At 34.1% G+C, this 102,138-nt stretch overlaps 9 protein-coding genes across 10 annotated transcripts; 3 read left to right on the forward strand and 6 right to left on the reverse strand.

Moving 5' to 3' along the window:
- The first annotated feature begins 6,354 nt into the window (after positions 1-6,354).
- Positions 6,355-8,424, forward strand: LOC120120869 (F-box/FBD/LRR-repeat protein At1g78750-like). The gene is made up of 3 exons (XM_039140392.1): positions 6,355-7,679; positions 7,774-7,923; positions 8,114-8,424. Exons 1-3 carry the CDS (start codon positions 6,750-6,752, stop codon positions 8,378-8,380), a joined length of 1,347 nt encoding a protein of 448 aa, XP_038996323.1. The 5' UTR covers positions 6,355-6,749; the 3' UTR covers positions 8,381-8,424.
- Positions 8,425-9,473: 1,049 nt separating this feature from the next.
- LOC120122530 (putative FBD-associated F-box protein At5g53635) lies at positions 9,474-34,093 on the forward strand. The gene is made up of 5 exons (XM_039141669.1): positions 9,474-10,824; positions 10,919-11,065; positions 11,246-11,534; positions 32,901-32,904; positions 34,081-34,093. The coding sequence occupies exons 1-3, from the start codon at positions 9,835-9,837 to the stop codon at positions 11,507-11,509; spliced, it is 1,401 nt and encodes a 466-aa protein (XP_038997600.1). The 5' UTR covers positions 9,474-9,834; the 3' UTR covers positions 11,510-11,534; positions 32,901-32,904; positions 34,081-34,093.
- LOC120122521 (plant intracellular Ras-group-related LRR protein 6-like) lies at positions 24,755-31,592 on the reverse strand. The gene is made up of 21 exons (XM_039141658.1): positions 31,440-31,592; positions 31,271-31,334; positions 30,962-31,098; positions 30,770-30,856; positions 30,341-30,416; positions 29,340-29,414; positions 29,179-29,248; positions 29,017-29,094; positions 28,878-28,938; positions 28,701-28,779; positions 27,908-27,998; positions 27,624-27,684; positions 27,457-27,524; positions 27,207-27,277; positions 26,713-26,850; positions 26,367-26,471; positions 25,783-25,907; positions 25,581-25,677; positions 25,332-25,406; positions 25,146-25,201; positions 24,755-24,998 (listed from the first exon to the last, which is right to left on the reverse strand). Exons 1-21 carry the CDS (start codon positions 31,502-31,504, stop codon positions 24,923-24,925), a joined length of 1,755 nt encoding a protein of 584 aa, XP_038997589.1. The 5' UTR covers positions 31,505-31,592; the 3' UTR covers positions 24,755-24,922.
- An 8,711-nt stretch (positions 34,094-42,804) lies between the features above and the next one.
- On the reverse strand, positions 42,805-44,385 carry LOC120120881 (thioredoxin-like). The gene is made up of 2 exons (XM_039140399.1): positions 44,122-44,385; positions 42,805-43,294 (listed from the first exon to the last, which is right to left on the reverse strand). Exons 1-2 carry the CDS (start codon positions 44,333-44,335, stop codon positions 42,981-42,983), a joined length of 528 nt encoding a protein of 175 aa, XP_038996330.1. The 5' UTR covers positions 44,336-44,385; the 3' UTR covers positions 42,805-42,980.
- Positions 44,386-45,219: 834 nt separating this feature from the next.
- LOC120122541 (disease resistance protein RUN1-like) lies at positions 45,220-50,424 on the reverse strand. Its single transcript, XM_039141675.1, has 5 exons — positions 49,859-50,424; positions 47,530-48,631; positions 47,349-47,389; positions 47,028-47,271; positions 45,220-46,938 (listed from the first exon to the last, which is right to left on the reverse strand). The coding sequence occupies exons 1-5, from the start codon at positions 50,335-50,337 to the stop codon at positions 45,337-45,339; spliced, it is 3,468 nt and encodes a 1,155-aa protein (XP_038997606.1). The 5' UTR covers positions 50,338-50,424; the 3' UTR covers positions 45,220-45,336.
- A 2,129-nt stretch (positions 50,425-52,553) lies between these two features.
- Positions 52,554-52,994, reverse strand: LOC120120490 (phosphopantothenoylcysteine decarboxylase subunit VHS3-like). The gene has a single exon (XM_039140133.1). The coding sequence runs from the start codon at positions 52,992-52,994 to the stop codon at positions 52,554-52,556; it is 441 nt and encodes a 146-aa protein (XP_038996064.1).
- An 8,695-nt stretch (positions 52,995-61,689) lies between these two features.
- LOC120122550 lies at positions 61,690-65,711 on the reverse strand. The gene is made up of 9 exons (XM_039141688.1): positions 65,223-65,711; positions 64,755-65,006; positions 64,220-64,433; positions 63,923-64,032; positions 63,636-63,835; positions 63,059-63,162; positions 62,504-62,691; positions 62,194-62,393; positions 61,690-62,085 (listed from the first exon to the last, which is right to left on the reverse strand). The coding sequence occupies exons 1-9, from the start codon at positions 65,494-65,496 to the stop codon at positions 61,882-61,884; spliced, it is 1,746 nt and encodes a 581-aa protein (XP_038997619.1). The 5' UTR covers positions 65,497-65,711; the 3' UTR covers positions 61,690-61,881.
- A 19,311-nt stretch (positions 65,712-85,022) lies between these two features.
- Positions 85,023-90,043, forward strand: LOC120122558 (probable serine/threonine-protein kinase At1g54610). Its single transcript, XM_039141698.1, has 9 exons — positions 85,023-85,433; positions 86,004-86,288; positions 86,553-86,870; positions 87,203-87,430; positions 87,813-87,913; positions 88,284-88,398; positions 88,857-89,318; positions 89,467-89,721; positions 89,773-90,043. Exons 1-8 carry the CDS (start codon positions 85,023-85,025, stop codon positions 89,671-89,673), a joined length of 2,127 nt encoding a protein of 708 aa, XP_038997629.1. The 3' UTR covers positions 89,674-89,721; positions 89,773-90,043.
- Positions 90,044-90,574: 531 nt separating this feature from the next.
- On the reverse strand, positions 90,575-93,470 carry LOC120122568 (beta-glucuronosyltransferase GlcAT14A-like). Of its 2 annotated transcripts, none has more exons than XM_039141709.1 (5): positions 93,269-93,470; positions 92,035-92,623; positions 91,870-91,945; positions 91,672-91,787; positions 90,575-91,181 (listed from the first exon to the last, which is right to left on the reverse strand). In XM_039141709.1, exons 2-5 carry the CDS (start codon positions 92,474-92,476, stop codon positions 90,682-90,684), a joined length of 1,134 nt encoding a protein of 377 aa, XP_038997640.1. In that variant the 5' UTR covers positions 92,477-92,623; positions 93,269-93,470; the 3' UTR covers positions 90,575-90,681. The 2 variants fall into 2 exon arrangements, with proteins under 2 accessions (XP_038997640.1, XP_038997636.1); XM_039141705.1 differs by having other exon boundaries at positions 92,035-92,635.
- Positions 93,471-102,138: the final 8,668 nt, after the last annotated feature.

The following is a 102,138-nucleotide window of genomic DNA, read 5'->3' on the forward strand; positions in this document are numbered from 1 at the left end:
CCGAAATACTTTATTCACTAATACTGCTTGTCCTACTGGACTCGTAACCGTAACAGTATTCTCAGTGTTCTCGATTGGAATCTTAAGGGTTTGAGATACTGAGCTCGATACATAGGAATGGGTGGAGCCATTGTCCAGTAATACAAAGTATGGGATAGAATAAATAGTAAATATACCTGCAATAACCTCAGGCTCATCTTTATCATCCCGACGTCTAGTGGCATAAACCAAAGCTGGCTGTCTAGCCTCAGAAACTGTTGGCCCTCTATTCTGCTGAGGTCGGGCTCTACTGTCTATCCTGGACGCTGATCCACGAGCCTTTCCTTGACTACGATCTCTAATTGGGGTATGTACTGTAGCCTGAGAACGCACAGGAGTCTGAGTAGCGGTCCGCTCAGACGAAGCTAGCTGAGGACAATCCCTCCGAAAATGACCACTATATCCACAATGAAAACATGCTCCGGTCTTCCTATAACACTCTCCTGTGTGTCGTTTACCACAAAAGTCACAAGGAGGCACTTGAAATGGAATTAAGAACCACATCTACTAACAGCTGAAGGTGAAGATACTACAGGCCTGAAGCATGTATTGCTTCTCTGAGGGGCTGAAGTACGAGTCCTCTTACCAGACTGTGCAGATGATTCAATAGGGCCAAAAGATTTCCTAGATCGCTCTTGATCAACACGCTCTCTACCAGAAGCTAAAGCTTCTATCTCCTCAACATCCTTGGCTCTACTCACCAGTACATCAAAAATCTCATCTTGAAGGGTAACCACCTGCCTACGTAGCTCGTATCTAAGTCCGAGGACAAATTTACGGCATCGATCTCTCTGGGTAGGCACCAGACTGATTTCATACTTTAACAATTTTAAGAACTCTATCTCATACTCTGAAACAGTCATGTCACCCTGAACCAAGTCCTGAAACTGTTGTCGTCTCTGAACTAAGTAACGCTCACCCAGGAATCGGCTCCGAAAGCGCTCCTTAAAGAAATCCCAGGTCAAACAATCGATAGGAACACTACCGGTCACTGACTCCCACCAGGTGTGGGCATTGCCATCTAACATCGCTACTGCCCCCCAAATATCTCCTAGTTGGGTCCAAACCCAACTGATCCATACGCCTCTCAGTTTCCTGGAGCCAATCTTCTGCTTTAGTAGGAACTCCACCAAACTGTCCAAAAAAAAGTTCTGACTCCATTGGTGATCAGAGTCTGAGAAATAGGCACCTCTGATCCAACACCAGCTGCTCTGACCGCTCTTTGAATCAACTGTAGAAACTGTCTACCAAAATTCTCATCAAATGCAACTCTGGTAGAATCTAGCTCACTATCGGTTGCTCTCATGATCGGTGTAGTCATGCCAATACCAGCGGCAAGAAGTAAATTTTTCGTGGTCCCAGGAGTAGGATCACCTGTCGGAGTTGGGGATCTACTTGAATCTCGTCGATCGGGTCTGCAAATCTAACCACTCGACCTCGTCATCGGCTAGTTCGACGTCCACGTCTAGCACTCATTTTTGTAGATCTATAATTTACTACAGAAGATAAAACTTAGGGTTAAATAAGCACTTGGAGTCTCGATCACAATTAAAATCGTAAAAACTTTGAGACATGGCCTTATCAACTTGTTTTGTAAAATATTTCAAAACCGTATTTTCAATTTGGACTCATACACAGTCCAAGGTTTAAAAACCAAAAGCTCTGATACTAATTAAATGTAACCCCCTAGACCCAGCCTAAGCGTTTCAACTAAGTCTAGTGGATCACATTCATGATTCTTAAAGACATTTTTCCGAAACTCTTATTCGATCAATTATAAAATCACATTATAAATAAATTTATAAAAGGATATAATATATTACGATAAACCTAACTCATGAATATAAAACTAAATAGTTAAAAATTTAATTTTTAAAACATATTTAAAAAAAATCCCAATTACGATAAACCAAACATAAATAGCAAAAGAGTAAACATTATAAAATCCAATACTTTAAAATAAGGCTCATGTTATCAAAATAGAGTCAACTCGAAAGATAAAACATTACAATAAGATATACTTCAAGAGATATGTTGATTCTCCAAGTGCTCGATCAAGGGTATCTAACCAACAATATCTGAAAGGGGAAATCATTTTCGAAATGTGAGATAGGCTCAGTGTGTCCCAACATTACTATAAAATCATGATAGGTACACTAAACAAATCATAGTCCAGTAAATCTCATAAAATTATACTACAGTAAATCTCATAAAAGAGTTACCCTAAAGGAACCTCTTAGGGCCTGAGAGCCTATCCAAGATAGATTTTGGGGTCGTGGAGCCTACTAAAGAACATATCTTAGGGCCGCAGGGCCTACCCGAGAATGATCTCAGGGCCGCAGAGCCTACCTAAGAGTCACATTAGGTCCGTAAAATTTTTCTGCTTGCTTAGAGTTGTACTTTATAAATTCATGTTCCAAAAATTCAATTGCACCATGACGTAAATTCCATAAATCCATAACATGGTAATCATATACCATTTCAAAACAAAAATCAGATAGCAGTCATAATCCATAAACCATCACATTAAATCGGTGCATCAATAAAACAATAACCATAGAATTCAGTGTACCACATATTAAAACAAATAAAACAGTTCAGTAATAAATAGGGAACACACCTCGATAATAGGTTCAAATAGTAGATCTACTGATTGTTGGTCTCGCCACGCTCTGCTACAATTTTCAAACCTAATTCATAATAACACTATATTACTAATGGATAACATAATTAATTTCTTAAATCATAAAATTTACGGGTCTTACGGGTGAATACTGACACACGTGGTTTAACTGATCTAGAGGAGCTGGGTCGAGCTGTCGAACGGTCAGGAGAGTCTCTTGTACCTTCAAACATTAATAATTTATCAGTCTCAAGTCTTACTCCATTATTCAAAGCTAAAATTCTTAAGTACATAAGCATTTTTTGGGTTTGACTATCAATTTGAAGGCTTTCGAGTTCGAATTTGATCAAACGGATTGCGGAATCGGAATCAGGACGTCGAAAAACATAAAGTATGACCTTTCGAAAATTCAAATTCTTGGTCAAAATCAAAGTCAACGGGTTTGACTGATGATTTGGAGGCCTTTGGGTTCGAATTTGGCAAAACGGACTTCGAAAACAGATTCGACACGTTGAAAAATATCAAAATATGTATACTCGAACAAAATCTAAGGTCGTTTAATGGCCGGTTAAAGCCGATCAAAGTTATGGTCAAAGGTTTTCAAAAGTCCACATTCAACTATTACGAAAATAACACATTTTTTAAAAATGATTACCAAAATATCACCTTTTTCAAAATAATTACTAAAATATCACATTTTTTAAAATAATTCTCAAAATATCATCGGGGCGGGACGGGTCAACTGGTCGGGTCGGGTCAGACCGGTCAAGCCGGTCAACAACATCACCCAACAGTTCGTATATTCCCTACGCGCAGGGACGGCGCGTAGGGGCGTGTGAGCCGTCATCCGTTATCGAAAAATTCATGAAATGGTGGTTTCGCTATAATTGGCGTCGTTTGACAGCGTTTCGCTATAATTGATTTACTGGATTTTGTTTACGGGTCGAAGATGAACACGATGGTGGTTTCAATTTGATGATTGGATGTCGAACGACGTCGAAATCGGGCTTGAAAGGAAGGGGTGCGAGAGGAGGAAATTTGAGCAAAATAAGCACGTGTTTTCTGATTTCAATCAGAAAACACGCTTATAATACAAAGCTGTCTACATTTTTAGGGTAAATTCAGGGCTTTATCCCTGAATTTCCTTTACTTCTAAAATGACCTACAAGTTTTCATAAATTTTAATTTAGTCACCAAATTTCACCAAATTACACCGATTTAAATATTTTTTTTCGTGTTGTTACAATTCTCCCCCCTCTATAAGAAATTTTGTCCTCGAAATTTACCTTATGAGAATAGTTGAGGAAACTGAGTCTTCATTGACTCTAATGTCTCCCAAGTAGCTTCAGATGGGCCTCGTTTGCTACATTGAACTTTTACCATTGAAATATGCATATTCCGTAGAACTCTCTCATTTTTTTAAGATCTGAACGGGCTCCTCCTCATATGACAAATTAGTTCTCAGCTCTACCTCTTCAACCTGAATAATGTGACCTGGATCTGGATGGTATTTCCTCAACATTGATACATGAATACGATTGAGCTGGGAAGGCAACTCAAGCTGATATGCAACAAGTCATACCCTCTTCAAGATACGAAATGGTCCAATAAATCTTGGACTTAATTTACCCTTACGCCCGAATCTCAGTACTTTCTTCCACGGTGATACTTTTAAAAAGACCTGATCTCTAACCTCAAATTGTATATCTTTCATCCTCTGATCTGCATAAGATTTTTGCCTATCAAATGCCTCTTTCAGACGGTCACGGATCAATCTGACTGTTTCCTCCGTCTTGCGCACTAACTCAAGTCCCAAAGTCTTCCGGTCACGCAACTCAGTCCAACATATCGGAGTGCGACATTTACGTCCATAGAGTGCTTCGTAGGGTACCATACAAATGCTGGTCTGATAACTGTTATTGTAAGCAAATTCAGCCAACGACAAAAAGTTATCCCAGTTACCATGAAAATCAATTACGCAACCCTGCAACATATCCTCCAGAATCTGAATCACTATATCATATTGACCATCCGTTTGTGGGTGGAAGGACGTACTATAATCCAATCTTGTTCCCAAAGCCGTATGTAGCGCCTTCCAAAATATCGAAGTAAATCTCGGATCTCGATTAGAAATAATAGACAATGGAACACCATGCAATCTGACAATCTTCGAAATATACAATCTCGCCAGCTTGTCCAAAGTATAATTTACCCGCACAGGAATGAAGTGAGCTGACTTTGTAAGTCTGTCAACAATCACCCAGACCGAATCCTTTTTCGAAGGAGCCATAGGTAAGTCGGTAACAAAATCCATAGTAATACGCTCCCATTTCCATTCAGGAATCTTGATAGGCTGTAACAAACCTGATGAATGTTGATTTTATGCTTTAACTTGCTGACTCGGAACGACACAAGGAACACGATGGTGCGGGAGGTGTAAAAAACTGATCAACGATCGGAGATGAATTTACGATTTTCTCGGTGGTGGTGCTAAAAAAAGTCGATACTTTGGCCCAAAATTTATGTCGTTTGACATCGTTTCGCTATAATTGATTTACTGGGTTTTGTTCACGGATGAACACGATGGTAGTTTCAATTTAACGATTGGATGTCGAATGGCGTCAGAATCGAGCTTGAAAGGAAGGGGTGCGGGAGGAGGAAATTTGAGCAAAATAAGCATGTGTTTTCTGATTTCAATCAGAAAACACGCTTATAATACAAAGCTGCCGACAGTTTTAGGGTAAATTCAAGGCTTTGTCCCTAAATTTCCTTTACTTCTAAAATGACCTACAAGTTTTCATAAAATTTAATTTAGTTACCAAATTTCACCGATTTAAATATTTTTTTTCGGGTTGTTACACGACTGTTGGAAGGATTGAAATTAGGATTTTTTTAAGATTTTAGTTTTTTTATATAATTTCATAAAACACTAAGGTTTTTTTTAATAAATTTTAATTTTAAAATAAAATTGTATATGTATGACATGTGTGAAATAACGAATTTTTTAACGGTCTTTAGAGCTCTTTCACTTAAAAACATAATGTCTGAAACGTTAAGCATCTAAAAGTGTAACGAAGAAAACGTTAGTCATCTATTTTTAACGAAAAATTCTTTAAATACCTAAAATTAACTTTGTGAATAGTTTAAACACTAATTTTTACATTAAGCCTAATTTTAAGTTATATGTTAATTGATTGTTTATATTTAGTTTTGTTCGAAAGCTTTACATTCGATTTCTCGAAAAGATTCTTTTAGATATTGAAATGAATAATCAAAGTCATGTTTCTTGAAGTCGTTCTTAGGTACAAGTTCGAAACATGTATGAATTAAATTAAATTATAATTTAGTAAAATATTTAAGTCTATATACCATAAATTATTTAAATATTAAACAAAATTATGAAACAAAAAGATATTACTATAATACAGATGCAGAATTACAATTCAACCTCTTTCAAATTGATTCAAACATATTGAATGGCTCAATTGTATAAAAAATTATTATTCTATCCGAATTCAAGCATCAAATCAACTTCATTCATTGTGTTTCATTCTTTGGAAACATGACGCTCTTATTTGGGTCTGATGAGCCTCATTCTAGCCCGAATACCTGTAACTGAATTGAAACCCAAAACGTTTAGGCCTATAATAACATGATTTGAACTAAATAATTAGACCCGAAAGAGTCAAACGTAAACTCTAACGAGGGAGAGATACTGCTTCAGCTTGACGGTGACTGGGATGAGAATTACGGAGGAAACCCTGATTCACAAAGAAGGATGTGGCCGTACTAATTTAGGGATAAACGAAGGGTAAAAGAGCTAAGCATTAAAGTGGAAACTAATTGCTGATTTGAAGGATTTGGTGTCAGAAAAACACTTGAAGAAAAGGGGAAGGGAGAAGACAAATCGCTGCAGCTTGAAGATAGGTACGGTTTCAAATATCTTAGTGACTGATTCTGGACTTTGAAACAGAGATGGTTGTAATTCCAAAAGATTTGAGTAGGAGGAATTGTTGAAATCAGATTGCAACATTTATACCCCTTGAGTCCCCCCAAAACTCTTTTGGCATTTCCTAGTTTATGATTCATGGGCGAGCAAGTAGAGTCTGTTGGCGTCTTGGATAGAATAAGTAATTTGCCCGATCATATTCTTTGTCGTATTTTGTCACTCCTTCCCATCAAAGATGTAGTTCAAACCTCAATTATTTCACTCAGGTGGAGGTATCTCTATGCTTCCTCAGTGTCTGTCATTGATTTTAATGATTGTTTACCGCACATCTCAGTACCTAGTGAAAATGATAACTTCTTTCTGAATTTCGTTGACAGATTCTTTTCTAACCCCAAGCAGTTAAGTTTAGAATGCTTTAGGGTACATGACTTTTGGGTGAGGAGGGATGACATTCCACGGGATGAGGGTTATTTACGCCTTAATGGTTGGATATGCGCTGCGTTGCATGGCGGTGTTAAGGAAATAGATATTAGATTTGTTTATAAAGATGTTCCTACTTTACCAACTCTTCTGTTTAATTGCCAGTCACTGGTGACATTGAAATTGATTATCGGTAATATGAAGGTTCCGTCTAACACTTGTTTGCCAAATCTGAAGACTCTACATTTTGGGTGCTCCACATTTCAAGATGGTTATTCAGTTCTTTGGTTAATTTCCAATTGCCATGTCTTGGAAAATTTGGAATTTACTTATTGCGAGTTTCATGACATTAGTCTCAATATCCGTAACCTTTACCTTAAGAGGTTGGTTTTAGATTTCGGTGAGATGTATGTTCATTCTCACAGAGGTTTCAATGTCATCGAGATTGACACCCCAAATCTTGTTTATTTCAAATATGTCGATACAATGGCTGAAGGCTATACGTTAAGTGACATGAAATCTCTAGAAAGAGCTGATATTGAAATCACTCTGTTAGCCAGTGTGGATTATGAACGTGCAACAGGTCTTCTCAAGGGAATTAGCAATGTACGGTCTCTTTGTTTAGCCATTGAAGACTGTTCTAAAACGGTTAGTGAACTTAGCAATATTAAAGTCATTGTCTTGAATAACAAAGTCTTTTCTTTTAACATTCTGTAATAGTTCTTGATTGTTTTGTGTACAGCTTTTTCTGACGCCTCTTGATCCAGTGCTTGCATTTAACAGCCTTGTTGAACTGGAATTTCGTAATTACTATAGTGAAGACTGGCAAGGAACGTGGATTTTGGAGTATCTACATTGCATGCCAAACCTAAAGACACTCACCCTGGATATGGTATGAAAGCTTCTCTAAGTATCATTTAAGATTAGTGTACAAATTTGTGTATTTTTTAAAATTACTGTGAACATTCATTGCAATTGACCATTTTAGTATCAAATATATCCACAAATACAAAAAACTTAAACACGCCCTAAACTCTGTTACAAACTAACTTTCCTTGTATCTCTTTCTTTTGTATGTTTAGTCAAGTACGTCCGCAGAAGGGTTCAGGTCATTGCCTACAACAGTGCCTTTGTGTTTATTATTTCACATCAAGGAGATTGAAATCAAACACTTTGAGGGAGAGGAGCATATGTTTGAAATGATTAGTTATTTCTTGAAACATGCATCAGTTCTGGAGAAGCTTGTAATTGAAACTCTTGATCCGTGGGAGAAAGAAGAATCGGCTGTCATCGGAAAACTATCGAGTTTACCGAAGAAATCAAATAAATGTGAAATCGTCACTCCCTAATAATTCATTGTCTCTTCTGTTTTGTATTGTTTTAGAGAGACTTCATCGCCTCAATTGGTTTGGTTTTGCATCACACTTTTTTCTGTAAGTAGCAAATGCTATGTGATATTATTGTCATTGTTTTACAGTTTCAATTATACTTATCAAAATGAATACTCAAAGCCATGTTTCTTGAACTCGTTCGTAGGTACTAGTTCATAACATGTATGAATTAAATTAAAACAAATTTTGCTAAAATATAATTTAGTAAAATATTTAAATTTATATACCATGATTTATTTAAATAATAATCAAATTTTTGACACAAAAAGATACTAATATAATACAAATGAAGAATTACAATTCAAACATCACTCAAATCCGAACCCATTAAGTGATTTTAGTAGCGCAAGAGAATATTGTTTCCTTTAAAAGATCCGGATTCAAGTAAGAATATCAATAACTTAAGAAAATTCTAAACCTGTTATTTCTCGTAATCATTTGATATTTTTTTTAAAAGAAACATCACCCAACCATTGTCCACTCTCTGTCCCCTTTTTCCCTGCTTTGGTTCAGGTTTGCCTTTTAGTTTTGTACCCATGAAAATGGGCTTTACAGTGATGAGGAGAGAGCACTCAAAATATGGGAGCTCAGTGAGAAACCTTTCGGCTTGGCCTAATTTAGAGCATTGAGATGCTTGCCACTTGAATCTTAGTTTATCTACTTGATTGGATCTTAGATTGTAGATCATGTGCTGTTTTGGAACCTTCTTTTGTAGATTGTGGGTGAATAATGAGTATATATACAATCCTTATTACAAGGTTTTAAGCCTAAAACAATGCCTCCATATTTGTTGTTTCATCTCAAAACTTTTAAATAGGTCGAACATATATCTAAAATGATTAATTATTTATCTAATCATGCATTAGTTCCGGAAAAGCTCATAATTCGAACATCTACTACATTCTTTGGAAACACGACGCTCTTGTTGGGCCTGATAAGCTTAATTGTAGCCCGAATGCCTGTAACCAAATTGAAACCCAGGCCTACAATACCCTGATTTGAACTAAATAATTAGACCCCAAAAGAGTTACCGTAACCCTAACGAGGAAGAGATACAGCTGCTGCTTTGACGGTGATTGGTATGAGAATTACGTAGGAAACCCTGATTCACAGATAAGAAGCCAGTCCGTACTAATTTAGGGATAAACGAAGAGTAAAAGAGTAATTGCTGAGCTGAAGGATTTGGTGTCGGTAAAACACTAGATGGGAAGGGGAAGGAAGAAGACAAACCGCTGCAGCTTGAAGAAAGGTATGGTTTCAGATATCTTAGAGACTGATTCTGGAACTTGAAACAGAGATAGTGTAATTCTAAAAGATTTCAGTTGGAGGAACAGTTGAAACCGGATTGCAACATCCATATCACTTAAGTCCCTCGAAAACTCCTGGAATTGACATTTACTAGTTTAGGGTTCATGAGCAAGAAAGTGCAGTCTGTTGGCGTCTTGGATAGATTAAGTAGTTTGCCCGATCATATTCTTTGCCGTGTATTGTCGCTCCTTCCGACTAAAGATGTAGTTCGGACCTCAATTATTTCACTCAGGTGGAGGTATCTCTATGCTTCCTCAGTGTCTATCATTGATTTTAATGATTGTTTACCACATATCTCAGTACCTAGTGAAAATGATATCATTTATTTTAATGATTGTTTACCACAGTTCCCAGCACCTAGTGAAAATGATAACAACTTTCTGGATTTTGTTGATAGATTCTTTTCTATCAACAAGCAGTTAAGTTTAGAATGTTTTAGGGTGAATGACTTTTGGGTGAGGATGGATGACATTCAACGGGATGAGGGTTATTTACGCCTTAATGGTTGGATATGCGCCACACTGTGGTGTGGTGTCAAGGAAATTGATATTAGATTTATATATGAAGATGTTCCCGCTTTACCAACTCTTTTGTTTACTTGCCAATCACTGGTGACTTTGAAATTGATTATCAGAGGTAATATGAAGGTTCCATCTAACACTTGTTTGCCAAATCTGAAGACTCTACATTTTACATTCTCCAAGTTTCAAGATGGTTATTCAGTTCTTAGGTTAATTTCCAATTGCAATGTCCTAGAAAATTTGGAATTTATTTATTGCGAGTTTGGTAACATAAGAGAGCTCAATATCCATAACCTTTCCCTTAAGAGGTTGGTTTTAGATTTCTGTGACTTGTATATTCAGTCTCACAGAGGTTTCAACGTCATCGAGATTGATACCCCAAATCTTGTTTATTTCAAATATGTTGATGCAATGGTTGAAGGCTATACGTTAAGTGACATGAAATCTCTAGAAAGTGCTCATATTTCAATCACTCTATTAGCTAGTGTGGATTATGAACGTGCAACATATCTTCTCAAGAGAATTTGCAATGTACAGTCTCTTTTTTTAGCCATTGAAGATTACTCTAGTACGGTTAGTGAACTTAGCAATATTTAAGGTCATTGTCTTGAATATCAAAGTCTTTTCTTTTAACATTAAATAATACTTCTTGGTTTTTCGTGTACAGCTTTTTCTGGCACCTCTTGATCCAATGCTTGCATTTAAAAACCTTGTTGAACTGTACTTTCTTAATTACGATACTGATGATCAAGGGACGTGGATTGTGAAGTTTCTACATTGCATGCCTAATCTAAAGACACTTAAATTGAGTCTGGTATGAAGGCTTCTTTAAATATCATTTAAGATTTAGTGTACAAAATTGATTTTTTTTATTACCTACTGTAAATACTCATTGCTATTAACCGTTTTAGTATCACCTACCAACTATCAACTATCAAGTACACCCTAAACTCTGTTACAAACTAACTTTCCTTTCTTTCTTTTGTATGCTTAGGAAATTAATTCGGAAGGTTTCAGGTCATTGCCTACTGCAGTGCCTTTGTGTTTGTTATTTCACATCAAGGAGATTAAAATCATATACTTTGACGGAGACGAGCATACGTTGGAAATGATTAGTTATTTCTTGAAACATGCATCAGTTCTGGAGAAGCTTGTATTTACAATTATTGATCCGTGGGAGAAAGAGGAATCGACTATCATCGAAAAACTATTGAGTTTACCGAAGAAATCAAAGAAATGTGAAATCGTGACTCCCTAATATTTCGTTTTGTCTCTACTATTTTGTATTGTTTTAGAGAAACTTCATTGTCTTAATTGGTTTGGTTTTGTATAACACTTTTTTGTTGCAAGTAGCGAATGCTGTGTGATGTTATTGTCATTGTTTTACAGTTTCAATTATACTTATCAAAATGTGATATAAATTGCAGTAGCAAACGATTATGTTTTCCCTGGCATAAATGCAAGAAAAGAACAAGAAAACGAGAACATTCTCGTATTTCAAGTGTGTTTCAAACAGTTAGAAGATACATAAGCGTATTGTTCCAAATTTAGTATTGTCGATCTTGACTGAAAGATACGTAAAACTTTTTTTTTCTTTCATTACTTAATGTGTGCCAAATTTAGCTTTTATAATTCCACATCAAATAATTCATCTAACGATTTTAGTGATTAAAAAGAGTATTGTTCTCCCTAGAAATCTTAAATTCCAACAACTGTGTTTGTAAAATGTCTTGTCAATAGTTAAAACAATTATAAATAAATACTATTTTATAATATTACATTCTATTTTAAAAAAATTAAGCTTAAAAATGGAATAAAATAAAAATATATTAAAAAGTATTTTCAGAAAATCTTTGTGGGGCGATATTAATCCGATCGACCCGCCCAATAAAAGACGGATCCAACTATTTAGTCTTTCTTTCATCGACCGTTCTAAAAAACAAAAGGGTAAACTATATCATTCGCAACTGAATTTTATTTTCTCTCTTATTTCAATCACTATATTTTTAATTTTTTTCATTTTAATCACTACATTTTTAATTTTTTCAATTTAATCACTAAACTTTATACATTAATTATTTTCAATCACTTTAGAATGACATGTCTTTCTTTATTAATATTTTCCTATGACTTGACATATTTTATTATGACAGCATGTTTTATTAATATACAATTCTATATAATATTTAAAATAAAAAAGAAAATTAATTTTTTTTAAAATACAAACCATAAACCCCAATTCAACGAACCAATGCCCAAATTAAAAGAAAGCCCCCAAATCCTTCGACCATGATCCCTTTTCTTTCCGACCACCCTCCGTCAACTGGTCCTTTCCTTTCCGACCACACTCCGTCAAACGGCCCTTTCCTTTTCGACCATACTCTGTCCACTTGAATATAATAGTTATTTTTAACAGTTGATTCCAGAAATATTGATGAAGCAGCAGCAAAACAATGGGAGCACACGCTTTTACAAAATACTATGGACAAAGAATTGCAAGAGTTGAATAGACGCTCAGACTTCACTTGAAGAAAAAAATATGCATGCTAACATTTCTTAACCTATTTTCTCACTGCACCAAGAAAGGGATTGATTATTGGCTTAAATTGAAAATCTTTCTGCTGATTTTGATGGACAAAAACACAAAGTACAAGATATCCATTCTCATAAACTTAAATCCCTTAAAACACAGGTGACAAATAATTTTAAATAAATGGCATTCATTGTTGACTGCAAATTTTTGCACCAGATTCTAAAACTTACGAAGAAACAAAAGAATGAAGTTCAACTTTTAAAGCAAAAACAGAAGAGCGACGAACCAACAAAATGAAAGCAAGATAAAATTCAATACATAAAAGGCACAAACGAAGGGTGGTCGGAAAGAAAAGGACCGATAGACGGAGGGTGATCGGAAAGAAAAGGACCGATGGATGGAAGGTTTGGGGGCTTTCTTTCGATTTGTTGGGGGCTTGATTTGGGGTTTAGGGTTTGTATTTTAAGATTTTTTTATTTTAAATATTATATGAAATTATATTTTAATCAAATATATCATTAATAATAAAATATTAATAAAATATGTCAAGTTTAGGAAAATATTAATTAAAAAAGCCATGTCATTCTAGAGTGAAAAAATATAATGTATAAAATTTAGTAATTAAATTAAAAAAATAAAAAGTAAAATGAGAGTAAAGTTCAGTGATGAAAGACGTAGTTTACCCAAAACAAAGAGCAAAAGTCTTCCTCTCCCTTCCTTCCACGACACTATCAGCCAAAACCCCTCTGATTCCCATCACCAGCCGTCGAATCGGCCTGTAGTTTTGTGGGTGTAGCTTTCTCCACCTGAAAATGTTCTTTGTCTCATTCTGTCGTTCCTCCCCACTAAAGATGCAGCTAGAACCTCCGTTCTTTCCCCAAGGTAGAGGTATCTCTTTGTCTCATCAGTATCTGTCCTTGATTTCAAGAGTTGCGTTAAGCTTAAAGATGATAACTTCCTGAATTTTGTCGATAGATTTTTATCTAGCCCCAAGCTGGTAACCTTAGAATGCTTTAGGGTGAATGACTTTTGGATTAATTATGACCGGTCGGAGGATGGCCGTCGATGGGCCGATGATTATTTACGCATTAAGGGTTGGTTATGTGCTGCAGTGCGGCGTGGTGTTAAGGAACTCGTTATATTTTCGATAAATAAAACTGTCCCCCGCTTTACCTGCTACTCTTTTGTTTACTTGCCAGTCGCTCGTGAAACTGAAACTGAAAATCAGAGGTGTTAATGATGTTCCAACTAATGCTTGTTTACCAAATCTCAAGACTCTACATTTTGGATCCTCCAAATTCTTATATGGTCATTCGGTTTTTAAGTTAATTTCCAGTTGCCCTGTATTAGAAGATTTGGCTTTTACTATGTGTCGGTTTCGAAATAGTGAGCTCAATATCCATAACCTTTCACTTAAGAGACTGGTTTTATATTTCGGAATGTTGTATGCCGATTCTGGCAGAGCTTTCAGTGCCATCAAGATTGATGCTCCGAATCTTGTCATGCTAACGGAATGGCTGAAGAATGTACTTTAAGTGAAATGAAATCTCTAGAAAGAGCTCATATCCAAATCACTGTAATGGGTAACGAGGATCGTGAACGTGTAGCAAATCTTCTTCGGGGAGTTTGCAATGTACAGTCTCTTTATTTAGGCATTGAAGATGGCTCTAGAGCGGTTAATGTACTTTGTTCTAAACAAGTCATGGTCTGGAACATAGAACTCTTTTCTTTTAATATTATATAATAGTTCTTAGTTTTCTGTAGACAGCTTTAACTGGCACCTCTTGATCCAATGCTTGCATTTTACAACCTTGTTGAACTGGAATTTCGTAATAAATATAACAATGCTTGGGAAGGAACGTCGATTGTGGAGTTCCTACGTGGCATGCCTAAGCTAAAGACCATTAGCCCGGATCTGGTTTGAAGGCTTCTCCAAGTACCATTATTTAAGCAAGCAAGTCGGGAGGTTTCTGGCCATTGCCTGCAATAGTGCCTTCGTGTTTGTTGTTTCACATCAGGGAGATTGAAATCAAATACTTGGATGGAAAGGAGAATATGTTTGGAATGGTTAGTTATTTCTTGAAACATGCATCAGTTCTGGAGAAGCTCATAATTAGAAGAATTGATGTGTGTGAGGAACAACCATCGACTGTCATCGAAAAGCTATTGAGTTTTCCCTAGGAATCAAAGAAATGTGAAATTTTGACTCCCTATTATTTCGTTACAGACTCTTCTATTGTGTCATGTTAGAACCGCTCCGGCAAATTCAACGAGATAATGCTCTCAAATTCTTTATTTCACGAAACAATGCAGTCCCCAGATTAATTGCTCCACAGTGTTGCCGTAGGTCGCCAGGGCATCCCAGCGACATGGTAGGTCGCCATGCACGCCAGGCGACATGGTAGGTCGTCATGCACTCCCAACGACCTTATAGGTCGCCATGCACGCCCGACGTCCAACGTTCCTCGCGTGATTCAGCTCTGCCCGCCTGCTGCTCTGCTTTGGTGCTTTGCATGGGCCATGCACGTGGCATGGGATAGGTGAATGACTCGCTCTGCTGTCGCTCGCTGCGCCTCTGCTCCCATGCAGCGTGAATTCAGCTGCATTATTGCAGCACTTATTGCAGCCCGTGAACGTGAATGACTCGGCGACCTATAATTGAAGCAGAGTCTGGCCGGTTGTTGTATTATATATTGGATGAATGGAGTTAATGAGTGAAACAATTAAGAGAGAAAGAAAGGGAGAAAATAGCAAAGGAGAATATAGCAGAGAAAAGAGGAAGAAGAAGAAAGGGAGAGCACAACATCGAGGTATTTTTTTAATTTTTTTAATTAGTTTATTATTTTAAATTATTAGTTTGTTAGTTTATGGTTAAGTTAAAATAAAATTTTAGTTAATTATTTAATTAGTTTGTTTGATGGTTATATATTAAAAAAATAATTAATTAGTGTGTTAGTTAGTCTAGTATTTAATTAGTTTGTAGTTAGTTAAATAGTTAAGTTATATTTTGGTTGTTGAATTTATATTATATAAAAAATTAGTTAATTAGTTTATTAGTAGTTTAAGTTTTATTATAATAAAAAATAGTTTATTAGTTTAAGTTATATAAAAAATAATTATTTAAATTAGTTTATTGTTATAAATTATTAGTTTATTAGTTTATTATTATAAATTAGGGTAAAAAATAGTTAATTAGTTTGTTTTTTTAATATATTATAAGTTATTATAATAAATTTTTTTGTTGTGTTGTAAAATAGTTAGTTAGTTAGTTAGATTATATTATATTATATTAAATGATTTTTTAAATATTGTTGTTTAATTTTTTTTACAGATTCATTCCAATGGCTGACCAAATTCCACTGCTGAGACTTGACAATGAACATATTTCAAGTCATTTGGGAATAATGGTGAATAAAATATTTGTTTAATGAATTATAATTAATAAATATTTGAATATTATTTTATGATGATTGTGATAATTTTTTTACATTATTTAATTGTAGGAGGACGAGCAGCGAGTCATTCGTCTTCGGCTACATAAAGTGCCCAAGGCACACCCATTGATAGAAGAAAACTTGCAAGAGGCTGGATTTTGGTATGTAACATTTGTGCGAGATTACAAGTTGGTCCCAGGTTTGATAAGTGCGTTGATTGAACGTTGGAGACCAGAAACGCACACGTTTCATTTGCCGTGTGGCGAATGCACGATAACTTTGGAGGATGTGGCAATGTAACTCGGGGTCCAAACTAATGGGATGCCGGTGGTAATGTCACATGAGTTTAATAATGTGACACAACTTTGCAACTTGTTTCTTGGGAAAGCGCCCGTACCACCAGAGTGTAGAGGGTGGCGGGTGAGGTTGTCATGGTTGAAGAATGAATTTCAACTTCAACCAAATAGTACGGAGCACAAAATTATATATGCAACACGAGCATATATATTACAGTTGATTGGGGGAATTTTGATGCCTAATAAATCCGGTAGTTATGTTCACACTCAGTATCTTCTTTTTTTAACAAATTTTGAGAATTGTAGGCAATATAGCTGGGATTCGACGATATTGGCATTCTTGTATTGTGAGATGTGCAAGGCGTCATTAGTCGTGAATGATAATAATACAGCAGAAATCGGTGGATGTCTGTTGCTGTTACAATCATGGGCTTTGCATAGACTTTCGTTTTTGACACCGATTAGTCGGACTGCGGTTGACTTTCCACTTGCCGGAAGGTTATATGATTCCTCTAGTTTAATATAAAATATTTATTAGAAAATATTTATTTTGATTAAAATTATTGAACAAAATGTCTCTATTTTTGTTTTGATTGATATACAGATGGAGACATAAAATTGAAGGCACGGGATTGGTGCACAACAACATTAAAGAGTTCAGGCTGAAGATCGACATTAAGGCCAAAAAGGAGGTATGTATAATCTGTATTTTTTAATTATTATTTAAATTAACTATATTATTTGAATTAAATTAATTTTATTGTTTTTTTTAATTTTACAGTTTAATTGGAGACCATACATGAATGAAGAATTATTTGCGTTGATACCGCACGGTATTTTAGATGGGTTTCAATATTGGTGTGCTGTTACACCATTGATCAATTTTGCTTTTGTTGAAATCCAATTTGGGGATAGAGTGCTGAGGCAATTTCACTTCCACCAACCTATTCCGCGGAGTCCATGGGATCATGACCTCCTCCAAAACTTAGATGGTCGTCGTCCAGTGAATTGGGTTGAGACGCATGACGACCTGCACAGATTTGATGGTCGTCGTAAAGAAGGCGTTAATTGGGTTGAGAAGCATGCAACCTACATTAATGCTTGGAACAATATGGCTTCATTCATGCCAACTCTTGACACCATTCAAGATGACGACTTTAATTTTGAGACTTCGGCTTACCTTGCTTATTTTTGGGATAATGGAAAGCCGTTCCTCACAACAATGGCAGAGAGGCGACAATTTTTGAGGTTTAAAAAAAGATTTGGTAAAGCTGAATACTCTCTACCGAGTGGGAGTGGGAGTTCATCTCTACAACCTGAAGCGGAAATGACCGATGTGGATAATAGCGCACCACAACCGTTCGATGATGCGGGATCGTTGCATCACGCAGTTGATGATTCTACTGTCCCGGTATACATACCAGAGTTTGTGCAGCCTGAGGCACCCATCTATTCTCCTATGTTTTCGTCGACGTATGACTTTGAACACATGGTAGTTCAAATGCCCCCAATAAATGAGGAGGATGGGTACAATACTCCTGAGCAACCACAACGGCCACAACGTATCAGACGTCCGCCCCGACATTATCATTCAACAACACCCCGACATCGACAACAATTGTAAACTCGTTTGCTACTTATTACAAATTATATATTGAAATTAGACTAGTTTTTTAACCTTAACAATAAATCATTATTAATAATAATTTTATTATTAACTTAATTTAAAAATATTTTTTTTTTATTTAAAAATATATTAAATAATATTTTAAATCATTAGTATCAAATAATTAAATATTAATAATAAATCATTATTAATAATAATTAGTAAATCATTAGTATCAAATCATTAAATATTTAAAAATCATTAATAAATTCGACTATGTATAAATTTAAACTCGAGTAATCCACACGTACACTCATTTGTTATTATTCTATAATTATTAGTAATAATTATTAAATCATTAGTATTAAATCATTATTATAAAATCATTACTAAATAATTACTAAATAATTACTATTAAATCATTATTATCATTATTATTATTATTAAATCATTATTATAATGATTATTACTAAATCATTATTATAATGATTATTATCAAATCATTACTAAATCATCAAATTATTAAATATTTAAATCATTATTATAATGATTATTACTAAATCATTATTATAATGATTATTATCAAATCATTATTATAATGATTATTATCAAATCATTACTAAATATCAAATCTATCATAATCGAATCAAAATGTCAAACCCTAATTATATAGTGTTTTTACTGATATGAACCAATACCTTTGGGTGACTGTATCCAACGTTTAAAATGATGGGGAAAGTCTATTTTTTTAAAGGTTTGGTTCATTGACGGATTGAAGAAGAAAGTGAAAAGAGTTTTGAATGTTGTAATAATAATATGACCAAGGTGTTATGTCGGTAAGATTGGTCACCGACCAATCCTTCTTACTGGTGAGACTAGAGACAAGATTGGTTCATTAAATATTAAATTCATTATTAAATTTATTATTAAATCATTATTTAAATTATTATTAAATCATTTTTATGGTTAATTGAACCACACGTCCATTCAAATCTGTTCAAGTCCTCGAATTATAAATGTCATATCAATTAGGTCCCTCTATTTAACAACTCTGGTGAAATAGTTTATCGACAAAAATTACATAAATTCAAATTAAATCATTATTATTATCAAATCATTAAATATTAATAATATTCATTATTACTAATCATTACTATCAAATCATTAAATATTAATAATAATTTCACTATTACTATTACTATCAAATCATTAAAAATTAATAATAATTCATTATTACTAATCATTACTATCAAATCATTAAATATTAATAATAATTTCATTATTACTAATCATTACTATCAAATTATTAAAAATTAATAATAATTTCATTAATATTAGTTATGTAACGAAAATGACATTAATTGAACCACACATAATCTGGATAAATACATAGAAATACATATATGATACTAATGATGAGCATATCTTGGTAAATTAGGACAATTGTTTTTTGAATGGCCTTCACCCCTACATAATCCGCATCTCTTTGTTTGACCTCTCTCTCTAGCATGGAAATCCATACTGGTATGAATTCGAGTGTACTCAGGTCGACCCCTTGGACTTCTGCGAAGCATTGGATTTGGTAGCCATTCATCATGATCCTTTTGGGCCAATAGATTCATTCGGGATCTGTCTGAACGCATAGCTGTAGACATTTAATATCCTACGTAGGTGGAAGCATCAACATAAGTGTATGCGCTTACACCAGCATACATACAGCACCGACTGCATGAGCACATGGATATTTCCATGCCTGAAAACGACCACAATCACACCATTTGAGTCGTAAATCAACTCTAAATGTTTGGTCTTCTCCTCCGACGTTACGACGTATGCACGACACGACAAAAATATGATCAACTCGGTCGAAATTATGAACAACCATTGATGTTGCCAATCGCTCATTTGCTTCCATTGATTCCACCACTGTAGGAGCCCAAGTTTTACCTCTATTTATGAGACTCACAATTTCCTTGCCTTTGTCCGACCAAACTTTAGCCAATCTAAAGTACGTCTCTTTCACCACACTCGCTATTGGGAGATGGCGTGTACCTTTTAGTACCGATTAATGGCCTCAACAAGGTTGTGGTCATATGTCCGTATCTCCGACCTTCATCGTATGCTTGCGACCATTTTTCCCGCGTATTTTGAAGCCTACTTCCAAACACCTGATCATCGTAAAATGCCTTCAAATTCTCCAATCTCTTGTCAAAATTTGGTCGACGTAGCTCGTATCCTTTCCATAATATATTGTGTTAAACCGCAATTAAAAAAACCATGTAAAAATGCACAAATATGTTAAATAAAACTTACCCATGCTGACTATCTCGTTACGAATATGTGCGTTATAAAACTGATCGATACTATTCTTGCCAATATGACAGATACAAAATGTCGGATAGCATACGGAGCCTATATTGACCATACAGCCACGTACCATCTACTTGGATCGTTTGCAAAATGGAAATCCTTCAATACATGCCTTGAATGCCCAAAATAGTCTATGAAATATTTTCTTCCTTGCCAGAAGTTGACCTTCTTCGTCATATGCGGCCATGGTTTGAGACTTCACTATGGTTCCTGGGATAAATCGCTTCATTGCTTGTAGAAAATGTGGTAGCTCATTGTACGATGTATCCCAATATCAATACGTCAGCTTCATTGCCTTTATTTTCGCATTCCACACCTTGCCATATTTTACTTGATATCCAAATTGGCTTCGAATAGATGCAACTAACACTGAACAAGATATCCTTAGATCCTTTTCAACCATCGCCTTCACGTATTCACATATTACATCGGAGTCCAATAGTCGGTGGTCTTGTTCGATAGAGTTTCGTAAACATGTGTGCAGACCATTGTACCTCGTGATGACCCAAACATCATGCCTTTGATTTCGACACTCTGATCTTCCACTTGCACCTGGGCCATATTTTACACACTTCGCGTATAGGGTTTTCTGGTTAGACTCTGCAACATGGACATCAACATGGCATTTGATGCAGTACTCTTTAATTTCCAGCGTAGCTTCATTTTTTCCTCTGAATTGCACCCTAATTGAAAATTCACCAGAATTATCGAATGATTCAGTCATTTGGTACGGAGGTAAATGTGGTATGTTTGGGAATTCAGGTGCCCTCATCGCATCATAGTCTATCTCGTACATGTGAGAAGTAGCTTCATACGGTGTCGGAACTTCATCAATTGCACCCTCCACCAAAAATATTTTCGTCGCCGCCCAAAACGGGTTCTTCGGTTTCTTCATCTTCGCTTGAATCATCATGAATTTCTCCCCATCGATTTTCAGCGTCAATATCAACAACCAATTCCGGTATGTTTCTCGTCTCATACTCTGCTACTGCAGATGTCCCCCCGACTTCATTTACACTTTCCAATAGTGCCATAAACTGTTCGGGAACCTGTATGTCGGCTCAAACTGACTATATAAAGCCATTTTAGATGGATTTTGAGCCACACCTCTTGATGACCCAGGAACATCACATATGTTACGCACATCAACAAATAACTCAATAACTACTATATTGGTTGACTCATGTAATCCAACCATGGTTCCAATATCATCATCTTCTTCAAGTGGAACTGCAGCATATTTGACTGGGTTGGGCATATCATAAACCTATACCTCAAACCATCAACTGCAACTCGAATTTTTCTTTCTATCTTATGCTTCATTTCTATAAATGTGATGTCTTTTTTGAACATCATATTTATTGGTTTTTCAGACTGAAAAACTACTTCGGCCTCATTTTCCATAATCTGTCCATTATAATGGACAATCGTGAAAAAGTTATTGCTCCTTTCCTTTCCTTTCCTTTCCTTTCTTGTTTCTTTCTTCGAATCAATATGTACGTGGGAAAATGTTGTGGAATAATGCTCTGTACGTAAAAATTATTTCTTTAAACAACAACATAAATTAAAAAAATTAAATTTATATAATCTAATATATTATAATATAACTTAAACTAATAAACTATTTCTTTATTATAATATAATTTAGTTAAAATAACAAACTAACAAACTAATTAAGCACTAATTAACTTTTTTAATATTTTAACTTAAACTTCAACAAACAACCTAATATACGTTTAAACACACTAACAAATTAATTAAATATTTTTTACATTTAATAACTTAAACTAAGAAACTAATTAACTAATTTTTTATAATCTATATAACTTAAACTAACAAATTAATATAATTTAACTTAAACTAACAAACTAATAATTTATACTAACAAACTAATTAACTAAATTTCTGTTTTACCCTAAACCCTAAACTAACAAACTAATTATTTTATAATTTCATATTAATAAACTAAATTAAACAATTAAAAATTACCTCACGAACGATGTTTGAGCCTTTATCTCCCTTTCCTCTTCTTCTTCTTTTCCTTTCCTTTCTTTTCCTTTCTCTCGCCAAATTTTATTTCTTTCTTATGATTCTACCCTAAACCCCTCATATCCAAAATATAATGATCTTTGCACGGTTGGTAAGCTGCAATCAATTTGAGCTGTATAATTCATGTTAAAGGCTGTAAATTTTTCAACAGTTGAACGCTGCAATAATACAACACTAATTGCTGCATGCAACAGCTGATTTTACGCTGCACCAATACAACTATGATAACAAGAGGGGACACTCTTGAAGCTATGCCATGAGGGAGCAGCTATGGCTCGAAGCTAGGGCACGAAGCTATGACACTTTGCAGCTCAAATCATGCTGCAATAATGCAGTTATTACAGCTGCATGCATGAGGTCTCCTGAGCAGATGTAAGAGGAATCACGCGAGGAGCAGGAGGAATAGGTTCTCCTGAGTAGCTGCAAGTGGAATCACACGCGATGAGAGGATTGTATGGCGACCTATCCCATGCCACGCGCATGGCCCATGCAAAGCACCAAAACAAAACAGCAGGCGGGCAGAACATTGGACGCCGGGCGTGCATGGCGACCTATAAGGTCGCTGGGCGTGCATGGCGACCTACCATGTCGCTGGGATGCCCTGGCGACCTACGGCAACACTGTGGAAATCACCCCATTTGAGCAATTAATCTGGGGACTGCATTATTTCGTGAAATAAAGAATTTGAGAGCATTATCTCGTTGAATTTGCCGAACCGCTCCATTGCCTCATTTGGTTTGGTGGGATTGTATTAAATAGCGAATACTTTATGTTATTATTGTCATTATTTTACAATTTATTTGGTTTCCATTGATATTTACTCTTAATATATACTTATCAGGAGGGTAGAGTCGATTACAGCCGACGGTGCCAGAAAGAGAGGACAACCAATGAGGAAGTGGATAGACTGTTTGAGATCTGATTTGAAGGGTTTATCCCTTACCGAGGATATGACCTCTGACAGAAAAGTATGCAGACTTAAGACCAGAGTAGCCGAGTAGTGTGGGTCACAGCCATAGGGTGTAGCAATCTCTATCTACTTTTTAATGCATTTGTAGTAATTTCCATCACTTCTACTTTTTATACGTTTCTGTCATTGAAATTATGAAGGCTTAGAACTAGAGTAGTAGAGTAGTGTTGCCTTAGTTTAGGTTTTGACCCATTTGATTTTATTCCTTCTCGTACCTTGCTATCGCTGACTACTGTGTATCCTTCTTTTCATGTTTTTTCTTTTTAAATTTGATCGGGACTTACGTTTCTGTCTATATACATAGATTTTTACGCAGGGATTTATTTGCATGGATAACTTCCCATTACAGATGCGCATATGAAGACTGCATATGAAGATTGTTCCCTTATGTATTTATTTATTTATTTATTTATACATACATTGTGTTTATCTCTTTATTTTCAATTTTCTGACTGTCGGAGATCTTCCACGGAAGCTGCTCTCAACCTGGCGTTGGGGGTAACCTGCTATCCTACCTCCCCCTTATCCCATTGCATATAGGTAGGGGTGTGCAAAATTACCCGACCCAGTTGACCCGACCCGTCGACCCGGATCTAAAAAACCGGATAATTCTCTAAAAAATATTACCCGGCCGGGTCGGGTACCCGGCCCGACATTTCCCGGGTCGGGCCCGGGTCACAAAATCTAGTTTTTCCGGGTACCCGGTTAGTTTTTATTTATTTTTTATTTTTTTATATATAATTATATAAAATATAATGAATTATTTATATTATGGATTATTATATTTTGTATTTTGAACTTTTAAATTTTATGTTAGGATATTATAGTATGTAATTCGAAATTTCGAACATTTAAATTTGTATATATATTTTTTTAAATTAATAATTTGAAAATAAAAAATTAAAAACCGGGTATCGGGTACCCGATTACTGGGTCAGGACACGGGCCGAGAAATCGTCGACCTGGAAATTCCAGGTACCCAGAAATCGGGTACCCGAAAATCCGGGTACCCGGATTTGCACACCCCGGGAATAGGATTTTGTTGTTGTTGTAGTATATACTTATCAAGATGTACACGCACCACCAAATACTTGTGTTTTTCATGGTATGAATGCAGAAAAAGGACAAGAAATACAAGGTTAATTTATCTAGTTTTCCCCCTTTTTATGTCATGATTCAATCATGTGCGTCTTTGATACATTGTTCATCATCAAACTGGAGTTATATCCTTTGTTTAAGAAGTCTAAGCCCACAACTCAAGACTTTATAATGATAATCATGCAAGCATTCAATCATCAACCACTCCTAATATTACATTCTCCCCACCATCAACTTAATTCTAGAAATTCAAATGCTTCACTACTTGAGATTAAGCTTTCAGACAATCTTAAACGACAGAGTGGCATGTTGTTCTTATTGCTCTGGAAGTTTGTCTTTCAAATACTTCAGAATAGCTTTGGTTCCTCGGTCTAAAATTGGCCTCCTGATGCTGGGGGAAAAAAGAACGAACGGAAAAATTTCATACTAGAACCGAAACAGAACATGAAACCGAACAAAGTTCGGGTTGGTAAAACTTTAATGTTTCCTTGTTACTGATTTTAAATTTGCAATGAACTACAGCTCAAATGCAGCATACCTTCTCAATGGATTGCCATCAAGTCTCAAAACTTGGAGGCTTGGTTCAAGTAGACCCTGCCCAAAAAAAAAACGAGAACTAAGAAACAAGTGATTATATATAATCTGAATAGAGACATGCGCACAAACGAACAATTTTTTTTTTATATTAGAAAGGAGATGGTAAAGGGACTTTTCTAATTCAGACCAGCTCTGGAGGAAGTGAAGAAATGTTATTGTCAGATAAGTCCAGCTCAGTGAGAGATGTAAGGTTCTTTAATCCCTGCAAATGAATCAACAAAAAGGGATAAAGCCTAAATGAGAGTAGGGTGTCGAAGAATAATCAAGAAAAAAGATATGATGCAGGCCAATAATTAGCATCAAGAACACGAAAAATATGGTGTGTGTCTTATTTCAACCCTCACGTGTTTAGGACAATTGTAAGAGAACATTTTACCTCAGGGATTGACTGAAGGGAATTTTGGCTCAAGCCTAGGATTTGCAGTTGGCGCAAGCTCATTATATCTGATGGTACTTCTTGTAGCCGCATTCGTCTGTCAAGTCAGCACAGTGGTAAGACAAGCAGCAATTGTTGCATAAATACATGGAAAATTGTGAGTATGAGTGCTACATATATCTCATTATTTTAACGAACTAACCTCAAATAAAGCTCCTTCAATTGTGGTAAGCTGGAAAATGCAGGATTCTGGGTTAAAGAACCCGCATTGCCACTTATATCTAATATCTGGAGCATACACATTTCTTGGAATCCATCGGATGGAATCTATGATCAAGTAGATAAGAGAAAGTTCAGCTCGTATATATTAAAACGAAACATGCATGTGTTGTGATACAGAAACATTTATTGGCATTAGCTAAATATGTCCTTACATTGCACTGGATATATATCGTATGGCAAATCTTGCGAGTAGAAAAGTCTTGAAACATGCACAACCTATACCTGTGGTTTAAATATCTTGCTGTGTGATCAATCCCCAAATAATTGTTTATTTCAATGTTCTTAGACAGAAATTCCGATGGCTATTCATTCCAATCATCTGATGCATAAACCACCTTTACATTGATGATCCAGTATTGATGAAACATAGTATACAGAACGAACTTGGCATATTTTAATTGCTACATTTCTAGGAGGCAATCATGACTTTGACTATTCTGTGCATGCACAAGTATGAATTCCTCTCCCAATAGTTGCGGATTAAAATGAAGGTAATCTCATTACCTTTCTTAGGGGATTATAATCCAGCATCAAACAAGAGAGATTTGGAAGTGACTTCAAAATTGCAATCGGCCAGTCCTTAATATTGTTCCTAGATAAAATCAAAGTCTGCAAATTTAAATGTGAGTTAATAATGATTTAAGAAAGCAAAAAAGTCATCTGTAATACATTAGCCACGTGCTTTAAACTTCATGGCTATAGAATTGATATCACAATGGAAGCTTCAAGCAACAATATATAATACTATAGATCTTTTATCCGATTCAGAAACATGGATAGACATATCGTTTTATTTTATAACAATTGAAGTATACTTCTAGATGGAATGATAACGCTAGAGAGCAAATACCTGAAGGGGTAAACATGAGGAGAGTTCAACTGGCAGCTCTTGGATAGAATTTTTGGCAAGATTGAGTTTTAGGATTTCACCCGATTCCCACACTTCAGACGGGACAGAACTTAAACCCATGCCCTCCAGTGAAAGCTCCTGTAAGTACAAGAAGTATTATTTGTAAAATCGAACTCGAAGAACTTCAAGAGTGAATTTGGATATTTATTGTAGAAAATAACGTAAACAATAGAAGAAAATAATAAAAGGCCAGTGCTAATATAAATTTGATATTTTGGTGAATCAAGCTTTGATTAAGCAGTAATTCAAGTTCACAATTTATATGATGCTCTCCTTTCCTGAATTCTTGAATCCTATGATGCAAACTAGGTTCCACTAATGTATGAGCCGATGTCCTCAGATACAGGGATAGAGGGTAATAATTAGTTGAACCTACCTATTAGAAGATCATACAGAAATTTCGGGGAAAAAAGTTGATACAGTAAAGGAGATACCTTTGAAGTGAGGGACAATCGAGTTGCCATAGTGACTACTTCCTCTTTGGCAGGAGATTTAGCTTCCGAATCTAGAAAAAGTGTTCCATTATTACTGCTTGAAATAAGATATGGTACGGAGCCAAAAATCAAGGGAATTCGAATTTTGAACAAAAACCACCACCATAAGCAAGGAGGAAGTACAAAAGAGACCATAAAGGCTATAGACTAAAAGGGTATCGTGTTGAATGTGCATTGAAAATGTATGTACCTTCAGCCTCAGAAAGTCTACTTCTAAGATATCTTAATAAGGCAGGTGTAGGTCCCGTAACCAGTGAACTGCAGGGGCAAATAAAAATTATCCATCTGTAAAAACCTGACTAACACAAGCGCTGAACTTACACAACAACAACCAAATAATCCCTCGATGCCTCTGACCTTCTTAGAGTTCGTAAAGGGTTGCCACTGAGCAAAAGTTTTCGAAGAGTCGTCATTTTGCCTAGACAGAACAACAAATTAGAACCGAATAAAATAGTTAATCACAAATACGTAAGTGTCAATTGTATGTGTATTGTTTTTGCCGCCGAATGTGAAAAAGGGAAAAGAAAACGTTTATATGGTCAGCCAAAATTGACACTTTTGCTGCATCCTAAGAGCATCATGTTCCTATTAAAGATGCATCATAAGTGAATAACTAATCATCCGAAGTTTGCTAAACTTACCAAGCTCAGCAGGCAGTCCGGTCAACGAATTATTAGAAAGATCCAAAACTGACAGGGATAACTTGCATGCTCCAACTGGATATTCCTTCAACTGCATGCATTTGAAGTATTCAGTTCCAATTTGTTAAGATTCAGACTATTTCCGCAGGCAAAAGAAGATAAACATGAGCACAGAAAAAAACTAGATGAAATAACTGTATAAATCAAATGACCACATGCACATATTACATTACATTTTTTCCAGAACACCTATTACACTGAAAAATATGTCACACGAGCCAAAGATATTCATGGCTTAAAGAAACTGCTAGCCTTGATATAGTTAAATCCAACATAGACATCCTTAAAATACATTCAACACAGCTAAGAAAGCAGATTGTAGCATAAACCAGATACTGGTCTGATGGTTAGTTAACCACAAAGCAGGCATAAGACGTTTAAAACAAAAGGCAGCCAAGTTATCTATGTGATGCTCAATTGTTAGTATGGTATTTAGCTTCGGTAAGAATTAATATTGTGGTGGGCATCTAATCATGTACTCGATAGGATGGAATATAATTGAATTTCATTTTGAGACATCTGAATGACATTTCATGTGTACATCTTGGATTAGAAAGACTGAAATTTAATCTAGTTTGGTCAAAAGTAGACCCTTTGTTTTATCTATGTTCACCTCACTACAGTGTTCCAATTAAAGAACCATAACAGTAATACAATCAGGTCAACAATGCAGCAGTGTGACGAATAGTGAGCTCAAATATAATGATTAGGCAAAAGGAATTGAAATAGCTACCTGGTTTGAGTGAAGATCCATTGTCCCTAAACGAGAAAGACTGCCTAATTCCTCAGATAACATTGACAGTGCATTATTCCTGAAAATTTGAAATGGAAAATACCAGATAAATACAAAAAGGTACACTTTCAGGTAACTATTTAAACACCTGTCGTAACCAGTGAACAAGAATATGACCCCATATAGAATTCAACTAGAGAAGAGCAACCCGCTATTGATGGTGGGATTGACAAAATTCCTGCATCAGACAGTAACGGTATGATTTATCACATAGAGCTAAAGGATGATTTCTAGCATAACTCTGTATATCACTCACTATTCTGGTGAAGGTCAAGACGGATGAGACGTGAAAGGCATCCAATGTTCTCTGGTATACCACTTAGCAAGTTCTTTGCTGCACAGATGTCAAAATTTCATTTTAGTTTTGGAGATTTAAACACAACTCATATAAACTGGAAAGTCATATAATGGCTATTACATGCATTGAGTTCCGTAAGCATTGTACATGAAGCGAACAAATTCTCGGGTAAAGCTGTTAGTTTGTTCCCCTGAAATAATTAGAACATAGAGCATAAATTAGGCTCCAAATACATCATTAATGATAACTAATTACAACAGAAAATAACCGTCTTTAAATACCTCCACATCTAGTTTTGTCATTTTCGAACAGTTTGTAAGATCTTCTGGCAAGCTAGTTATTAAATTATTTGATGCCTGCCAGAACAAGAAAGGAACGGAAAACCATTTATGGATCGTATATAGTATTAAATAGGGCAAAATAAAACTTGTAGTTTCATGACAAGAAGATTTTCGCACATCTTAGTCATCAGGTTAGCTGATCTCCAGAATCTAATTGTCAAATAACAACCAAATAAGCAACAGTAAATTTATTTTTTATGGTCCTGAATAGAATTGTGTATGAATGGGACTGCATTGCGCAGGGTCTTCTTGTTTCTCCTTCTAGCAATGATTATCGTCAAAGGGAGAATCCACCTTGAGACTCATTTGGGAGAGACTAGAGAGTCGTCTGATCTCTAGTTTAGGTTTAAAATTCTTGATTTTATTGAATAGAAGACCTCTTATATAGAGGTTACATGGAATAGAGGGCTCACTGAAATGATAAGGAAATAAGCCTCAAAACTTCTAAGAAAGCAGGAAATTAAAATTGCAATATCTCCTAACAAAACTATATCTGCTTAAAATAATATTGACGTTCTCTCCTAAAATAATAATAATGTTATCTCCTACAATAACTAATGCTAACGTAACAGATATTTCGAAAGAGCATGAAACCGTGTTTGAAGATAACTCTAGCATCCATTCATAAACAGAAATTGGGAAAACGGCTGTAAAATACAAATAAGGCGCATGTTTGAGATTTAAACTAACCAACTATGATAAACATAACAAGAAGAGATTTTGTAGATAGAAATGCAGAAAACTTACAGCAAAACTATATGTGGCTTCGTAATGGAACTCAAACCTTATTGTTAGCAATGTTAGGAATGGTAGATATGTTCAAAGATGGTCTTGTATAGTTGAAGCAAAAGGTGGCAAATCCAATCCAGAAAGCATATTCTCGAAGGCCATTAAAAAGGTAAATAATAACTATGGTGATAGATAAATAGAAAATACAATACCTTTAGGTCTGATAAATCTGAACATTTTCCAAGTGAGGACGGAAGCTCCATAATACGGTTTTTTGAACAATCAAACCTGGAAGTCACAAAGGAATTATCCAATGAGACAGTAAACTAAAATTCCGACTCTTTTCTTCATTACAAAAGAAATTATGATCTGATATCACTAGAACAAAATAAAATGGACATTTAATACATCTCAAGCATAAGGGAACAGCTGATAAAATGATCATAGGCAAGACCGTTCATCTCATTTTTTGTGTTGATGCATAGCTGTTCAAACATAAGCATATGCCCATCACAATACATGAATGCATTAACAGAGCATACAAATGTGAACAAGTCATTAGCATCTAAAAACCAGTAGTACCCAATGAAAAAGAAAACCAGCCATCTATTCATTATTTGATGGATTGAGGAGGAGCATACTTGACCAACGAAGTTGCCGAGCCAATTTCCTCCGGTATTGCCACTATAGAGTTAAAAGACACATCCAACAACTTCAGCATAGAAAGCCTATTAAATTAGAAGTAAAAATAAGATCACAGAATGGAAATTATCTTGCAAAACTGGAGAAAAAAAATATAAAGTAATAGATTTCATCGTTTTAAAACAACTCACTCTCCGATAGCAGCTGGAAGATCTGTAAGCTTATTGTGACTAACATTCAACACAGTCAATAAAGACAAATTCCTCAGGTCTTCTTTCAGTGACTCGATATTGTTATGTGCCAAAATTAGCTTTTGTAGCTCCACAGCCTTAAAAAAAAAAAAGCGACACCAAGAACATTAAGACTATGCTTAACTTAAAAATGGAAATTTTCAATCGAATTACATCGAGAAACAAAGAGATTAAGCTTAAAATTAGGAGAAATTTTCATGATATACCTAAAAAAGGAACAGCAATCAAAATTAAATTAAATTAAATTACCTCCCACCATTTTTCATCCTCCCCTAGAGAATCCAAGCTTCTGTAGATCTCTTCTGGAACATCTCTTTTAAAAATTTAAAATGAAGGGGAAAACAATTAATTGGACTGCAGCAATGAATTGGAATGATGAAAAGAAATTTATGTTTTGGGATGAAGAAATGAAATTTACCTGAGAGATCGATTGGATAAGTTGAGAGAACCGGAGGCTCTTGCAGCTTTCAATAATCGATCCATTTTCTCTGCGATGTTAAGACATGAATGGAGCAGTGATTTGGTTTTTGGATCTGCTCTGTTCGGTCTCTTTACTTTTGTCTTACTAACTGCAGAAGTGAGAAAACATATCTGGTTTAGTGTCTTTGTCGGATTTTCATTTTCTCTTTTTTCCTTAGACAAAATTTTAATTATAATTTTTTTATTTCTATTTTCATTCTTTTTATTTTCTCAACCAACATTTTTTTGTATTATAAAATTTAGATTAAGGGTGGCTCTCCGTTAAGGGTCAACGTATTTCTAAGACCCAATTTAGATTTACATAAGAATTTACAGATTGATAATTAAGAGTGACGGTGGTATGATTCAAACTTGATTTTATAAGTTCAAATTCATGAATCTCAACCACTTGTGTAAACACTTGTTGGCCTCGACCAACATCTTTTTAATAGCTTAAATTATATCATTAATATGAATATTATACGAAAGACATCGATTCATGTGATAGATTGGAGATATTAGAGAAGAAAAAAATCGAAGAAGAAAGGATTTAAGAAGTAGAAATGAGAGATTACATAAAGAAATTCACTTCATTCATTTCCTAAGGAATCCAATTCAGTTTACAACCTATATTATTTAGTTCAGGGGTAAAACAGTCATTTGCAAGGATGCCAGCTAATTGTCCTTTTAATAGATTATAACAACCACTATATTCTCTTCTTGCAGGATATTGGACTAAACACGTGGGCTTCTCCTTCTCTATTTGGACTGATTGGGCTGTTAACTCCTCTTGGATCATTTCGGTCTGTTTCACCATCTCCTGAATCGGTCACGTCCGTCTCCACTTCCTCAGGTAATATCATTCGTCCTTCAATTGCCTAAATCCCTAATTCCCCATTTTCATTTCCCTATCGTACCCCGATCCCTAATTCCCTTTTTTTATTTCTCATTCGTATCGCAATCCCTAATTCACCATTTTCCACTTCGTTTCCATGCTCATCTCTTCCAACTATGGCAATACTCGCCGCTGGAGAAGATCCTTGTCCCCAAGGATCAAAATTCGAAAATTGGCCTCGAAGCACAGAATAATCCTCCCATGAGTCGTTCGTAGCATCCAGGTTAGTCCAACGAACTAGTAACTGAGTGATCGGTTTGTTATGTCGTTTAACTATTCGTCTGCCCAGAATTTGACTTGGTTCAATCTTGAACTGACCCTCTTCGTCCATTACAGGAGGATCTGTTGAAGACGATACGACTGCTCCAATATGTTTCTTCAATAAGCTAACATGAAAAATCGGATGTAGACGTGAGGTCTCAGGTAAGTCCAGTTTATAAGTAACCTCTCCAATTCGTTCAATAATCTTATAAGGGCCATAAAATCGTGCCACTAATTTTAAATTTTTTTCGCAGGGCAAGAGAGGTCTGTCTATAAGGCTGCACTTTCAGGTAAACCAAATCACCCACCTGAAAAATTCTTTCTGATCTGTGTTTATCTACCTTTTGCTTCATTCGATTACTTGCTTGTTCTAACTGAGATTTGACTAATTGCCTGATCTCTTCTCTATTCTGCATTAATTCTGCTATGCTTTGCACTGGACTGTTTGTATATCATACCATAGTAAGAGGCTTGTAGCCATATAGGACTTCAAAAGGGGTTAAGAGCAGTATGGTAGGTAGTATTATACCACCATTCAGTATGAGGCATCCACTTTGCCCATTGTTTTGGTTGGAAAAAACAGAGACCTCTAAGATATTGTTCCAAACATTGGTTTACTCTTTCTGATTGTCCATCAGTTTCAGGATGATAAGCAGTGCTAAATAGGGTTTTAGTGCCCAACTGTTTCATTAGCTCTCTCCAAAAGAGGCTAGTGAAAGTCTTGTCCCTGTCTGAAATAGCCATTTTAGGTTGGCCATGCAACTTGTAGACATAATCTAGGTATAATTTGGCTACCTCTGCAGCAGTGTAAGGATGTGCTAATGCCAAAAAATGGCTATATTTAGTAAACTTGTCCACTACCACAAGAATACAATTCTTTCTCAAATATGTAGGCAAACCCTCAATAAAGTCCATAATAATTACTTCCCAAACCTGCTGAGGAATAGGTAGAGGTTGTAACAACCCAGGTTTAGGCACATGCTCCACCTTAGTCTGTTGACAAACTGCACATGCTTTTACATAAGTAGCTACCACAGCTTTCAATTTAGGCCAATAGAAGTAAGACCTAATCCTTTGGTAGGTAGCCTGACTACCAGAATGGCAACCATAAGGGGAATCATGTAGTGTCTGAAGTATTTGTAGTCTAAGAGACCCAACAACCCCAATATATACTATATCCTTAAATCTAAGGATACCTCCTGAATACTTCCACTGAAGATCAGCATTATGATTAACAGATAATACAGAAATCCATTGCTTAGCTATAGAATCATCGTTATAACTTCATTCCTCTTCATGAACCCAACTAGGAATGATTAGGGTAGTGCTCATAGTAAAACAGTCAGTCTGATCTTCCTACTGTCTAGATAAGGCATCAGCAACAACATTTAATTTGCCTTTCATGTACTGAATAGTGTAATCCAGCACCAATAACTTGGTCAAGCCTTTCTTTTGAATGGTAGTAGTCAATTTATGTTCTAATAAATATTTCAATGGTTCATGATCTGTTTTAATCACAAAAGATTTACTCTCTAAATAATGCCTCCGTTTGGAAACTGCTAGAAGTATAGCAAGATACTCTCTTTCATAAATAGAGAGTGTTGCATGTCTAGGACTTAGAGCCTTACTTAAATAGGCAATAGGTATGCCCTCTTGAGATAAAACTGCACCAATACCACCTGAACTGGCATCTGTTTCTAAATAAAAGCTCTTACCAAAATCTGGTAAAGCTAAAACAGGAGCAACACACATAGCTCTCTTCAATTCTTCAAAAGCAGCCAAAGCTGCATCATTCCACTTAAAACTATCTTTCTTAAGCAGCTGAGTCAGAGGTTTGCTATTTGATCCATAATTCTTAATAAATATTTTGTAATAGCCTGTTAATCCCAAAAATCCACGCAAAGACTTTAATGACTTAGGCATTGGCCAATTCCTCATAGCTTCCACCTTCTTAGGATCAGTAGAAACTCCAGTAGCTGAAATAATATGGCCCAAGTATTCAACTTGAGTCTGTCCAAAGAAGCATTTGGACAGCTTGGCAAATAGTTGATTCTGATGCATAACTTCTAAAACCAATTGTAAATGAGTAACACGATCATTCATAGAAGTACTATAGACTAAGATATCATCACAAAATACCAAGACAAATTTTCTAAGGAATGAACTAAACAATTCATTCATTAAAGCTTGAAATGTAGCAGGGGCATTAGTAAGTCCAAAAGGCATCACCTTAAATTCATAATGACCCTGATGAGTTCTTAATGTTGTCTTATAGATGTCCTTAGATTTAATCCTTATTTTCCAATATCCAGATCTGAGATCAATCTTGGAAAAATAAACTGCTCCATGTAATTCATCTAATAGGTCTTCAACCACAGGTATAGGAAATTTATCTTTCACAGTCATGCTATTTAATTTCCTGTAATCCACACAAAATCTCCAAGTACCCTCCTTCTTTTTGATAAGAATGCATGGAGAAGCAAATGGACTCCTACTAGGTTGAATAATAGAGGCTGAAAGCATACTAGAAATTTGTCTTTCCACTTCCTATTTCTAATTGTGTGGAAATCTATAAGGTCTCAAATTGATAGGAATAGATTCAGGTTTTAGAGGAATAGCATGGTCATGAGACCTTGTAGGTGGTAACCCAGTAGGCTCATCAAAAATAGATTGATATCTTTGTAAAGGAGGTTGAAGAGATGCTGGAATAAATTTTGAATCTTCAGACATAGTCAACAAAATCACATGTCCTAAAATAGGAGAATCTGATGCTGTCATCTTCAATAATGTAGCTCCAGAAATTTGTTACAAAAAATTAGATGGTTGTTGTCCTTGAATAATAATATTCTCCCATTCATGTTGAAAACTCAGTGTCATTTGATTAAAATCCATCAAAATAGAACTAAATAATTTCATCCAATCCACCCCAACACCATATCACTGCCACCTAACTTCAGGAGTCTAAAATCATGAACAAAAGAGTGTCTTGCATCTGCCACTCCACCTGATTACATCTTGTTGAACTATAAAGTTGCTGTCAATTGGCTACTGTGATTGCCAAAGGATATGGTGTAAGTACATATATACCAGCCTCAGCCCACTGTGGAGTCAAAAAACTATGAGTACTCCCACTATCAATCAAAATACTAATTGGTCTGCCTTGAATGGCTCCTTGAATCCTTAATGTATTATGGCTAATGCAACCAATAATAGCATTCATAGATATTTCTAGAGCCTCTTCTTCCTGTATCAATTGTTGATCTGATTCCATAGGAACATTATCTGTAGGAACAAAAGATTCTTCCTCAATCATCAAATTTAAATTCCTTGATTTACATTGATGCCCAAGAAGAAACTTCTCCCCACACTTGAAGCAAAAATTGTTTTGTCGTCTATAATCCATAAGATTCTGTTTAGGATTAGAAACTGACGTGTTCTTGGTAATTGCTGGCAATGAAGCTGATTTAGAAGTAATAATGAGGCTTGGGTAGGGTGGGTTTTTAAAATAGGGCCTCCATCTTCTGTTTTCATAATCAACAGATAATTCATAAAGTTTGGCTTGTTTGTATGATTCAGGCAAATTTTTAGAATCTAGAGCCTTCACCCTATGTTTAATATCCTCCCTCAATCCACTGATAAAAAGTGACACAAAGAAATCCTCATTTAATGTAGGATTTTATAATAACATATAAGGTTGTAGCTCTTCAAATTTTTCCTGATAAGCCTCAACAGTCCCTTTCTGAGTCAGCTTAGTAAATTCTTCTACTATATCAGAAAAAGTGTAACATCCGCATTACCGGGTTAGTGACCAAATTGTAAAGTTTCAGAATTTGGTGACTAAAGTAGGATAATTGAATAGTTCAATGACTTCTTGGAAATATGATGAAGGTTATTCAGTAATTATTAAAGGAAATAAAGGGTAAAATGGTCATTTGATCATTTAAGAAGAAAAAAAGGGGAATTATATACACGTGGAGAGGGAGAGAATTCTCCAAAATTCTCTTCTCCTTTCTTCTTCTTCTTCACGTGGAAGCCAAGAGCAAAGGTAAGTTTGATTTAGCTTATGATTTCTTGAAAGTTTTAAGTTGGATTTGAGTCTTTGAGGGTTATATAAGCTTAAGGAAAGCTTATATCAGCTTAAAACACCAAAGAGATAGAATTAGAAAGGAATTTCTATTAAGGGTTTATAAATAAACTTTTGTTATAGAAAGGTTTTTGAAGTTCTAAAGTTGGATTTGACTTGTCATCAGCTTAATTAAGAAGTATTAAGTGTTAGAATTGGATTTAGAACATATAGAAAATTTGGTATGATTCTTGAATCTCATAAAGAAGATAGGATTTTGATGTTAAAGATGATTTACATGGATATAAGTTGGTTCAAGTTATAATAGTTGAGTTTAATGTCAAAATAGGGGCTTAAAATAGAAGAATTAAGGGAAGAGTTGATGATTTACGTGCTAAAATGTCAGTTCTGGGCAATGTGCATCGATGCATATTCATTGTACACCGATGCATCGATGATAAATACCAGAAATTATTTAAGGTGCATCGATGCACATGCAGTGCATCGATGCATGAATTTAAATAGAAAACATCGAATATGATTTATGCATCGATGCATAAGGAGTGCATCGATGCATCCCCATTAAATACAAACATCGAATAGGATTTATGCATCGATGCATGGTGTAGTGCATCGATGCATACCTTCATTAAAAGATGAAATTGGCTTTTCTTTGAGACTAAGGAGTGATAGTTTCGAATATATCAATCAGTATACTGATAAGTATTAATGTATTATTATTATGTAGATATAGAATGAAAGCTTGTTCCGGAACAAACTAAGGATTAGGATTGATTCAAACAACGAGGCCCAGGTGAGTGCATATTCAATAGTATATGATGTGCGATGGGAATAAGACTTGCGATGAGTCTATTTCCTGAAGTGTTACACATGAATGCATGATTAAAGGCATGAATTGAATATGCATGTATGTATGCTTGATTATATGGATAGATCTGTTCTTTTATGTGTTAGGTGAGAAAGTATAAGTAATTACATAAGAAATGTTATGAATTATTTGAGATATAAACTATGTGATCATAGTAAAATATAATTATATTATTATTATATGATAAGTGAAATAAGCTGGATAATATTGATCTATAGGATGATGTGAGAATAGTACACTAACAAGGAGATTTGAACATAAATGATAATATGAGCATATAAATAAGCTAGATGGGAAAGATTCATATGTTTAAATAAAACTATAACACATGGGTTGTATGATAGAAATTTATGAAGCTATATAAGAAGATTATAGGAGTTATATGAAATTGAATTAAGTAAACAGATTAGATTATATATATATATAAAGAAATAATAGAAGTGAGATGTGTTTATAAGTCTGACATAGATGAATATGAATATGAATTATAAGAGTTCTATATGATTTATATTAGGATAAATCTTGAGAATATATATATATATAGATAGATATGAAATGAAATGAATTATATGAATACATAATTATGTGATGAAATGGTAGATTACCTGAACATGTGAATATATATATGTCTAAGAGAAGGCATAAGATTAAGATATAAGCAATGTGACTATAAGTATATATGTGCTCTAAGTGATATGACTTATAGGTATTTCTATTATAATGTTACATAATATGTTATGTATGTTAAATGAATTATGTGAGGGTTTAATAAATGATATGAAATATATATGTGAAAGCAAGTATAGGTTATGAGATAAGACCTATGACTATAAGCTACGTGAAAGTGTTCTAGGTGTTTCGATATATTATATGAAGTATATGATCTTATGTGAACAAGATATGATAAGTATGTTTACATGAATAAAGGTGATTGGGTGAGAAATGATAGAAATTATATGAAAACATGACATATCTGACATGTGAATTATATGGAAATGATCTACGTGTAAGTGAACTACGTGACTATGTGATAATATGAAAAGAAGCTATGTGATACGTGATATGTGAAAGTGAATTACACGTTTATGTGAATATTGAAATGAAATAAATGATAACGTCCATGTTATGTGTCATGAGAGCTAGGGGTATAGTTGGCATGTCAAGAGTCGAGGGTCTACGCGGTCCTTCGGGATATATATATATTCTTTGGAACATGTGTGAAGTCTGGTGAGACACATATATGATCCCTAGCATATGTATATGATTCTTAAGGAATTCTATGTGGTCTTTATGGACATCATTATATGGCACTACGGTGTAATTCTACGCGGTCCTTCGGGATATATATATATTCTGTGGAACATGTGTGAAGTCTTGAAAGACACATACTTGATCCCTAGCATATGTATATGATTCTTAAGGAATTCTATGTGGTCCTTATGAACATTATTATATGGCACTACAGTGCAATTCTACGCGGCACTTCGGTGCAATTATACGAGCTGTGGTGACAGCATTAGTGCACAACCTCTATAGACTCACATATCGATAGTTCTCACATACGTACATGGGCTAATCCAGAGATATGAACAAATATAAGTTAGTGGTATGATAAATGCTATAGAAATGATATGATGTTGTGTGTGTATAGTGTTTGATTGAAAAAGTATGTGATTATATGATAAACTGTTAATGATGAATTATGTGTATGTATGTATTTACTGCAATTAATCTGATATGATTTTATACGATATGAAAAATGCATGGAATTGCTATAACATGATAGAACAGAACATGCATGTATCGATATATGTTTTAAAGTGCATTATAAGTTGTTATGCCTCACTAAGTCTTCGACTTAGCGTGTGATTGTTTCACACGTAGGTTTCGAGAAGAGTAAAGAGTGATGCGGAGCAAGACAGGTCAGTTTTCCTTACCAAAAGATCAGATCAGAAATATTTGACAAAGTATGTATTTGGTTATGTATAAAGTGTTGGCATGTAATAAGTCATTAAGTACGAGCACTCTGATAAAGTCTGTATTTTGTTTTAAATAAAGTTTTAAATTTCCCGGGATTTTTCTTAAGAGTCAAGGTTTAAAAAGTCAATGTGACACTTCGGACTCGTATCCGGGTCGGATACGGGTTGGGGGTGTTACAAAAAGACTTGTCACTAAATCTATGACAAAGATCTGCTTCAAATTCATGTCATGTTACATGGTGTTTCTACATAATATATCCATCAAACCAAACCTCTGTTTTCCCAGTCAAGTACATAGTGACTACTTCTACCCTCTGCTCTGTAGGAACATTACACAGAGAAAAATATTTAAGGCATTTTTGAAGCCATCCCCTAGGATTGACCCCTTCAAAGAATGGCAAATCAATTTTTGGCCTATGCTACATAGACCCTGAACTGATGAAAGAACTTCCTAGACCTCTTCTTTCTATTTTAGACCCCAACAAGACAGGTCTAGATTCACTATTTTCACCTATCTGATTTCCGTTTTTAAGGACCACACAATCATCAGGTTTAGCTTGTCATATCCCAGGCTCATCTGTTTTATAAGTAAATCTGTTGTCTTTTACCACAATCACCAAAACATGACTTTTCTCTCCATTTTTAGAAGCATTAGGAGTTTGCACCTGGTCATCAGCAGACTGATTTTGGTCCTCCTTCCTGCCAGTCAAAATCCTCAAGATTTCTTCCACATATCCATGATTCGTATTCATTCTAGACTCCAATGTGTTAATCTTGTTTTCTTGAGTCTCCCACCATTTAGGTGGATTAGACTCATATTTTCCTTGTTTCACCAAAGCTGTTAGTTCCTTCATCTGCTTTTGCAACCCAGAAAATTCAGCTTCCATACTCTGATTCTTCTTTGTCATACCCGATTTTGCCAAAAATCGAGGCTCTCGATACCAATTTGTGATAGATTGGAGATATTAGAGAAGAAAAAAATCGAAGAAGAAAGGATTTAAGAAGTAGAAATGAGAGATTACAGAAAGAAATTCACTTCATTCATTTCCTAAAGAATCCAATTCAGTTTACAACCTATATTATTTAGTTACAGGGCTAAAACAATCATTTGCAAGGATGCCAGCTGGCTGTCCTTTTAACAGATTATAACAACCACTATATTCTCTTCTTGCAGGATATTAGACTGAACACGTGGGCTTCTCCTTCTCCATTTGGACTGATTGGGCTGTTAACTCCTCTTGGATCATTCCGGTCTGTTTCACCATCTTCTGAACCAGTCACGTGCGTCTCCACTTCCTCAGGTAATATCATTCGTCCTTCAATTGCCTGAATCCCTAATTCCCCATTTTCATTTCCCTCTCGCACCCCGATCCCTAATTCCCTTTTTTCATTTCTCCTTCGCATCTCAATCCCTAATTCACCATTTTCCTCTTCGTTTCCATACTCATCTCTTCCAACTGTGACAATTCAATTACTATATATTAATTTGATTAATTTTAATTTATGTGTCTTTTAACTATTGAAATTTTATTTTTGGCCAAAATTATAGAAAAATAACGATGACCAACATACGAAATCGTCGTATATAAATTGAAAAAAAATGATAAAAATAAATAAACTTATATTTTATGTATATTATAAAGATTAATAAAATATAATGTAATAAAATTGATAATTATTATTTAAATTTGAATTAAGAATTTAAAATATAAGATTAAAATTAATTTAGATAGAGTACAAATTAATAAATATTTAATATTTATAATATTTTCCATTTAAAAAAATAAAAAAGAAATAATTTTTAGGCTAAATAAGGTAAAAATGATGAAAAAAATAATGGGGAAAATAAGGTTTCTTCAACATTGATTGGGATAATATGGTGATTTGTATAATAACTTGTCGACGATATAATTTTAAGACTAAAATGAAAAAAAATCAAAGTATAAAAATTAAAATGATTTTTTAAAATTTAACCATTTAAATAAAAAAAAATTTAATGAAAGAAATAAAAAATTATGTTTTTGAACTACAAATATATTACAATTTTTTTTAAAAAAAAATATATATGAATTAAAATAAATAATAATAATTTCGTATTTAATTTTAAATATTTTGATATTTATAAATAATTTTAAATATTTGATTTTTATTTATTTTTTTGTACATTTCAACTACTAAACTCATAAATCAAGAAGAAAACGTACACTTCATTACAACAAACTTTCCACTCATTAATATTCTAAGCTGAATCTGGTGTCGTCTCTCTACTTTGGTGGAACAGGCTCGTTGATCTTAGCATCTTCCATCTCTTTAAAATTTTGTTCACTTCCAACAGGCTCACAACATCCCGATTCGCACCTTGGCTGACCACATTGTCCGCACCTACTGTCCGCACCTACTTTGGTGGAACAGGCTCGTTGATCTTAGCATCTTCCATCTCTTTAAAATTTTGTTCACTTCCAACAGGCTCACAACATCCCGATTCGCACCTTGGCTGACCACATTGTCCGCACCTACTGTCAGGCTGATGGTACCACACTCGACCTTCAAATGTACCGATTGCCAATCGGTTGCTGCTGCTGCTGCCAACAGCCCCCGTTGTTACACCATGGGATCTGTGGGATTTTTGGAAGTTGTGGACATGGTGGGTTAATATATCTCCCATGTCATCCGCAACCATGATTACCATATACAAAGCCGAGAATACCGAGCTCACTAGTTCCCGTGATTTTCTATGCAACATTATCATTGCTATTCATCTCGTGGCTAGGGCTGGCGCCTGCATCTACGTGAGGAAGATGGTCTATGTTTATGTGGTTGCCATCATTGTGATGTTCCAGGAGGAACCTATGACCCAAAATAAAGCTTAAATAAAAACACCGACAACAAAAATTGCAAATTTGTGAGTTTTCTCTTCTAATCCTCAACCAAATGAAGGATTTATCAATACGATTTATAGGCTTAAATGCAGTGGGACGGAACAAAAAACCACGTAAATGCTAAATGTGTTTTTGTTTGCTTTGTTCATTTAATCCGGAATCATGGATTGAACGACTAGGAATTTACTTGTTTTGCCTGCAACACTAATCTTCAACACTAGCCAAAATATATAGCCCTTATTTACAGCCGAAACCTACTCATCACTTGCAAGCATTGTATACGTTAAATCCAATGATGAATTATCTTAGAAATTGATTTAGCGGAATAAGACATTATATCTAATAAGAAAAGTAGGGGTTTAAATAAATATAAAATACGTTAAACATTTATATGAATGGTAAGGTTTTCAGACAAGCAGCATGCAAATAATTAACATTGATTAAGGCAGGCAAAATACACCATCTCTGATGAACTATACAGGAACATACAAGAGTTTATTTCAGACTCTGTATCATAACATAAGCCACTGGATGTCATAAGAATTTCTCGATGCAAGTTGTAAGTGTTGATTTTGGAACGGCACCGATCACCGCATCTTTCTTCTCCCCATTTTTGAAAACCATTACAGTCGGAATGCTTCGGATTCCATACCGAGTTGCGATGTCGGCACTTTCATCAGTGTTAACTTTGTAACATTTGAGCTTCCCAGCATATTGCTTTGACAGTTCGTCGATTACGGGGTGGATCATACGACATGGTCCGCACCATGGTGCCCAAAATTCAACCAGAACAGGCAATTCACAATCAAGAACAAGTGACTGCCAATTTTCATCTTTAATTGCCTGCACTGCAAATTTCAAGAGCAAGCTTAATAATACATACACATATATAACCAGGATCCAAGGAAACAAACATGACTATAACTTTTGTCAAAGTTTGAAGGTTTATGGAAAATAGTAACACGATCCTCTGTTGTTCCATCATTCTGTTTCATTTGAGACCAAGCTACAAGAGGAGCTTCAAATTTCCTCCATGTTTTTTTAAAAGATAAACCTTGGACAATGCTAACAAAAATGTAGGCCAATCGAATTCTCTAACACGCACCCAAAACACGATAAAAACGGATGTCTCAGTGGTAGAACTTATGTTAATTCCACTCTTCATTTTGAACTCGGACATATTTTGAACTTGTGTCCGAGATTCATATCCGAGTCCAAAACGTCCAAGTCCCAAGTCTGAGTAACTTAAACATAGGGCTTTCAACCTATAATTTTGTAGTTTGATTCTGCCGGAGGGGAATTAGGGACTTATTGGATGCGAGAGAATCACTTCAATTTCCAAAGCTTAATCAAATTTACCACCTTCAGCATAAACAAACAATCAATTCTAATAAAACTTATTCAGTGAACAAACTCAGTTTAAAGTTTAACATATGTGAGTGGCCTCACCGCTCAGCTGGTTTAAAGTTTACAAAACAATTAAATTCTAAGTATTCATCATAATTCAACGAAAAAAGATTTGAATTTTACTTTTTCATTATCACAAAACAATAAATCGAATAATCCTTTCTTATATCCTTCCATTTCCCAAGCAATCAATCAAACTAAAAAAAACATAATAAAAACAATTAGAACAGGAAACAAATTAATTTTAACCGAAACAAACGAAACTCACCGTCAACAGCGGTGTTCTGAGCCTCACAAACAACACGTCCAACTCGACGACGCGGATCCTGAATCACCGATCTGGATGGCTGAGTCAAAGATGCCGACCTCTGTTTAAGCTTGAGACCTCGAAATTCCAGTAATCTAACGGATGTTCTCCGATCAGAAACCAAAGAAGAAGGGGAAGAGACAGAAAAAATGATCGGAACCGTAAAGGAAGCCATGGAAAAAGGGAATTATTCCTAGGAACAAAGTGGAGATTTCAAAGAGAGCGAGAGGATTGGATTATAGTAAAAACACGAACATTTTTGGATGATGGGAAAGGTAAAAGACAAAAAAGAAGCGGACGGTGAGGATTGCTTTCCAAGATGCCCCTGGGATATTCTGGTACGATGATTCTTTTGCAAATACAAGGTGCGCCACGTGACATTTTTAGTAATAAATTCGTAAAAAATAACAACAAGCCACTATTAAATTATTATTATGTCAAAAAATTAATACAATATTTCTAAAATAATAACAAATAATTTAAAAAATAAATATTAATATAATTTTAAAATATATAATTAAATTTATTAAATTGTTTTGATTAAAATCAAATTAATAATTTTTAATTATTATTATATCAAATCATGTCATTGATAAAATGACTTATTCATGATAATATTTGAATCGAGTGATTTATTTATAATTTTTAAAAATAAACCAATTATTATCAAATTTATAATTAAATGAATTTAGATATAGTTTATCCTAAATTATATATCAAATTTATTTTGATTATTAAAAAAAACTATTAATTAAACCATTAACACTAAATTTTGAATCTTTGATATCAATCAAACTGCTGCTTGTTAAATCACTAACAAACCAATAATATCATGACTCATTTTTAAGTAATATAATAAAAAATTAATCCAATACATTTATATATTAAAAAATTTAATCATAATTCTAAAAAAATCAACATTTATACCCTGAGGAAATTTTGTTGACCGAAGATAACATTTTATTTCTAAAATCAATGAAAAAGGTAAAAACGTATGGTTACAAGTAAAATCATACCATATAAATATATGATCCTAAAAATTAATATTGAGCAAATATGATCTCTAGGATACAAGCACATCGACTCCTATAACTAAAGGGCATCTTCCACGGGATCGCGAAGGCACGGTGATGAGGATATACATTACGTGTTTTGCTTCACAAGGGTAGAAGTTCCCTACTGGTCCATCAGAGCCATCAATTTCTTTATCATTTCATCAAAATCTGTCGGGCTGTCATTTGCCTGATCATCCACATCTTCCAAGTACACCATTCGAACACCGCACATCTTTACTTTAAAGCTGAATTGCGTTTTGTAAAAGAACTCACTTTCAGTACCAGGCTTAATCTTGGTCTGTAATGAGACACCACGAAATTCCTTCAACATCGAAACAAGCCTTTCACAAGATATATATCGTATCCAAAGGTGATCAGCGGTGATCTGGTCGGATTCTGGGAAACAAAAGCCACTGCTTATCCCAGACTTTATACCACCTACAGAGATGCAACACTGAATAGGGAATGAAGTAATCCATGAAGTCTGAGGATCGTCATCGAATGGAACAGAAGCAAAAACACAGCACAAAGCAACTCCAATCAACTGATTAAAGTCGGTTGGCAGAGTTATTGTTATTGAAGATCCATCCCTCTGATGGCTGAACCATTCCGGGATTTCATTTCCTGGCATAACAATGTCAAATTTTGGTCTTGCATTTGCAACTACCTTGAGATGTCTTTTCAGCATTGTTAATGCATAGTTGTTCTCAGCCAACTTGAAGCAGTTAAGAGCATAAATGGATGTCTCATCCATCGAATCACATACGATTACTGGATCTGCAACTTCTTCCAATGAATCACAACCGTCTACTGCTGCACTTGTGGGTGCTGGAAGTGCAGGCACCGATTGGAGTCTCTTGCAATTCGACAATTTGAGATAACTGAGCTTGGAAAGTCGGCTTAGAGTTGTAGGGAGGGTGATGAAATTGTTGCCATTAAGGAATAGATTTACCAAAGAGGATAAACAGCCAATACTACTAGGAATAGCCCCTTCACCAAGGTTGCAGTCACTTAGGATCAGTTCTCTTAAAGAAATCAAACCCGACAATGGAGCTAATGTCAACGTCATGGAAGGTCGTAGTTGCCCCTCGCATCCATCGGTTGAGAGACTCCAAAGATTTTTACAGCCTCTTAGATTCAGAAGATTAAGCTTGTTGAGATTTCCAATTGAAGATGGAAGTTGTTTGATTGCTGTCCCCTCTAAATTAAGTTCCATCAAACATTCCATTTTCCCCTCAATCTCCGGAAACATTTGGAGATTTGAGCAACCTGAAAGAATTAACTTTTCAAGAGATTCCATTCCTCTAATGGTTGGCAGACTCCTTAGGCTTTTGCAGTCTGTTAAATCCAGAAATTTAAGCCCCGTGAGATGTTCAATTGACGAGGGAAGTTCTTTCATGCCTGACCTATCTAAATAAAGCTTCGACAAACACCGCATTTCCCCCATGATTTCAGGAAAACTTTGAACATTTGAGCAGCTCGAAAGAATCAATGTTTCAAGAGACTTCATTCCATTTATAGCTGGAATACTCCTAAGACTTTTGCAGCCCCTTAAATTTAGAGTTTTAATCCTGCTTAGCCCTCCTATGGAAGGATGAACATCTACTAGGCTGGTACAACCTTCGAAATCCAAACTTTCGAGATCTGTAGCCGTGCTCAAGTCTGGTACCCTGATTAAGCTCTCAGAGTTCTTCAGGTCGACCAATTTCAACTTATTCAGAGGCTGTTAGAATTACTTAACATAAATATTCATCTGTGATCTAACAATTGATAAAAGATGAGGCCTGAAAGACAAATAGCGGATAACCTTACCTTCTTTCCCTCCCATAGTTCTTCAATCCTGCTACAAGGAATAATAAGTGCCACAAGGTTTTCCGGATGGAAGCTTGATGACAAGGATTTAAAAGGATATCCTGGCCAACTGATAAGCCGTAACTCACTAGAAAGATACACGAGATCTCCAGATTTTGCTTCCACATAGAAGAGTTTGAGCAATCTTAGTTTTGTCATCTTCAAGAACACATCAGCACTCAAACTGAACGTCTTACTTTGCTCCCTGATATTTAATCAAACAATTACATAAACAAACTTCATAATAGTACATAGAAATCAACCAATGTTCAATATTAGTACCATAATCTTTCGACGAACATGCCTTGAACCGCTTCAGTACCCTAAAATCAAGAGTAAACCGTATAATAAGTTGGGGACAATATGGACTATCATGTAGGAACATTTTTGTATCTTATTTAAGGGGTTAAATTTACTAATCTAACTAATATGGTAAAATTTACATAATAAGATAATGACTTACAAGGTTTTGTGTTAGCACATGATAGATATCGTCTTCCTTCCACAATCTACAACGCTTTCCAAGGTTGTCAATAGATTTTTGCCTAACAATTTGTCTTCCCATCTCTTGGAGCAAATCATGCATCCACAATTTGTTTTCACCTGTAATTGTTATTAGAGATTTCTTAATGAGAGCGTCGATACCAATTTCTGGGAAAAATCCACAACCATCCAATATTTTTGTCACGAAATCAATCTTTTCCCCTTTGAAAAAGCATGCAATATCCAGAAATATATCCTGCTCGGTTTCATCCAACCCATCAAAGCTTATTTGAAGTCTATCATGAATCTCTTTGTTAGAGTCTCTTTCGAGCCTTTCAATTGCACTTCTCCATTTAGTTGCATCTCTACCGCAAAGGAAAGAACCCAAAACTTTAAGAGCTAAGGGAAGGCCATCTGCATATTTCACAACTCGTTCAGAAAGTTCCACAAAATCATATGGTATTTTGTCACTTTTGAAAGCTTGCGAACTGAAAAGACGAAGCCCTTCACGAGCGTCCAATATTGTTGGTTTATAAACATCGTCCACTTGATAGGCTTCCAACAACTGTTTATCTCTAGTTGTTACAATGATTCGACTTCTAAAACCAAACCAATCGCGGTCTCCAACCAAGTATTCTAACTGTTGTAGGTTATCAGCATCATCGATAACAACAAGAATTTTTTTGCGAGATAACCTATAGTTTATCATGTCACTCCCATCATAAACATTAAACAAATTGAAACCTTCATCCGGAAGGATCTGAGAAAGAAGCTGTTTCTGTACTGAAACTAGTCCATATTTCTCTGAAACTTCTCGAACATCAGCAAGAAAGCATCTACCTTCAAAATGAGGTGACATCTGAGCATAAATAGCTCTTGCAAGAGTAGTTTTACCTATGCCACCCATACCCCAAATTCCTACAATGCGAACATCATCTTCCCCGATGTTTATTTTGGAATGCAGTTCTTCCAATCGTGAATTAATTCCAATCAAATGACGATGATTTGGAATAACCGAATATACTATACATAATTTTGCAGATATCTTTTTGACAATGTCTCCAATGAACTCCGATTCAAATCTACAAAAAGGAGAAATAGCATTTAGTAGTCAGATTATGAAATTACCATCTTTTTTTATTTATAGTAGAGTTTGAAAGCAAAAATCACAGCAATTAGAATATGAAGAAAGGCTTTGTTACAACATTATAAAAATTAACCTTTAGTTAAATGGAATTAACTAATGGATAAAGGTGGCGGGAACCACCACTGAAGAGAAAGATCATCTTGGAAGAAGCACAAAAAAGTCCTAATCAAGATGCAGTGAAGCAAAACCAGGAAATAGCATTGGGATTGGATGTTATAAAGATTTATTGATGAATTCAAACATGTTCTCTAATATGTTTCAAGGAGCAATTAATGTAAAAGATAAGGACGATGATTCTGATGTCGAAATTGGAAATAGCCAGACTAACAGGCAGCCATGATAAGGAGGCTACTGCCTATTGTCCCTTGGTTGTTGAAAGCTCAGCCAGGAAATCTAGTATACCAGTAACAGAGAGAAGCGCCGCATTCACTTCAGGGATGGAAAGCATGATTCACGAGAATAGAACAACTTTGAAACACTATGATGATCCACCGGTTGCATGTAAGAAGACTCGAACTTAGGGCTAAAGATTGATCCATGCATCAGTAAGGTTTCTGGAAGTCTTGCCAAGCAAGGTACACAGTCTGATATCGATTCGATTAAACGAGATTTATTAGCTGGAAATGTAGGGATGTTGGGTACAATCTGTTTACTAGAAAACCTATGGTAAAAGCATTTTCCTTCTTACTTAATAAAGAGTGCACAAATAGTTTATATGCAAAACTTTTGCAAGTTCGAAAGGATCTGTTGTTGGCTAAAGACAATGGCTTCCAAAAGGCCACCTAGAGTTCAAGCTGGATTCAGCGGTGGTCGTTCATTTTGTTAACCGAGGTGCAGTGGATTTGCATTCCTTCGGTACACTAATAAATGAAGTTATGAGCTTGGAAAGGAAAGTTGAGGGATCGAAATCGATCACAATATATAAGCTAGAAACGGCAATCAATGCGCAGATCATCTAGTAAGCATGGCTCAAGTGATTGACTCGGATTACTCATCTTCAAAGTCCTCCCATCAGATGAAGGCCTTTTCTACTAGAGGATGGTGTAGGCAAAGGGTTGATCAAATTGTAATAATTTCATTTTTCTCTGAAGTACAAAAAGGTGGAAATTAAAGCACCCAAGATTAACAAAGCTTCTTGAAAAAGAAGAAAGAAACGATTTACCTGTCATTTAAATGCCATCCCTTGATACTTGCCACTTCAGTTAAAGCATTACGCCAACTTTGGATCTTGTCTTTGTGTATGTGTTCATGTCTGGCAAAGGCTTCTCCAACTCTGCCAGTCTGCTTCCTTAAATCGGACGGATCAACTTGATAAAAAACTGGGAAAACTTTATGACTTTTTTCTCTTTTATGTTTAACAATCTCAGCAAGCTCGTCCAAGCACCAACTTGAATGAGCATATGTTTGGGAAAACACGACGATTGAACCCCATGACCCTTGGATTGCTTCAAAAAGATTTGATCTGATCTCCTCTCCAGCTTCAAGCTTTGGGTCATCCCTGAAAGTGATGATTCCATTCCTTTTTAAAGCTTCGTATAGATGATCCGAGAAGTTTTTGCGAGTATCTTCACCTCTGAAGCTCAAGAAAACATCGTATTTATACCGAGAAGAAGACGATGACGAAGAAGACCACGACGACATGAAGGTAGGGAATTGAAACTAGCGTTCGTATTGTATGACATCAAGTAAAAGATGCACAAGAGATCGATTTAAGGAAAGAAACAAACATACGATTCGACAATTATGTTCAGTACATCTGAAAGCGGGTGCTGGTCGGCCATAAACTAGTGGTGATGCTCTTTCCAGGAAGAATCCAAAGTTGAGTGTTGAATTACTTTTAGAGTAAATTATAAATTTATTCACTGAATTTTATTTTCTCTTTATTCATTCATTATATTTTTAGTTTTGTCAATTTAATCACTTAATTCTATACATTAAATTTTTTTATCACTTGAAACAATTTTTTAATTATTAAATTCTATGTCAGAAATAAAATTAAAAATAGGGTATAACTTTTTTCCTTGAAAACCCCAATAACCGCCATTACCTCCCAAACACCATTACCTGCTTGAAAAGCTCAAAACTAGCCCTAAAGAACGAAAAGTAATTCAATTTGTATGATTGTTTGCAAACAATGGAAGCATTTAAAAGAAAATGTGCTAATATTTTGCATTTGTATCTCATTTGCATGTCTCTGGAAATTATGTCATACTGCTACTCCTGGAATTGTTCTCGTTTACCTTTATGAAACAAAAAATTAATGACTAGAAGAAAACACAATGAAAAAATCTCTCACGATGAACAATGGGTAAATAAACCCAGAGATGAAGCTAACAACAACTAATTTGCATTATGGGTTTCTGTATATAAATGTTTGAAATATTTTTCTAGTGTATATCATGTTCACTCGAAGTGATTTGATTTTACCTTACTTCTTAAAAAATGCAACCTGCAAGGCCAGATTAACCCTTACAAATTGAATTAAACCAGCTGTTCCAACCGCTGCGAGGAAGTTAGTTCGACCGTACTCGGTAAGCTATACCATCTAAGAAAACATATCTTACTGCAACCAGGAACAAGGTCTTGCAGAAATTTCATCCTTTCACTGATCTTTTCTCTTCTTACCCGAGGTCATAACCAATTAACTCCAATCAGATGATTTAAATATGTCTAAAGTTTTCTGTGTAAACCTTACCCTTTTCTGCAAGATTATGGTTGTTTGTTGCAAACCTATTCGAGCTCTGACATAGATGTGTTCTTCTTTTGATGGATCAGAAGCTTGAAGCCCATGTTTTTCATGTTTCGTTTTAGGGTTGTTCATAACTGTACATCGGTTTTGGTATCCTTTCTGTTGTTTTTTCAGAACCATCCTTAGCAGCCTCGACAGGTGATTGGCTTCTGTTAGCTTGATCAATCTCAGCCTCCTGCCGTAAACTTAGTAATATAAAACCATGTACAAACAAAAAGTGAGTAGTGGATCAGAGGAAGAATCGATCAACATTATTTCACATGCATGCTCATTTTCCTTTTCTTAGAACTAACACCTTTAGCTGACGGTTCACCGTCTGTACCATCCACGCAGGGAAGGGGAAATGGAGTTAATGAAGTCTTTGATGAGGAATTTCTGAAAAGCGGAACACTTATCGAATGTTGATCGGCAACGAGGAAAGGACTGGACCCATTTGGTATCGAAGATCGACAATTTCCGATGAGCCTTCAAACTTTTTGGAAGAGGAGAGAATTCTTGGTGGAAGCTTGGGGTTGAAGAAGTTGGCTTATTGAGTGTTTAAAGGTTGGTCCTTTGCGGTGACGGATTCAGAAAGAAGCGTTGGATGATGCGATGCGAGTATTAGAAGGAAAAAGAGCATTTTTTTAAAAATGTTATCTTTTTTACTATTTAAATTTGAACAATTTACATTTATTATTTACAAGCTATATACCATCAATAATTATATTACTTATAATTTCCCAGACTAGTAAAAAAGTAAAAACTACAAGCCATTATTAATACAGAGTTCAGTACCTTTAAGAGCAAAATATAATCTAACCCAAAAAACAGTGACGTGAAAATGGCGATTCTGATCAACAATCTGAATGCAAACCACCAATTCTATAAAGAAAATTCAGATTAAACAAAACTTAAGCAATAACATATCAAAATGAGGGAACAAAGACTAGAAGAACATAAGGAAATAACATAGTAAAATTCTAGTACTAAAACAAACATAGCATTTCAACAGTTCGTTTCTTTCTTTCTTTTTTCTTATGAAAATTTCGTCATCATCCACATTTCTTCCTTTTCTCTTATGAAATTTCATCCTCGTCCGCATCTGAAACAATTGCACGATCAAATATACTTAAAACTTATTCTTGTACTGGCCGCCATCATCACCATCATCATCATCATCACTATCATCTTCATCATCGAACTCCTCATCGACATCTTCCTCGTCATCTTCATCATCATCAAATCCGTCCTCATCATCCACCACGTCATTCCCACGAGCCTCGACAACGAGACCACCCATCCCATGGTCGCCGCCAGTTTTCTCCTCCAGGCTCAGCCCTCCATGAGACCCGACGAGAGAACCTACTTCAGTGAAACCAAAGATGGGTATTTGGGCGTGGATCTTTTGGCTCGAAACGAATAAAGATTGAACAATCTGGTGGTGATCTTTGGCTATGTTTTTGAGGTTTGCGGTAGCATTGGACCGACCGAGAATTTGGCTGCGTAGAATCTGGGGTAACGATTTGCTGTTTTTCAGCAGATTTCTGGCAACGGTTGCTGTTGTTGCCATTGATGCAATCAAAGTAGTTACTTTGGAGGTTTTGAGAGATGGAAACTGAAGGCTTGAGGTTTAGGATTTTGGCAGAGGGTTTTGAAGAGAGGCTCTAGGGTTTAGGGTTTTTGAGAAGAAATGGAATGTTGCCACGTGTAGGTGCTAGGAGAATTCTAGAATTTTACAAAATACTTGGAAGAAAAATGACCCTTTTCTTGGATTTAGCCCATTTTTATGAAGTTTATTTTGGCGATTTGACCAAACACACCCTTTAATCGAATATCTCATTTTTTAGCACTGTTTGTTTTATATTTCTCGAAGTGGTACCTTTTCGACTGAGGTGGCGAAAGGCGTATCCCCGTAGACGCGCTTTACCTGGTTTTACGCTGAGTTGGTTGCCACGTGTGAAAGGCGCATCCCCGTAGACGCGCTTTACCTTTATTTTGCTGATTCAGTTGCCACGTGTAAAAGGCGCATCCCAGAGACGCACCTTTCAGTAAATGTTTTAAATGCCCATCCGATTTTTTCCCAACTACCCCTCCTCCTCACCTATATAAACCCCCTCAACCCCCTCATTCTTCACACCAAAATCTTCTTCTCCTTTCTTATATAACTCAAATTCTCCAAATCTTTGAGTTTTAAATTTCTTATTAGTGGTAATAAATTTATTTTTCAGTTATTTTTTTTAAATAGTTATTATATTTTATATTAATATAATTATATAAATATTATTTTTTATTAAAATAATATTTATATAATTATTATTTATTTAAATTTATTAATTAATTATTTTTTGTGCTAATTATTTTTTTTGTCTACAGTTATAATGAAAAGTGAAATGTTGTTGCGATTAGATGCTGACCATATCTCCAGACATTTTAGCGATATGGTAATATTTTTTTATAATTAATGTTAATATTTATTGTTATGTTTAATTTAAATTTATTATGAATTTATATTATTTTAATTTTTTATAATGCATATTATTTATGATACTGATCGTATTTTAGAGACATTTATTAAAAATCCACGTATACCGACACCGGAACGTATTTTGCCATTTTTAGCTTCTGCCGGGGTCGGATATATTGCAACAATCATTGGCGGTTGCAAACTCGAACCTGTCCTAATTTCTGCATTGATTGAGAGGTGGAGGCCCGAGACACACACTTTTCACCTTCCATGTGAAGAGGCTACAATTACATTGGAGGATGTCTCTATACATCTGGGGATTCCCGTCGACGGAAATATGATGTGTGGTATGGCGGATGATGATTGGCAGTCAATGTGCATTGATTATCTTGGAGCTGCTCCGCCAGAGTTTAATGGAGGTAGAATAGCTTTATCTTGGTTGAAAGCTAATTTTAAGGTTTTAAATGAAAATGCTTCAGAGGATCAAGCAAAGGCATGTGCTCGGTCATATATTCTATGAATAATTGGAGGAATATTGATGCCCGACAAATCTCGCAACCAGGTGCATTGTATGTGGTTGCGGCATCTGATCGATCTTGATGAAGCATGAAGATATAGTTGGGGCGCTGCAGTTTTGGCATTTCTCTTTAGAGAAATGTGTCGGGCAACGAATTATAAGAAAACTGCTATCGGTGGATGTCTCCTGCTTCTGCAATCATGGGCGTGGTTCCGCATGCCCTTCTTATGCCCGATCATGAATGAACCATACATATTCCCCTTATTGTTGAGGTAATTATCGAACTAAATTTTGATTTAAATATTTTTAATTAAATAGGGTGATATTTAATTTATATTATATTTCATAGGTGGTCGATGAAAAGAAAAAAACAATAGAAGTATACCTACTGGGTTAGAGAAAATTCGTCTACTTATTAATACAAAAGCTGGGTCTGAGGTATGTTTTTACACCTGTTTAAATATTAATATTTTAATTTAAAATGTTATATATAATTGGAATATTTTATTTATTTGAATTGTATATTTATATTTCAGTTTCAATGGATACCTTATGCAAGCGATGAAGTGAAGGCTTGCATCCCACCCCACCTTGGTGGGTCATTAGAGGTTTGGATATCGGTTATACCTCTTATATGTTATGCTATTATTGAGTGGCATCCAGTTGATCGCGTGCTCCGTCAGTATGGTTGTACGCAATATATTCCTGGAGCACTTAGGAATTTAGACGACGTGCATAACATAGATAGACGAGGAAAGAAAGATGTTAATTAGGTGGTGAGACACAGAGATTGGATTGCGCTTTGGGAGAACTGGTATGCACAGTTGGCCCCTCGACAATATTACACTGAAACTGGTCATATGGTTACGGATAACTATATGGACTGGTTTAATGAAAATGGGAAGTCGTTTCTACTTTGGGCGGAAACACGAGGGGTTAGCATTCCTAGGCGCCGAGAAAGACGTCAACCGTCTCAATATCATCGTCCTCTGAAGCATGGACGGAGAGAAGGTGCTACCGGTTCTGCATCAGTCCCACCACAACATCCTTATCCACCGATGCCACAATGGTACATGCCCAGCCCTCCACTTCAGATGCCATCTCCTCAGGGGTATATGCCAAGCCCACTAGTTTATATGTCATCTCCGCAGGGTTACATTCCTAGCCCGCCAGGTTACATGCCTAGCCCGCAGGGTTTTATACCATATGGAGGTGCATATACGGCTATGTTTAATGATCCAGCATATGATTCATATGCATCTTATTTGGCTGGTGATGCTTCTCCTCAGACACCTCAATCTCCATCTGGATCACAGACATCGATGCAAATGTTTCCACAGTTTTCACAGTTCCCGGGGAGCGGTGGGATGGTTACTAGCACTCCTCCAAGGTCGTTATTTTATACAGCCCCTTCAGCGTCATATACGCCAAATGAAGAAAATGTCGATGATGATGATAGTGAAGATGATGAGACTGAAGAACAAGTTCCACGAAGAAATCCTCCGCGAAATAGACAACCACCGCCATGTGGAACTCATTCGAGAAGACGACATCGGTGATCCAGTTGTATTTTAATGTTATTTAAATAGTTATATTTCAAAAATTTATGTAATTTGGTTATGTTATTTAAATGTTTCATGGTTGTTACTGCCAATATTTTTAATGTTATTTTTATTCAAATTTAACATTAAATGTTTAATAAATGTTTTTAAAATACAAATTATAATATTCGAAATTTAAAATTAAAATACAAATAATATTATTTGAAATTTAAATTTAAAATATAAATTATAGTATTCAAAATTTAACATTAAATTTAAGTTAATATTCCAATTGTATTCGAAATTAAAAGTTATATTCCAATTATAGTTCACAGTACTTAAATTGAAATTAAATTTATCCATACATATGATTTTATCATTAACATATATATTAAAATGTATACATTAAAATCAACTTATCACTTCACATTTATTCGTAAAAACATGTCGATGCTCATTCCATACAATTTCAATGTCACAATAAACTTATCACTTCATATTTATTCAATTTATCCATAATAATTTATCTAATTTATTCAAACTTCACATAACGTTTTAATTTAAGTTATGAACTTAAATTTATCTATATGTATAATTTTATCCTTAACTTACTGAACTTCCAAAAGAAGTTAAATTTTGGTTATAATTTACCTGATTTCACCATCCATCTATAGTTCCCCAGGAACGCGCTTTAAAGTCCCCTAAGGAATAATAGGTATTGACATGAATAGTTCTCGGGGGACATAAGTGACATAATAGGGCAATGATAACATATTATCTGACAAAATAATGAAAGGCGCGCCCCCGGGAACGCGCCTTCATGGTCCCCTAAGGAATAATAGGTATTGACATGAATAGTTCCCAGGGGACATAAGTGACATAATAGGGCAATGATAACATATTATCTGACAAAATAATGGAAGGCACGCCCCCGGGAACGCGCCTTCACGGTCCCCTAAGAAATAATAGGTATTGACATAAATAGTTCATGGGGGACATAAGTGACATAATAGGGCAATGATAACATATTCTCTGACAAAATAATGGAAGGCGCCCTCCCGGGAACGCGCCTTCACGGTCCCCTAAGGAATAATAGGTATTGACATGAATAGTTCTCGGGGGACATAAGTGACATAATAGGGCAATGATAATATATTCTCTGATAAAATAATAGAAGGCGCGCCCCCGAGAACGCGCCTTCACGTGAATAGTACCCCTGTTATAGACACTATTATATACAACATATTATAAACTTTCAAAACAAACTTCAGTTCACAAGCTTTGAAATTCTCAATCCTCTATTCTCTGAAAATGAGTCGTCTTTCTGTTGTTGTTTTGTATGATGGAGAAATTAAACAAACTGAAGAGGGGGTTGTTTTTGAGTCAGATCATTATATCCCCTTAACCTTGAAGAGAAACATCACTCTTGAGGAGTTAATCACAAAAATTTCGTTAAAGATTCGTGTAGCAGGCCGGAGAAGACTATCTTTACTTCAGTACAGATTTCCTACTGAACTTTTTTCGCTCACGTATACATCATTTCAGCTTTCAAACGATGATGATGTTTCAATGATGGTTGATACTTATATGGGAAGTTCACAATCTCTTATTGAAATGTATGCATCTTTTATTGAGGTTCGTGCTTCTCGTGGTCTCCCATATTCCTCTCACTTTGGCATTGTATATCAAGCTGATCAAGTTGATAGCCCGATATAACTGATCTGTAATGATTTCATATCATTAATGGCGGATCTAACACCAGATGTCATGCCATCAAGTTCAGTAGGAAGGAATTCATATGCAACTGCTTATGATCTCAACCCACGTGGTTTCACCAATAATCCATATGGCAACATCTCTTTTACTTCAAGGGGTAGACATTCATTTGCCAATGTTTTCGACTTACATATGGAAATGCCAACGAAACGACAGTCTATTCACATCCCACATGATACAATGGCCTCAAGTTCAAGGGGAGGGAACACAAGCGGGAACTTATTTGACCTCAATATTAGATTATCGGAGGAACCATCATCTCCACCAAAAGAACCTCTTCGGGAGCCAGGTGCAGATGGTACTGAAACGAGATTATTCGTTGAACCTGACTCACAACAGTTTAACGTACATTCTGATGATGACGAGGATGACGTTCCGATAAATACAACACCAGCCGAACTTCTTGCACATATGTATGGGGCTGATTATGATGCAATGTATGAGCCTGAATTTTTGGATCTTCCTGATGTTGGCAACTATGAACTTCATTCAATAGTTAATGACGATGATTTACATATTGGAATGGAGTTCGCATCGAAGGAGGAAGCAATGATGGCAATAAAGAGTTACAATATTCGTAACTCAGTTCAGTCCCGAGTTGATCGATCTAACACAGAGAAATATGTCTGTTACTGCGTCCAACGTGACAACGAATGTCAATGGATGGTTCGTGTATCAAAGAGGAAGAATAACTTATGGGAACTAACCAGATACAATGGTCCTCATACGTGTTGTGCAAGAGGTATAAACCATGATCATCCCAACTTGGACTCCAACATTATTTGCCAAGCAATCATGCCCATTGTGAAGCAAAGCTCTCATATAGCTGTTGCAGTGTTGATTTCTGCTATACAGTCACAATATGGGTACACCGTCTCATATAAAAAAGCTTAGTTGGCAAAACAGAATGCCATTTGCAAACTTCATGGAGAATGAGATTCATCTTACAACGAGCTGCCCAGTTGGTTTCATGTTGTGCAAAGACTCAATCCCGGGACAATTGTTGAGTTTGAAACTCAACATCATTACGTGAATGATCGAGTGGTTCATGATCGCTGCCAATTCTACTGTGTCTTTTGGACTTACCCTCAGTGTATTAATGCAGTCAAGTACTGTAAACCAGTTGTCCAAATTGATGGTACTTTCTTGTATGGGAAATACAAACAAGTTTTATTATTGGCTGTGGTCCAAGATGGAAACCGTAATATTCTTCCCGCTGCGTTTTCCTTCATTCAAGGAGAAGACACTGAGTCTTAGGTTTTTTTCCTTAAAAATTTATGTTTACATGTTGTCACCAGGGAACGAGTATGCATTATTTCAGACCGAGGAGCCGGGATAAAAGCAGCAATGGACTCTTTGGGTACAATGTATAGACCTCCACATGTTCAACATCGTTATTGTGATCGTCATATTGCTGCAAACTATTACGGAAAATACAAGAAGAACGATGAACGTCAATTAGTCGTGCGGATGGGTATGTTATTTTTCCCCAATTTTTCTATCATTTTCGTATTACTTATTTATACTTCATATTAACTATTACATATTCCTAATGGCTTAGGTTACGAACTCTTACCTCAAAGGTATGAGTCGATGCTACAAGAGTTGTTTGGCAAAAATAAGAAGGGGTGCGAGTACATTATGGACATCAGCAAAGAAATGTGGACAAATGCGTATGACGGGGGGGGTATCGCTATGGTCATATGACAACAAACTTGGCTGAAGCAATAAATTCAACCTTAAAGGGGGCGCGTCATTTACCAGTCACGGCATTGGTCAAAACGACTTATTTTCGTTTAGGTCAACTCTTTGTAAAGCTCGGTGGACAAGCACTTACTTGGATGCAAAACGGTCATATTTACCACCCAAGACTAGTAGCTGATTTACAGAAAAAAATGGCTGCATCAAATGGGATATTGGTTACAAATTTTTCTCGCACCCGTGAATTGTTTCGTGTAACCGAAATGCCACGTCCGTTGCAAGGGATTAAAGCTAATTCTTTCAGAGTTAATCTGTATGAGAGGTGGTGCGATTGTGGTTTCTTTCAATCACTCAAATATCCATGCTCTCATGTCATTGCAGCTTGCTCACATTTGCATTTGGACTACAAAAATTATGTTGACCCCGTATACCAACTTTCACAAGTATTCAAGGTATATGAATTTGAGTTTTCGCCTATAGGAAACGAAAGAGACCCAGATGAGATTCAAACTTGGCTTACAATTGTACCAGATCCATTGCTATTGAGGGACTCAGGTCATCCAAAATCTACTAGAATACATTGTGATATGGATATTCGGGAGAAGTCAACAGAACAAAAACGATGTGGGCATTGTAGAAACATCAGACACAATAGAAAAAAAATGTCCAACTCTATTATCATCACATAATCGTTAACCCTTATGTAACGTAATATTCTATTTAAATGAATGTTTTTGTTTCTAATATTTAAATGTAATTGCATTTTCTATAATTTCTCAATGTATAATAATAATAACAGATTAAATGTGTAATTATACTAATTTTATTAACTTATGCATCAATATTTTGGTTAAATAATAATAACAGACGACTAGATTGATAATATTTAAATAATTAAGTGATAAAATTAGTATATCGATAATCAAAATAAAAAATAATAATATAACCATACGTGTAATATAATAATTTTATACATTTTTCATATAACTACAATAAAATAAAAACTAGGTTTCATTTGTTGTTCTATCTGATTAATGTGGATAATACACTCCACCTTTAACACACATTAAAAAAATACATTCGATAATTATTAAATTATAACTGAAACAATTTACATAATATATTATTAATTTATAATAACAATAAAAATAAATTTTTTTTATTTAAAAATATACTGCGTGGCAACTGAATTAGCAAAATAAAGGTAAAGCGCGTCCTCGGGGATGCGCATTTCACACGTGACATCCAACTCAGCGTAAAACCAGGTAAAGCGCGTCCCCGGGGATGCGCCTTTCGCCACCTCAGCCGAAAGGGTGCCATTCCGAGAAATATAGAATAAACGGTGCTAAAAAATGAGATATTCGGTTAAAGGGTGTCAGTTTGATCAAATCGTCGTTTATTTTGCCCCCGTCCTTTTGTAAGAATTCATTTCATAAATGGACTTTTTAAAATTCGATGGTAAATTATAGTATTAGTCATCAATCTATTATCTCTTTTATATTTTGGTCATTAAATTGTTTTTTTAAAAATTATCACTGATGTTATATGTTTCTATTTTGGTCATTATCAAGGGAAGGTTTTGTTTTCTTCGTATCTTTGGGTTAATATTTTTGTTTTATGTTCGAATTTTTGTGTGACTATTGTCCCCACTTTTTTCTCTACGTTTGGATGCATTGTAATTTTGATTCCTTTCATTATTTTTATTAATGAAATCCGATTGTAATTGTTAAAAATAATAACAGTACTGATGTAAATATATATATATATATATATATATATATATATCACATGATTTTCTTTCTCCTTTGTTAATAACCTACATATTATTTCTTTATTATATTCAAATTAATATGTGTCGTTATTTTATTTATTTCATTTTATTCAATCAATAAGGTAGTGACACATTAATTCAAATAAAGTTGTTAAAAGAATAACATATAAAGAAAAAATAATGCGAAAAGCATAAAAAATCACATGAGGATCTTATTAATGATTGATGATTAAAATAAATAAATAAAAAGTATAATGAAGATTTTAGAAAAAATATACTTGGATAACCAAAATAGAAAATAGAAAAGCAGATCCAGTTCTGCCATTAAGAAATGTGTTTGGTGTATTTCTGTTCATGTCTATGTTTGATTGTAATGTTAATGTGTATTCCATGTTTAAACCTTCTCCGCAGGTATAATCTTCTCTCTCTCGTATATGTATATGAAAAGTAAAATACAAGGACAATGCGAACAGCATTTATGAAGCTCATTCAAGATGTACAACAATAAAAGAATAGATAACAAAATTTTCAGACAAAAATCTGTGCCAATTTTACTTCTTACATAATCCTAAAATTAGCTAACTAGTCCTACTCCGTGACAACAATTAGAAGCAATTTCAATTTTTGCAAAGGCAATAAAGATGACGATGAAGAAGAAGAGCTAGATTTCTTCTCCTCTTTCTTGGTTCAGACAGCATTTAAAAGAAATTGCTCTCTATTACCAGCAGAGGCCCTACGGCGATGCCTCGAACCAGATCTCCTATCCCTCCCACGTCTTGGAGTCCTCTTCCCTTGATTTCTTCCACGGACATTGGTATTCAGCAAAGCTGGTGGGCGTCGAATCAATGCAACTGGTGGAGGCATGTGCTCCAATAGATCTCTATGATATGCCTGTTAATAAGAAGAAAAGCAGTCAAAAATAAAATATATGCCATCAAGCTTGAAATTCATAATAATTCATAATCTCATTAAGCTAATACTCGAATACAGAATATGTACCTGTATGACGAAATTGCGTCTTTCACAATCCAAAAACATATCGATATGCCAATCAACTTTTTCCATTATTTTATCCCTTACTATACCAAAGCTTAACTGGTCCCGGGATGTAAATCGATCAACTTCATTGAACCACAAGCAGGTAAACAGATTTGTGATCGGTATATGTTCCTTTATGAGTACACAACCTTCAGGAACATCTGCAGAAAACCAGTCGAGCACCATAAAGATAGATTTTTTAGTAGAGAAATGGTTGAAAACCCGTATAAGGCATGCACATATTTGTGTCTGTACAAAATATTGTACATACCACTGGTTATAGGAAGCTTGGCCTCAGAATATGGTGTTAATCCCTCTTTTTTATAAAAATCCACCTGTGCATCAATCGATGAATTATCGTATTTTCCTGCAGCTTTATTTGCTTCAGCCTCCACAAAGACATCAAATCGTCTGTAGTGTCTCGAAATCGCAAAATTAGCATTTTGGCGCCACAAGAACCTGAGAAGAAGAATGGCCAAATAAGAAAATGGTCGAATTAAATTCAACTGACTTGGATGCGAGTTTCGAACACGAATATGTATTAAACATGAGTATATTCAATTTTACTCCAAGATTCATGTAATTAGAGAATCTTATTACATTTCCAGAAGCTCTCAATTTGCCATCATCAGCTATTAAACCAAAGCAAAAATTATATGTAAGTAGCCATGTAGCAGTAATGTGGTTAATATTCTTGAACGACAAGGAGTTCATGTTTCTTTAATTCTTTATAACTCGGAGATAAAGTCCATCTGACACTATCGAAATCATATAAGCTAGATATTTAATAATAATCCTTTTTTAAAAATCATTAGATGGAGAGCACCTTTCAAGAATTTGATAAGGATCCACAACAAGCTGGAGCTTTCCATCGATCCATATAGAGTAGCGAATATTTGGGAAGATTCTATGCAACAAAAGCTTTGGGACCTGCCAGGAAAACATGCCACGTAAAAAAGACTCCCTTAAGTGCGAGAACCTAAAGAAATTTCTGATAAGGATTAATGGATCAGATCTTGCAGATCTTTCACCAAATATTGACCTAGTCGTTTCACTTATTTTGTGAACTGAAGTATATAGCTATAGGTCCATTTCGAAGTGGAAAACAAATACAACAATGGTAATCAATGACCCAATTCCCCTTTATCACCTCTTATCTCTTCTCACTGTTGAGAATGCTTTAACATAAAACACTGGTAGCATCGGAACTGGACGATGAATCCAACTTACCCTGGGACAAACTCATAATTGTTGCTAAAAATGGAAGAGACCACAACAAATTTGTTTACTTGTACTAATCATAAATTCCATAACATAGACAGCCGGGTCCAAATACATCAGGATTTGATAAGGTGAATCAGATTACAAAAAGTCCAAATAATGATAAAAAATGAAGCGCAAACCTTGCCATTACGTCTTGCATCACTGTAAGGAACATTGTGAATCACCACAATTCTCCACAAGCCTACCCTTTTACTGCCATCCAACATACTTTTGTTCTTCATATATGCTTCCGTTTCTTTATCAATAAACATGTAGAAAGGAACATTTTTCTTTGCTTCTTCACTGATGTTCCTTGGCTGCTGTATTATATCATATTTGCCTGGAGAGTAATAAATAAAGAAATGACGAGGATAAAGCATACATAAAAACAAGAAAATATTGTGGAACCCTGAATGTCTAGTTGTACCAAATATCCCCGACGCAACAATGATTTCGCGGAATTGCTGCAATTCTTCCAGGTCAGACTCATCAAAGTCAAATCCAGTCAGGTGACCAGGTTGACTTCCCTTGACGAATCTAACAGAGAAAGTACACAGAATTACAATATAAAAAAGCAACAGGGAGAAGATCTATTTATGAAGACAAGTAATTCGTTGAATCATTTAAACACATTGTCAATAACATAAAAATCACAGAAATCTCTACCTGAACTGTTGTAAATGAGTAGATTATAATTAAGAAGTGATAGAGGAGTGAAACCTACCCACAGTGAACTGTCATTGACTCTTTTATATCAAACGTATCATTTCTTTGCTTTAGAGATGGATATCCACCAAAGTCAGAGCCCCCATGTGGTTCATTTTTTATTGGATTTTCATCATGAACATATGTCAAATTTCGAAGCACTGGAGATTCTGATGGGAAACTTGGCATGCTAGCTATGGCCTGATCCACAGAGAGGTAACATACTGGACATGCTGAAAAAAATGACGAGCAGGAATAAAATTAGTAGCAAGATAATGACGCATGTTGATACAAGCTTGATAAGATGAGAATGCTATTCTATTCTTATGATCATGCATGAGTCAACATTTTTAGGTGCAAAAGAGATTATCGTTTACAAAAAAAAACATAATGAATAATCAAATGGCTTTATCTCAATATATTATGTCATTATTAAACAGATGTGGTTGCTTCTATCTAAAACTACAGCTTTATGATCCATGTGAAAAATATTAATACAATTACATTTAATGCAACTCTGGTTACAAGAAAAAGAATAATGAACCTAAACTTACGTCGAGGTCCAATCCGTCTAAGATTAGGTGGAGGGGGAGGAGGAAATGAGAAATTCGCGCATGGATGGTTTGAACCTTTAGAAGCAGAAACTTGAAATCTATTTCCATCACCCCCATTCACAATATTTGCTGCATAATACTTTTTATCTTTATGCTGATCCTTCCTTCTGAGGACCCGTGAAGCTTCATTACGGGCACCATTCAAATAATGAGTCGTTCCCATCTGTTGATCAACAGTTGCACTGTTGCTTTCTGTCTCATTAATCATACAGAATGCAAAACAGAAAAAAAAAATATGAATAGGTTATTGTCTCAATTAAATTACTATGCTGTGAATGAAAAGTCAAAGAGTCACTATGTAAATCAGTGAGCCTATAAAGAAACCATGTCAATGACGCCTTAGTGCTCTAGAAATCAAAATTCAAGAAGTTAGAACTTGAATCCAGAGTAACAGAAAAAGGAAGTGACCTTTGTTGACAAGAAAAGAACCCAAGACGAAGACCAAAAGGGCAAGGGAAACCAGAAGCAGCATGGAAACTTTCCGGCGACCCAGACACCGATACCAAACAGAGGAGAGAGACCTCTCCTTTTCCCTAGAACCTGAAAGCATCATGATTGAATTCTTTCGTGCACTACCAAATGATTTTGAGTGCAAAAATCTTCCACCACCAGCAATAACATTTTTTATGCTTGGCAATGACCCATAACTCCCTGTGCGTAGACCCAATGACCTTCCAGTCATTGTATCTCAAACCCGACCCCGAGTTTCTCACTCATTTCCTTTCACCCTATCATTCACTCACAAAACCCCCACAAAAGTTCTAACAAAAAAAAACACTTACAATGAAGAATTGTCCTATTTTGCTGGCAATTAGAAGCAAATCCAATCACACAATTCTCATTTTAGGTAAAAGAATACAACAAACATCGACTGGTGAATCAAATTGCTATCACACATATCACTAGAAATACCAATATCACAGTTCTCCCAAGCATTTAACTTTCCAACTTGTTCCCAAAAGCCAATGTGTGATTTCTGTTATCATAAACCGACCAAACAAAAAACAGGAAGTCAGGAATTCCTTTCTTCAAAACACTTCAGAAAAAAAAATCATAACTTTTTTTGCAAATGTACTTTTTTCAGATTTCAGAAACTAAAACCAATCTACATCTTTTTACAATGAACACAAATTAGATTATCATATGGCCTTTAACGACAGGTTAGCATCCTTCCACTATTTTTCTCTCCATGGCTATCCAATATGACTTTAGTCATCGCACATAAGGATGACTTCCACAGTTCATAAGTGAGTTACATACATATTAATGGTGTTACTGAATGCAATGATAAATAATGGATAAAAAGGTCATGGAATAAGCTGAATCATGTAATATCAAACCTTTGGTCATGAAAATACATGAAGTTAATGACAAATCGCAATAAATCTGTTCCTTCAACCAATGTGATTGAATTCATGTAAGAATGAGAAGGCATCAAAATGTGGCAAAATGAAGCCTTTTTTCCACATAAACGAAAATCCATGATTCACTTCAACTTAACTTGAGAAACCAATGAGATTAAATTCTACTAACCCAACAGAGAAAATGAAACATCAAAAATAGAAATTTGGCAATAGAAATTATAACCCGGTTTAGAATTTCATTAAGCTTCTTCTCAGAACTGACATGATTCAATATATAAAAATATACCCACCTGAAAAAAATTCTTTTAAATTAAAAAACTGGGTCTTTATACATGAAATCAGAGGGAAATGATTAAGACCCAAAATCCCAAAAAATGCAACAAAAACATGCCAATAAAAACAAAAGATTTGATCAGTGTAAATGGAATCTCTCACTGTATATCCAGGAGTTCAAATCCAATCTCAAATCAGGATGAAAAATGCTAAAAATGTGGGGGAAATCACTTACCTTTAAGAAAAATGTAGGTCCCTCTTTAGATTTTTTATTCCTTTTTGCCTCTTAAATTTTTTGTTGAATGTTTTTGAGTTTTCGTTCTTCTGATGTTGATTGTTTTGGTAAGGAAGAATACTGAATTGTTTTTTTATTTTGTAAAACAAATAAATTTAGTTGATTATTTTGATACTAATGAAATTATCTTATTTGATACAAAATTATACTTTTTGTTCTAAGATGAAATCTGTATATATAAGAAAAGTATGAAATATTGTGATATGAATACTATAAATATATTTTTTATATAATTATTGATATTTAATTTATTAATCAGTTAATTCGAAACATGTATTACAGAGGCGAGGAGATTCTCCAAACCCAGTTTATTCTATTCATAAACGTCAAGATGCGAACTTCTGATCTTGCTTAAGAGGTCTAGTGTTTCATCCCACTAGACCAACTGATATATTAAATAGTAAATTACACAAATAGTCACTAATATTTGAGTTAGTTTTCATTTTCTTCATTGAAGTTTTAAAAATAAAAATTAGCCAATAACGTTATCGATTTGTAACAAATCAGTCACTCGTGGTTACTGAATAACAGAATGCTGATGTGGCATATTAGTTGCCTTATGTGGCATTATTTGACCATACAAATTGACTTATCTTAATAACCCATTCACTTTCACTTGTTTTCTTAGCAACCAAATAATCATTTTCTTCTCTAAATTAATTTAAGAAAATCTATATTCCATCAATCCATAGATGATTTTCCCCTATTCTTTTGGGGAGTAATAAACACCTCTACGTTAATAAACCCGCTTTTAATAAATCCACCACCATTGTTCAAGATTCATGGGAGAAAGCCAATTCCATTTGCAGCTTCAATGGAACCACTTGCGACGATGAAGGTCAAGTTGATGATGTTGAAAATGGCAAGGATGTCTTCAGTGGGGAGCGACCAGTAAATGCATCCCAAGAGAATAGCCAACAACGGGTTCTTCCTCAATGTGAAAAAGACATCTTTACGATAATACCGATTGAGCTGAGAGGTTAACCAAATAATGCAGTTCGATCTCTAATGGTGGGAATAAAATATTTGGTAGCAGCTGGTACAGAAACCTGTTGAAGAACTCGGATGCAAAGCTTTATGTATTTAAGGGGATTGACAAAATATTCAGGCTGAAACAATGTCATTGCACCGACAACTCTCATGATCTTTGAAATCCATAAATACCCAACTCATTGAACGTCTCACCTTGGCTTTGCCCTATCAAAATGGAACTTCTTATATTCGGATTTCCCATTTGAAATACCCATTCTACTTCAATAGACAAATGATATAAGTAATTGAGCTTATTATCTTAGTTTTTCTATCACAAATCTCATCAGATCAAGAATAAATATTGCAAATAATATTGATTCCCTCATAACTTCTATAAAGAGAGTAACACACCAAGTGAATTACGAGAAAATGGGGGAAAGGCACAAATTATAGAACGATTAAGAGTTTTGACACCAAAATAAAACCAACTGACAATGAAAAATGGTTGATAATCACTTGAACGTAGAAAAAAAATAAAGAGAACCTAATGAGAACAACTAGCTGCATGGCATATAATGCACCCAAAATAAACGAGGCTATTAGAAGCCTTCGAACATACCAGAAATAGATTAGTTAGGAGGAGCCTGCTTTATCACTTTTATTTCCTCTGGTATACTACTATTTGTTATATTTGGAAATTGGAATCGAGAACAATGGTGGTGGATTTAATAAGGGCAGATTTATTAACATAAAGGAGCTTATTACTCCCCAAAAGAATAGAGGAATTGCGTAAAATCATATGCTGAAGGAATAGAGATTTGTTTGAATTAGTTTAGGGAAGAAAATAGTTGTTAGGTTGCGAAGAAAATGGTTATTTGGTTGCTAAGAAAATAAGGGGAAATGGAAGGGTTGCCAAGATAATTCAGCCTATATGGTCAAAAAGTGTCATATAACTTAACTGATGTGTCACATCAACATTTTGTTACTTCAGCAACGGTTATTAACGATGAATGACCGATTTGTTACGAATCAATAACTTTAGTGATTAATTTGTTATTTTTGAAATTTCAGTGGAGAAAACGAAAACTAACTCAAACATTAATGATCATCTATGTAATTTACCCTATATTAAACTATTCATATTTTAAATTTTAATTAAAATAAAATGAAATCATTAAATTTAATGTATTGTTTATGTAATATGTTAATGGTTTTAACATGTGTGGTTGTAAAATTTAAACAATTATTTTAATAGTCATCGGTGCTTCAAGGAATCAAGAGGGGTATTAATGTTTTTTATTTTTTTTATTTATTATTTGTATGTACTTATAATAAATCTTTGAGCTTTGAGCTGTTTGAAAGATAAGAAATAAAAAAAATTATTTATAATTTAGAGGACACAATGGACTTTTAGTTCATTCCATTAAATAAGAGCAACGCATAATAATAATAATAATAATAATAATAATAATAATAATAATAATAATAATAATAATAATAATAATAATAATAATAATAATAATAATAATAATAATAATAAAAAGAACATGGCATATATATAAAACATCATACATAGAATGGATGTCATGCAATGCAACCCAAATAACTCTATCATGTTTCATGCGGTTGTTGGAATTACCATCTCGATGAGATGAATCAGTCAGTAATTAAAATTAATATCCCAATGAATGAACCAGTCGATAATTCAGTCATTTCTGTAAAGTTATCCTATCCATATGCAATATAAGTAATGCACATGCTCATACTAACATAGAACGATCACAACATAATCGATTCATCATATTTTATTCACGGATAGAAACATAATTCAACTATTCGATTAAGGCACACATCGATAGATATAAAACATGGATTTACTTATCACATATAATTGTTTAACATATTATAAACATAGCAAATTCAAATAAAACACATGTAGCACTAAACAAGGAACACACATTTAGGTATCTATAGCACTAACTCTAAACACGTTTCTCGCACTCAGTAGCACTAGTTCCAACAACTTTAGAACCTACAAGTTTGAAACACTATTTTAATATTCAAAACAACTCACATATTAACAATAAGACTTACGATTTCTAAGTTAAAACATCTTACATGTAACTCTAGTCGAACCGTCGAGATTAATATGAACATGATGAGACAAGTCCGGGCCCATTGATTCACTATTTGAACCATCGGGTCAATGGGTCGGGTCAAAGTGATTCACTATTTGAACCGCCCACTTATGCACGGTGATGCGTGGGGCGTGTGACGCCCATCCGGTGGTCAAAAAATTATAAAAAAATACATAATAATATTTTAAAGTACTGAGAGTCACTTAGAAAAGTTGGTTTTTCTAAAAAAATTGACGGTGATGGGGTTTTAAGGAAACTCAAATATTTGAATCCTCACCGATTGTAAACGACGACGGTGAACGAAAATCTAAGGACGTCGAACGAATGGGGTCAACGAGACGAACACAATGATGTCAGAGGTGTCGTATACCACCACACAGTTAGCAACCAATCAAAAAACTAAAACTAATAGGAGAGAAAGAGAGAGGGAGGGAGAGAGAGAGAGAGAGAGAGAGACGAACACCATGGTGTCGGATGTATTGTACACCACCACACAGTTAGCGACCAATCAAAGAAAAACTAAAACTAATAGACGAGAAAGAGAAAGAGAGAAATTGTTTATTGCACGAACATGAAAAAGAAAAATAATGAAAAAAGGAATCTGGTTTTAAACTTTACCTACTTTTTAGGTAAATTACACTATAAGTCCTCAAACTCTTGAGAACTCATAAAAAGGCATAAAAACTTTAAGAAACTTATAATTTAGTCCCAAAATTTGAGATGTAACAACTCTACCCTTAAGGAAATTTCGTCATCAAAATTTACAAAGCTAAGCACTAAAGTTTATTCACTTCAATACTCTACGGTTATACCTCTAACATAAAGATTTGACAAAAAAGGATAAATAACTCGATTTCAACAATTACTATAAGAATTGCATAAATCAAACAAGTGAACGATAAATATACATTCTAACGAATCTGAAGCGACGTGATTATTGTGAGCTCCAATAGTATAAACCAAAGTTGGTTGTCTAACTGGAATCCTAGCCGATCTCTCACTCTGAGTGGATCGTCCTCCATTAGCAATACATGTAGTAAATCCAGATGGAGAATCCCTACTCTGAATCTAAACTCTAACAAGTGTCGGTGCAGTGCCTTGTGACTGAGAACGAGTAAAAGATCCAGTAGGTGGGTGTGGACACTCCCTAAAGAAATGATCCTGAGTACCACATCGAAAGCAAGAACATGTCTTCTTCATACACTCTCCCCCATGTCATCTATTACGATAAGTACAAGTAGGTAACTCTCTGAAACCAGTAGATCAACCAGCACTAATAGCAGAACCAGTCGAAGCTAAAGTCCTAAACTCAAAACTACCTTGCTAAAGAGTCTTTTGCCTAACCCTCTTATTACGACGACCAATCAATTCTGATGGACTAAAAGAATTAGGACACTTCTTCGAACGATCTCTCTTTCCCTCGTGATTCATTCTCAAACACTTCTTGTAACATCCTCAATATCGGGTTAGTGACTAGATTGAATTTTTTTCCAGAAATTAGTGATTAAAGTAGGATAATTGAATAGTTCAATGATTTATTGGAAATATATGATGAATGTTATTTAGTAATTATGGAATGAATTAAAGGGTAAAATAGTCAATTGATAATTAAGATTTTTATTTCCCTTTATAAGATAAGGGAACCACGTGGAAGAGGAGATAATTCTATAGAGTTTTCTTTCTTCTTCCTCCTCCTCCCGTATCTCCAAGCTCAAAGGTGAGTTTCTTTGTTTGTTGATTAATTGTTGATTTTAAGGTTGGGTTTTGATCATTAGATGATAATTAAGTTTAAGGAAAGATTAATTTATCTTAAAACCATAAGATAAAGGAGTAAAGAGAGATTAAAGATTAGAAGTTTTTAAAGGAAATCTTGAATGAAAGTGGATAAGTTAAATTGGAAGTTAAATTCGACTTGTCAAGGGTGTAATTAAGAAGTTAGAAGCCATAGATTTGGAATTAAAACATGTTGCAAAGTTGGTATAATTCTTGAGTTACATATGAAGAATAGAATTTTGAAGTTAAAGATGGTTTATATGGATATAAAGTGGTTTAATCATGTGTATATGAGTTAAGAACATGAAAGGGGATGAAAGATGAAGCATTTGAGTTGATTTGAGTGGATTTTCAGGCTTAAAAATGAATTCTGGGCTATGTGCATCGATGCACATTCAATGTGTACCGATGCATCAAGGGTATATCTAGAAATTGTTCAGTGTGTATCGATGCACAGGAAGTGCATCGATGCACCCCCTTAAAATGAAAACATCGAATGTGATTAGTGCATCGATGCATAAGGAGTGCATCGATGCACATGTTAAGGGATGCATCGATACACTGTAGAATGCATCGATGCACTTCAAGGGGAAATATAAATAAACCTTTCTTTTGGTCTAAGAAATGATAGATTAGAGTATATTAATTGGATACTAATATGTATCAATGTATGATTATGTAGATATCGAACACGAAAAAGTTCCGATATGATCATCAAGTTAAGATTCGATCGAAAGAAAGGAAATCATAAAAGGGGATCGAAACTTAGTGAGGCCAAGATGAGTGCATATTCGATAGTATATGATAGATGATGGAAATAAGACTTGCGACAAGTCTATTTACTATAGTATTGCGTATGAATTTATGAATAATAACTTATGTTTAATATGAGTGTGTATATGCTTGTTTATATGAATTGATTTGTTCTTGTATGTGTTATGTGAATATGAAAATGATATATGTGCATATGCGATATATATGATATATAGGAACATATGTGAACAATAGATGAAAATGATATACATGTTATATGAACAAATGGGAAGTGTTATAAGATAAGTGACATATGAATATGAAATCATATGAACAGTGATATGTACATATGAATATGTGACATGATATATTACTAATGCCCATGTTATGTGTAAAGAGAGTTAGAGGTATAGTTGGCATGCCAAGAGTCGAGGGTTCATAGGTCCTTCAGGATATACAGTGGTCTTTCGGGACATTTCATAGTGGTTCTTCGGGACAAATTCATAGCCCTAGTGGGACCCCATACGAGCTGTGGTGACAGCATAGTGCACAACCTCAATAGACTCACATATCTATAGTTCTCGCATGTATGCATGGGCTAAAATAAATGATATAATATGAGAAAAATGTTATGTGATACTATATGTTTGTTTGGTAAAATGATGTGTATGTATGTGAAAGTATGATAATAAGATGATAAAGTTATAAAGTGAAGGATGATATGTAAGCATATGGATAATTATTTTATAGATGAATATATGAAATGTGCATAGTAGGAATTAGCATATGTAAATGTGGGTATGATGCTTGTATGTGATATGTTAGTAGAAATTGTTCAAGCATGATTACGAGTTAGAGTTTTATTATATGTTTTATGCCTCACTAAGTCAACAACTTAGCGTGTGATTGTTTCACACGTAGGTATGAGAAACGAGAGGGGAATAACGAGAAGCAAGACATGTCAGTATTTTCCTTACGATGATCAGATCAGAAACATATTAAACATATGTATTTTGTTTATAGATTAAGTTGGCATGTAGTTATAAGATTTTAAATTGAATATACTCTGATGGTTTTAAAGAAACAATTTGATTGTAACTATTAATGTAAAATACTCATTTTCTTAAAGGATGAAATTAAGATTTTAGTGGATTTGTAAAGAACAGAGTTTTGAAAAGTCAATGTGATACCTCAGACTCGGATACGGGTTGGGTGTATTACATTTAATGGTATCAGAGCTACGTTTAGCCGATTCTAGGCTAAAAATGAAGTCAAAAGTGTTTTAAAAAGTATACATGCCAACATAAAGTGGAAAATTTTCTGATCTGATAGGGTAATGAGTATATTGTCTTGTTAATAGAATAAGATTTGTATGATATAGTAGAAATTGATTATAGAAATGGTTGAAGTGAATCGATGGCTGACAAATATGATGGTGATAGCAATTCACCTGCCCTGGCCAGGCAGGATGAAGAGCGGAAACCTCATAAAGGGTCTTATAAGATTAAATGTTGATTTCATAAAGTTGAAATCATATCTGAATAATGATAGAAAGTTTTTCACTATTTTGAATCGGAAAAGTGATATGTAGTAGTTTTATTATTTCGTGGATAAGATAGAATATGGTGAACAAGTGTCACCATAAGAGCGTTAAAAGATCAAATGATGCAGTGAGAATTGGTAGAAGAGTTCAAGAATAAGTGTATCAGTGACAAACGTATAAAATGTATAAAGTCAGAGCTTATGAGTTCGAAACGAAGGGATAACATTGTGTATAAGCAAGAGTGTTTATATGATAAGGGTTTGCAGTTAAGACGGAAAGAGTTATCGTTGGCTAACCAGAGTACGTGATAAAATGTACTGGAATTATAAGATTAGAATATATTGTTGGGATATGATAACCAAATATGAAATGGATATGGATACAGTTGTATATTTGGATCATAGTAATGTGGTATAGTAAAGAAAAAAGAAGTAAGGATTTGCATATTTGAGTAAAGCTGAGGATTGATAAGAAGAGTTTAAGAATGAGTATATCGATGATAAGATTATAAGATAAAGAAAGTCAGAATGTTGAGTTTGAGCAACGGAAATTACAGGATGTATGAGAATAGAGGTGCAATTGATAAGTTAAATAAACTAATTTTGAGATACTTTCGATTGGAAAGAATGTATATGATTGGTTGACTAGGGCTTGTGCCCTAGATTGAACATATATTATTGACTAGTTGTCAGAGTAAAGGTGATAGAGTTATAAGATTAGAGGAAAAGATAAAGTTGAGTTAATTGATTATGATGTGAATCTGAATATAGTTGTGTATTCTGATCAGATAGCTATGATGTAGAAAATGAGATAAGTGTTTGCATGGAACCTTAAGGAAGAAAAATACAAGCATAGGAAATTATAAAGAATGAAGTTCTATATAAGCAAATGGGTTATCAAAGTTATGAGGATGCAATGAAGATTGGTACATAGAGATAAGTATATGTGATAAGACAAGAGTATGTGAACATGAAATGAAAGATATGATTTGGGTATAAAGAATAAATAAAAGAATAATGGAATAAAGAAATGAAAGGGATGAGTTAAAGGATAAGATACGATAAAGGTTATATGGAAGTGTAGATGACAATTTTGATATAGAAGTAAGAAAAATGTACAAGGTGATGTGAAAAGATTCTTTAAAGTGTATGTTAATTATATTTAAAGAAGATCTAATGTTGTGTTCTTGGTCAAATGATGTTGGAAAACGAGTTGGTTATTGTTATAAGATAATTAAAGATGGATTTATGAGGTTAAGTGATGAAAATGGATGTTATTGTCTACGTGATTAGTGACATTATATGAAATTTTAGAAATGGTCAAAGGAAAATGCATAATGGAAGGAGAGAAAAGACAGAAATGGATTAAAGTTACTAGTTATTGTTTATATGATAAGTAACAGTAGATAAATATATAAGGGAAAAAGGTAGTTGAAGAATTAAAGGAATGAAAGATTAAGTAAAGGAGGTAACATGGGAACATTAGAAGATATATTCTTGTTAATATGTTCAGTGAAAATTCGAGGACGAATTTTCTTAAAAGGATGGGAGATTTGTAACATCCTCAATATCGGGTTAGTGACTAGATTGGAAAAAAAATTAGAAATTGGTGATTAAAGTAGGATAATTAAATAGTTCAATGATTTATTGGAAATATATGATGAAGGTTATTTAGTAATTATAGAATGAATTGAAGGGTAAAATGGTCAATTGACAAGTAAGATTTTTATTTCCCTTTATAAGATAAGGGAACCGCGTGGAAGAGGAGAGAATTCTTCAGAGTTTTCTTTCTTCTTCTTCCTCCTCCCGTATCTCCAAGCTCAAAGGTGAGTTTTTTGTTTGTTGATTAATTGTTGATTTTAAGGTTGGGTTTTGATCATTAGATGATAATTAAGCTTAAGGAAAGCTTAATTTATCTTAAAGCCATAAGATAAAGGAGTAAAGAGAGATTAAAGATTAGAAGTTTTTAAAGGAAATCTTGAATGAAAGTGGAAAAGTAAAATTGGAAGTTAAATTTGACTTGTCAATGGTCTAATTAAGAAGTTAGAAGCCATAGAATTGGAATTAAAACATGTTGCAAAGTTGGTATAATTCTTGAGTTACATATGAGGAATATAATTTTGAAGTTAAAGATGATTTTATATGGATATAAAGTGGTTTAAACATGTGTATATAAGTTAAGAACATTAAAGGGGATGAAAGATGAAGCATTTGAGTTGATTTGAGTGGATTTTCGAACTTAAAAATGAATTATGGGCTATGTGCATCGATGCACATTCAATGTGCATCGATGCACATTCAATGTGTACCGATGCATCAAGGGTATTTCCAGAAATTGTTCAGTGTGTATCGATGCACAGGAAGTGCATCGATGTACCCCCTTAAAATGAAAACATCGAAGGTGATTAGTGCACCGGTGCATAAGGAGTGCATCGATGCACATGTTAAGGGATGCATCGATACACTGTAGAATGCATCGATGCACTTCAAGGGGAAATAGAAATAAACCTTTCTTTTGGTCTAATAAATGATAGATTAGAGTATATTAATTGGATACTAATATGTATCAATGTATGATTATATAGATATCGAACACGAACAAGTTCCGGTATGATCATCATGTTAAGATTCGATCGAAAGAAAGGAAATCATAAAAGGGGATCAAAACTTAGTGAGACCAAGGTGAGTGCATATTCGATAGTATATGATAGATGATGGAAATAAGACTTGCGACAAGTCTATTTCCTATAGTGTTGCGTATGAATTTATGAATAGTAACTTATGTTTAATATGAGTGTGTGTATGCTTGTTTATATGAATTGATTTGTTCTTGTATGTGCTATATGAATATGAAAATGATCTATGTGCATATGTGATATATATGATATACTGGAACATATGTGAACAAGAGATGAAAATGATATACATGTTATATGAACACATGGGAAGTGTTATAAGATAAGTGACATATGAATATGAAATCATATGAACAATGATATGTACATGTGAATATGTGACATGATAGATTACTAATGCCCATGTTATGTGTAAAGAGAGCTAGAGGTATAGTTGGCATGCCAAGATTCGAGGGTTCATAGGTCATTCGGGACATACAGTGGTCTTTCGGGACATTTCATAGTGGTCTTTCGGGACAAATTCATAGCCCCTAGTGGGACCCTATACGAGCTGTGGTGACAACATAGTGCACAACCTCAATAGACTCGCATATCTACAATTCTCGCATGTATACATGGGCTAAAATAAAGGATATAACATGAGAAAAATGTTATGTGATACTATATGTTTGTTTGGTAAAATGATGTGTATGTATGTGAAAGTATGATAATAAGATGATAAAGTTATGAAGTGAGGGATGATATGTGAGCATATGGATAATTATTTTATAGATGAATATATGAAATGTGCATAGTAGGAATTAGTATATGTATATGTGGGTATGATGCTTGTATGTGATATGTTAGTAGAAATTGTTCAAGCATGATTACGAGTTAGAGTTTTATTATATGTTTTATGCCTCACTAAGTCAACGACTTAGCGTGTGATTGTTTCACAAGTAGGTATGAGAAACGAGAGGGGAATAGCGAGAAGCAAGACAGGTCAGTATTTTCCTTACGATGATCAGATCAGAAACATATTGAACATATGTATTTTGTTTATAGAGTTAGTTGGCATGTACTTATAATATTTTAAATTGAATATGCTCTGATGGTTTTAAAGAAGCAATCTGATTATAATTATTAATGTAAAATACTCATTTTCTTAAAGGATGAAATTAAGATTTTAGTGGATTTGTAAAGAATAGAGTTTTGAAAAGTCAATGTGACACCTCATACTCGGATACGGGTTGAGGGTGTTTTTCAATAATTCTAACTTTGTTAACCAACTTATCAAATACTCTCTCTTGATGAGTAGCCACATGTCTCTGAATATCCTGTCGCGAGCCTTTCTCAAACTAGAAACACTTATCACTCTCTGTTGCCACCATCCAAGCTGTATATTTACTCAACCTCATAAACTCTATCTCATACTCCTACACTGTCATATCATTTTGTCGAATATCCATAAACTCTTGTCGACTCTCCTCTAAATACTTACTACCCACATATCATCTTCGAAACATCTCTTGAAAACCTGCCCAAGTCAAGTGTTCAGGCTAAGAATTTCTCTCGATAGACTTCTAATAACTCGCCAAAAGAGTTATCATTCTAGCACTTTATACCTAGGTTTAGCTTGAAATTGAATATGTATAAAAGCATTTTAGGATTAGTTTAGTCTTATTTTTATATATTTTTGCATTGTTAAAAGTTTGATTAACTTGGACTAATTTATGGATTTTCCTGCTGAAAAAGGTGCAGTTGCTGCAACGAAGAAGCAAATGCTACAAAAACTACTCACCAGGCTAGGTAGAACCTTCTGGATCAGGGACAACTAGTTGAGACATTTGTATCATATTCAATCAACTGCTGCTACGTGGAAAATCTTCATTTGAGACAATTTTGACCTCCTCCACCTATAAATAAAACCTTCATCAACTCATTTAATCATCAATTCTTCATTCTTTCTTCTTCTACATAAATTCTCTCGTATTTTCTCCATAGTCGCCTAAGCTACAGCGAGGGAATGCTATAGCATATGGGAGTCAGTCTCGTTGAGTAGCATTAGCAGTCAGCAAGATCACTTCAGCTACTTAGACTTTTTCTGAGATAGGGAAGTTTAGATAGTTGATTATTATATTTGTGGACGTTGAATGTTTCAAACTTACCCGTTCGGGTAGAACCCCTGTTTTTATGAATATTATTTAATTTGCTACTTTTTGCCTTATGTTTTTGAATGGTGAAAGAAATTTCATTATTTAAGTATGTTGTTACTTTATTTAGAGATAAATTGAATGATTTGCATACTAATTTCGTGGCTTTGGTATTGTGAGAAGCAAATGCATGCTGAGATATATGCTGCCAAATGTTTAACATTATTATTATGTGATTATTTATCTTAGTGAGAGTTATTTCATATTAATATACTTATAGTGAATGATGCTAAATACATTGTAGCTAAGTTAATTGCATGAATTGAACGATGAGTCCCTTATATCATTCTATTTTATTTGATTTTTAACTCTGTGCTGAAGCCAGAGTTATAGCATAAACCTACCTCTATTCCATTATATTTCTTCTTTTGTTACTTATCTTATTTGCATGTCGATTCAACAAACATTTATTTCCTTAACTCAATTGTAATTTTTTGCTCCCCGTGGGTTCAACATCTGAAATCGTATAAGGATTTCCACTTTATTACTTTGATACGATAGTGTATGTTTGCCCTGGGCCCCCTCCGGTGACCGAAAAATTACAAAAAACTACATAATAATATATTAAAGCACATAAAGTTAATTACAAACATTGGTTTTCTGAAAAGTTTGACGGTTATGGGGTTTTAAGTAAACCCGAATATACGAATCCTCATCGGTTGCAAATGACGACGGCAAACAAAAATTCAAGGACACCGTACTAATGGGTTGACGATACAAACACAATGGTGCCAAGGGAGTCGTACATCACCACACAGTTAGCGACGAATCAAAGAAAAACTAAAACTAGTGGGAGAGAGAGAAATTGTTTATGTAATACCCCAAATGTTGAACGGTGATTAAAATATAAGTTTTGAAAGTTTAGTGGCTAAAGTATAAACTTTGAAAAGTGTAGGGACCGAAATTTGTAGTTTTTAAAAGTTATATATTTTAACCTGTAAATGAACAGTTTGGATTAAAACAGATATTTTAGTAAGAATCAGATTTTTGATACGGGGATTGTGTTAAAAGCTAGAAGTAGTAAAGTTCGGTATTGAAATCGGATAATCGGATCGAGTCGAAATTTTACAAAAATTGGAAGGATGTTAGAAAATGATTGGAAATATTATTTTCATATTTTAGATCAGAGAAATTTAGTTCAGAACTGTTCAATTTTTTCAAATTTGACCGAACAGTGGAATTTTAGTGACTAAAATGAAATTTTAGAAAATTGAATGGTCAAAAAGAAAATTTGAGAGATGAAAATTTGTTTGCTATTTTAATAATATTAAAATAGAGATAAAGGAGTGACATGGAGGTAATTGTGAATATTTATTAAGGATAATTTGGGTTTTTGCCCCAAAATGAATATAAAATTCATTTTTAATTATATATTAAAGATAAGGGGGAGAGATTTTTCTTATAGAAATCTCACGAACTCTCTCTTTCTCTCCATCTTCAGCTACTATCAAGCCTACACAGCACGGTAATGATTTTTATTTTTGAAGCAATATACTTGATTTTTGGGATTTAGTTATTAGATAGAGAATTATCCTTGAGGTCGTGGGATCGAGTCTCATGGAGGGCATTTCATAATTTGGAGGTCTCCCACGGAAGCTTCTCTCAACCTAGTGTTGGGGGCAACCTACTATCTTACCTCCCCCTTACCCCCATTACATATGGGAACAAGGGACAACCATTTTGTTTTATAGAGAATTAATCTACATGAAATTCTCTATCATTGGTACCAATATTTCATGGTGAAGCTGATTATGTGATGAGATTTTATGATTTAGAGTTATGAAGAGTTAAGTGATTTTAAGGAATTGGTTGTAAGAATTGATGAAGAACCTAAGGATACAAATTAAGGAAAACAGTTTAGATTTTGAATCTGGCAGTGAGTTTGAAAATTCACCAGAAATTATATAAAAATTATTTGAAGGTGATTTTTACATACTTGTGTTTGTATATCAATCTAGTTTTGTTTAAAACAAATGGGGATCGATTTCAAGGTGTATAAAAAAGATATGATTTTTTAACCGAGGAAAGGTCAGAAAAACGGGCAGCAGATTCTGCACAAAACAGATTTTGTTAGTTAACTTTGAAAATTCACCATAAATTTTATAGAATTAATTAGAAGGAGTTCTTTATATGGATATATTCTTATTCGAGTCTAGTTTTCAACAGAAGAAACGGAATTAAATTCCAATGTGTATATCAATACAGAATACTGATTCTTTAAAGGTAGTGCAAGTTGTCTGAATATGGAAATTTTAGAATTTAAGTTGAAATAGATTAGAAGGTGAAGAGTAATGTTTAAATGTTGAGTATATTTTTTGATGCTTGGAATTGAAGTTAAATGGCAAGAGACCATTTTGAATAAATTGGAAATGTTGAGAAGAATTCTAAAAGAATTCATTTTAATGGTTAGATGGTGGAATTCGAAAGGTTCCAAAACTTTGGGGACTTGTTTACAAGTTCTTAAATACTTGTTTACAATTTCTTAAATGAAGAAGTATTATTTGGATATTTTATTAAAGTGCTGGAATTTTAGTAATTAATGTATAATTATCATAATGGCTAAGGACCATTATGAATTAAAGGAAAAGTTGAGTTGAATTCTATAAAGAATTTAAAATATGTGGTTTGATTTTATAATTGGTAAAATTGAAGATCATGTTGGGAATAATTATTTGTGGAATTGATTAAGTGTTTCAAGAAGTTTGAAGTTATAATGGAGTTATGAGTTAGGTTGATATCGATTTTATTTTATAGATTTTCAAATGTTAAAATGAGCTTATGTTAGAACGATACTAATATGTAGTTTAAACATTTTGTGTTATAATTTGGTATTGTCAGGTTACAATAAAACTAGCAATCCGAACGATCTGAAAGGAAAGGACAAAGATTGTGACTAGTATTATCGTATACAAGTTCTGTAGTGAGACAAAGGTGAGTGCAATTTATTTATTTAATTATTTTGATTGAGGATGACTTGCGATAAGTCAACCTCACATTATTTATTTCAAAGATATGAATTATGTTTTAACTATGAAATTATATATGTAAAATTTTTAATAAGTTTTATGAATGATTTTGGGTATGAACTGCTCATATCATGTTTTACGAATGTGAATTAAATATATTTCTGACTCTGATATGATTTTTATCAAATGATTATGAATTGAATTGAAAACTCACTGTATGTTATATGGAGAGTCAATGGTACAATTGGCATGTCATGAGGTGGAGTGATTATTTGTTCTAATTCTGATATATTGTGGTGTACCGGAGTGTACACTAGTATATATATTCTGATTTGAATGCACTTTGTGTGCATATTGTTATTTCCAATACAATAGCACTATGAATAGAAATCGTTAGTCAGTTTGATGTGACATCTATGACTCGTCTTCATAAATATTTATAGACTATGGGTGTTACAGTTTAATGCACGAACAGGAAAAATAAGGGGAGGAAAAGGGATATGGTTTTAAACTTTATCTAATTTTGGGTAAATTACACCATAAGTCCTCAAACTCTTGAGAACTTAGAAAATGCATAAAAACTTTAAAAGACTTACAATTTAGTCCCAAATTTGAGATGTGACAAACTGCATAAAGAATTAGATAACAATTGTTGAAATAGGGATAATCCGAACCCTAAAGAAATCAAAATATAATTAGGCTCCCTTTTTTTTGGTGAAATAAAGTTATAGACTAAATCTTAAACCTCTACTGCCATAATTAGGCTCCTTTTAATACAAACATTATTAGTCTTAACTGTAATAAGAAAATATAATTTTATCTCATCTGTTAACATGAACTTTTAGAATTCACTCCTAATCTATGGATTTTGAAAAAGAGGAAAATTAACGAATAAAAATATCATTTTATCGTAATATTTAAATTATATTTTAATCAGTTATTAAGTGATCTGATATATTTTTTTGGTTATAAATAATCCTACATATTTGTCCATAAAATTATGGAGTTGGTAAATAAGATAGAAATTATAGAAAAGCTAAGAATGATGAGGAGCTTGACCAAATGTGGAAATGAATGGAGACATAGAGACGCCGTAGCGTTTTACAATGGGTCCTAAGTGTTTGTTAAATTGTCTAACTGAAACAAGACAGCCATAAATTTCATATATGGACAAAGGGAAAAGAGCTGCTATTTGCAAATTAATAGACCCACCGTTTTGTATTTGATTTCTTTAACAAGCACATGACTTTGATTGGTCCCATGTGGGTTGGTTTCTGTACAATTTTTGTCCTACTATTCATACTTTCTGTAATCAATTTAAGCAAGGAAAGTTTGATAGAAAAAAGCCAGAAGCTTTCCCTTTGTTGCTTATGAACATCAGAACATAGCCCAGTAAACTCAAATTATGATGGTGTACATGTATTAACAATATAAGATTTTTATATAGATAAACATTAATAAATTTTCAGGTAAATACAATCAATAAAATAAATAACTAATAGAGCTATGAATTTCATGGTAGACATGCGTCAACTCTAAATAAAATATACATTCGTCACTGCGTACAAACGTAACTGTTTAAATTCAAAATCTTTTAGAAAAATAATATTCATTTATATCAACAAGGTCGTTTGATAAATTTTACGCCTTAAAAATATCAAAATTATAATATTAATAAAAATATATTAATTATTAAACTATTGTTTAAACATGTCACATCATTTACATATTAAATTAACGATAATAAGATTATAAATTAGTTAAATTATAGTATATGTCACTTAATTATTAGTAAATGATTTATGAATAAGTTATAATATACAATTATTAAATTTTAAAAGATTAAACGTATAACAAACATTAAAATTTTTATTTATAATTGAGTGACTTGATTGTACAATTGAAAATTTTAGTAACTTGATTGTTATAATTTAAGAACAGGGTAATCTGATTATAACTAAAAGGCATGATGTCAAAATTACCCAAACGTTTATCATAATGGTTATTTTATCATTTATTCTATTTTGTGGAGTATTTTTGCCCCTAACATTTCATTTTAAAGTAAAAAAATTATAACATTTGATAAAATAATCACTTTATCTCTTAATTTTTTTATATGGAGTATTTTATCCCTCAACGTTTCATTTAAAGTTTAAAAAACTCTTAATTTTGGCGCGTTAATGTGCGTTATCTAATAGTTTTAATTTATAGGGAGTTTTTTGTCCCAAAGTGAAATAATTTAGGCCAAAATACTAAAAAAAAGAACATGAGTCAAAATAATTATTTTAAAAAACATTGAAGGTTATTTTTGGTATTATGCCTAACTAAAAGATTAAAAACCAATGGTCTATCGATGTGTAAGAATCAATTACTTGAGTGATTTATTTATAATGTTTTTAAAATTTAGTAATCAATTATAATCTTATTAATAACTAAATGCCATGTGCTGCGATTTTTCCATACATTATTCATAAATTTCTGGCCCCAAACATAATTAATTTCTCATTTACCCCGTCTGGTCTAGGAAAATTTTCCCGTGACAAAAACTCTCAAAATAGGAAGAAAGAAGCTCAAGCTTTCCTTTCATTTGCTTATTTAGATCCATTTTTCTCTCTTCCCATTTTTACTTGCACTTGGCTCTCTCTAGAATTTTCAGAGTTCCAATCCCTTCCTTTTTTATTTTTTCTATTTTTTTACGGAAAATGATCATGCTTTTTCTTGAAGGTACTTGGGAAAAAAGTGGAGAATTTTAACTCTCTTTTCCTTTTTGGTTTTATGAGTCTCTTAGGTAGTTAGTCATTGTGGGTTTTGAATGATTTTATTGGATTAGGAAAGTAGAAGAAAATCAGAGTGTACAAATAGCTGTCATTTTTAAATGTTGGTGTTGAATTTGCATTATTTTGTTCATTTTTGGAAGCTTGTTTTTGGTAGTGGATTTTCCTTTTTAAAAGGTTGTTTTCATTTGTTCATTTCGCTTAAATATTGCTGAAGAAATGTGATTTGATTAGATCGTATAATTTGCATTGAATATTGGATTTTAGGAAAGTTGTCACCTTTGTTTGATTATAATCAACTGATTGAATGCTGGTGAGGAAATGTGGATTTTTGGTTAAGATGGATGGATGAAATATTGATATTTTATATTATAATCGGGTTTTTTAAGCTTTTTGGATATGATGGGATTGAATGAAGTTATGAGGATGATAATATTGCAAAAGTAGAGTTTTCTTGAAGGGAATAAGGGTAGTTGGTGACTGTAAGAAGAACTGAAGAAGGTTTTATTAAGTGGTGGATCTGGTGTATTATGATGGGTTGCATTTGTTGCAAGTCATCTGCTATTGAAGATAGCAAGGAAAGTCCTAGGCAGAGGCTTTCGAGTAAAGCCTCATTAGATGTTAGGGTACCGAAGGCAACTTCTTCGTGGAGCGAGGAATCACATAGAACAAAGGATCCATATGATCACAATGAAGGGAGGACCACGGTCATTGATAAACAAGTGAATGGTTTGGTTCGAACCCATGGTGAGAATTTGGAGAAGAAAAGGGAGAGGATGGAGCATGTTGTTAGTCACCACCCTGGGAGGGGTAGTGTTCCAAAAGCTATAGAAGGAGAGCAAGTGGCGGCTGGGTGGCCTGCTTGGTTAGCTGTAGTTGCAGCGGAAGCGATCAGGGGATGGCTACCACGTCGTGCAGACTCATTCGAAAAGCTAGATAAAGTAAGTATAAATCATGCTCTTACTTAAATGTCGTTCTTTGGTACATTGTTGCTTGTATGTGCTTGATCCCCATGTTACAAATATCATTGATGATTTCTTTATTTGACTTATTAGTTGACTTTTAAGGTACATGTTAGTCTCCTCATTAGCTGTCGAGATTTGACTTTGTGCTATTATATTCTGAATACTAGTTGTCAATATAAACACTGAAACAAGCAGACCTTGTGCTAAATCAAACTCAATAAAATTACACATTACCAATTTGCAATTAGAAACAATAATTCTCTCTAAATCTTATGATAATATACGCTTATCCAATTTTAAGGCATCTTAAGTTCTTAACATTTTTGTCGTTCTTCACTCATGAAATTGTCACCTTTTAACGGACATCTAGATGTCTGTAATTGGAACAATGAAGCTTGAGAAGATAATTTTGGGAATTCAATTTGTTTTTTTAAGTATTGCTTCAGGAATTCAGTATGATTCCTCTTAACCTAACTCTATGAACTAAATTGACTGTTTTGTTGGCTAGTCATCACATCTTTACATGAACTTGTATTTTCTATGCAGATTGGTCAGGGAACTTATAGTAACGTTTATAGGGCTCGTGATTTAGATCAGAAAAAAGTTGTTGCTCTGAAGAAAGTTATATTTGATAACCTTGAGCCAGAGAGTGTTCGATTTATGGCAAGGGAAATTCACATTCTACGTAGACTCGATCATCCGAATGTTATAAAGCTGGAAGGGCTTGTTACCTCGAGGATGTCTTGCAGCCTGTACCTTGTTTTTGAGTACATGGAACATGATTTGGCTGGTCTTGCTTCACATCCTGATCTTAAGTTTTCAGAATCACAGGTACTTCTGATTGTTTTGCTTTTTCTTCTTTTTAACTGCAACTTGATATCTTTGAAAAAGTTTTTACTTGCTAGTAAGTACAAGTAGTAACTAACTAACTACGGTCCAAAATAAGTTTCCATAAGAAGTCCTTTAAACCTGTGGATTAGATGATTCTTTTTTATTTTAAGTTACAGTTTTAATGAGTAGAGTTATCCTGCAATATATATATATTTTTATTTGCATTGAAGAGCTATTCTGATAGTTTATTGAATTATTGAGCAGGTTAAGTGTTATATGCAGCAACTTTTCTGTGGTCTTGATCATTGTCACAGCCGTGGTGTCCTACATCGTGACATAAAGGGTTCCAACCTTCTAATTGACAACAATGGCATCTTGAAGATTGCAGACTTTGGTCTAGCTAGTTTTTATGATCCCCATCAAAATCAGCCCTTAACAAGCCGTGTCGTAACACTTTGGTATAGAGCACCAGAGCTTTTACTTGGAGCCACCTACTATAGTACCGCTGTGGATTTATGGAGTACCGGTTGCATACTTGCTGAGTTATATGCTGGCAAGCCTATTATGCCTGGAAGAACTGAGGTGCGCTTTTATCATTTAAATGAAATGCTTCTGACTAACCATCAAGAGTTTTAAGCAGAAACGTTAGTTTAAAGTGAGAAACAATGTGTGGTATGTGGTTGTTAGAGCTTCAAACTGTAGGTTAGCCCGTACTTTTCATTTAAGTGTATGTATGTTGTTATCATCTCAGTTGTCAAATAAGAATTCATTTTTATGTACTTGGGATTGCTTTTATGTTGTCTCGAAGTATGTTTTGTTTGATGCAATCTGACATGGTTCCATCAAACTGTCTAATTGGAAAGTTTTGGCTGTGAAAATTAAAATATTGAGGTTTATGTCTTTCTACCTTGTAGGTGGAACAGCTGCATAAAATTTTCAAACTTTGTGGCTCACCTTCCGAAGATTATTGGAGAAAATCAAAGCTGCCTCATGCAACCATTTTTAAGCCACAGCGGCCTTATAGACGCTGTGTTGCAGAAACATTTAAGGATTTTCCTGCCCCATCTTTAGCTCTCATGGAGACCTTACTTTCCATTGACCCTTCTGATCGTGGATCTGCAGCTTCTGCCCTCAAGAGTGAGGTATGGCGTTTTTGAGAAATTGTGTTTCATAAAGTTTTAGACAATTGTAATCTTTGTTGCTCCATTTATTCATTTTTCATGCAGTACTTCTTTCCGATACATATTCATTCTAGGACAAGGGGATATGACTTACCATACCATCCCAATACAAAGAAAAACTTCAAAAAAATTAAACATACCCCATGTCTAACAAATACCCATATCTAATATTTACACCCAAGTTCAAGCATCCATGTATGTAAGTAAGCATTTCTAGGTATGCATTTTCTAAATGGTAGGATGTAATTCTTTTAGTCCAAAATCATATTGTTGTACTTCCATATTCTAATGATCGATCAATATTATTTAGTGTCCATGACTTGTTTTTATTTATGTTTTTCAGTTCTTTACGACGAAGGCTCTTCCCTGTGATCCTTCAAGCTTGCCAACGTATCCTCCTAGCAAAGAACTCGATGCAAAAATGAGGGACGAGGAAGCTAGAAGGTCCATATTATATACTTAACTACTATAAAATTTTATTTTTGTTTATTTATTTTATTTTTACATGTGTGTGTGTGAAGGTAGTTACGTGTACTATATGGAAAATCTCATCCTTAAGGAAAATTCTCTTTGAACTCTTTATATACTTGTGAGGCATTTACTCCCTAAGAAAACAGAGCACTTCAAAAGGATTATAAAAAAACTTGCAACAAATAATTGGGTCTCTTTGTTCTTCAGCTCATGCTAAACTGCTGTAAATCTGGTGTTTGTAGCTATTATTATTGTGTAGCTGTTCTGCCATTGATGCCTAATGGCCTGAAATCTTGAGTGGTTGATCTAGGTGCTAATAAACTACTTTTGTTTGCATTGACAGACAAAGAGCAGCAGCAACCAAGGGCCAGAGACCTGAACTTGAAAGGAGAGCAACAAGAGAGTCTCGAGCTGTCCCAGCACCCGATGCTAATGCCGAACTAGTTCCGTCAATGCTGGTAACTTATAATTTGGTTAAAAGTTTCTGCAGCCCTTGCTTTTTGTTCTACATGTTCGGTAATGGCCCATGGGCATCCTTAACTAGTGTATGCATGCATCAAGATGTGGACCAATGCCACAACTCACAAGATCCATAAGTTTTACAGCATTAGAAAACATCTATTCTAGACATGTTTTAAACATGGTTGAGATGTAATTTCTCCCCTTTTCTTACTGTCAACCAAGGCCAGGCTTTCATTAACTTGAGCTGAAATTGACCCCCAAAACAAATTGAAAATGAAATTACAAAGGAGGCAGAATCGAACTTCAGAATATCTGGGTAAAATCAATGTGGGAGAGGAGGGAAGAAAATTTAACGAATCAGTTGAAATATAGTTCGTCAGTTTTTACATCAAAATCTTGTCTTTCAGAGGTGTTGCATTAATTTGACATTACTAATATTGCTTTCACACTTCAGAAAAGACAAAGTCAATCCAATTCGAAGTGTTGTAGCGAGAAGTTTAATCTGCATCCTGAAGAATCTGCTTCAGGCTTTCCTATAGATCCACCTAGACCATCACAAGCAGTAGAATCAAATGCAGATGCGCATGGGAATCATCACAATAGAGCCTCCCATTCAGGGCCTCTGGCTCACAGGGCTGCATGGGCAAAGTCTGGGAAAACCCAGGACGATCCTCCAAAGATTTCGACTGGGCCTAATCTGTCACTGATGTCAGGTTTAGTGGCAGCAAGGAGAAATAGTCTTATATCTAAGGATAGCAGAGAAAGATATGGTTCTTTGCAATCCGAAGCTCCTACATTGATTGCAGGATTTCCAGGGTCTTTTAAAGAGGTCTCGGAATCTTCTATCGGACAGGACCCAGAACATAATGTGCAGCAGAAGGAAGATGGAAGAAGTAACACCAAAGACCCACTTCTGGTAAGTAGTCCACTTTGTGCAGAAGTCATTGTAATTCATTGATTCTCATATTTTACGTTTTCCGGATTTGCAGTTCAACTATTTCTACACTTCGATTGCTTTCATCCATTTTCTCTGATACATGCTTCTCAATGATATTTGTTCCCAGCTTGGTTATGGATCAAAGGTTCAGAAAATTCACTATTCAGGTCCATTATTAGTTCCATCAGGCAACACAGACCAAATGCTCAAGGATCACGACCGTCAAATCCAAGAAGCTGTTCGGCGAGCACGACTCGATAAAGCAATGAAGAGAAAAGTTCAGTTACAAGAGAATCAATTATCAACCACTTCATTATTTGTTTCTGGTCGTTGAACTAAATTTTGTACAACTGCAAATCAAAGTTTAGCATTGTCAAGATGATCACTGCAAATAATTTGGCTGCTGATTCTCTTGTCAAATATCCACCAAAGTTGTCAAATGGATATTTTTTGTATAGGATGGTGCTTTTTTACTCGGGCTCTGGCATTAGTGTCAGATACAAATATGATTCCGAGTAACAAAGGATCAGAGGGCTGGTGTGCTTGCTAGTAGCAGGTATATTATAGCTAAGGTTGTAGCTTATTAAGAAACCTTTGTGATTCGTCACATGTGCATTTGTTTACTACTCACCAACTGTAATTTGGAAAGATATGGTACCATTCTTGGTAACCTTATTCTCAACATGTTGTGCTCCAGATTTCTAAAGTCTTAGTATTGAAAACTGTATCTGTCTGTATCAGAGTCAGCGATCGTTATCGGCTAGTACAGACCAGTTTTTCGTTTGATTGAAAATAAATTTGTATCATGTTTAACAGTCTAAGAGGTACTCGATTTCTTGTCTGTTATTTTCTTTGGCAAAAGACTGAAGAGTATGGTGGTTTCATTTTGGAGATATTAAATTTCAGGGCATTGATTTTTTTAACTTTCCATGTAGATGTAATTCATCAGTTCTAAGGAAAGAAATCCGAGGGCTTTGATCCTGTTAAGCAAAAATCGAAAATCCGGAATTGGCCAATCCAGCATAAAACTGGTAGAGATATTTTCTTCATAATCAGAAGCTACTTAAACTTCAAGGATCAACAAGTTTTTTTAACAATATGTCGAAAAAATTCGGTCTGTAGTAGAAACATCAAAGAACAAGTACCAGATATCAATGTATAAAGCTTCTTCTTTTTTTTTGAATTCCAGTCTCAACAAAAGTAGGGTATTGATTATTGAGTACCATTTTTTTTATCCTCAACATGGCTAGGAGTTTGAATACCTATTGGTTGCAGCAAAACTATTAGATACAAATTTCTCAGCCGTGTCAGCCTCATTGACCGAACATCCTCACCATGAAGCCTATTTACACTGATCTCGTCTGAGAGTAGCTTTCGCAGACAACTTAGCTACGAGTTGTCGAAGTCTTTGAGCTCCTGGACCTGGAATGATCTTGTTCATATCTCCAACTTCCGAACATTTTGGTTCGCCAGAGCACCAAGCACCCGGGGTGAAGCTCCCCTTTTCCCGGCCAAGCAACTCCTTATCAATTTTATCCAACACAGGATTGTCTTGATTGAATTTCCGAGCAAAAGCAGCACTGCTTTGAACCATCCCGTCCGAGTCATTAAGGGTAAGGACGTGCGGGTGCTGTTTAGGGGGATTGTCCCAGGATATATAATGCAAATCATGATTGACAACAGTCTTAGCAAACTCCGGAGCATTGCATACGACAGTCTGAAAGTAGCCTTCAGGGGAGGAGAGAAAGTTTGTGTAGTACATCAGAAGAGTTCTCGGTAGATTATCCCAACCCCAAACACAATACTCCACAAATGAATGCGACAAAACTGTCCATGCCGAACCTGCAAGCGAAGAGGATGTACAGAAACAGTTAACAGCAAATTTCATAAAGCAAAACAAATTATACATGTATGAACGTAATGTGTAGTTCCAACTTAAGCAGAACAAAACCAGGGCACTGCTTTAAGATCAATGATTCATCCAGCTGCATCACTAAACCAATGCATACATCTTTTCAAAGGTTTAAACCGAGCTTGCTTAATGAACATAATTTATAACTAAACACCATATAGATCCAGATAATTCGTTTTAGATATATATTTAAAAAAAGATCGGCGAGATCGGAAACTAGAATCTCATCTGCCAATAAGAAGATACATATGTGGTTTACCTATTGAGAGCACGAAGATGGAATCAATCCCCTAGTTATAGGAGATACTTAAGAAAAGGGATTTTCAATCTATGTATAGCTGCTGGAATTGAAGACGTCTTAAAGTTCGAATCACGGGTAATAAATTAAGAAAATCTGGCATATGACAGTGTACTCCTAACCGGTAAATAATTTAAATGCAGTAGGTAATGTTCTCTTTTGTGAAGTCCAAAATATATCAGACTTGGTTGACTTGTAGAGTCCGGGGTCTATAATCAAAGGCATAGCTCGTTTATCCCTGCACAAGAACCGGCAAAATATGTCAGCATTCAATGTATATGAAGGTTTTAGAGAGAGATGGAAAGAATGAGAAAACTTACGCTTTCCAGCCAAGCTGACTTGTATGTTCGATAAAGTTAAGGTTCCGGTTTATATCAGAAAATGCATAAATAAGATCTGCAAATAACAAAAGAACCAGATTAACAAATACCAAAAGCAATATCCACCGGCTCAGTTCTCAAATAAGGAATGTGATAAAGACTTGCCATCTTGAGTCACAAGAGGATAATCCGATGCACTGAGATTGATAAACCAATCCCAATTTTTACTTCTATTGAGATGAATGGCACATGCGTGGAGTGTATTGGCGACCATGGTCGGTCCTCGATAAGTAACCATATTAGCCTTGGTGATCATATAAACATTCCCGACTTTGGAAAAAATTGATCCAGAAACCAAGTATGCAAAACGAGGTAGTGCCGGACCAGCAGGAGGTGGTGACAAAGGGCCTATATCGATCTTCGATTCAGCATACCCTGGCTTCCTTTGATTCATATGAGTCGGGAAAATGGAGAAGATCGAGTTGATTTTGTGAACCGAAGAAACGAGTCCCATATTAAAGCAAGTGACAACAAGGATCGTACATATGAGAGAACTTATCACAAGGGGAAACACCCATTTCTTCTCCATGTTCAACGTCGACACCATTGTCGGACCTTATCATAGGATCTAACAGATTCGGAAAAAACAAAGATGAAAAACCCTCTAGCTACCTTCAGATGCAAATTGAAAACACAAACACCATCAATCTTCAGATCAAAGACCTTTCCTCCAACATATAATTCCAAGATATACCTTTGAAAATAGCTGTAAAAAGAACAACCACCATTAATGTTAGCTTATCGTGTATGATTGCCTGCTCTGCTAATTCGCAATGTAACTGAAACTAGACCCGGTCGACGAATCAAACATAAACAAGTGATCAAATTAAAACTAATTAGTAATGAAAAAGAAAAAAGTATTATAAAACATGAAAAATACAAAAATTAAAAACATCATTAAAAAGACTGAACAATTAGTTAAATATACATTGCGATTAAGCTACTGTTTTAACTTGTAAGGTACCAGATTTGTGAAGAAAAAGACAGTAACAAAAAATAAATTGACTATCTCCAAGTTTTCCAATGCTTAAAATGAGCAAATCTAAATCTAAATTGTGTTTATCAACAAACCTGGAAATCTAAATCTGGTTAGAGATTCATAGCTACAGTTAAAATATAAATGAAACCCAGAAAAAGAAAATCAGTAAAGATCATAACTTTGGAGGAAAGAAACAAAACCCAAATCAGGAAACCAAATCATAAAGCTAAAGATGAGAACCAAAATCTAATATAAAGTTGAAAACAGAAAACGGTTCAACGAATAGAAACTGAAAAACATCATGGAGAAAACATTGGAGGGGAAAAAGAACGTGAAACGAAGCTAACTGAAGCAACAAACCTGAGTTTTGATGCTGGTAAGACAACAAAAGACTGTGTCTTCCAAGGAAAAAAAATAGTTTTGTTTTGTTTTTGGTTTGTCGTTTGTAATTGGTGTGTGAAAGAGCAGAGTTTTTGAGTAAATGCTAATTAAAGAAGAGAGAATTTCTCTTTCTCTTTCCCTTCCTTTTTGTTTCTCGTCTTGTTTTCCCTGTGCTCTCTCGTCTTTCCCTAAAACTTAGGAATCTATGTTTATGTAAAATAAAACAGCAATTTTGATTCACTAAAGTTGTGGTTTATTATATAAGTTAATATTTAAATTTGATTATAATATGTAATAATAATGATATCAATGACATGTTATCAATTTAATTGAATATTGATATGTATTAAATTAAATAAAATTATCAAATTTAAATGTTATTTGAAATAAAAATATATAAAAATTTAAAGTTTTTTGTTTGACCAACATTACGTGGGAACGAGGATTAATGTTCTATTGGATTGCTTTTTTATAAATCATTTCTATATTTATTCTCTCTACGCTTACCAAAAAAATATCAAATATTTGTTTTTTTATTAACTTGGAATAATAAATATAAGATAGTATTTATTTAAAGACTCGCAATCATTTAACATTTACCACTCGTACTTTTAGTATACATGATGCTTAAACTTAATATCTCAATGAATAATAATATTTTTTAATAACTAAAGTCGCATTGTTCGTGCTTAAATATTTGTCTGATTCACATAAGGTTAATAAATTATCACATACTTTATTTTCTAAAAATTATTTAATATTAAAAGGACCATCGGGTTTATTAATTAAATAGGATAACAACAAAAACATAACGTCGTGCATTAACTGTCCTAAAAAAAACATCAAGGAATAGATGAAGCTAATAAACAAAACAATTAAACAAGGTCATCCACTTCCCGTGCAACAAGATAGATGAAAAAAAATGGAGCATATTGCAGAGAGACCAAACCAACATATATAACCAAAAGTTGTAAAACTTCAACATTGAATAGAAACTGGCTACCGAGGATCCAACCACCTTTTGTCCATAGTCGATTGAAGAACCACCGAACGGGGACGTCCTCGACCCAAAAGAAATCAAAATATCCCACTGAGGACTCCGAGGTGAGGAGGTGAGTGGCCTTATTACCATCCCTTGGAGTGAACCTAAAAGAACAATAGCGAAAAGCCTTTGCATGTGACCGAGCATCCCAAATTAAAGCCCCAATTTTAGAGAAGTCTGTCGTTTCCTCATTTAGTTTTTGGATCACTAGTCTTGTGTCTCCTTCTACCACCACTCGAGTGAAACTTAAGTCCGCCGCAAAATGGAGAGCATGAATCACGGCCATCGCTTCCGCAGCAAACGCTGAGGTAATCTGTTATGCTTTCCTTCGGCATGCATCGATAATTAGTCATTTATCATAGCCATAATATATTTTTTAATCATTGAAGTCGTTTTGTTCGTGCTTAAATATTTGTCATATTCACACAAAGTTCATAAATTATCACATACTTCATTTTTTAAAAATGTATTCAATATGAATATGATATGCTACTAATCTTGTTTGTTAAAATTTAAAATTTTAGTGGACTTTATCAAAGATTATGTTATTCAATGTTGCCTTTGTGTAAATATTCAAATTTGTATGAATGTTATAAATATATAAAATAAAAGATAAAAGTAAATGGACAATATTGATATTTTGTTGAAATAAAAGAATGAATATTCCTAAATATGATTTAAAAATAATGAAACCCTAGGCAAATTTATTTGAATGATCAGAGGAAGCCCTTTTCAATGTGTTGTTTTACAGTTGGGTCCTTAGTCACATTTTTTTTAAATAAAACTGGTCGTATTTTAAGCATTTTCCCTTTTTCCGCGTCAACATATTTTCCACCACATAAATAAATAAAATATGCAACTGAAGATTCCAGAATATAATATTTTTATTAAAATAATTGAAAACAATTGAGTACTAAAAAAAGGTGCAGTGAGGTGGGAGCTTAATGTCGGAGGATTGCTTGGATATGAATTTATCATCAATCACAGCATTTATAGAAGAAAAAAAATGCTTCCCTTATCTTTGAAAGTCAGTTCGGTTGAAGTTTCATTCTCAAATATTTTAATTAGCTACGCTGAAAGTATAAATATTTTAATAATTCGAATTTTAATATAAATTAAGTTGTAGGTACATCTAATATTAAAGTTATATAATTTTTTAATTTGTATAATATGTGTGCAAATGAGCTTACTTTTTTAAAAAATATTAATGTAAAATATTTGTTAATATTTTAATATATTTTAAATAACAAAACATATTTTTTAGCTTAATCTAAATGCTATCGAAATTTAATTAAGATTTTTAAACTAGTGTTACCGATCAGTTTTCATTAATATAGAATTTACACCAATCAGTTAAATTTATATATCCACAATTAATTTACCATGCGTTATCAGATTTAACATTTAACATAGTTACTAAGTAATAAAAAATATTTTTTAAAAAAACATTTAATAGAGCGTTGGGGTGGGATCTTTATTTATTTTTATTTTATTTCTGTGTGAGTGAGATACACACCAAGAGATCTCCCCAGTTCCTCCACAAGGCTCGACGTCGCAATTAAACGGACATTCTTTAATGGTGCGTTTAGTTCACGGGATAGAATATTATTATGGAGAATATAAGATTATCAGAGAATAGGATTACTTAGAATGTTGTATTTTGTGTTTGGTTGGCTTAGCAGGAATGTAAGATTATTGTGTTTGATTAAAATAATAAAAAATTATTGGAATGTATATTTAACCAAATTGTCCTTATTATATATTTGTTTTTTAACAAGTTGGAAAATATTTATATATTTTCTTTAAAAAATTTAAATTCATAAAATTTATATAATTTTTTTACAAAATTAAAAATATAAAAAAGTTTAATGAAAGGGTAAAATTTTATTTTAATCCTTGAACTTCATATAAAATTTTAATTATAGATTTTTTTTTGTAAATCTAAAATAGTTTAAGGATAAATTTGTAATTTAACCTTCATAGAATTTTTATTATTCAATGACAGAAAAATAATATTTTAAAAAAAATTAAGGGCATTTTAGTCCAATACACCGAGAATCCAATAATACATAAGGAAAGGGAGGTAATGACATTCCCGATAATATATCCCAAAAATCAACTATTAGTAATCTTACATTACCGGGAATGAGATTTTCAGACTAACCAAACGGAGAAATGTAGATTTCATTCTCATGAGAATCTCACTTCTCTAAGGGGGAAAAACAAATGGCGCGGAAATCAAAAGATTCGATCGGTTGATGACGACATCTATTACCCAATAAGAACATTGAGTAAAATACACCACAGGACACTCGAATATTAGTTTTCTTATAAACATATCACTTTTTCTTTTCTTTTCTAGAGTTAGTAACTTACTCAATTAAAATATTATTACGAACAAGTTGCTTTGTATAAAAATATTTAATGCGAGGGATAGTCATGGATCAAGTTAGGTGTTTAGCTTACTTGAATGAGACCCAATAATTAAACTCCTTAACGACTTCACTCGCGCTTGACTCGATGTTAAGAGGATTTCATCTAATCTAAAAATTTGATCCACCAAAATTTTAAATTAAAAATCTGACCCAACTGAGTCGATTCGAGTCAAAACATGTCAATCGAAATTTATCATGTTAGGTGAAATGGCAATATCTATTTAATGTGGTTAGTTACCATAACAATTTGAATCCTTAAAAAATATTTTTTTATCAATTTGGTCTTAATTCAAAACAAATTAATAAATTAGATCCTACGCATTTAAAAAATTCATCAGTTTAGTCGTATTTTGCGATGCTATCAAATCACACAAGTTTACCAAATAAAAGCAAGAATTGGATGATTACATTTTATGATAAAAGCAACACGTTAAAAAAAAAACAAAAATAAAAGTAATATATCATTTATGAGAGAATAACAAACAATTTATTAGAAAAAATACATTAACAAATATATTTTTAAATACGAATGATTAGATTTATTAAATCGTTTTGAAATAGAATCAAATTGATATAATGTATAAATTTTAAAAAGTAAAATTATTATTATATCAATATACATCACTATTTAGTCTAATATTTTTTAATAGTCACCTGAATGTAATTATATTTTAATAAAGTTGAAGTTATAATTTTTGAAAAAAATGTGGCCCATTTATAATCAAACTAATAACTGAGTGACTCGTATGTATTTTACCCAACGTTAAACATCATATTTGATTGCCATACGTCTTATTCTGATTTGGAAATCGGTAAATAACTTTGATCTTTGATTAGTGGGCTCTTATATTTTTTAGATAAAGTAATTTTATTTACTAAATTTAACAGTTTTTTATCTAAATTGGTATTCAATTTATAGTGTTTTTTTCCTCCTGATTCTTCAGAGTTTTATCTTGATTAATCTAGATTAATTGGTGTCGTACATTTAACTTTAGTAGGCAAGTCTCTCAACGAAAATTTATTGTATACACAAGTATATATTTAAGTAATATCAAATTTGTAACATCCTTAATACCGGATTAGTGACTAGATGGAAAAATATCAGAAATTGATGATTAAAGTAGGACAATTTAATAAGTTCAATGACTTATTGGAAATATATGATGAAGGTTGTTTAGTAATAATGGAATGAATTAAAGGGTAAAATGTTGTTTAGTAATAATGGAATGAATTAAAGGGTAAAATTGTCATTTGACAAGTAAGATTTTTATTTTTCCTTTATAAGATAAGGAAACCACGTGGAAAATGAGAGATTTCTCCAGAGTTCTCTTCTTCTTCTCATTTTTTCTTCTTCACGTGGAAGCCAAGAGCAAAGGTGAGTTCATGGTTAGTTAAATTCTTAATGAATTCAAGGTTAGTTTATGATCATTAGATGATAACTAAGCTTAAGGAAAGCTTAAATTATCTTAAAATCAAAAGATGACAGAGCTATGAGAGATTAAGTAAAAGGAGTTTTTAAGTGAATTATTGAAACAAAAGGAGTTAATAGAGTTTGAAGTTGAATTTGACTTGTCATTAGTGGAATTAAAAGATATGAAGTATTAGAAGTGGATTTAAAACATGTTGAAAATTTAGTATGATTCTTGAATTTCCTAAAGAGAAGAGGATAGTGAGGTTAAGGATGAGATAAATGAATATTAATGAGGCTCAGCATGTGTATGTAAGTTAAGGATATGAATGGGGTTGATATATGAGACAATTAAGTTAGAATAAAATGATTTTCGTTCATAATTGGAATTATGGGCTAGTGTGCATCGGTACACATTCAACATGTACCGATGCATCAAGGGTAAATTATTCAGAGTGTATCGATGCACAGGAAGTACATCGATACACCCCTTAAAAATGGAAACATCGAATGCAATTTGTGTATCGATGCATAGTTAGTGCATCGATACACATACTAAGGAATGTACCGATGCACTTTAAAGTGAAAATGTATGTAGATCTTTCTTTTAGCTTAAGAAATCAAGGATCGAATCACAATATTTAGAATGCTAATATGTATACATGATTGTGTAGATATCGATCGAGAGCAAGTTCCGGAATGAGTGAAAGGTTAGAATTGATCCATAAGAGAAAGTAAGTCATATAAGTAATTGATAGCAAGTGAGGCCAATGTGAGTGCATATTATATAATGTATTACGTTTAATGGAAATAAGACTTGTGACAAGTCTATTTCCTATAGTAAAATGCATGAATTCATTAATATGAGCACATGTTTGCTATGTTACATGTGTGTTATTGATTGTTGCATATGTTAATGATATGTATGAATACATATTTATATGATACATTTAAGTGTCCATGATATATGTATACATGATAATATGATATAAATTAAATTATGTAATATGATACATAACTATAAGATAAGTGAAGGAATGTATATATGATAGAGATTATGTATGAGATATATGAGAAGAGGTAGATGTGATTATGTGAAAAATAATACAAACATATATTAAGCCATGTTATATGTGATAAATGAATGATATGAAAAGTGACATGAACTACGTGAAAAGAAGCTACATGATTACATGTAAATGTGAAAGAAGTTATGAGCTTATATAAACATGTGATATGAATGTGTATATGTGATACAAGTTATGCGACATAAGTTACGTGATATGTGAAAGTGAACTACGTCTTTATATGAATATGTGAAATGATATAATGCTAATGCCCATGTTATGTGCAAAGAGAGCTAGAGGTATAGTTGGCATGTCAAGAGTTGAGGGTTACCTATGTTCTTCGGAACATATGGAAAGTGGTCCTTCGGGACATATACAGTGGTCCTTCAGGACATAGTGGTCCTACGGGACAAATTCTACGCGCCCCTAGTGGGAATTATACAAGCTGTGGTGACAGCATAGTACACAACCTCAATGTACTAACACGTTATATAGTTACCACATATGTACATGGGCTAACAAATAGATAACAATAAACATATATATTACATGTAAAGTATATGTTTTTGTAATATGAATTGCATTATATGATTATATGATGATGTGTGTATTACTTGGTTAAATAAATCATATGTGGCTTAAAAGAATAGACATGCGAGTATATGATTATAAGACATAAATGATAAGAATATGGATAGTGGAATAAGGTTAGTAATGGAAATAGTGTGAGATATGTATATGTGTATATTACATTGTATGTAATATTATATTGTTTTGGTGTGACATCATGAGATGATGTGTTCTTGCATGTTTAAATAATTAGAGTTCTTTTATAAATTTAATGTCTCACTAAGTCATAGATTTAGCGTGTGATTGTTTCACACATAGGTTACAGAAACTAGAAGAGAAGCTAAGAAGAGCAAGACAGGTCAACAACTCCCTTACAAAGTTTCAGATCATAAAATAGATGGTTTAAATGTATTTGGTTATTTTGAATATAGTTGGCATGTACTAATTGATTGAATTGAATATACTCTGAATGGTTCGTAAAATAATTTGATAGTATTTATTACTGTAAAGTAATTATTTTCTCAAATGAGGAATTTAAGATTTTAATGGATTTGTAAAGAACAGAGTTTTGAAAAGTCAATGTGACACCTCAGATTCGGATCCGGGTCGTATACGGGTTGGGGTGTTACATTTAATGGTATCATAGCTAAGGTTTAGTCGATTCTAGGCTTAAACCGAAGTCAAATGAGGTTTAAAAATGTGTACATGCCAACTCAAAGTGAAACTTTCTGATATGATAGTGTAAGGAGTATGTTGTCTTGCTAATAGAATAAGATTTGTATGATATAGTATAAATTGATTATAGAAATTGTCGAAGTGAATCGATAGCGGACAAATCTGATGGTGATAGCAATTCACCTGCCCTGGCCAGGCAGGATGAAGAGCGGAAAACTCAGAAAGTGTCTTATAAGATTAAAGGTTGATTTCAGAAAGTTGAAATCATATCTTAATAATGATAGAAAGTTTTCACTGTTTTGAATCGGAAAAGTGATATAGAGTAGTTTTTTTTATTTCGTGAAAAAGATAGAATATGGTGAACAAGTGTCACCATAAGAGCGTTAAAAGATCAAATGATGCAGTAAGAATTGGTAGAAGAGTTCAAGAATAAGTGTATCAGTGACAAGCATATAAAATGTATAAAGTCAGAGCTTATGAGTTTGAAACGAAGGGATAGCATTGTGTGTAAGCAAAAGTGTTTATATGATAAGGGTTTGTAGTTAAGACGGAAAGAGTTAGCATTGGCTAACCAGAGTATGTGATAAAATTGTACTGGAATTATAAGATTATAAGATATTGTTAGGTTAAGATAAATAAATATGAAGTGGATCTGGATACAAGCTAAGGATTTATAAGAAGAGTTTAAGAACGAGTATATCGATTATCAGTTTATAAGACAAAGGAAGTCAAAATGTTGAGTTTGAACAACGAAAATTACAGGATGTATGAGAATAAAGGTGAATTTGATAAGTTAAGTAAACTAATTTTGAGATAATTTCGATTGGAAATGATGTATATAATTGGTTGATTAGGGCTTGTGACCTAGATTGAATAGATGTTATTGACTAACTGTCAGAGTAAAGGTGATAGAGTTACAAGATTGGAAAAAAAGATAAAGTTGAGTTAATCAATTATGATGTGGATCTGAATATAGTTGTGTATTTTGATCATATAACTATGATGTAGATGATAAGAAAAGTATTTGTATAGAGCTTTAAAGAAGGAAAATACAAGTATATGAGATGGTAAATAATGAAGTTCTCTATAAGTAAATTGGGTTATCAAAGTTACGGGGATGCAATGAAGATTGGTACACAGAGATGAGTATAGGTGATAGGACAAGAGTATATGAATATGAAAGAAAATATATGATTTATGTATAAGGAGATTTTAATTTTGAATGAATAAAGGAAATGATTGAGTTTAAGGGATCAGATATGATAAAGGTTATATGGAAATGTAGATTATAAGTTTGTTATAGAAATAAGAAAAGTGTGCAAGGTGATGTGAAAAGATTGTTTGATTACGTAAAGTTTATGTTTAATCACATTTGAAGAAGAATTAAGGTGGTGTTCTTGGTCACATGGTGATGGAATAAGAGTTTGGTTATTGTGGTAAGGTAATTAGAGATTAATAATGAAGCAGTTGATTTATGATTTTGAATGGAAAGGATTGAGGTTACTAGTTACTATTTTTATGATAAGTGACAGTAGATGAATGTATAAAGGAACGAATGTGTATAAAGAGCATTATAAGATATGTATATGTAATGTACTTATCGATGTGTGCAGTGAAAATTCGAGGACGAATTTTCTTAAAAGGAGGGGATA

Source organism: Hibiscus syriacus, unplaced genomic scaffold (assembly GCF_006381635.1).
Source record: "Hibiscus syriacus cultivar Baekdansim isolate YM2019G1 unplaced genomic scaffold, ASM638163v2 tig00001120_pilon, whole genome shotgun sequence".
In the NCBI taxonomy this organism is placed as follows: domain Eukaryota; kingdom Viridiplantae; phylum Streptophyta; class Magnoliopsida; order Malvales; family Malvaceae; genus Hibiscus; species Hibiscus syriacus.

Bases quoted from the DNA above. Each gene is read 5' to 3' on its own strand.
- LOC120122521 (XM_039141658.1), bottom strand. From the start codon at position 31,504: ATGGATCGATTATTGAAAGCTGCAAGAGCCTCCGGTTCTCTCAACTTA. The intron at 27,999-28,700 runs GTAGCTATTTCA...AAATGCATGCAG, and splicing joins TGGATCTTCACTCAAACCAG to TTGAAGGAATATCCAGTTGG. The intron at 27,525-27,623 runs GTCAGAGGCATC...TTGCCCCTGCAG, and splicing joins CCTTTACGAACTCTAAGAAG to TTCACTGGTTACGGGACCTA.
- LOC120122541 (XM_039141675.1), bottom strand. From the start codon at position 50,337: ATGTCGTCGTGGTCTTCTTCGTCATCGTCTTCTTCTCGGTATAAATAC. The intron at 48,632-49,858 runs GTAAATCGTTTC...TCCTTTTTGTAG, and splicing joins GGATGGCATTTAAATGACAG to ATTTGAATCGGAGTTCATTG. The intron at 47,390-47,529 runs GTAAGTCATTAT...TCTTGATTTTAG, and splicing joins ATGTGCTAACACAAAACCTT to GGTACTGAAGCGGTTCAAGG.
- LOC120120490 (XM_039140133.1), bottom strand. From the start codon at position 52,994: ATGGCAACAACAGCAACCGTTGCCAGAAATCTGCTGAAAAACAGCAAA.
- LOC120122530 (XM_039141669.1), top strand. From the start codon at position 9,835: ATGAGCAAGAAAGTGCAGTCTGTTGGCGTCTTGGATAGATTAAGTAGT. The intron at 10,825-10,918 runs GTTAGTGAACTT...TTTCGTGTACAG, and splicing joins TTGAAGATTACTCTAGTACG to CTTTTTCTGGCACCTCTTGA. The intron at 11,066-11,245 runs GTATGAAGGCTT...TTGTATGCTTAG, and splicing joins AGACACTTAAATTGAGTCTG to GAAATTAATTCGGAAGGTTT.
- LOC120122568 (XM_039141709.1), bottom strand. From the start codon at position 92,476: ATGGTGTCGACGTTGAACATGGAGAAGAAATGGGTGTTTCCCCTTGTG. The intron at 91,946-92,034 runs GCAAGTCTTTAT...TGTTATTTGCAG, and splicing joins TCCTCTTGTGACTCAAGATG to ATCTTATTTATGCATTTTCT. The intron at 91,182-91,671 runs GTTAGGAGTACA...CTTCGCTTGCAG, and splicing joins TGCATTTAAATTATTTACCG to GTTCGGCATGGACAGTTTTG.
- LOC120120881 (XM_039140399.1), bottom strand. From the start codon at position 44,335: ATGGCTTCCTTTACGGTTCCGATCATTTTTTCTGTCTCTTCCCCTTCT. The intron at 43,295-44,121 runs GTGAGTTTCGTT...TGAAATTTGCAG, and splicing joins TCAGAACACCGCTGTTGACG to TGCAGGCAATTAAAGATGAA.
- LOC120122550 (XM_039141688.1), bottom strand. From the start codon at position 65,496: ATGACTGGAAGGTCATTGGGTCTACGCACAGGGAGTTATGGGTCATTG. The intron at 63,163-63,635 runs GTTTGCGCTTCA...TTTTCCTGGCAG, and splicing joins ATGCAAGACGTAATGGCAAG to GTCCCAAAGCTTTTGTTGCA. The intron at 62,086-62,193 runs GTACATATTCTG...TCTTATTAACAG, and splicing joins GACGCAATTTCGTCATACAG to GCATATCATAGAGATCTATT.
- LOC120120869 (XM_039140392.1), top strand. From the start codon at position 6,750: ATGGGCGAGCAAGTAGAGTCTGTTGGCGTCTTGGATAGAATAAGTAAT. The intron at 7,680-7,773 runs GTTAGTGAACTT...TTTTGTGTACAG, and splicing joins TTGAAGACTGTTCTAAAACG to CTTTTTCTGACGCCTCTTGA. The intron at 7,924-8,113 runs GTATGAAAGCTT...TTGTATGTTTAG, and splicing joins AGACACTCACCCTGGATATG to TCAAGTACGTCCGCAGAAGG.
- LOC120122558 (XM_039141698.1), top strand. From the start codon at position 85,023: ATGATGGGTTGCATTTGTTGCAAGTCATCTGCTATTGAAGATAGCAAG. The intron at 86,289-86,552 runs GTACTTCTGATT...ATTATTGAGCAG, and splicing joins TTAAGTTTTCAGAATCACAG to GTTAAGTGTTATATGCAGCA. The intron at 89,319-89,466 runs GTAAGTAGTCCA...ATTTGTTCCCAG, and splicing joins ACACCAAAGACCCACTTCTG to CTTGGTTATGGATCAAAGGT.